The sequence below is a fragment of the Cryptomeria japonica genome, chromosome 5 (genome assembly GCF_030272615.1).
Source record: "Cryptomeria japonica chromosome 5, Sugi_1.0, whole genome shotgun sequence".
NCBI lineage: Eukaryota > Viridiplantae > Streptophyta > Pinopsida > Cupressales > Cupressaceae > Cryptomeria > Cryptomeria japonica.
Genome location: NC_081409.1, coordinates 686726490 through 686870668, shown reverse-complemented (window position 1 = coordinate 686870668; position 144179 = coordinate 686726490). Strand labels below are relative to the sequence as shown.

Below are 144179 nucleotides of genomic sequence, written 5' to 3'. Positions count from 1 at the left end.
GCTAGCATGGGATATTGTCAGACATCCAAAATGGGCAGGAGGGGCAAGAGTGAAGGATTTGAAAACTCATAACAAGGCTTTTGTGGATGTATAAAGACCTAAAGGCGATATGGAGCAAATTGCTACAACATAAATATTTGGACTTGGAGGAAGAGGAGAGGATTCTAACCATAGCCAATCCACCCCATGGTTCAGCCATATGGAATTTTATGCTGAAAAATAGAGACATAATCACTGATCATTTGTCTTGGAGAATTAATGGTGGGAGGAAGGCAATTTTTTGGATGGATTCATGGAATGGGTATTGAAGCTATTATCAACTTACCAATGGCTGTGATCAGAGACATTTTGGTTCCAGTAATAGGAACCAAAGTTAGAGACTATTTGATGGTAGTATTGGAAGATGGGATAATTAGAGCTAAGTGAAAGAATTTTGATTCCATCGATATAGGGCTCAAGGAAGAGCTACTTTAAAAATAGATGGGTTCTCATTAGTGAATTAGAGACTATCGACGATTGTATTGGAAGATGGGATAACTAGAGCTGAGTGGAAGAAGTTTAATTCCATCGATATAGGGCTCAAGGAGGAGCTACATGTTGTTTTTAAAAATAGATGGGTTCTCATTAGTGAAGGCAAGGATGAGATCTTTAGGTGTGTTGTTAAATCCACGAACTATACCCCTGAGGTTAGGTATGAGGTGATGAAGATTGATCAAACTAGGTGCGAATGGAAGATAGAGTTATGTTGGCATTCGTGTATTCTACCCAAAGCAGGGGTTTTTTCATGGCTAGCAGTGAGAAATAGGGTACTTACCGAAGATATACTGATGAAGATAGGGATGGTAGGGCCATTTAGATGCGCTTTATGTCAAAAACAAGAAGAGATGATGGACCATCTTTTTGTCCTATGTGAAGTAGTGCAAGAGTGTTGGATGCATATCAAGAAGAAATTAGGATTTGTTGGACCCCTTGCGAATAATTTTAAGGACATATTTTCTTCATGGCCTATGCAAAATAAAAGTTCTCTATGGGAGGGATTATGGATAGCTAGTCTGACAATGCTTGTCTAGACATCATGCAAAGAAAGAAATAATTGCATTTTCAATGACAAATGATCAACTTTGGAAGGCATTATTGGAAAATTTTGAGGCACCAATCTATGAACATATGAATGCATATGTAGCCTCCAAAGAAAATATGGTATATTCGTCATGGGATGACCGTATGATGAAGGAGTGGTCATTATTAATTTTTCCAAAGAATGTACAGGTGGAGAAAGGCACTTCTAGAAATGAGGTGAAGGCTCAAACTCAACTTCGATGGAGCCTCTAGGGATAACCTGAGCCCTTCAAGGGCATGTTTCATTGTTTGAAATGAGAGAGGTGAGATGGTGTGGGCAAGATCGGTAAAACTATCATTAGGAAAGAAACAATGAAGTAGAGTTTGCAACACTTATGTATGGATTGGCATTATGTAAAAAAAAAGATTATGGCCGATAGATGTTGAGGGTGACTCAATGAACGTGGTGAGAGCCATCACTACTGGGTTAGTGCCAAGCTTGAGTATGAAAATATGGACTGAGAAAATTAGGGACATATTATCTGATTTTGAGTACAATATATGTCACGTCTATAGGGAGGCGAACACGTAGGTAGACTTGCTAGCCAAAATGGTGGTCGAGCAAGAGGAGGATATGATCGTATAAAAAATTCTCGAAACATGAGAGAAAGTATGGAGAAATTGTCCTTTGGATGACAAGTGAGAGGAAATGAAGGCCCTGAATGACTACTCTCAGAATAGTTATATATCCTACCATACAATTTAGGAGATTTATCTATGATTTCTTGGAATTTGGGAGTATCTAGAGAGTTCAGAAGGTGCTTTAAGTAGAGGGGGATTGTGGAGGGATGCATCCAAACGTGGCAAAACAAAGAGTTAAGATAACAAGATGTGGGTGTAACTGTGATAAGGAGTTGATTGAGGATCAACTCAAGGAGATTTTTGTTTATGAAGGGGATGTGGCGGAAAAAGCTCTAAAGGATATTATTGACTCTAATAAGTGGGAGGGAGAGCATAAGCACAACAACAACATTATGGAGCTATTTGTGTACAACATAGCTAGGTCCATGACAAATTATGAGGCCACAGAGAAGGTGATTAGGAAGATGGTAGTGCTGGATAGGGTGGGAGGCAGCTGTGGTGCCTTTGTACACATTGGATCCTGTAGCTCATGAGGGACGTATTGCAAATGCTTTTGAGATTAGGAGGTGTTGAAGAAAGCAGAGGTTGTGGACACCATCAAGGTGCTGAGGGATGGCATCATGGATAACAACATGGAGACTTTTGAGTACACATTTTCTATAAATGGGCATCTGTTTGAACCATCACAAATTGAGAGGGCAAATGAGGTGGCTGAGGCTATCAGAGTTTTGATCTTCACAATCTATGAATGAATGTAATCTCTCAAGATTTTTAAGAAATAATGGAAGGTAGCTACCTCTAGGTAGCAGTTTGAAAAAAACAAAAAACAAATAAAATAAAATGAATAAACCTTAGCAATAAACTTAATTGAATTATTTGAATAAGTAAAAAAGTAATTAATATGAATAAAGATGTTTCTATAATTTCAATTTCATGATATTTCTAAAATTTTAGTACATAAATAACTTAAGATTATGTGAAAAGTATCTTTTCATATTTATTAATACTGAAGCCCAATTAATCAATTGGTTTGCACCAATCAAAAGTTATTTTTATTTATTATTTCAAAATAAAGTTGGTTTTTGTAAAATTGAGATTTATATTTTTAAATTTAAGATATTGTAAAAATTATTTATCTACATATGATTGGTTTAAAATTTTTGGTGTTATAGGAGCAAATTTTTAGGAATGATAGATTTTTCAGGTTTTTTTTGGATTTCTTTGCATTTAAAAAAAAGAAATGTCTATTTTAAATTATTTTTCATTTTTTATTATTTATAATATTACTAAAATCTGTGTGTGTGTGTGTGTGTATATATATATTTTAACAATTCTTTTTTATGTCAAAATATAGATAATAATAAAACCAATTATAAGGATTTGATTCAATTTAAATTACATTAAATGAAAAACTAAATACAATTAAAATAGTTTTTTCATTTTAGCCCAGATTAATAGTTATTTTATTAAGATCAATTATAACTAATATTACATAAATATAATTAAAAAATATAATATTACACTACAAATTAATAATTAAATTTAAGATTAATTTTATTATTATAATTATATAATTTTTAAAATTAAATTAGTATTATGATTTTAAGAAAAATATATATTTTTAATATTAAAGTTATTTATATTATTTTATTAAAATAAGAGTTATAGTTAATATTACATAAATATAATTTTACTAATATAATTTTAAACCATGTACAACTAAACAATCTTGTTATCTTTGTTGATTTGCACATACTATATGTTTTGTAATTTTTGTATCTTTTGTGATGCTGGGATTATATGTTGGTCTCCTATGCAATCTCTATCTCCGTCTAAATGTAAGTAAAGGTCATGCAGACAGGACTGTCTATTCCAGCCTTGGCCTATTGGGTTTTTTGCTGGGGGACTTTTGATTTTCGGCTGTAGTCTTTCAGCCAATATTTTGTAACTTCTGTTTATGATACTTAATCGAAAAAATATATAATTTTAAAATAACATTCACAATTATAATAATTAAAAATTAGAACAAATATTTTTATTACAATAGTATGACGACAAGTACTCGCCATTATGTGGCATTTGTTTTTGTTTCAAAATAAACTTACTTTTATAGATTCAATAGAAAATTAATGTTCCTATTAAAAATGTTCATTGATTATTTCAAAAAAAAGTGAAATTCTTTTAATTGGAAAGATATTATCCTCATACCAATGCTATAAAATAATTAAAGGTTTTCAATTCTCAATTACATAATGTTTCTAAAATTTAATTACTTAAAAGAAATTAAGATTCCACCAAAAGCATTTTTTTATATTTATAAATATCAAAATGGTATCAAAATTATTATTTTTAAGGGGTGACCCATTTTCGTTGGGTTGGTGTGCTCACGGATTTGAACAACAATAGTGTTTGACACCTTAAAAAGTGCCCATTACTGATTAAAAAAAATAAAATTTTAAAATATGTATTTGTTTCCTTTACATTTAATTCTCAATTCCATGATGTTTCCATAATTTAATTATTTAAAATAAATTAAGATCATATCAAAATTAACTTTTTATATTTATAGCTATGAAGACAATAATAAAATTATCATTTTGAAAAAATCTATGAAAGATCTATTTTTGAAGTTCTATAAAAAAGTATTGAACGATAATTATTTATATATTATTTTATTAAAATAAGGGTTATAGTAAACATTACATAAATATCTAATATAATTTTAAAATAACAATGATTCAAAATTATAATAATTAAAAATAAGAACAAATATTTTTATTACAATACTATGATGACAAGTACTTGCCATTATGTGGCACTTGTTTTTAAATATCCATTACTTCCCTTCACTTTCAATCATTATTTTCACGATGTTTCTATAATTTAATTACTAAAAAATAATTAAGATTATATTAGAATTAATTATCCATATCTATAAATATGAATATAGTAAGAAAACTATTATTTTTGAAAAAAATTGTAATTTAAGATTTATTTCTTCCTATTATATATAATTTTTTATAAGGTCCATGAAAGTGAATCAATATGTTCTTCCTATTATATATAATCTTTTATGAGGTCTATGAAAGTGAATCAATATGATTAGCAAAGAAAGTGAGAAAACATATTTATATCTTTCCATGAACAATAAAAACAATTCAACACTAAGGCTTGACACGTGATGAAGGATGGTGAAATTTCCTGATCTTTGCATATACATAGTATTGTACATCATTAAAAAAATGGATCATGAAAATTACAGAAATATTAATTTAGAAACTATCATGTAATTATTATAAAATTCTTACAAATTTATTTAGGTGATATAATTTTTCAAATTAAATTTTTGAATCATACTATAATCTATAAAAAAGAAAGAAAAATAGACTAAGAGGTCCCTTGAAATATTACCCTAAACCAAATTGAACCTAAATCATAAACTAAATCGACACTTAACTTTAACACTTAACCAAATCAAACCCTAATCCTAAAACAAATTTAATTATAACCCTAACTCTCAATTGAACTCTAACCTTGATCTAAATTAAGTATTAAACCTAATTAAACTTTAACCCTAATCATGAACCAAAATCTACCATAAACCTAAAATTAAATCAAATTGAACCTTAACCATAAATCTAGCTAAATAATAAATCAAATTTAACCCCCAACTCCAACCCTAATCCTAATTAGACCAAAATGAACCCTAACACTAAACCAAATTGAACTCTAACATTAATTCAAGTGGAACCCTACACCAAATTCTATTTGAAATCAAATTCAAACTTAACCTATACCAAATTGAGCCCAAACCCTAAATCAAATTAAACCCAAATCTTTAGGTCATGGAGAATCCTATTGAAGATATAGAAATAATCACCTTGAAAACCAAATAAAACATTGAACCAAATCGAACCCTAACCTTAAACTTAAACCAAATTACACATTAAACCAAACCGAACCCTAACTTCAACACTCAAACAAAATGAACCTTAACCCTAAACATTGAATTGAGCCTTATACTAACCCCATTTTAATGATTTTTTAATCAAATGACAATCCTAATTATTGTCTTATCAAGTGATCTCATTTTTAATTAATATGTCCTCATTACATATTTTTAAACTAATATAATCCAATCCATCATAAATCTAAAACTGAATTAAACCTTATCCCTAACACCAAACGAAATTGAACCCTTATACAAAACCAAATTGAAGGGCCTAACTCTAAACCCAAACCTAAATTGCACTCTTACACTTATAAAACCTTAACAAATTAAATAGTAACCTTAGACCTAATTGAACAATAAATTAATAACGATTAAATCTTAAAGCCATCATCATAGAGTTGATCTACTCTAAGGTTTAGAGCATTTGACTTTCCAAAATCTACCGTCATGTTGGATGAGTTTTTAGAGTCATTAGATTCAATTAAGTAATATTAAATAAAAAAATAAAACCATGTTATAAATGAAATGATAAAATATTTAGTTTTGTATTTGATATGATTGAATCATGAATTATGATTGATTAATTAACATAATAAAAAATATAATACAATTAAAATAGTGATAAGGAAAGAGCATAGAGCATAGTGATTAATGGATTAAGAATGATTAATTATTCATATGAAAGAAGTATTTTATTAGATTCTATTGCTAAGTTGTAGGTTTTATTACATTCAATTTCTTGTAGGTATATCTATCTTGAAAAATAAGGTTTTCAAGACTCAATTGATCAATGCAATGTGGTCTTTATATCTATTTTAATCATTTTTAAAAAGTAATTCTTGTCATTGATCTATATTTATGAATGCTAAATTTTCTAAAATTTGATATCTCTTGATGTTCTCTACATGAATTTTATTTATAAAATATATGTATGCTAGTTAATATTGTTTGAGGAGAAGAGTTTAGTTCATGACTTGATTATCGACGTGGTGTCTTTATCTTGCACTCTCTCATATAGTTTCTTTGCATATTCTAACCACTTAAGATCCATGATGTTATTCTCTTTAATTATGTCTCTTTGGTACAACTCTCTCCAAAAACCGCTTTAGATTATACCTCCAAACAAAATCAACTATTTTCTTCTAGTTTGTATATAGACCTCTTTTTTCATTCTTACTAGCTTTACATATTTCTTTGTTATTGTCCCATATTTTGACTCATTCTTCATCATATCATAATTTATGGGAAAACTATTCTTACTACTTCTCTTAGACCTAGACCTTTTGCATGAATTGAATATCTGGAAGATTATTGAAGTTGACTTGTGGTTCCTATTGTTTCTTTGCTTGAATTGACCTTTTATTTGAGTGCAATGAAATAAAGTGACTAGAAATATTTAATTTATCTATCGAGTAAATAAGATCTCGCAATGACGCCACTTTGATCAAGAGTAGCCCTCTTCTAGATCTCATACATCTAAGAATTATATGAGAGTACAATCGAATTTGCCATTCTAGAAAATAGAAAGATTAGATTTCTGAACTATCTTTTATACAATACTAGAACTCGCGCATATACAGGCTCTGCAGAAAACCATATTTATCGGGGGCAAAAATAAAGATATGCAGGGAACAGCGGCGATGTTGCCATCGCGGGAAGGCTGGGGCTTTCCGTAGGGGAGGAGCCGCTGGCAATGTCGATGGCGCCTCTTCCTTCATCGCTAATAATTTCAGAGCGGGAGACGCCAATATACGCTTTGCCGTCCTTAAGAAAGGCCAATCAACTTCTTCTGGAGATTTCCGGACTCGCACCTAGACTCTTAGAGGTTTCCAGTGTGTAGCCCATTCGCCCATTAAAAAATATCGCAGGTTTTTTTCAAATTTAGGGTTTTGAGAATTGCGGGTTTTAAAGATATTGGTATTTGATATTTTAAGCTTTTCTATGATTGCTGGTAGCATAGCGTTTCAAGGAATTTGTACCCATATATAGATTCTTATGTGCCGATAGAATTATGGTTTTTTTTGGTAAATTTCGGCTTCAGTATTACGGTTTGCTGTGACATAAACTTAAGAGAGTTGAGGATGGGACACATCTGTCTACCAATTGAGATTTAACTTGTGTTTTATTAGCCACATAGAGTTATGGCTTCAAGGCGTTTCATAGAAAACTGATAATCCGTTTGCTCTCCCTTGTTACTTGAAGCAATTTCTGCTTAATGCCACTCTAAAATTTTCAGAATAGTTAGTTCTTTCAGATTTTAGCAAGAAATTCCATTCAATTTTCCATCATTAATAGTGAACTCCAAATTTTAGGCAGACTTTGTAGATATTTTAACATTTTAAGTGAACTCAACAGGTCGTTAAAATCTCTCTAAACACATCTTGTGCAATAAAAACATGTCCAAAGTAGCAATGTAGCTCATTTAACATGAGTGTAGCCTGGTCATCCCTTTGCCACAACCTTGCAGGTGATACTCTGGTCAAGAATTAAAGTCTGCGATTTTTTGGAGGAATTGATTCAGGAATATGCTGATAATTAGAAATAGATTCAATTTCAAGCCATTGTACATCAGTTGATGTCTTTCAATTTCCAGAAAAATATACTATTTTAAGACCATTTCATCGTTCTAAACACAAATGGAACATCTGAAAAAAAAATCTTCAGGACCCATGATGATGTCTTGGAATCCCTTAATTTATGCATTCCAATAAGATCTTTAGGATGCAAGAGCCGACAAAGATGGCACATTTGTCATAAAAGTCGACTCATTCCTAGAGGATGGACTGGCTCTTGACTCTTGGTGATCAGATTGTTGTTGATTGACTTGTCCAAGATGTACCATAAGTACCCATTCTCTGCTGCAATTCATTTGCAATTATATCATTTCACTGCTGCCTGCAACAGTAACAATTAGATTGTGATCATTTCATAATATATCTTTTCAATTAATCTCTGTAGTTGAATTCTCATGAGATAATCCTTGATGCATTATTTCTTGATTTGTCATTTTGCCACTCTGGTTTTGAGTGTTGTGTTGTACATATGACCACAATTATTTGAGACATTTTGTTGAAAATTTCACATGCCATCACTGTAGCTGCACATTCAGCGAGGCATTTTGTCACACAGTTCATGTGGCTAACTTTGAGAAGAAATAATAAGCTTTCCACCATGATAATGAAAGACGCCGACTTACAAATACTTGCAAAAACTTTACAGCGAATGAATTATCCAACGAAATCATACAACTCAGAATTTTTTCCTCACGAGTTTAATGCATTAATACAGTAGCAATCAGTAGTTCAGAAAAAAAATACCTCAATACAATCAATTCCTTGTCAACACTTACATGAATGTGCACAGTTAAGGGCCGCAACTTACAGGTGACAATTTTCGTTCACAAGTATAGTAAACTCCCAAGGTGTCATGAATTGATTTGTGACACACAGGTTGAGTTACATGAATGGTTCTGTAGATTGCAAGAATGCTTCTTTTCACACACAGACCTCTTGCAATGATCTCTTTCTCAGTTCCTGCACATAGGCTGTTCACCATGTCCTTGGAAAGCCCATTCAGATCTCTCAAATTTCAATAATGCTCGACTCACTCCAGTGAATTTGTTCTTTCCTGTAGACTGTGCCTGTGAGAAGGATGTTGGGTGCCAATGCAGTGGCGCCCAAACCTTTCCAGTGGCAATTCCAACACTTCGCTTATGGTATTCGATCTTACCTAACCTTGCCTCCTTGCACCCGTCTTCTCTTCTGCAGAGCAACACTACAATGACTCTGATCCCCAAAAAATCAGGGCTGAAGAAGGTACAGCAGAAAATATCAGTGAACTCTAATGCTGTGTCTAGCAATGTATCAGCTCCCAGACAAGAAGAAATGGTAAATTCGTTCCATAGATTATCATAATAACAAACCTGCAAATTAAACTCTCAGCAAACATAAATATTTCATACACCAAACTTTAGCAATGAATAAGCTGATACAAATCACTAAATAATATTATATCTCAATGTAGTTAACCTCCAATGTGGGGCACTTCATTTCATAGAAATATTCATGTCATTAATAATTAAGCTCACAACTATAATATCTACTTATTATGCTCGATACAAATTTTAGCCCTTACCAAATGAAAATAGCTGGACACCTTAATATCTCCCTTTATTGAACCGTCCTTTTATTAATCTCTGCAGAATTAACTGCTTCACAATATAAACCAGATAGCCAATATGAAAAGCAATATCAAACCCCTCTTAATATATCCCTTGCAGCATATGGAACTTATGGATTAATAAAAATGATAGCCACCAATGACTAAAATACTAAAATAATAATATTTAGAAATATATATAACTTATTTTCCCAAACCACATACAGATATGAAATACCTCAACTGAGGAAATACCTTTATTACTGGAACTTCTGCAAATCTGTCTCCACAGCAGACTTTACAAATTTGGCTCAGCTGTGAAGTCCAATGCGAATCCACTCCCAAGAAGAGTCAGGTTTTCGTCCAACCCTTCTATCGCTCCTGAAGGTTTTCCTCTCCAATAATCATCAGTTGTTAATCAAATCCAAGCATGCCTTGCTGCACCTAGCCAACCTCTGTATAAAGCACTCCCGGAAACATTTAGAAGATTAGGCTGACTTAAATATTTGATATTATTTGGAGAACTTTATTTAATAAAGTGACATTTTATTTTTCACTCTATTTTATAATTTAATCAATTAATTAAAGTCATCCTTAAGAAATTAAATTAATTTTTGAACAATTCAATTAATTAATTCAACTAAGCCACTTTATGAAAATTTGGGAACATTACAGATAATTAGGTTTTGTTGTATCTACAAGGTTATGAGAAATAGCAGAGATCACAATCTAAATTAATCTTTGAACAACTTAATTAATTAATTCAATTAAGCCACTTTACGAGAATTTGGGAACATTATAGATGATTAGGTTTTGTTGTTTGTAGTAATGTACAAGGTTATGGGAAATAGCAGAGATCACAATATCCTTAATATGATTACTAAGAAACATTGAAATTTGTGTAACCAAAGCAAATGTTATCCAAATGATTGCATTCAACATCACTTGCTGCAAAAACCTCCGATACACAATTCTTGTTATCCCAGAATTGGATTGCTTGTTAGTTTTTAATTAGGGTGAAGTGAAGAGCGGATTCCAATTGCCTAAGGCAACATTGGAATCCGCCCTTAAGGGCTGGGCCCTTTACCTTAAAAAGGTAACGTGCACCCTTTAGGGCTGGGCCCTTCTCATACGCCACTCCTCAATAGGGCCGACCCCATAACCCACACATCATGATACGCCTCTCTCCAAATGAAACGTGTGAAAGGGAAAAAGGAATTAATAAATAAAATGTTTATTGCAAGCCAACCTGAAGGTTTACTGCCAAAGGAAAGATATATATATGAATCAAATCATTCATTTATAGAATACACATAACAGCGAATTCTGTCTGCAATTAAGAGGTGTGAAATACATCAATTCAAAGGCGAATATCTTCAAAAGTGTGAACTCCATTAGCTTCCTTCATTGTTATCTCTGCTGTTAGGGGAGTGCTCTCTATCATGCAATCTGACAGTTTAAGGACCTGCTGTTCTGAAGTTGGTCACAGTCATCAGCTGAAGACGCACATTTCATCCATCTGCCATTCAAAGTCAAATCCTTGGTTGCTGGTTGGTACAATCAAAGGCAGATCTGAAACTGGTTAAGAGGCAGATCTGAGACTACTGAAAACTGAAGATGCCATTAGCCCTAAGGGTAAACTGAGATAAGTATTGTAATCAGAATATTAGTCATAATCCATAATCAGATCTGAGGATCTTTTCTGGTTGGGTTTTTCCTCCTAGGAGGTTTTCCTAGGGTAATAAGTGTCTTATTCATCTTTGGTTACTTTTCTGTTTGTTCCTAAATCTGAAACTTACTAAATCTAACAGCAAACTATCTGAATTAAAGGTTAATTCTGTTTTCTAAGTTTTCTTTATTAATCTGAAAGCTCAGTTACCGGTTCTTGCCAAAAATGGCCAGGTCCTGGTCCTGGTTCGAGCCTGGTTCGACCTAGGTCCCACCCAGGTCACCCAGGTTGAACCCAGGAGGGCCCGGGTGAACCCAAGCCCGTGGGTTCTTGTTGACGTGTATTTTGTACACAATCATACACAGAATAAAATACCCAAAGGCATCTTATCCTCTCTTGAATAAAGTCTTTAACTGCTGAAGATATCGCAAGAAGGATCAGTTAGGGTGACTCCAATGTTCTTTTTAGTAGGGTCTCTACGTGTGGATAAGCACCAGTGGTCGTTGTGATTGCTGTGTCATCAAGGGGCCTTACGTTTCCGAAGAATTTCCTAAACTAAACAAGTTCTCAAAAAATATCAAAAGAGTAGGGTTTGCAAGAGATCTAGTATAGTCTAACCCTAAGAATGACTCAATGTGAACGAGACTTGGCAAGATTCTACCAATTTCAATATTGCCATAAAATAACAACTCAATTGAAATTGATGCGATCTTCTAAGGTAACAAATGATTTTTCAATACATCAAAGATCAAGGACACTACCACGAAGGCACATATCCAAGATACAACAACTATTGAAGGTTTAAACGATTCAAGTTTATCCAGTTGACCACGCAAGGCGTTCCTACAATCAGCAAGAAGCTAGTGGTTTGGAAAGTGAATCCTACCAAAGATCAAGTCCAACACTTTGTCCTTCGAACTAAAACACTACCTTGATTGAGAATGATTCAAGAAAGTGAACAACCATGAAGATAACCACAAGAATAGCAATAAAACACCATAACTTCAATATTTTATTGATCTCAAAGCCATCATGTACAACAATTGTTTGAAATTCCTTCCTCAAAGCTCAATCTTGCTACAAATCAAATTGCTAATCTCTAATATCTCTCTAATTCTTTAATACATCATTATTACAAAATGAAAGAAGTGAGGGTATAAATAGCATCCTCAATTACAATGAATGGTCCAGATCGAAAGAAGATCAATGGCCAATATTATGACACCTAAACCCTAATTAGGGTTTATTACAAATAGCCCCCTTTTTACTGAACAATATTAAATGCATAGCCAAATATTAAATTTGGCACAAAAATCTAGGAGACATAGACCAATAACAATTAAGGTGCCATGCCATCTATAACAACCTCTCATCTAGAATCTTATTCCCTTTCCAATGCTCCTTTTTAGCATATGCAACGAATCTAGATACGATTCCCTCGATCTCAGCAATTGGAATCTCGGGAAGATTCCTCATTCTTTCTTCTAAGTGGATGACCTGATCAAATGCCTTGAGAAGAGCAGCGTCCCATCCAGGTTCAAGTTCTTTGGTCTTCTCAATCAGGAGCATGGTAGCAAACATCTGGTCCCGTTGCTCATCTGTGATAACATTAGCATCCTTGCAAAAGATGACCCTGACTCTATCCTCCAATTCCTGCAAATCCACATCTGTCTCAACCTCGATCCTCCTGCCAAGAATGGTACGTAGTACCTCAAACACTCTGTCCTGGATCGGGTGGATAACCTCCTCAACATGATTGCACCTAGTACTGATGTCCTCGAAGAGAACTTCCTTCATCTGGAGTAAGGTTTACCACTGAAGCAAACTATGAGGTCCTCCATCCATTATTTTTTCCTGTGCTAGGACCTTCCTTGATGTTTGTCTGATTACTTGTAAGACAGGAATGATAACATCTTTAGTATGAGCAAAGGTGGCTACCGTTATCATCAAGTTGTGGATGATCTCAAGAACCTGGATAGCTCTATGAATGGTCTGCATCATCCTTGTTGCAAATTCCATGGCAATTGTATGAGATTTGTCAATCCATGAGCTCATAAGCTGGACCAAACTCCAGACTCTCTCTGCCTCACCAATTGATTGAAGAGGAAGTGCCTGTACGGGTGATCTTGCTGGATCCTGACGTCCTAAAGGCTGATTGAGATGGCTGAAATATGTTTTCCATGCACCGACCTCTCTCTCAAGCTTTCTATTTTTCTCCATTTCTTCTCTAAGCTTGTCTTTCAATGCCTCAAATGAATCGGTGGCATCATCTAGTGTCTGCTCGGCTGTGAGTGGACCAAGCTCAAATGTCTCTACATCATATTCTTCTGCGAGGATCTCACCTTCATACTTGTCCATTGCCGGTGTAGCTATCTGCAATTTTCTGGATCCAGTCTCATCTTTGATCATCTTGGACATCTTAGTAGCCTTTCTCTTCTCTGTCACTTCCTGGGAATGTCCAACAAGGCTCTCTAAATTAATCACATTGTCCTCGTCCTCGATCACAATCACCCTTGTTAGTCTTTCCTTTAACCAATCTGGGATGGCAGATCTTGTTTCTTTAACTTGTATCTCCTTAGGCAATGTTTCTTCTTCTCTGGGAGGGGATGTTACTTCGTTATCTTCCCTATCTTCATGTAGCTCATTATCTTGGTGAGATCCACCTGGTGACCTTCGAGGTGCCTGTCCTTCTTTATCGTTCTGTACCATTGATTCCATAGACTCCTCTATCTCAAATGTCCTCTTCTCCTGTCGAGAAGATGTGTCGGATGAAGGATCTCAGTTGGCCTCTTGCTTCTTCTTGGAGGATTCTCTTTTCTCAAGTCTCTCTTTCCTCTTCGAGCCTCTTGGATGGAGATTGCCTTCGCTTACACTTCGAAGGTTGCCTTCACTTGCATTTCTGGGATTAGGATTACCTTCGCTTACACTTGCTCCACCTTCAGCTGGTCTCTCCTCCAAAGTGAAAGTCATAGCTATGCCTTGCTCTCTCAACTTCTGATGCTGCACATCAACCCATCTGCGAGTACAAGACAAAACTGGAGCCATCAAAGCATCTAGATCCACAACCTCGGGCTCATTCCAATCTAACCTTATTGCTTTGCTTTCTCGATCATAGGATGATTGGAGATGTCTGCCACTGTCCTGAGCTTGGTCGGCCACTCTGTAAATCTTGCATTTCCTGATGAAATCCAAAGGCAATCTAGAATGCATCTTTCTTTTCACTTCAAGATCATCTAAGAGATTCATCATAAAATCTTCTATCTGAAACTCATTCTTATATTTTCTACCGACTGTCTCCTCTATATATCCATATGGATCAAAGCTCTCTCTCAAGGCAAAGAATGAAAATGAATACAAAGCTAACTCCTTCTCTGCGTCATCCATGGCTAGAGCATTAGGACATACCTCAACTGAATTGCCTAATATGATAGGTACAGGAACTCCATTCCCATGTCTGTGTCTGAATGCCTACGCATAAGCTGCCAACTGTCTAGTTACCTCAAGTAACACAATTCTGTCTGTCGGATAGGCAACATGTATGGAGGTGAAGGACATCCATGGACTCTTATATAAGTAAATTTCGGAAATTGGATAAACCAAGCACCGTACCTCTTTACTAGCTCTTGTGCATCCTGTGATAGCCTATTGTGAATTCCGCCTTGCAACTTCCTGGTGATGTTCATCGTGAAGGTATCATTAACTAACTTGTAGTTATTTCCTGGCGGATGGTGCAAGTGAACGTAGGAATCACAGACTCTGACCTTGTCGGGTCTTCTTCCAATCACTCCTCTGTGAGGTAGTCCTGCGTACTCAAAGCTCCTGATCAAGGCATATATGACGTATGAACTCATGTGGAAGGACTTGGTAGCCTTGAGTCTCCTTAGCTGTACATCCAAGCAATGGCTAATCATTCTAGCCCAATGAATTGTTCCTTTTCCCTGAACTATCACTTGGATGAAGTAGAACATCCACTTCTCAAAATAGAAGGCTTGAGGGGCTCCTGTGACTCGGTTGAGCAGTGTTATCAAATCTCTGTACTCCTCCTGGAAGTCAATCCTATGTGGTGTGTTCGGGATCTTGCTCAGGCGAGGACGACTCTTAAGTAACCAGTTCTTGTTGATGATGCTTAGGCAAGCATCTGGATCATCTTCGTACATGGACCTGGCTCCTTCTATGCTTTTGTATACCATATCTCTGTGTTCCGGAAGATGGAAAGCCTCACTTATAGCCTCCTCTGAAAGGTAAGCCAAAGTGTTTCCCTCCTTGGACACGATCGTTCTGGACTGTGGATTGTAATGGCGAGCACACTCGATCATCAACTCATGGCACTGGACTGCTGGAGGGAAGCCGGCCGCCTTAATGATGCCACTTTCAATTATCCTCCTGGCGACAGGTGATGGCTTGCCAATGTAAGGGACCTCTCGAAACTTCTTCGTACTGAAGTTGCCCAAGTTGGTATCTCCAATGTTGCTCCACTTAGACACGATCTTGGTCTCCAATTCTTCATTCTTTTGATCTTCCTACATGAGAGCTGGATGACTGGTGGATGCTCCCGCCTTCGGGGTCGCCATTGTAACACCTACACAACATTTCATAATAAGTAATAGATTTTGCAATGTATAACTATAGATTAGAGATTAAATTTAGGAAACCTCATGATAAGTCCTTGAGTTATCATTTCCTAAATGCGATTGAGCTACTGAAATTTCAAAATTTCAAAATTCAAAATTTCAAGATTAAGACTATGACGATCAAAATTCAAAATTTAGACAAAAGGAAGACTTCGCCATACCTTTCTTGAGAGCTAACTCTAAAAAGATGCAAAATAAGGAAACTCGCCTAGGCAAAATCGAAGTCTGAAGTTTTCAACGTGATCCTCCTCTAGCAAAGGCGTCTTCCTTGTCAATTCCACCACCCTTGGGGTCTTCAATGTGATGATGGCAAATTCGCTCCACTTCAAACCAAGTTCGCACTACCTTTGATGAAATTTCGCACTTTCTCCTTGATGAAATTCGCACTTCTCCTTGTCTTCTCCAAATCGCATGCAAATGAACGCTTAAAGGATGATTGAATGATGTTTAAAAATGCAATAACTCACCTCTCCTTTATAGGCGCTCACCACCTTAATTACCTCTAGGCCGACTTTTGGAAATAAGGCAATTAAAACAAATTTTAAATAAAAATTAAGGCCGACTTTGTTAAAATATGGAAAATAAAACCCAAGCGCCCTAATTTATTTAAATAATTAATTAATTTAATGCCTTCATTTTTAATAGTTTCGATTTTTAAAGGCAAAATTAACTAATTAAATGTCTTGCGCGCACTTATTAAATGCCCATTTTATCGAAATTTAGCATTTAAAATAATTCAAAAATGTTGTTGGCGCCAAAATTTAGGAGATGTAAAGAGGTACAAACCATATCGCTCTGGTCCCTGGCTAAGGGATAGGAGCGAACTTACATTTTGCCCTTGATTTTCTCGCCTTTTACGTTTAAAACCACATCTCTTATGTTGAAACTGGCCATTTAAATAAGAACCCTGAACTTGATTAATTCAATGTTGTAGACGAAAGCCCCTTAGATCATTATCGCCTTAGTCCCTGGCTGAGGGACAGGAGCGAACTTTGCATTTACTCCTTGGTCTTCGCCTCTTTAATCACTAATTTATATCACAAGGCAAGTAACGACTTTATTCTTTTATTCCACGCATACTTGTCTTTCACAAGGCAAATTTGATATTTGAGTGTTTATCGCCCTGGTCCCTTGGTGAGGGACAGGTGGTGAAAGACAAGGCATACTTGTCTTTCACAAGGCAAATTTGATATTTGAGTGTTTATCGCCCTGGTCCCTTGGTGAGGGACAGGAGCGAACTATGAATCCTAGCTCAAATTTGTCATCCTTTAACCTTCACTTCTTGTTTATCACCTTTCAAATGATATCTTCAACCTTGTATAACTTTGCTTTGATGTGATCTAGGAAAAAAAATGATGGATTTTGTGAATATCGCCCTGGTCCTTGACTGAAGGACAGGAGCGAAATTTGCTTCTTTGCTCAATTTAGTCGTTTTTGATGTTTGGTTCCTTGTCCATCATCCTCTCAAAGATATTTTCGACCTTGTGTAGCCTCGCCTTGACAAATTTTTTGAAAGAACTGACAAATCCAATGAATATCGCCCTGGTCCTTGACTGAAGGACAGGAGCGAATTTTGGTCTATGGTGTAAATTCTCCATCATATTGATATCAAATAGTCTTCAAGGCGTAGAATGATGTCCTTTATTCCGTCTTGAACGTATGAAATGGGAGTGACATTCAAAATTTAAGCACATTTGACTATTTCGCTCTGGTCCCTAGGAGAGGGACAGGAGCGAACTTGGGCATTTCCATCACTTTTGGCGGTCTTTGCAACTTCATTCTTCGTCGAGGCGTTCCAAACATCACTGCCTCCTTGTACCTTGACTTGGAGTGATTTAAACTTGGAGGGAAATGTTAGATAACCTTGATTTTGCCCTGGTCCCTGGCTGAGGGACAGGAGCGAACTTGCACTTGTAGGCTCATTCTTGCTTTGCCAATGTTTAAAACTATCTTCAATTGATCCGCCATGCTTCCCTTCACTCATCCTTGACATGGAATTTGCTTCATCTTGGCGAGAAATTCCCCTTAGGAAGAAATCGCTCTGGTCCCTGGCTGAGGGACAGGAGCGCCTAGGACAAGATAAGCTTCGTTTGGCGTCTTGCAATCTTTAAAATATCTTCAATGGATTCGTTACGCCCTCTTTGTTTGCCTCAAACTTAACATTCACTCGCTCTTCGCCCGAAACTTGCCTTATAAGGAAAATCGCTCTAGTCCCTGAGAGAGGGACGGGAGCTATCACTAAAATTCGCCCTGGTCCCTGGGAGAGGGACAGGAGCGATTTTGCTTCTAGGGCCAATTTTCCTCATGTTGGCACTTTCAAGTTATATTCAACTGATAAAATGTACCTCCTTTGTTCTTCTCAAATCACGAAATCGTTCAAATCCTTCAAGGGCAAGACAATTTTGGATTTTAAGCTCCGGTCCTTCAGCGAGGGACAGGAGCGATTTTTGTTCCTGGCACATTTCTTTGTTTGCAAATTTCTTCAAATTATATTCAATGGACAGAACATGCCTCCCTTTATCTCTTCCAATTCGAAAATCGTCTTGATCCTGCAAGGACAGTGAAATTTTGAGAAACAAGCTCCGGTCCTTCAATGAGGGACAGGAGCGATTTTTGTCCTTGATGGCAAATGTTCATCTTTTCTTGCAAACGACTAAGTCTGGACGCTCCATCATGTTTATTCCACCTTCCATCATGTTCTTAACGCTTTAGTTTGATCAAAATGAGGTCAAAATGGCCTAGGCAAGATATTTCGCCCTGGTCCCTGACTGAGGGACAGGAGCGATTTGGCCTAAAACTCCAAAAATTCGCCATTTTCAAATCTCAAAATCTTCAAAGCTTCCAATTTACGTTCAACTGCATCTCCTGGCGACCCTGCACAAGACAAATGAAACAAATTAACAACCAAGATGCAGAAAATTATGATTTTCGCCCTGGTCCCTGACTGAGGGATAGGAGCGAACTTGCTTCCATAGGGCAAAATATCAAGATTTTAAGGCTTCATTCACGTCACAAGGCAAAAATAAGCTATTTCCAATACTCGGGATCAATTATCAAAATTTTCAAAATTTGGTCAAAATCATTCATTCGAACAAAAGTTCACAATCCCATCATTAACACTTAGGCAAAATTTGGACTCGCATTCGAAATTCCGACTGAACCTAGACCAACTTTCTTGACTGCTGACAGATTCACCTTATTTCAAAATTGCATCTACGCGAGGATGCTCAATAGCTCTCAAAATGGATTGGACCCTGGCCTAAAAACACTAAAATGGAAACCCTAAGGCTTGACCCTAGTCCAGATGACTGACTCACTAACCCAAAACCCTAAAAAGAACAGAGAGGAGGACGAGCAAAACGAGCAAAAAGAGCAAAAAGAGGGGGTCCCCATTTTAATGGGGCGATGTGTGAAATGGTCACAATAGTTCCCAAAAACGGGGCCCACGGGTTAGAAAACAAAGAAAAACAATTAAAAAACAATTTTTTTAATCTTATTTTAACATTTTGAAACTTGAAACTTGAAACTTGAAACTTGAATATTATCTTTTTTGCAAATTATGAATATGATATTACATTTATGATTTACGATATATCAATAACAGAATATTTATTGGCATTGGCAATTATGGATTTATGATTTATGATTTATCTGTTATCATTATGTATCATTGTATGGGAAAGTTACATTGTATGTTTCATATTTGTATGTTTGAACTGTGAACATATATAATTTTGATGATTGAAGTTTGAACATATATATATATATATATATATATATATATAAAATTAAAAAATATATATATATATATATGTACGGACGAACCCGTACCTGTACCCAATTTTTTTTTTTTTTGGCTGAATCCACGAATCCGTACCCAAATCCGAACTTGAATCCGAACCGGAACCGGTAACTTAGTCTGAAAGTATAAAATTAACATTGCTTTCATGTCCTCTTAAAGTTTGTGCTTCTGGTCCCCAAGTTGGGTATTATTATTACCTTCAAGGGCTAAATGTCAATGTTGTATGGGAACAATAGTGACATTCTTTCATTGTTTTTAATTTTCTCGATTGCTTTGTTTATTTAAATTCAAAACTTTAAAATCTGGAATTAGAATTGGTCAAGAAAGGTGCCTTTATCATTTCTATACATAAGTATCTCTATATCTTGCAAATGCATAATCGTTGGACTTGTTCTCGAGACAGAAACCAAAACCTTGTAAAGAGATCACTGTTAAATTTCGTGATCAGATTATCATAAACACAGGATGAAACAAAATTGCATACACAGAACACACATATACCCTGGGAAAACCTTCCTCTTGGAGGAAAAAACCCAGCAACAAGATTCAAATCTGATTATATTAATGTCAGAAGATAATCAAATACAAATTCGCCCACCTAGGGCATGACAGAATTGACTTATCTGAATCACAAGTTCTGATTTGAACTTGACTGAATCTCCAATCAGATGTAGGGCAGACCTTAGGGCAGATCAGTCTGATATAGTTCGCACAGCAAGAGGAGCTTCTTGGATCAGAAGTCTGCCGATCTGCCAGAATGTGAATTCGCTGTCACTCAGAATGTGTTAGCTGACTCTTGGAGATTATTCGCTGACTTCAACATTGAATTCGCTGGCAGAGTGATATTCGCTGATGAAGTGCTGATTATTGTATATGAAATTGATTACAATGCATTGATTATATAGGAGGTACAAGCATTATATCTTGCCTTAGTCGGCTAAGGAACTTGGCGCGAAAATATAATGCTTTGAGTTTAAGCTACATGAATAGGTCCATGCTTTCACACGTTACATTTGCATTTGCCCTTTGTGTGTTTTATGTGCCTAGGTGAGACCAATCTCCAATGGTCACAAGTTACATTATAGCAATCGATTTTAAATTATTACAATTCAAAATAAATAATCCGATCTAAGCTGTTTATTTCAACACTCCCTCTTAGCTAGGGAGGATTATACCATATTGTAATAACATATCATGGACCTTTCCATGAAATCCATCTTGCATTGCCCGCAGAGGATGGATCCACCTTGCATTGCTCGCAGAGGGTGGAAGGTTTTTTTTTTTTTTTTCTCAACCTTCTCCCTGAGAAGGATTCAATGTCACCTTGCATTGCCCGCAGAGGGTGGAAGATGCAACTCAATGCATCACTGAGACTGAGACTCCCTCTTAGCCAGAGCTGTGTTCTCAACAACTCCAAGTCTCTCTTTGAAGTACTTAAACTTCACTCGAGCTAGAGGCTTGGTGAGAACATCTGCAATCTATTCATCAATTCTGATATATTTCAGTTGAATGGCACCCCTTTGTACCATATCACGAACATAGTGATAATGAGTTTCCACATGTTTTGACCTATCATGAAACACAGGATTAGCAAACATTTTAATACAACTCTGATTGTCACAATGAATGACTGTGGGTTCCTAAGGTTGTCCAAACAACCCAGCAAGAAGCTTGCGAAGCCACTGCTTCTCTTGACGCCACACTTGACGCGATGTACTCAGCTTCTGCATTACTCAATGCAACTGAGGACTGTTTCCTGTTGGCCCAGGAAATCACAGCAGAACCCAAACTGAAACAGATACTTGAAGTGCTCTTTCTATCGGTAACATTTCCTGCCCAATCAGAATCAGAGTAGCCTTCCAAGGTGATGACAGTGTTGATTGGATACTTCAACCCGTAGCCAACTGTGCCTCGCAAATATCTCAAGATATGCTTGGCTACAACAGGATGAACATGCTTCGGCTTGTTCATGAACTGGCTGAGGGCACTCACTGCATAACAAATATCCGGTCTAGTGTTAACTAGATACATCAAGGATCCAATCAACTGCTTGTACTCCGATGGATCTACAAAATCAGAGTTAGCTGCAGATAAACTCAGTTTCTTCAAGTTAGTTTCCATAGGAGTAGACATAGGTTTACAATCCATCATACCAAATCTTTTCAATATATCAATGGTATATTTTCCTCAACTAAGAGTAATTTCATTAGATCTTTGCCATACTTCTAAACCTAGAAAGTAATGCATTAGACCTAGATCCTTCATTTCAAATTCAGTGGTTAATTCTTTCTTACATCTAATGATGAGACTATCTTCACCAGTTTGAAATAAATCATCCACATATAACACTAGAATTAGCATTTCACCATCAAATACTTTAAAGTAAAGGTTAGAATCAGCATCATTCTTACAAAATCCTAAACTAACCAAATACTTATCAATTCTTTCATACCAAGCTTGAGGAGCTTGCTTGAGGCCGTAAAGAGCTTTCTTTAGTCTGCACACATGAAATTCTCTATTATGAATCTCATATCCTTCTGGTTGTTCAATATAGACTTCTTCCTCAATGACACCATTAAGGAAGGCAGTCTTTACATCCATCTGATGTAACTTCCAGCCCTTAGCTGCAACAATGGCTATAATTGTTCTAATAGAAGTATATCTAGCAACAGGAGCAAATGTTTCCTCATAATCTATACCTTCCTTTTGAGAAAAACCACGAGCTACAAATCTAACTTTATATTTCTCAATACTTCCATCAGCAATATGTTTAATTTTAAATAACCATTTAGAGGACACAGCAAACTTACCTTTAGGTCTAGGCACAATGTCCCAGACATCATTCTTGATGATGGATTGATACTCTTCATCCATAGCTAACTTCCATGCTTGCTGGTTCATAGATTCTCCTACATTTGATGGTTCGGTCTCAATAATGTTGCACATCATTTCAACATAGTTGGAGAGCTTCTGAGGTCTCCTGCTTTCTCTAAATGTTGCTTTGGGAGTTGTAAACCTATTGGCTTCTTGGATGGTGTTCCTAACCCAAAGTGGTCTCTTCTTGCTAACTGTAATGTCTCTGGGTCCATCAGTTGGATCTAGAGGCTCAGAAGGATCACAAGGCTCAAGGTGTTCAGAGGGCTCAATAGGCTCCCTCTGAATCTTAGGGTTAGTATCAACATCCATATCTAGATTTCCATTAAGTCCTTTATCATTATCAACCAAGGAACCTTTAGATTTCTTAAGAGCAATATTTTCTTCAAAAGTTACATCTCTACTTACCTCAATGTACCTTTGTCTTGGAATGTAGATTCAGAAAGCTTTGGAGGTCTCATTGTATCCAACAAGTATCCCTTTCTTCCCGGATGGCTCTAGCTTAGTTCTTTTTTCCTTTGGGACATGAACATAGACAAGACTTCCAAAAATCCTTAGATGACTGATATCCGGTTTAACTCCAGTGAAGGCTTCTTCAAGAGTTATGTTCTTCAACACACGGTGTGGGCATCTGTTCTGAATATATACAACAGTCTTGGATGCCTCGGACCATAAGAAGGTTTGCAGATCCTGATCATGAATCATTGTTTTAGCATATTCAATAATGGTTCTATTCTTCCTTTCAGCTAGTCCATTTAGCTGAGGATTGTAGGGAATACAAAACTCCCTCTTAAGTGCTGTCTCTACACAAAAATCATGAAAACTTCCAAAGGTGTATTCACCTCCATTGTCAGACCTTAGTACTTTAATCCTTTTATCAGATATATTTTCAACTAAAGCTTTAAATTCTTTGAACCTACTTAGTACTTCATCGGGTTTTTTAGTTTTCAGAAAGTAAATCCAAGTCTTTCTAGAAAAATCATCTATGAATGTAACATAATATAAGAATCCACTAGGTGAAGCAACTGGCATAGGTCCACATAAGTTAGAATGGACAAGTGCTAATTTTTCTTTAGCTCTACTTTCACTTTTATAAAATGGACTTTTAGTTTTCTTACCTAAAGCACATCCTTTACAATTATCATCATGAATCTGTCTAAGGTTAGGCATACCTCTGACCATCTTCTCAAGTGAGGGAAGTGCTTGGAAGTGTAGATGGCCAAGCCTCCTATGCCATAGTTCGCTGATCTCAGGAGCCTCATGAATGAGAGCTTGAACCGATTTAAAACTAGATTTCTTAGGCCATGCAAGTACTCTACCCTCAGAAAATGCTACTTGATAACCCTTATCTTCTAGTGCAGAAATGGAGATAAGATTCCTTTTAATTCTAGGTTCAAATAGAATATCACTGAGATGTAGAGATACTAGAATCTAAATTTAAAGAAGTAGTACCGAAACCTCTTACCGAATATCGAGCATCATCACCAATTACCACATGAAGATTGGATTCTTTCTCTATCAAGTCTAAAAGATGCTCTCGGTAGCCTGTGATGTGTCTAGATGCGCCATTGTCGATCAGCCATGTGTTGCAGTCAGTTGGTACATTGCTTGACAAGGCAGAGATGAAGAGGAAGTTTTCATTGTTCTTCTGTTCTGCAACTTCATTGAGATTCGCTTCTCCTTGCTTGAGCTGGTTTTGACATTCCTTTGCATAGTGACCAATCTTGTCACATCTGAAGCAGCGAATGCGTGAGATATCTCTTGGCTTCTTCCTTGAATCATGGCTAGTGGAGGGTCTGAAGTCTCTACTTTTGAAGTTCTTCTTCTTCCAATTTCCACCTATCTTCTTGATGGATTGAGTTGCAAGCATGTAATGATCTCCACCATGAGAGCTTTTGATTGCTCCCTTAGCTGCTAGTCAAGATTCCTCTTGAATGCAATCTCCTCTTAGTCTCTCAAATGTGGGAAGTTCAACTCTAGCGCTGATTCCTTGAATGAATGGTTCCCAAGTGGGAGGGAGACCATTTAGGGCTGTCATGTTGAGATCACTTTCTTCAACTTTTTTGCCAACAGCTGAAAGTTGATCCTTCAAATCAGACATCCTCATGAAGTAGGAGGTGATGGATTCTCCTTTCTCTAATCGAATGTGATTGAGCTGGTTCCTCAAGGCAAGAATGCGGATAGTATTATTCACTTCATACATCTTCTGTATTGTGCTGAACATCTCACTAGCAATCTTCATCTTGGAGATGGTGGATACAATATGGTCTTTGACAGAATCAATGATCAGCCTTCTGGCTTGAAAATCCTTCTTCAGCCATTCTTCCTTCTACTTATCATCTGTGGGTTCTTTAGCATCCTTGCTGACATAATCAGCAAGATCATTCAGTGCCATGGTCATGCGAATCTTCCAGGATGTGTAGTTTGCTGATCCTTCTAACCCGTCCTCTGCTCTAAGAGAAGAAGCCATGTACACTATCTTTTTGTTTTTGAACAGCAGGTTAGAAAAGAAAAAAAAACGGATAATGAAAGGATAAATTTGATCACAGTTTAATCACGAACCTAAGGCTCTGATACCATGTTAAATTTAGTGATCAGATTATCATAAAACACGATGAAACAAAATTGCATACACAGAACACACATATACCCTGGGAAAACCTCCCTCTTGGAGGAAAAAACCCAGCAACAAGATTCAGATCTGATTATATTAATGTCAGAAGATAATCAAATACAAATTCGCCCACCTAGGGCATGACAGAATTGACTTATCTGAATCACAAGTTCTGATTTGAACTTGACTGAATCTCCAATCAGATGTAGGGCAGACCTTAGGGCAGATCAGTCTGATATAGTTCACACAGCAAGAGGATAGCTTCTTGGATCAGAAGTCTGCCAATTTGCAAGAATGTGAATTCGCTGTCACTCAGAATGTGTTAGCTGACTCTTGGAGATTATTCGCTGACTTCAACATTGAATTCGCTGGCAGAGTGATATTCGCTGATCAAGTGCTGATTATTGTATATGAAATGGATTACAATGCATTGATTATATAGGAGGTACAAGCATTATATCTTGCCTTAGTCGGCTAAGGAACTTGGCGCCAAAATATAACGCTTTGAGTTTAAGTTACATGAATAGGTCCATGCTTTCACACGTTACATTTGTATTTGCCTTTTGTGTGTTTTATGCGCCTAGGTGGGACCAATCTCCAATGGTCACAAGTTACATTATAGCAATCGATTTTAAGTTATTACAATTTGAAATAAATAATCCAATCTAAGCTATTTATTTCAACAATCACAAGTAATTTGTCATCAAAAGTCCAAGAATCTTGTCACGTGTAGGGGTTATAGGTGACCCAAATCTTATAAATGAACTTCTACTACTGACACACTCCTATTGTTCTGAAGGCTACTTGTGCCTTCAGAATCCCTTTTTTTACACTCCATCCTATTATCCTGTTGTCAAGGATTGTCTGCTTTGCAATAGTTTGATTCTGCAGGTTTTGGCAGATTGAAAAGTTTTTGAGAAAGCTACTCATGCAGTCAAATGCAGTCTCAGAAAAGTACTTTGAATTATAATCTGTGCCAATAATATTGGTTTTCTGCAGTACTTATGTACATTTGAGTTAAAAGTAAGAGCACTGATTTTATGTTCGCTGTCGTGCCTGCCAAAATCTCATTAGCAGTCCCTGTCCTGTGTGATCAAATAAATCAGGAGTAAATACGCCATTGTTCCCATAGTAATGGACATCAAGTAAAGTAATCCGTGGCTTCACAAAAGAGATGTTATTGAATGTAGCTTTGAGCCTTTTGTCCTTGGGAGCCATTGCGGGTCTTTTCAGGTGGGTAATGCTTCGGAATGGCTGTTATAAATATCATGCAATTTGTCCTTATCTTTCATGCTCAGCAATTCCAGTGCCTTGTCTGTTGGGATTTCTTCTTTTGTTGTGCTCCAGATGCTACTGTATTATATGAGGATCCAAGAGAGATATTTGTGACAACCATGGTTTTCAGAGGTTGTGACAACTCCTCTAATCTTGTCGATGTCGGTGATTGCAGTATACTTTTGATTTCTTATTTTTGCATTTTCCTGGGATTTTGTACCAATTTCTTTTTCAGTAACAACCCATCATTATCGTGTTTTTTGGATCTTTTTCTTCTGGTTGATCAAGATTCTGCCATTGGAAAGAGGACTTACTGTATGATTGCTGTGAAAAGTGCTAGATGAAGTTGGTTGTGAACCTGATTGGACATTATCCAGTTCCATCAAATATTGATTCTCTATAGTTCTGCCAATTTCTTGACGTTCTCTTTCAATACCAATCTGACCCTGCTCAAATTCGAGGTGTTTTTCATTCACCTTAAACATTTTAGTGCTTCTTCGATTGATATAAGATGAAAGTTTGGAATTTTGTAGACGTTTCACTAACTGTTGTCACCTTTTAAGATAGAATCTAGACTACGAACAAACATGTCAGAGATATACATAGATTCATTATATTTATTTTGCTGCATGGGCGTATCTTTTCTTTGTTGATCTCAGTTGTATCAAAATTTGGCCCCATTTTCTGTTGTTAAAATTTATCCATACAAGTCAGCTTTGACTTTGGAAATTTGGCTTTCTTGCTGCATCTAGATCTTTATCTCTCTTACCACCATACATATTTCTAGCATCTATAGTGTAGGCCTAGTTTTGCATAGAAGCTAATGCAAGGGCTGAGAAGTGACTGGGGGAGATAAAACATTGACAATGATGTGCTCAAGAAGGGGATAGCTATGAGCTGTAGAGGAGATCCTCCCTCCCTTTGTACATCTTTGTCGATTGCATAAATTTTTCCTCTTTCAATGTGTAATATCCCTTCTTGGGATATATTCCTGATTTTTGCCCTAAAATATTAATTCTAACTTAAAATGAGAATTGCATTATCTTTATTAATATAGACATAATAAAATTGCCAACTGTAAGGCCCCTTTTGGAATATTTCTTGTTTAGGGCTTGCACACGTCATTAATCACTAGAAACTCATATTAGGACATTAAATATCAATAATCCTTAATAACTTTAAAATAATATATTCATCATTAGTACATAATTCAATACAACATATACATAATTACTATTTTGATTAAAGCATATTGCTATAGTCAATCGTACTAGGAATTCATATGAATATTTGCAAACTGCAATCTCAAGGATAATGGTCCGTGTATTGCGAGAGCATGGATGGATTCTCCACCCATCCATCTTGGGGTGGCATACATGAGAAGACCCTCAAGCCCAGAGGCATGATTGGATCTCTAATCCTCAACATCCCCTGGCCCACGAATGTGGCAGGATTTCAGGTGTTAATAAATACCTCTTATAATCTTGAATAATCTTATTCAATATTTCTTAAGGAACTATTCTCATATTTCTTGAATATATATACTATTCTCATATTCTATAACTAGGCCAATAGTTCCAAAAATTCTTCTCTTTCAATGTATGGTTTTAGATTGTGGCCTTGAAAAAGAAGAAGAAAGATTGTCTTGATCATGTTGGGCTTGTCACTTGTGATGTTCAGGATCCTCATGTGTATTGTCTTCATGTTTTTTTGAGACCATGATTTTAGGAATTTGTGTTGCACGTGTTCTTATGCAATGAAGGTGTCTAAGTTTCTAAAGTTAAATAAAAAATATAATATTTGCTTTTTAGGACTTAGTCCTGATCCATCCCGATCCCCAACAAGGCCTGTCTTAGAAACACCAGTAAGTTGTGAGGATCCATGTAGGAGACTTAAGCGAGCATCAAGGGAGAATTTATTACAACCTGACCAATCCTGTTGCTGGACTGGGTATTGCCAGTAGCTTGCAATTGGGGTGGTTTTTTATTACTTCATTTTCATTTTTGCAAGGCAATTTTTGTTGGGCCACCACCCTACCAATTTTTGGAGTTGTTTTTTTGTAACTCCCTTGTCCTTGTTGGCTGTGAGCAATGGGTTTAGAAGATAAATGCATTCTCTTACTGATTTAAGAAGAGCTTTTCCAAGATTTTGGGGGAATTTTTCATCCATCCTTGGTAAGTTTGTTGTATGGTTTCCTTTGCTACTAGTAATAATGTTCAGTTTTAAGTTTTTTGGGTTAAAATGATCAAGAGAACTTGATGCTTGGTCTATCAAGGTCTTGAGTCTTCTCATTGTGTGGTAAGAAGTCTTTGTTTTCCCTGAGCAATTTTGGTATGTCTATATGTTTCTGAAAAAGATGGATGTTTGATTATATTTTGTGGGTGATGGATTTGAACATTTAATTTATAGTTGAGCTCTTAGTGATCAAGGGTTTTGGTCATAGGGGTTATTTTGTAACCCTAGGTTGTAACGGAGTTGGATTCAATCCTAGCCACCATGATTGATTTGCGTGGTAGTGTCTTGATTAATAATCTAATCTTGTGAAGAGTTACTACAAGGGATGTAGATGTGTATGCCATATGTCAAACTACTCTTGTTTCTATGCCATTCTCTAGGTTGACAATGGTATGAATGGAACACGATATTATTATGTTGAATGAATGACAGTTGTCATGATTGAAAGCATGGCTTTGTTATGCAGAAAGTCATTACCAGTATCCTAGCCTTACAAAAAGCTATGTTTATTCTTGATCCTTGTGTGTTATAGGGTGTTCAGGGAGCTTCCTTGGAGTCAACATTGTACATCACATCACCACTATGTCAGATTATGTACCCCAGGGCAGCACAATGTATGATACTTGATAGATCTTTAACTGTGAACTGTTGCACCAATTCTTGCAAAAGTGAACCTGAGATGGGAACTTCAAGACATTGAAATATAGTGGGATCTTTTTCTTGCTGATTGTTGTTTGGTTTTGCTTCAAGGTTCCCGTCATGAATGTGCTCAAACTTCAATACCATGTTCTGGTGCTTATTTTTAAAATTTTAATATTTTGATGAATGGGCATTGTAGTATTTTGGCTTGTGAGGAATTTGTAACTGTCTAAATTTTTTTGTGTTATTGATGAATTTAGATCTAGGTGGTCAAAATATTATTCATTTGTGATATTGTTTTTAGATTTGTAAAGCTTTGATCAATGCATGGATTGTTGCACTTTGAAGAGTCTGGGGAGTTTGTTTTGACAGTATTTAATTTGATTTGGGGTTATAATCAGTCTGAATTTTAGTTTTTTAAAAATAATTTCGAGTTTATTAAAACTGCAAATGTTGAGACATTATATTTTTTGCCTTAATTAGCTAATGGGAGTTGATAATGGGTCCTATCCAAATAAAACAAGAGTAAGAGAGCTAAACGACCAGTCCAGGGATAAACAAAACTCATTTTAGCAGTTCACACTAGAAAAAAATTGATAGTTCTAAAACCTGCTAAAATTGGTCCATAAATTTACTTGAAAACGTTTTAATTGGTCTTGGTTTCATGTTCTTTCTATTCCAACACTTGATAGAAAATCTGTCTAGAGTCATGAGAATCATGATATTTCCAGTCCATGACAGATGAATTGGAGTGATTTTGGAAAAACTATGTGTGAATCTTTGTGTCAATATTTTGGATTGCACACCATGATCCATCATCAGCAAGAGGAGAACTTTTAGAAAATATAGAAAAGTTGTTAACTTCATGATAAGCAGATTCTGCAGTGAGAAATTTAGTCCTAAAATCGAGGAAGAGGATCATGCTCTGTTTAGTTTGGTTTCACAGCTGCCAAACTTATTGGCATTTTTAGCAGATCCCGTTTTGTCCATATGTGATATTCTTTTGCATTCCACATGTAAATGCAACTTTCTATTTGGGATTTTCAATTGTAGCAATTAAGAAAATCCACTTTTATTTATTAAATTGCTGCCTGCTGTTCCAAAACTATAAGTCTGCTGCAAGATGGGACGATATTGTTCATTGAATAGTTTGTTTCTACCAGTTTATTTTCTCATAACCACTTAATAATGATTTTTGAGGAAGTATCTGTTTTAAATGCTCACTGGTAACTGCTTTTTCCTTATATCAAGTTTTTTTGTGCTGTCACTGTGATTACATCATTTAATCAATTGACAATAATTTCTCGTTTTTAACTGTTTGGACACCCTTTTTTTTAATAAAATAAAGAGATTTATTAATTATAGATTACAGAGAAGTCAACCCCATCCACAATAGGGAGTATAGATAAATGGGTCTATGTATTAACAAGAGAATCAAAGAGTTGCTCAACAAATGGGTGTACAAAGACCAATTAAGTATTAATTAGAGCATTAAAGAATTGTCCAACAAAAGTTTTTCTTTGTTTGTGGAATCCAGAGTGGGTTGCTTGCAAGTAGCCATTTTCTTGGAAGTATCTTTGGCTTTAATTTTGGCACTCTTCTTCTTTCCTTCAGCTTTTTGGCTAGTGACAGGAGAAACTAAGGAATCATTTTCTTCTGACATCACACCATCACCGTGTGCTAATGCTAAACATTTTTCTTCACCTATGTCTTCAGCAGACAATATCTCCTTTTCAGCAGATAATATCTTCTTTTCAGGAATTGTCATCCTCTTCAACTCCTTGTCCACTGAGGCACCAGAATTTTCTAGAGGGCTCATATCTGGGTAAAAGACAGAGAAGAGGTTGGTGGAATGAGATCTTTAACAAAAGGATCTTGATTTCTTTGTGGTTTTTTCTTTTTCGTTTAGGTTGCAGGATGTCTTCATTTTGCGGCTGCCCCTCTTTCTGTTGGGTAGATTTAGACTTTTTAGGCCAATTTCTTTGGAAATGCCCTAGATTTTTAAAAGGAATGTGCTCATATTAAATTTTTGGGAGAATAAATGCCTCAGGAAGCCCATTAAGAAGATTAAATTCCACAAAAACATGGGCAACAAATTTTTTTTTCTCTTTGGGTTGAACCTATGTATTTTATTTGCCAATATCATTGCCTATTGTTTGATGGGCTGCATCTTCCAAAAGGACAGGAAGGAAGGAGAGTCTTACCCAAACTGACACTCTCAAGGACCTTTTTCAACTGGATCAAACTTGGCATGCTAGTGATTTAGCTACAAGACATAGGTCTACCGCGGAAAATTGGGTCTTTATCATCTTTGACTGAAAACAAAGCAATGAAGAAACCCCTCCTACACATTGAAATGTCTAATTCCCATTGAATCTTTGGCCTCCATTCTCTATCCACCTACGTTTCCAAAGATGTATAAGATGACCAAGCACAATTTAACTTGCCCACCACAGCTAGTAAAGGAAGACGAGTAAGAAAAGTTATAGTCTCTCTAGAGGGAATATCTAATGTAAGGATCTCATTCCAGCAGTTAATAATTTGAAGTTTTTTAATATCATTAACATTGAGGGAGACCTTTAGTAGCAGAGGGAATCGGATCACAGATTGATTTGATCCTGTACTCAATCTAACAGCCGCATGATTTTAGTAACAAGGAGCCATAACGGTGAGAATCTAGGTGATGCATGTAGCACAGCAGATCATACGACCACAGGAAGAGATCTAACATAAACCAAATGTTATACAAAGGCAATAGGGGCTGAAGCAGAGCCTTACTTGTTTGATTAAAGTGTATTCACCATCTCAGTCTGGAGACCCCTTTTATAAATTAGCATTTTTGCATATAGATGGAAGTTGCTGTTACTGCTAATCTAGATTTGATTAACAATCCAGTGGACTAAACACTAAATCATAGTAACTGAACGTATCATATTGAATCAGAAAGGAAAATGAATCCTATAAACACAGATGCATATTGCTAATTTGCGAAGTAAATAAAAACTCTCCTGAAACTAGTAGTTTTGCAACGAGATGTTTTGCGATGAAATATCCCTGCTTCCCTTTTAGAGTACTCGTATACAATCAAGTACACCAAGAAGTGAAGGAGGAGAAGAAGTGTATTACCCTGGGAAATCAAGAAGTCAGAATTCATTTATAAGTTTCTGGCTTTCTGGAGTGGGTTTTTGGGGTAGTACTCTGGCAATCAAAGTTCTGCACCCCTTTGTCATGTTATTCATGGCTGAAGCTTTCTGATGTTTTCTGAATGGTGTCATTTTGAGCTGTAATTACAAAGTTATGCACACAAGCTGAGCTACTACTTTTGTTTGGTATTTTCTCAGAACTCTAACAAACTGCCATGTAGATCAACGCCTTAAAAAAAGGCAAGGTCTATTTCTATTTTCATTCGTTGATGTAAATTTTGTCAACTGTTCATGCGTCCCCTGTTGTATTCACATTTTTTGCCCTTGTCTAGTGTGGCAATCACAACTACAATATTGACATAAAATATATTTACCTTATCACAAAGCTCATACAAATTTCTATACGGGCATACTAAGTGGCTTTAAGTTCCAGCAGAGAAGGTATGCCACACAACCTGAAAAATCAAATCAGTTAAGAGTGTAATGCCAGATCCACCCACTTTTCTGTGATCCAGAGTGTTACTAGAGTCTAGATGATCTTCATTTGACTAAGGACATTTTGTATTCCTTTGATCTTGTTGCTGTGATCTTGGCATATTCAATTGACTTGGCACTTTTTTTATACAGATCTCTCTTTGCCTGTTCTCCAGCCTGTTCTTTAGTTTGAACTTCTTTGTCTACCAGCTTGATGTGGGCATGTGTATGTATCCTTTACATTAGAGATAGAACTGATGCCAAGGTCATCAGAAAAGTCTATTACATGTGAATTCTTATTGATCTTCTCTAATACTTTGCGAGGGCTGATCTTTCATGGCTTCTGCTTATTGTAAGTACCTAGAGAATATCTTTTTGTACACAAGTAAACGATGACTAATTCACCTTCTTTATATACCTTGTCTCTTAGATGCAATTCTGCTCTTCCCTTCTATTGTTTTTTCATTTCATGCACCTCTGCTTAACTTGCCAATGCCAATCAAATCCAACATCTTCATTGCATAGTTTTATTTCTATGTTGCACAAGAAGCATATGGCTTCAATTTATTATAAGTACCTTGAGAGTATCTTTCCGTACACAAATGGATGATGACTAATTTCCTTTTTGATATACCTTGTCTCTTAGATGCAATTCTGCTGCTCTATTATATTGCTTTTACATTTCACGCACCTCTTCTTAACTTGCTGATGACAATCAAATCCAACATCTTCATTGCTTAGTGTCATTTCTATGAAGCTTGATTTTTTCTAAGAAAAAATATGCCAACTTCCTATAAATTCCTGTTATGTCATACTAAGTGGTACCAAAATTAAATCAGGCAGAGTGATCAGCTAGATCAAGCCAAGAAAATCACCAATGCAAACCCACATGAGCCTAGATTCAATTCTTGTCCTTTTAAGACTTAAAATTCCTCCAGGCAGCTCAAACCTCAATATTCAATCCATAGCAATAAGTAGTCTTGCCTCCTCTCTGAAAGAAATCCTGATGCAATAATTAGTAGCCACTGCTGCAAAGCATCTTTGTGCCCATTTCAAGGTTTACAAATGCCATTCAGACTCTACAATAATGCAACACCATCGAAAGGGCAAGCAAACCACCTCACTTTGTAGATAAAGAAGGTCAGTGCACAAAGCAAAAGATCTGACGTTAGTTAGACATCTATCTAGTCACATAGTTCCATTTCAGTCCTTGCAACACTGGATCTCAATCCCCACCCAAAAATATTGCAGATCAGCCAAAAATAAATGGTGAAAATGGGCCAAAATTGGTTACCAGCTGATTCAGATGCATTTCAAATGGCTTAATCATAATTACCCATGAAAAAGTTGGTTAAAAATTGTTGACCACAATTTCCTCAAAAATGAAAAAGATTTTTTAATGGGAAACGCTATGGAACCACAGTGATTCATAATTAACTGTGATTACTCATTATTAGTTTGCAACCAGTACATCTATGGTGCCCAAACTTCACCACTCATGCGCCCTGTTTGTGCCCATTGGTGATTGGTAAACACCTATTCAACTGTTTTCTCTAAACAACGTTTGCTTCTTGTCTTTGCATACTTTGTAATCCTTTATAGACAAATGATGTATTGACTGTACCCATGCTTTGATTAGATAATACTCATCCATTTACCATTTCCAGTCATTCCTTAGAGCTGATTTTGTCTTCTAGATTGCCTTCCATTTTCTAGTAAAATAACATAAAAAGGTGGGTTGGGAAGAGTAAATGAAGAACCTTTCATTTTTTTTATAAACAAAGAGAGAAAATTTATCACTGTTCACAGGTGATAAAACATAGTTAAATGAAATTTGAAGGGTATGTTTTAGTCATGATATGGTACAGTGTCAAGGTACCTTAGATTATGAAAAGCATCAAGTACAAAGCACTAATAAAGCACACACAAAGCAAAGGGTAACTACTAATTATGAATTGGTTAGAAGTTGAAACCTAAATCATAAAATCTTTCTACAAATCATCTCGTCAGGTTCAGTCTCTTCAAGGTTGCATGCAGTTGATGAAAATGAAGGAAATCAAGACAGGAGGCTAGTAATATAATGTCTAATGGGTGTAGTAAGGCTCAGGATTGACATCTATCACATCGAAAGGGCCAATCAGAATCTGAAACTGTTCATAGGAGAAATGTCGGGGTCTGATGGGGCCAGGCTGGACAATTATTGGTCTGGTATTGCCTGTAGAATCACTTCTAACTTCCATGGTCAATGGCTCTCCAGTGGTAAACTAAAAATAAAGTAGTATTGCATACCTGCTTTCATAATCTGACTTAGGAACAAGTGGAAGAACTTCAATGCCTGAATGAAACAGTTCCATTCCTCCTAGACCAAGACTGGGATGCTCTAATAGCAATATGCGAACACATTGATTTGATAAATTATAGGTCCAAAATGGTTTGCAGTTTGTTCTGAAGGGTTTAAAATTTTGTGAGAATTTTGATATATCTAGGTACTTGGATGTATGATAAATTTTGATTTTTCAAAATTGCAGTTTGTTTTGAAATGATCTTTTCATTTTTAGGTTCTTGATAAGTTTGGGGATTGCAGCTTCTGACAGATGTACTATTTCAAGCTTTCAGTATTTGGATAAATTTTAATTTTTTGAAAAAATGGAAATTCTATTTTAAAGAAAAGTGCTAGGGTTTCTGCAAATCTAGGGATTGCATTGTTTTCAAAATTTAAGGTTTTAGATTGTTTTGCCATTGTCTTTAATTTACAATGCATTCATATATCAAACTATGTTAATAAGTTTATAAATTTAATGGTTTTTGCGACCTTGTTTTTGTACAGGTAACAAGGCATCATGGTTGGCAGCTTACAGGGGTTCAATTCTCACGTTCCTGCAGGGATCCTGCATTCCCCCTGAAGCAGCCAAGGCCACGACTACAAAGGAGATATTGTCAATACTTGAGTCCCACCAGGTTCTGCTAGAAGAAGCTGTTATGGAGCTACATGATATACAAAAGATTGAGCAAGAAAAACATAGGATTTCCCAAGATATTGCCTCCAAGGATTCTGCAATGCGTGCCTTTGCAAGAAAATTGAGAGATGCTCAACAGGTTTTGGACCAAACCCTAGAAGATTATGGGAGTTACAAGAAAGGAAAGCGAGCCAAAACATCAGACTCAAGTGTAGATGATCTTGTGGGTCTTGGTGATTTGAAAGTGTCTGAGATTATAAGCTATGCCCATCAAATAAGCTACACAACATTTGCACCTCCAGAATTTGCTTCTGGACAGGCTCCACTCAGAGGTGCAATACCACCTGCTCCTCAGGAGGAGCAAATGAGAGCCTCACTGTTGTATCAATTTGCAGACCTTGATGTTGGAATTCCGAAAGAAACAAGCACAGAGGCATTGCCTGTTACAATTTTGGAGCGTCCTCCAGAGTCCATGACTGACAATCCTATATTGCCAGAGGTTATACCTGGTGTGCCTGTGCCAGCAATGCCACCTGGATGGAGACCGGGAATGCCAATTGAATTGCCACCAATGCCACCTATGCCACCTGGATGGAAGCCGGGGGATCCAGTTCCATCACCACCTCCTGGTTGGAAGCCTAGAGATCCTGTGGTATTTCCAAAGCCACAAGAGCAAATGCAGGTGCCACCAAAGCCAGTCGCTCCTTCCAGGCCCATTGCAGAAGCTATTCAAGTGCCATTCGTGCAACTTGATATCAATCCTGATAACATGGCAGATGAGTACAGCAGTGATTACTCTACTGAAGAAGGTAGTTCAGAGGAAGAGGATGAGGATTGAGAGTAAGAATTTCCTTTCTTCTGAGGTAAATGTCATGTTGGTTCTTTGTTGCTGCTATTTCAAAAAGACAATGACGAGTACGACCAAAGACAATGGGATGTAAAAATCAGATGCACTTTTTCTTGTATTAATGTCTTTGCTCAATTTTGTGAAGAATAGCTTGTCTGTATTTAGAACAGTACAAGGAAACTATTCCCAAGAATGTTCTTGATTTATTTGTTTGTCAGGAAGATTTGTTCTCTTTAGTCAAAATTCTGAAATATGGTTCTAATTATATATTGGTAAAGGTTATTATCATGGACATTTGTTAACGCACACCATTTCCAGTATTCTATATAATTTATTATACAAACTGTTAAGTTAGCAACTAATTGAGTGGCTTCATATTGGCTTAAGTTCAAAGACTGTTCATCTTCCAACAGAGTTCATAATCCAGATAAGTTTGCAACTATGGATTTTAATTGTGTCCAGTTCCTGTGTTGAGTGGAGATATAGATTGTGAATTTGAAATGGTTTTTTTGTGGCGTCTTTGTTATTGAAACTGCTATTGTTCTAATAATCCACAAGGTATGTATATCTCATTTGCGGTGATATAAAAACTGTTCAACCCTTTTGCTAAAGTTGCTTGCACACAGATTTTCTAGGCCTGGTCCAAATCTGTTCAAAAGACACCGATCGTGATGGTGTTGTCTCTGGCATCAAAAGTGGAGATAACATTATGTCTAGAATATATAGGAAGCTCTAGCTTAGCATTTCAGCAGAAGTGTTGTAGTTCTTTTGGAAAGTAATAAACAATACAAGAGAAAAGGAGTGTGCTAAATAACTTCATGGTGAAGTCCCCATCTTTTTTATGCTGCTATGGAGTTGGATATATATTTGAAAATCCCTAGCTCCTCGATAGTGGTGAACAGATATCAGAAGTTGGTTAGAATTTGGGAGATATTGGCAGAAAAAGGCAGTGTTTGGTTAGTCAATCGAACTTGATGATTATTGTGCACAAACATTAGTACAAATACTGTCTTTAACTATAAATTGTTAAACTTGGGCCTAGTGCCAAATGACTGGATATGGTTCCAACATGCTGCGTTAAACTATTGTTAAAATATTGATTTTCTGTTAGTGGTCATGTATTTGTTTGGTAAACTTTCCCTTTGCTGTTGAACTTACAATAGTGATTTTCTGTTAGTGGTCTTGTATTTGTTTGGTAAACTTTCCCCTTGCTATTGAAAAATGTTAATCTGGGAAAGTAGAATGTACTTTCACAGGGACAGCAACACAAAACAACAAATAAAACAATATCCCGTTGTCATAAAAGCGAGATATTAGGTTAACCTGGAAGCTGTGGTGAGCAATAGTGACATGGTTATGATTAGTATATCATGAATAGTGAGAAGAAATGCAAGTTCAGGGCCTCCAGGAATAACTTGTAATTGAGCCATTCAAGTATGCACCACAATTTAAAAATGCTATGTTCCACCAAGTTTCCTGGACAGGGGAACGTTGGGATTGGGGTATGTGTATTGGAGACATTTTTTGAGGCCATTTTTGGGATGGCAAGGGATAGCAAAGGGGACAGCTATATAAAAATATGGAAAATTTTAAATATATAGGGAAATTTCAAATATTCATATGAGAACATTGATAAGGCATTCATCATATCGACATATACATAATAGAATTTTTAAAAGACAGCAATAGAGTTTACATGAGAGTATAACAAATTAATATTTAAATCTAATTGCTTTCATAATTCATTGTCAATGTGCATATGATATAAAATAAAATAAAAATTAAATACACAATCCTGATCCAGGTATCTTTGAAACATTAGCAATTATAGGCAATATGCCAATAAATAAAATCTTCCATTTTGTACAAGTTATTGATTGTTCATTAGTCATTTCTAACTTTCAACTGAAGCAGCTGAAAGTCAATCCTGCATTGCAGGTCGTCAATGCAACCTCTTCAGATGATCGTTTTGACACATGATATGCTTGTATTTACCTTAAAGATAGATAAGATGGATACTCAACATGAAGCCATCCAGATGTCTAAGTTATTCCTAATTTAAAACATAAAGATTGGGAACATCAGTGGATCCTGATAAAAATGCTTATTGAATAGTCCAACAATATTGCATTGCAAGCTTTTTAACCTGCCAGAGAATCCATCTTTCATAAAATCAACTTGGAACGGAAGACTAAATAGCAATCATTATGGACTTTACCTAAACTCCCAAAAATATATATAGCCATCATAAAATCAACTTGGAACGGAAGACTAAATAGCAATCATTATGGACTTTACCTAAACTCCCAAAAATATATATAGCCATAACCGATAAGAGGAATGAAGGAATTTTAGAAGATTGATACATTATGGACTTTCTCTAAACCCCCAAAAAATATATTTGGGCACGAGAAATTCCACTGAAAGAGGCCACAAAAGAGATAGAACTTTGAATGAGAGAGGAATAGTCCAAAGTAGTAGCAAAAGAAGCGGGGATTCCAAACCATGGAATAAATTTGAAAGGGAAACGCTTCCAAACATCTTTGGCATATGCACGATAAGCTATCAAATTATTTTACTTTCCACATCTTGTTGGCACAAGGAGTATTTGTTGGACCAATTAAATTCCTTTTCTAAAGATTATACCAAGTTAATTGTTGATTTGCAAAATCGACCATAAGACAGAAATTTAGGCACCATAAGAAAAAAATTTAGGCATTTGTGGGATGTGTTTCCAATCAGTAGCTAGGTGGAAGAGTCGCAAAATGATTTATAACCATTACATGCAGAATAGGATGCTGAGCCATTGATTCTTTCCTAGATTAATTTATCATCCTTAGAGGGGTCAGTAGGGATATAACCTTCCATTGAAACTATGAACAAACTCTAGACATTTTGAAGGTCCCTAGGGATCCCAATATCTAGAGCAGATATGATTCAGGATAGCTGCCAAAATTGACCACATAATAAAGGGACGTCGATTTGTTAGTTTAGACAAGCATCAAACCAAAAGGATATGAAGTGTCTAAATTTTGTTGCTTATGATCATGTAATCATATTTAAAAGAAAAAAATCCGCCATTTTTTTTTGTCTAGAATCTGAAAAATTGATTGAACAAAATAATCGAATGAATTAATTAATGATATACACGCGTATATATAGAGTTTACAAGACAATGTTCTATAAAAAGAACTTATTGTTTAAAGTGAACTACTAAAAAGCTAAACGCTAAATAAAGCTTAAAAGGTAATTAAATAAAAAGCTAAATGACCATTAAACAAGGAGCTAAATATAGGTGACTAAAAGCTAAATGGTCATGCAGGGGTTTTGATCACAAACAGAAACTATTGCAACTAAGATCCTACCTAGATCTGCAATGTGTTAATGACCAAGAATACCAGAATCCATCCAATCTGATGTTTGGTAACCAAACTGAGACCCGAAACCACGATTTTGAGGAAAAATTGGCAAACCCTCCAAAGCTGAAGATACAAATCATCATTTTTGTGGAAAAAATGGTAAAAAACAACCACCCTAAAATGATTTGAGGAAAAAATCGAACAAAACCTTGAAACTTCGCATGGCAAAACTCAAAACATCACATGGTAAGACACCAAACATCACGTGGGAAAATATCAGACATCACGTGAGAAAACACCAGACAACATCACGTGGTAAAATATCAGACATCACTTGGTAAAACCTTGATTATTGAGGAAAAAATCAAGCAAAACCCTCCCATGATTTTTTATGACAAAAAAATCAAAAAACCCATCTGATGACAAAACCAAAAAGCATAGAAGACTAACTTCTTCTCTTCAGAACGCTCTGCAACATGAGCCCTGCTTGTGAGACCCTCCTTGGTTGGAATTTTGATCAGCGAACTTCTTTCTGCAGAACCCAAGGCGTTGAAAGGATGGCACAGAACCCAAGGCATAAATCTGGGAATGAAACCCAAGACTCGGAATTTTGGAAAACCTAGAAAAGAAATTTCCTACAGAAAAAAATCAGATAAAACAGAAAATAATACGATTTAAAAAAAAAATCATTATTTATGTGCTAGCTGCCAGATTTTTTTTTTAGATTCCTGCTAAATAGGTCCTTGGCCCAAAAAAATCGCAAAATTCGCTGCACTTTTCTCGCTGAAAATCAGAAAAAAATCACGCCAAAGCTAGGAAAAATCCGCGAGTCGCCAAACAAACCCACGATTTTCTGAAAATTGTGAAAATTCGGACGTGGGTCGGAGAATAAAACCCCAGGTAGCGGAAAAGAAAATCCCGCCGAAAAAAGCATTTCGAATGCAAACCTGCCAAAAATCGTGCCGTCGGAAAAACCCTTGTTGGAAAATCGCCCACAGAAAAACACACGCGGGCACAAAATCCACTAAAAACCCAGATGAAACGGCAAAAATTGGGCCGCGCACAAAAAAAAATCGTGCTAAAAAATACCCTAACCAGGTCGCGTCGCCGCTGGGTATAAAACACGATTTTCTCAGAAACAAAAAGCCCGCAGGAAAGAAAAAAATGGCCACCGCCGGAAGTCTGCAGGAGGGCAGGCGAAAAAAAAATCGCCCGAAAAATCGCAGTTGGACCTGCAAATAATCCTAGCCGGGAATAAAAATTTTGAACGCTGGCAAAAAACAACGATGCTCAGAATCGACGCCAAAAAACCTTCAAATTAGAATTTTTTTTCATAAAAAAAACTTTTAAAAATTTGTCTGGAAATTAAATCCAGGTAGAAGGGCACCAAAATTTCTGATGGCTCGTTACCTGATACCATGAAAAAATGATTGAACAAAATAATTGGATGAATTAATCAATGATATATACGTAGAGTTTACAAGGAGATGTTCTATAAAAAGAACTAATTTTTTAAAATGAGCTAATTAAATAGAAAGCTAAATGACCATTAAACAAAGAATTGAATATAAGTGACTAAAATATAATTAAATATTTTAATAGAATCATCCTTCAAGTTGTGTATGGATGGACATAAAGAAAATCTCAAATCCAAACCTCCTCCCTTCAAACTGTCTTATGGTAAAAAAAATCTCAAACCCGAACCTCTTGCAACCTCTTGCCCTCTTACTTTTAATTATGTGATATAATTAGATAATTTTCTTTTTTAATTATTTTGCTCTGTCATGATCATACTATTCTATGTTCTCAAGTATAATAAGGACAAACACTTACTACCTACTTAATCTATTATATATTCTCAAGTATAATAAGAATAAACACTTATGACCTACTTAACCTATTCTATATAATTTCAAGGATGATAAGGCCTACTTAACCTTAATAGTTTCACTTGTGAGTTGTAATTATTCCTTAAAATGATTGAGGATGAAGTTTTTTATTGTAATTATTCCTTAAGATGACTTAGGATGAAGGGATGTGTCTCTACATAATTATTCATATACATAATAAAGAAAGAAAGAGATACTCTCCAAACCATCATAGCTTCTAGTACCAAATTCCTATATTAGTTTTTGATTAGTGCCTTGAAGTTTGCTATTTTGCTAATTCCATAAAATATTATAACGAGTGATAGTAACGTTATTAGCAAATGCAAACCATTGTGAATTTGACCTAGTCTGGACCCATTTGAAATAAGGCTGTTTCTACTTCTTCTTTTGTTAATTTTTTGTTGAGCATTAAGTTGTTTTCTTCTGATATTAATTTCAGAATATTTTTTAAGAAATCACTCTCCTTGGTCCATTTAGAGCCCTCCCTATTATTAAGGATAGTCTCAAAATACCCCACAGCAGTTTTAGCGATGATTTCCAAGTTGTCAATAAAGTCCCCTAATGCCAATTTGATTTTGTTGATTTTGTTTAATGCTCTACAATGTCTAGTGCTATTGTGAAAGAAACTCGTGTTTCTGTCACCGGCATCAAGCCAGTTATCCCTAGATTTCTGTTTCCAAAAAATCTCTTCACGAGCTAAAATTTCCTCATAACAAGCCAAATTGCTTTTTTCCTTTTGATATAAGAGGTCATTCATCCCATACTTTATCACTTCCTCATTAATAATCTCCATTTCGTTTTCAGTCTCTGTTTTTTGTGAAAAGATATTTCCAAAGTGTTCTCTATTCCACATTGTTAATTGTTGCTTAATCTTCTTAAGTTTAGTTACTATTTTGAAGGTTTTGGAGCCAATGAAGTTGGTGTCATTCCACCATTTTTCAATGAGTTGTAATAGATTTTCATCTCTGAACCACATTTTTTCAAAGCGGAAGGGGGTTTTAGTCGGTTTAAACGCTTCTGTTATAGTTAATTGGATCGGGAAATGATCTGATCTGGAGATGGGAAGGACAATGGTATCAAAGGATTGTGACAGATTACCAAATAGAAAAAATCTGTCCAGTTTTTCTACAATATTACAGAAGCCTTGTCTTCTGTTATTCTAGGTAAAGACCTCACTTTTGGCAGTTAAAGCTAGCAAGTTGCATTTATGCATCCAATTCTTGAAGTCTAAGCATGTTTGAGTCATCTTGTTGTTGCCCCCCCACTTTTCCTTGGGGTCCAGAAGTGCATTGAAATCTCCACCAATAAGGCAAGTTTGATCACATTCGTTAAGAAGGAAATTCTCAATTTCCTCCCAGACTCCCTTTTTTGCATGTGTTTGTGTAGGGCCATAAACATTAATTAATGTGAAATTTAAGTTGCTTTTGAAGCTCACAACTCTACCACACATCCAGTTCGGGGTCTTCCTTATCAGACTGTAGGAAACTAGCCTCGGATCCCAGATGATGGGTAGTCCACCAGATGCTCCAGAGGCAGATTGCCCTTCAAGTTCTCTGATACCTATTTTTTTCTTTAAGTTTGTTAATTCACTGTTATTAAGTTTGGTTTCTTGTATTAAGAATAATTCTGGATTGTATTTGGCAATGCATCGTTTTACGATACACTGTTTGTTAGGAGCATTCATGCCCCTAACATTCCATTTAAGGAGTTTCATGGTTCATTGGGAAGGATCTTCCCCTTTCTTGCCTCAAAAATATTAGTGATTTTAGTCTGGGCAACTACACAACCAGCCCGAGAGAGTAATTCAGTCATAGTTTTCCTACCCCTCTTCTTATGGTCGGTGGCAAAGTCAGGGGGGAGCATTGCCCAATAGTGTTAGTGATCCCCAGGTAGTCCCCGACATCAATTGCCACATCACCAAAGGAAGGGGTGGTCATAACCTCAGAGAAGGGCGTACATAATTCTCTGGCTAACAGAGATTTATGTAATGCAAGTTCTTCCTCATCAGCGATCTCATTAATAAATAACTCAATAAGATCATCTGTAACAGAGTTACCCACATATTCAAGTATGCACTTATCCTCAAGGGCTCTTCTGTTATCATCACCCTTCATAATGGTGCTCTTGTCTGTTAATTGATCTTTTTCCTTATTATTCTTTCGTTTTTTGTTTCTGCCTTTGCTTTTTTTGTTCTTTTTGTTCTTCTTTTCTTTTTTCTTTTTGTTTTTATCCCTATTTTCTAAATTTAGGGTCAGATCGCTTAGAGAGTCATTTTCCTCCAAAGTATTCATATTTTGAGCTGATAGAGCTTCCTGGTGACTGGGGGTGGTTTCCAGAATAAGGGGGCCTTTAGTTTCGTCTTCAATGTTCAAGTCATTAATAATTTTGTTGGCTGTTGGTGAAGGGATCGACGAGAGACTCTGTTCGTTCGCAAGGTCTCTCCTCCTATGTTCCACTACAAGAGCTTTGAGTGAAGTTTCATTTCCCTTGCTTTCTGATAACCTTAGTGTGTTATTTGAAACCATAGATCCCAAATTTTGTCTATTTAACATGAAATTTCCCCTGGGGTTGAATTTAATGTCCAAAACCTCCCCCCTTGAAGCTTTAATGCATGTTATTTTTGACTCGTGATCAGAGGAAAAACAAGTCTTAGGAATGAAATCATTCGCGGTGGTCTCTGGTTTGATTTCATAGATTGAGTGATTTGTAATAATTTTAATGGGAACAAATGTTGATTTACCTATCTCAATATTGGCTAAAATTTTGATATCAGAGGATTCCAGGGAGTTATCCTCCAAACCCTCGAAACCTCCTAAAAATTCTCCTAGTTTTTTAAGGATCTCTTTATGGATTAATTCAACCGGCATGTTAGGGAATCGAATCCACTTTGGAACCCTAATTTTTTCAACATCTTTAGGGGAGAAATTAGGTTTCCAATTGAAAAATTTAAAACAGTAACCCCTAAAAAATCTTTGATTATTTTTAAGTAAATTCTCTTTAAGATCCGCAGTGTTGCAATTGATAAATAAAAAATAGTTTTCTAAGTTCATGATACTTATCTGGTTTCCCATGAGGGATTTCAGCCATTGCTGAATCTCCGAGGACGGGACGCCATAACCGAACCATTTGCCAAAGAGCCCGCGGGCTTTGTAACAATCCCATAATTCATCAGTATGATTGTTACTTATAATCATAATATTATCTGTATTGAAGACCGGCGACTTCTGAAAGTTTGGAGGGCCATGCTTGGGGAAGATCTCCTCCCTTTTTCTGGTGAAAGAAACTGAATTATATGAAGAAGGTTTTCTAACCCCAAGTATGGTTCTATTAGCCGCCGAAGCCATGTGTCCCTAGAACTTCGATAGAGTCTCAGGCCATAAGAAAGGAGAACTCTTTTTGTTATGGCAACCCAAAGATGATCCATCTCTTGAGAGAAAGAGGGGCGCCTGCTTCTTCTGAGATAAAGTGGATTTTTGAATTATACAGGGAGACCCTACCCTACTCATAGGATGAAGCTGAGAGTTCTTCGCCGAAGAAGCTGAGGGGGCTTCTGAAAAAGGAAGATGGTCGGACAAAGCCCCCAGGGCTCGTCTGCTGATATCATTAAGCTTTAAAGTAGTTAGGTTAGCCCGTGTAGCTTCAGGGATTAGGGCATTAAGACCATTCTCCAAGCGTATGTCTATAATTTGTTCTCCCAGAGGAGCAAAACTGTTCTTCCATCGCCCGAGATGCCTAGAAAATATTTTATTATAAATAGAGATAGATTTTTAATATTCTTATGCTACTTTGAGATGGATTACTTAGATTTTTAATATTCTTATGCTACTTTGAGATGGATTACTTATTTAGATTTTTATTAGAATGAATAATAAAACTCAAACAAAACCTTTTCTAATAACACAAGAATTTTGTAATATTTTGATACGTGTTTTTTCATCTATCAGTTCAACTACACATAAATCTTGTGATAATTGGAAATCTTGCTTCCAATTATTTAGATTAAAAAAATTAATTTCATTTTAGAATTAAAAATGATGTCCCAAAAATAAAAAAGAGTAAAATAAAATATACATTTATCTTTTAATTTAAATTTTAATAATTTTTTTTTATAATTATATTAAAATATAATAATATATAATAATTAAATAATATAATTTTTTTCAACTTAAAAAACAAAGTCTTGGCTTTTTTTTAATATATAAAATTTATTAAATAAATGTAAACAGAATCTTAAATAATCTTTTATTTTTATTATTTAAATAAGACTCCCTCTTTTGTAGGCGAAATGGACAACTCACAAAAATCTCTCTTTTCTATAATTACATTAAAATATAATAAATAGGAAATAAATATAATATTAAAATAATATAATCTTATTTTAATAAAAATGATTACATCAATTAAATAATATAATTTTATTAAATTAAAAAACTTAAAGTCTTGATATCTCTTGGGTTTTATTTTTTAATATAATTTTATATATATGCTAGTAGTATGGACAACTACATCTTAAAACAAATTAGCTTATATATATTTAATGTGATTACTAGAGTAAGAAATAATGAAGAAATAGAAAAGAATGACTTTTTGCTTATTCTATATATATTATTAAATATATATATGCATATTAATCTCTAACTATAATTCTATTTTAACCTCAACCATTATTTAGCCTTAACCCTTACCTTACCTTAAACATTTTTCTTATAACCCTTATTTTACCCAAACCCTAATTGAATCCTAACCTTGACTTTCTTTTTTATATAATTTAATAAATATATCCTACTGAACAACTACAACTAAAAAAAATTAAATAAAAAAATATTTTTTGAATTTTTAAGCTTAATAATTGTTTCTTATTAATTATTTAAATAAACTTAAAAAAATTAATTTTTTTAATCTAAATAATTTAACTTTAAGTTAATTTTAACACTTTTTAGTGAACGTAATACAGAAAAAACAAAAGTTTAATGTAAAAGTGAAAAGGTTAGTTAATGTTAAAACAAACAGCAAAACTGCTAGCTCTTTAGCTATTCTATATATAAAATTTATTAAATCAATCGAAACAAAATCGTAAATAATCATTATTTTTCATTATTTAGATAAAACTCCCTCTTTAGTACGACAAATGAAGGACTCACAAAAATCCACGGCTGCAGAGATAAATGCACCTATATAAAAAATTAATTTACTATGAAAACAACTCAAGTTCATCTGCTTGTCGGTGCACCCAATCCAAACACTATTTATATGGCTTGTACTAAAGCACGGGCCTGAGTTGAGGTGGTATATTTCCATGGCTGAGAATACTGTTTCTCACCATAGTTGTGAAGAGCTGGCTGTAGATCCAAAAATATTAGCGGATGGAGTGATAGAGAGCATATTAAAGTGGCTTCCATACGAATCACTTGTCAGGTTTCGTACAGTCTGCAAGGACTGGAACAACCTACTATCTGCTCACCATTTCCTCTCTTGGAGGAAGGAAAATTTCAAAGAGAATCCATGGCTTCTCATTGTCAGTGAAGGAAAATATTGTCATCATTTAAATGTGTCGGCACAAGTAATGAAGGTTTTTCCTGTGAATAATAAGGTATTGGCATCAGTTGGAGGATTACTCCTCATACCTGGAAGGTCACGGGGTAAACTATTTTTGTATAATCCGTTTACTAGAAGAGGTATAAGAATTCGTCAGAGGCGGGAGTATCGTAAAGAGCAAAAAATTGTGGCGTCCAATCCAGCAAGGGAAACTTTTGCTCAACTTCCCCTGCCCATACTCAGCAAACAGAATGGGATAAGAGTGGGAGACATTCTGTGGAAGGGCAACCAATATCAAGTAGTAGCAGTGCTCGATAATTTCATAGAGGTTTATAATTTTTCAAAGCAATCATGGGTAATTGTACACCAGCTGCCTGGAAGGATTATAGAAGATACAATTTTCGTTAAGGGGATTATACAAGATATAATTTTCCTTAAGGGTTTATATTTCTGTACTGTGCGCAGCTCCAATGTTTTCGGGGAGTGTGAATGGAGTATTATGGTTTTGAACATTAATGAAGATTGCGCATCATCATGTCAGATGGTGCATCTATCTCTATCTTCGCCCTTGTGTTCTATCCGGAAGGCTCCTGAGCTGGTTGTATGTGGGTCAGCACTCGTTCTCATAACCCGGGATATATTTCAATTACGTTTGTGGGAGTTGGAGTACGACAATAATAATCTGAGCATAACTTCAAAGCTATCTTGGAAGGCGATTGCAACGATGCCTCAAGAGGTGTTGGAGTTTTTATATGCTGACATAAGAAAATTCGTGGCAGGAGGGAATGATATCTACTTTCTAAGCAAAGCTAGTGAAAAGATGGGCTTGTTCAATAAAGAAAATGGATCATGGAGCTGCTTCCAAGTGGATGACACTGTTGATGCATATCTTTATGACCCCAGGCCTGATATATCATTTCAGTGATTTATGTTAAAAAGTCGGTGTTCTTTTGAATTTTTCAAATAATATCAATTTTTAATTCATGTAATTTAATTCTATTTGATTAAAAAAATTGGAAAAATTTATTTCAATGTAGAATTCCAATTTTATATGTGAAATGTATAATAAGTTTTCATATTTTCATAGATTTTATATAGATTTTAATTCTTTATATTTTAAATAATATATTTTCTAATATATTGTATGTATAAAGAAAAAATATTGATTTAACTTCTATACAATTAAAAAAATATTTTAAGAAGATTATTTCAATTTAAAATTGTAAGTGGGTGAGTTTTAACTTTTTATGGATTTTATATTTTATTTATTTATTTTTTAAAAATATTTTTTATTCTTTAAATGGTATCAAATTTTGTTATAGTATAAAAAACAAACTTCTTGCATTTTTTAATTTTATATTTGAAATGGATACTTTATTTTAACTTTTTCATAGATTTTATATTAAAAAATATATTTGTTTTTCTTAAAGTATTGTTTTTTTATATTTTAAATAATATTGTTTTTTTCGTATAAGAAATAAATATTCTTATATTATAATTTTATTCAACTAAAGAAATCTAAATGAAAAAATATTATTTCAATGTAGAAATTTAATTTTATATGTAAAATGGATGGTGAGTTCTAATTTTTTAGATGCATTTTATATATATTTATGTTTTTCTTAAAGCATTGTTTTTTTAATCTTTTTAAAAATATCAATTTTTTTTATATTATAAATATTATTAGACAAAAAAATTCATGCAATATCATGCAAATTGACGGTAGGAGAAAAAAACACCATACTGGCCATATTCCCCTTCGAAGCTAAAATTGACTTTAGTTTCGCCGAGAGGCGATCTACAATGGGATCGATGTTGTCCGTAAACACAAAAGGCTTTTCAAAAAAATTGACATGCATTCCCCAGTCGAAATCCAAATTTAGAAAAATAAAAAATTTGGCACTGTCTCGGCTATTGGAGAATCTCCAACTACCTGAAAAAACTCAAATATAGAAATTTAAAAGGACTATCCAACAATAGATATGGTGCTGCCAAGACAGAGCTGTTACTTTTTGTAGTCGCCATAAATTCGAAAATGGAGACAGTAAATTAGTGGTTTCGCATGGAGATAAATGTTTGTAACTGTCAGACATAAATTCACTAGCATGGAATTCATACGTGGAGTATTCTCTTCTGAATGCTTTGCTAATAAATTGACCAAATGTTAAGCAATTCCATCATGCAATTCTCTCTATTATGAATCACGTGAATAGTTTTTAAGGGGTCTCGATGCATCTTCTATCACTTTTCTTCATTCTGCACTTCTCTGAGCTTGTGACTTCGGTGGTTTTTGGCCTGTATTGCAGCATCGCCCTTTTGGGAAAAATAGCTAAAGTCTTGGTGCGCTTTTTCATTTTTCATGAAACCGGTAAAAACAAAGGTCAACTCCAATGAATCTCGCAGCTTGAAAAATTGGCATGCAGAGTTGGTTGTACGGTGACACTGTGGAATAGTGGGAAATAAAATCTGCCGAAGCCATTACACATTCGTCAATCTATCCCATGTCTACATGATTTCTCCTCCCATATTTGGGTTTAAACTCGTAATGGCTACAACCTACATTGCGTGTAAATTGAAACTAGACGCTAGGATTAGTGAAGAGCATAAATGGTGTTCAGATGCTAGCTGCTACTCCATTTGAAGGGCCTACATATAATCAATGGTCTCTTCCAATAGCAAAACTAGAGTGTCCATACTACAACCCCAGGAATGTGACAACCATGCTAGCAGTCTCAAGCGGGAGGTAAGATTGTCATTGGGAAGTATTTTGCATCTTCGTTATATCTGTCTCTGTTTCTGTCACATTTGCTCCACAAAAGTTGAAAACAATTTTTTTTCTTGTGTTTTTGGGCGATTTTTAAATTATTTATACTATGGGCTTCAAAGACATGTAGCAGGCTTGGATTGTGATTATTTCAATTCACTTAATCTCTCATCCTACTTCAGCCTAAGTATGCCCTGTACTATTAAGGTTTTCACCAAGCCTTAACCAGATTTAGATTATTTATGTGCATGGCTAACAAGTTGCTTGCATTCTAGTTTCTGGATGATATGAACTCTAAAAGTCTCATCCGGAAATTGAATTTGGGCATATACTGCAATCATGGCACTCCATGAGACCACATCTCTTTGAGGCAGTCTGTCAAATGGTTCACAGACTTTCTCAGTTTGCATACATGTCTACGAGGGAAGTTGCAACTTTAATCTGTATGCTTTGATGTTTGTGTATGCCCTGTTTCAAAGCCCAATTTGGCACAAGCAAAGTTGATGAAGCCAAAGTTGTGTAATTTGGGTTTACACTTAGCAGTTGCATTTGCTTGAAAATTTCTAAAGCCTTTTCAACAAACCCATTTTGTGTGTATCCTGCAAACAACGTAGTCCATGATAATACACCTATTTGAGGCATTTTGTCAAATAGGTCACTTGCCTTCTCTATACTCCCACACTCTTCCCTTTTGAAAAGAAGTAATTGAGAATACATATCTACATCAATTTTTTGAAAAAAAAGTTGAATTTTGAGGTTTCAAATTTTGAGTTCGAGAAATCTAGATGTGGGTATTACTGGGATTTGTTTCTCAAAATGTTTTTGGCTTTGTTTTAGTGAATTATGGTGATGTAGAGATCAAGATTTATGGGTTGTTCCTTTTGGGAGCTGCTTAAAATGCATTAGAGACTTTGGTTATGTGGAATTGGTGTGGGTTATGGGGAAAATGTGGAATTGGTGTGGGTTATGGGGCAAATGTGGAACAAGAAATAATTAATTAATTTATATTTAATATTTTAAAATTGTGAAAATGTTGATTAATCTTTTAAGAGTAACAAGTTAATTTGTTTTGGCCAGTAATAGTTTATGATTTTGTTATTATAAATTAGTTATGGGGCAAATGTGGAATAGGAAATTATTTATTTATTTATATTTTAATATTTTAAAATTGTGAAAATGTTGATTAATCTTTTAAGAGTAACAAGTTAATTTGTTTATTGGCCAGTAATAGTTTATGATTTTGTTATTATTGTTGAGTTAAGGAGAGGAAAATAAATAACATACTTATATTTTAAAAATGTTACAATAGTTAAAACCTTATTAATTTGAATTCAAAGCTAAAATATATCATATGACCTAGATTTGTGTCCGTTAGCAACGTTGTTACATGGTAGCCACATTTTATGATGTCTAATATTCATAATTTGCATAAACCTTTTGACAATGTTTTTTATGCAGTCTTCATGATGTGCTATAAAGACTTAATTCCAATTTCCCATGTAGTGATTGTTGATACTAGAATGTTAATACATTTTTTTGGAGTTGAACAAATCTTTTAGTGATTTTTTTATCTCAATTCTTGCTCCTATCAATTGCATCTTTCAATGAGACCATTAATAGATGTCAATCCTTAGGCAACATTTGAATGGTTCTTCAGTGCTCTTGAAATTTAATAATTATCTTTGAAATGATATCTCTCGGCGTATTTTACATAGATTTTTAAAAAAATATAAGTATACTAGTTGCGTTTCAGGGACATTATGGCACTTATTCGTCATATAACACGGAATATAGAATGGAGAATGTGACTTAATTTGTTCATATTATACAAGGAATATAAAAGCGCAGTTTACAATGACATTTTGTTAAACGGCAACCGAGAGTTTGTCGGAAGGATATTTTCTGTAGTGGGAAAATAGCGTAGAAAAAAAGAATTGAATTATAATCTGAAAATTGTTTGACGGTAGATTAAATCTGTTTACAGAAGTGTGACAGATTTTCCTTAAATTATAGAAAGAGACGTGGAAAGATAATTATAATCTGTGAAAAGGAAATAAATGATTGATTGATGGATGACTATTTGTAAAAAAATTTACTGTTCATTGTTTGCCCAAAACCCCATGTTTTTATAGGGAAGTATGAATTAGAAGCATGAGGGTGTGTTTTGATTCTTGCATTTAAGTGCTTTGGGAGCATTCACAGTCAAAACCCCGTTCATCATCATTCTTGCATTGATGATGTTGTTTGCAGCATCAGGGTGTGTTTTGGGAGCATTCACAGTCAAAACCCCATTCTCAAGCTTTGCCGAAATGCCGTCCACATTCACATTTTCAGGCAGACGGAATTGCCTCATAAACCGCCCGCTCGAACGCTCAACAAGGTGCCACTGATCCGTCTTTTCTTCTTGTTCTTTGTACCTCTTCCCGCTTATTCGCAGGGTATTCTTCTCCACCAAATTGATTTTCAAGTCCTCCTTCCTCAGTCCTGCAATCACCAAAAAAAAATTAGAATCTTTAAGACACACGGCTGCAATGGAAATGATAAACCCTGGAAAGAGGGGCAAAGAAATAAATAATTACGAGGCAAATCGGCGGTGAAGACATGAGCTTCAGGAGTTTCCTTCCGAGACTGTTCTCCCATGGATCCCATGCGCTCATGCCTCTTCCTAAAAATGGAGTCAAAGACATACTTTTCGCAATTAAAGATACAAAGAAGTCGAAAATTACAGAGCTTGTAGATAAATTGAATGTTGCTGATTATCTCGACGATGATCGGTGAGAAAGATTGGTTTCAATTTATACATAAGTGGGGAGAATTCCAGAGAGATCGAGATTTGGGACGAAGGTTTGGTAGACAGAGTCGGGATAGTTGTGGATTGCAGGAGAAAAAGTTTGGGGATAAAGGGATATGATTCCCCATTAATGGGGGACGCCTGACACATTTCTGAATAAAATAGGGGGATAAAGGGATATGATATAGTTTTTCTATTGTTTTCTTTTTAAAGATGTTTATAAAGAAATTTTAGGTTGCATTAGGCATCTCTATTAGTTTTCTTTTTTATTAAAAATCATTTTTTAAAAAAATTTCATTTATTTATTTTAATAATTATTATAATGGGCTCCTTCCCTACCTACCTCCCTACTTCCCTCTCTTTACAAATTGAAAATTAAGATTATTAAAAATTTGTAATTAATCTCACAATATTCTTTATTATTGATGGAGAAATTTAACAATTATATATATCATTTACATTTACCTTTGATGTCTTAGATGTCCTCATGTTAAACATTGTGAGTTAAGCTAGCAAATACTCACTTCCAAACTATGCACTCTCATCAAATGAATACAACATGACACTACTAATCATACCTAATCCTAACTCCAAATGCATATCCCAAAACATATCCTAACACTATTAGTAAGAACATGATGCATTGCCTCCCTTGTTTAAATAAGATTTGATATGTAAATATCACCAAAAAAATTTGACACGCATATTTGACCGTCAAAATCAGACCACATTATTAACTTAAACATCGAGTTGAAGTTGTCAATCCATAATTATTTATTTGTCCAAGCAGTTGGTCACATTGGAGTTCAAGTGCATGCTCGAATCCAATTGATGAAAAAAGGGGATTGAGAGTTAAAAAAATTATTCTAATATTTGCAATACAAACACAAAAAGGAACATATCTTTACTATTAAGTTTACTAATGGTTCCCTATAGATCAACCAAGATGCCAGTTTGTAAACATTCTATAAACACTTTAAAAATATTCTATAGATGAATCTGCTAGTGATTACCCCTCCCTAACCTTGAGGAAGGTGTGGTTAATTACATCCCCCCAAAAATATACTTGAAACGTGATAAATTTCTTAGCCGACTTCTTTCCATAGAGGAGATTGATGAAAACCTTCAATGCATGCCTATGGAAAAATGTCTAAGAGCTAATGGAATTCTAATTGAGTTTTATAAAGTTTTTTAGCCCTAAATTCAATAAGATTTTTTATAGTGTGTGCATTGAAGGAATTGAAATTGGATCTTCAGGTGTTGTAATTAATGAATGGCGCCCTATTACACTTGATAATACTTCTTATAAAATCATTACTAAAGAGCTACCTCATAGAGTCAAATAAATCATTAAAGAGATTGTACAACCAAAGAAAATTGTCTTACTAGGAAGAAGATTCTTCCTTAAAATTTTGGCTCTTACTTGGAAAACTACTAAGTAAGTACAATAAACTGCCCAAGATGCAGTAATTATTAAACTACATTTTGATAAAGCCAATTATCACATTCACTAGTCATTAATCCTTAAAATAGTAAAATGGCTTGGCTTTGGAATCAAGTTCTATGAAAAAATTAGGCTATTCATGGATATTAATGCCAAAGTTGTTAATGGAATTGTTTCTCCCTAATTTCCTCTACAAAAACTCACCCACTAAGCTTTTTCCCTTTCTCCCTCTACATTCATCCTTGTAGTCAATGCTCTTGATTATCCTTTTGAACACGTGCTCTCGAATAAGTTTGTTTATATCAGCTTATCACTTCTAAGTTCTATTAAAGCCCTCAACTCTCACTTTACCTCATAGAATCAAATAAATCATTCAAGAGATTGTACAACCAAAGAAAATTGTCTTACTAGGAAGAAGAATCATCCTTGAAAATTTGGTTCTTACATGGAAAACTACTAAGTAGGTACAATAAATTACCCAGGATGCAGTAATTATTAAACTTCATTTTGATAAAGCCAATGATCACATTCACTAGTCATTAATACTTAAAATAGTAAAATGGCTAAGCTTTGGAATCAAGTTTTGTGAAAAAATTAGAAGGTTATTCATGGATTTTAATGCCAAAGTTGCTAATGGAATCATTTCTCCCTAATTTCCTTTACAAAAACTCACCCACTAAGCTTGTTCCCTTTCCCCCTCTACATTTATCCTTGTAGTCGATGCTCTTGACTATTCTTTTGAAAATGTGCTCTCCAATAAGTTTGTTTATAGTTTATCACTTCTAAGTAATATTAAATTCCTCATCTCCCACTTTATTGATGTCATGATACTTCTCATCCAAAATTTAACTAACTCACACATTATTTATATATTGAATCTATTTTGTACTCTGTGACCGTTGGCCATGCATAAAACTAAATTTATTATGACTTGCCCTATCCATGACCTCTTTGGATCCTTAGTGAGTGGTATGAAGTGGAGAATTTGGTTGTATCACTTGATAAATAGAAATTCCCTTTGACAATATTGGAGTGTCTCTCAAAGAAATGCAAAAAAAATCATAATCAAGAACAAATTAATTAATTAGGCCGACTGATTTTTATCCATGGTTGGATGAATATAAGTGGAAAAAAAATACTCTTATCCATTTAAATCTCTTCATGTTGGTTTTCTTTATAAACTTTCTACAATTAGTTGGTCCATTGATGAAGAATTTCCTTCAAGCCAATTGGGGTAATAAAAAAGATCTTCCTAGAACTTCATGGACCCATTTCATCTAACCAAAAGATAGATGGATTTTAGGAATTATCAACATGTATACCCAAGGCAAATGTCTTACTACAAAGTGGATTGTTGAGGCTTTGGATCGAGAGGCCACTTGGAAGAATTTGATTGGACATTGTATTCAATATACTACTAGTAGGTGATCTTGGGCTCTAGTCAATTAGGAAGACAAGCTTCTTCTTATACACTTTTTTAAAACCTATGGGACTACTTCTCTTAATTGAATTTGGTAAGCATGGAAAATAAACTTGATCTTCTTTGAAAAAGATACCAAACCTTGAGACTATTTTTTTATCATTTATTTAGGTTTCTCTCAATAAATTCTCATCATGCCTTCTCTATTACTTTGAAATTCACCTCGATCTTCTTTGAAAAAGATACCAAGTAAGATGTTTTTTGGTCCATTGAGTCACTGGGGTTTCCTTTAACTATCTACCTATTCTAAGCTTTCCAAACTCCATGACCCCAAAAGTCCGTGTTCCCAAAATAACTACATTATTTCATCATACTTTCAAGTTGTCAAATTCTTCATTTCCATCATCCCTTTTAGGCATTCCTCCTCCATCTTCTCAATACCCGCAACCTCAGGAATGTCTATAAAAAAATGTGTAATTTTTAACCCATCGGAGTTTCATAAATCTTCCTACTTGGTACCATTTTCAAGCATATGCTATGAATTCTTCCTGAATCATTCCCTTCATTCATTCCAAATTCTTTTGATTCATTTCATGAGAGCTTCAAGGTTTTGCATCCTTTCCTACCTCCCATCCATTCTTGATCCCCCAAAATTTCCCTTTTTTGTCAAGGGTTGGACTTTCAACCTTTCCCTTGACTTAGTACCTAACCAACCTTTCCCCCATCTCTTGACCTCTCAATTTCTCATTTCCCTTTACTTGGTACCTACAATCCTCTATTAATTTAAGAAGTGGTGTCTTAGGATTCTATTTATACAATCAATATCTAGTTTTGTCCCTTTGAGCTCTTTTTGTGAAAATTGGATTTCAAACATTTTATTAATGATTTTTTATGGTGAAAAAATAAGCTCATGACCTTACAAACACACACACACGTGTGTGTGTGTGTGTGTGTGTGTGTGTGTGTGTGTGTGTGTGTGTGTGTGTGAACATGTATATCTATATGTACAAACACAAACACGTATGTGTGTGTAAGTACGCACAATTATAAACAAGCCTTAGTATGTGTAGACACCTAAACTTGTCCTACCTAATTAAATAAATATTTTGTAGTCACATAAATCTGTCCACTTAATTAAATGAATACTTAGTATTTATTTGATTATTTAACCATCAATTAATAATTAATTAAATTAATATTTAATTAATTCATCTTAACCCTCTTCTCCTATTAATTAAATAAATTATTCAATTTATTTGATTTAATTCACTTAACCAAATTCATACCATTAATTAAATAAATAAATCATATTTGTTTAATTAAATCTTCTCTCACATTTAAATAAATATTTATTTAAATCCCCCAAAATCCCACCTCTCACATTTAAATAAATTAATATTTATTTAAATCCCCCAAAATCCCACCTCTCACATTTAAATAAATAAATCATTTATTTAAATCACCTTTATCCTCTACCCACTTGTATTTTCCTACAAAAGCAAGTTGCACAATTATTTTAAATAAATAATTTATTTAAAACGCCTTTATCCTCCACCCACTTGTATTTTCCTACAAAAGCAAGTTGCACAACTATTTTAAATAAATTATTTATTTAAAATCCTATTTATCCTCACCCACTTGAAACCTTTAATGGTTTCCCTTAAAGTATTCAAACTTGATGGCTTCCTTCTATAGTCTTCTTAAGACTTTAATGGTTTTTCTTAAAGTTTTCAAGCCTTTAATGGTTCCCCTCAAAGTCTTCAAGCATTTTAATGCTTTATCTTCCTTTTTCTCATTTAAATAAATTAATATTTATTTGAATATTTATCCAAATACAACTTGCACACATTTATTGAAATAAATGAATTTTTATTTTAATAAAATCCTATTTTCCCTCACCCACCAAATCCACTTGCAAAATCTAATCCCCTTCTAGATTCTTCTAACCCCTTCCTAATTAACTTAATCCATCCCCTAATTATTGTCACATTCCTAAGCAAAATTGAGTCACTTCTCAAAGCCTAAAAGTCTTTGATAACCATTAAAGGCTTTCAACCTTCAACCACTAAATGTCTCAAAGTCTTGGATAACCTTTGAAAGCTTCCAACCTTCAACCACTTAATCCACAAAGTCTCCAATAACCATTAATGGTTACCTCAAACCCTCCCACATGGTTAAAACATTTGTTTTGACTCAACCTCTACCCAACCCAAGGGTCTCATCAAGCCTTTAATGCTTTGACCATGATTATCTCTTAATCATTTGTACAAAGGTTTATCCTTGCATTAACTCCTAATCCAGTGGGTAATCCTAATTTAGGCTTGACCCTTACCTTCTAGATAACCATGAGGTCTCCTCAGGCATTTAATGTCTCTAACCTCTTCTCTCAACCCAATCTTATGTTGACACTTGTCACCATTTCATTGGTGCAAATTGTGCACATGGATCCCCAACTTTCAAGCTTGACCCTTGATTAAACCTTTCAATCCTAGCCATCCATTGCTCCATTTTTCCTATAAATAGAGCCCATTCCTTCATAATCCAGATCCTGAAAACTTGTATGCATTTAGGCTATAGACATTTTTAGAGAGCATTTAGCATAGCATAACTAAAATCTTGTCTTTTTGGTAAAATCAATCATTTTAGCATCAATAGCATAGTATTTAGCTTTTCATTTCATATTTGAAGTTTAATATTAAATCTCAATCCTCCATAAGCATCCATAGTGCAAAAAGCTGCTGAGAGCTACACTATTTTGGAACTTGGAGAGGAGAGGAACAAGGGAGAAGGAACTAAGAGTATGTTAGGAGGTATTTGGAGATGCCTCATCATGTTTGCTTTGATAGTTAAATATGCTTGCATGCTTGTAGTCTCTCTTTTGGTATGCCTTTTTAGATTAGTTTTCGATTGACTAACACTAATGTTTTGTGTGTTTTTGTGTTATTTGATCATAGACTAATCTTGTGCCATTTAGGAGGGCATCATATTTTATCTTAGGTCTTCTACTAATTAAATAGATTATTTATTTATTTAATTAATTCACTTATCCGTTTCTAGCCTTCCCTTATTTAAATAAATTAAGTAAATATTTTATCTATATAATTGGTCCCACTACCTTTATTAATTAAATAAATCTTTATTCATTTAATAAATTCATTATATTTTTCTTTCTATGAGACATGTCATTTATCTCTTATTTTTCCTCTAACTACCCCTTTCACATTTTATTATTTTCCCTACCTACCCTTTAATCCTATTTGACCATCTATCTTCTCACCTCTGAATCCTATCCTTCCATTTCCTAAGGCGTTCTCTATATATGAGAATTCCTTCATCCTTTCACACTCCTAATATAATCAATCCAACAATATTTATGCAATCAAGCGACTTTACAACCATAATATGCTCTTTGTTGAGCTCTTGTGCACAATACAAAATCTAAGAGAAAATATATCAAACAAGATCAATGGAGATCAAACCCTACTTGGCATTTGAATGGTATTATTGTTTCAATTTGTTGGTTTGCATGTTATTAGGTTTCTTCATTGGTGTATGGTGAATGTTTTCTTGTAGAACTAAGGTTTAAATTGTGGTTAGATCTTTGTGGTTTTGCAACAGTTTATCATTATCATTTTTCACCTAACACAGTATGTAAACTTAGTTAAAGGTGTGTGTGTGTGTGTGTGTGTGTGTGTGTGTGTGTGTGTGTATTTACACACACATACACGTATGTGTTTATTTACACATAATTATAAACAAGCCTTAGTATATAAACTTGGTTAAAGGTGTGTGTGTGTGTGTGTGTGTGTGCGCGCGCAATATGAATATATTTTAATACAATAACTCTAAATTGAATATTATTATAATGTAAATGTATGTATATGTATATGTATATGTACACACACACCTATGTGTGTGTTTATATATGTTGGCATTATAACAAACAAGGAGAGATTGTTGGCATTTCAATAAGGATATTGAGAAGATTGTTGATGATTATAGATAAAACTGATCAAAGATGTTTTACTGTCTTAATATTATTATTTTGTCATTGATGTCAAGAAATTTATTTTCTAATTCAGTATGATGTTGCCATATCTTAAGAAGTATGATTTGATGAATATAAAGATGTCGGTAAAAGACACAGAAAGAATATGATGAATAAGGGGAGAAATAAGTTATTCAATGGGCAACTATTACCAAGTTAGACAATGATGAGATCATGATGTTTAGATTGTTTTGATATCATACATATGTTATTGATTGTAAGGTTAATACTATGCTATGTTATCGAGCAAAGAACCTAGTCGGTAAACACTAAGGAACCTAGTCAGTAAACCCTAAGGTTATCGCTATTGGTTAATGAAGGTGAAATGTCTACCGAATGAAGTTTAGTATTTACCGAGTTGCAACCGAGTAATAACAAAATGCATTAAATGAATAAAAGCATTATTTAATGAAGGAAGCTAATGAGCTGGCTATGATTAAATGATTGGTATGTTGTGAATGAAGTTTGTTAAAGAATCTATGGCAAAGGAAAATTGGCAGGAAGATCTACAGATTAGATTGAACCACAATACCCTAGCACAAATTCCAAGAAATGTATGCAAGTTCCAAGGCGGGGTAACACATTTTCAGATCGGCGAATACATTGAACCTGGACATAGTTTGAAGATTTGATGGCTATGATTGATCATGGGAAATGTGATCAAGGAGATTAAGCGATTGGCAAATTGTTTATAAATAGGGAACTGTTGATAAACAATGTATGCGGGCAAGTGTATGCATAGGGATGCTACATAGTGATTACCGAGCACTGAAGCTTGAAGAACTATTCTGTATAATAGAGTATAGAGCCCAGCAAATGGACAAGATGAGTCCTATATTGTATTGAGCAAATAATAATCTTCTTTAGCATTTTAGATGTGAAGTTGCAGATAGATTTTTATTACTGTTATTTTGTGAAGTGATAGAAAATCTCTTAACCGAGTGGACTTAACAGTCTTATTTGTAAAACCCTCTAGCAAGGTGACATTCTGATTGAGTGTTTGAAATCCTTTAACAAGGTCACTTCTAACAAGGTGAAGATCCTAACAGATCTGAGGTAAATCCCTTAACCAGGTCACATCTAGCAATGTGTTTGTAATCTTTAATAGGATTTGCTTTTAACCGAGCATACTCTAGAAGTGTATATTTCTTAGTGGGTCCGAAATCCCACAGTGGTTTTTCCCTATTTGGGTTTCCACGTTAAATCTGGTGTTATGAGTGTTATGATGTTTATATGCTTTTGAGTTTGCATGTTTAGCAGTTTTGGATATATTACTAAAATATATATTACCGAGGTTGAATCTGATGTTTTTATGGAAGATTAAGTTTGTATGATTCACCCCCCCCCCTCTCATCTTATTAGCTTGGCATCTGTACTTACATTAAGTATCAAAACTATCAATTGGTATCAGAGCTTTGAACTCCGGAAGAAAAAGTTTAAAGGTACTTGAGACAAAGATCCAAAGATGTATAAGAGGAATGCACCGAAGTTGAACAAGTCAAGTTTCTCTACATGGCAGAAAAGAATGAAGTTGCACCTATCAGGAATTGGAGAATATGTTGTATATTATCTGGAGAATGATTTCATCACACCGAGCACCTATCTATTGACAATGGAAGAAATAAAGGCAAAGCAAGAACATATCCAAGCAATGATTGAAATAACATCTGCATTGACTGATTCAGAGTTTAATGATCTAGAAGGTTGCAATGATGCAAAGGCTATGTGGGACAAGCTCATATCAGTGTATGGAGGAGATGAACATGTTCAAAGAGCAAAAGTGGATAGTCTAAGAGGACAAATTGAATCTATGAGGATGAATGAAGGTGAGAACATAACCCAGTACAGTACAAGACTAAAGGAGATTGTCAATCAAATCAAAGGAGTAGGTGGAACCATTGAAGAAAAGGACATAACAAGTAAGTTGTTAAGAACCCTTCTACTAGCTTATGCAATCCGAGTCTCTACAATTAATGAATTGAGGTCTGTACCAAATATGCCAGTCTCTTTAGATGCTACTATTGGTAAGCTACATGCATTTGAGTTAAGTAACTTTGATAACAGTGGGTCATTGGTAAATAAAGTTGAATCTGCATTTAGTTCTTTTCATCTTGATGAATCTAATGATTACAATGAAAGAAAGTATAAGTACTCTGAAGGAGATCACCGTGGAGGAAGTGAAAGATTTCGCAAGAACATGGAGGAAGTACACAAACTGTATGAGGAAATCAGAAAGCAAGAAGAGTTTGAAGCACTATTAGCCAGAAGGTTACCGAGAGGCAAAGGTAAGTATAAAGGAAAACTACCTTTTAAATATTTCAATTGTGATAAGATATGACATATGGCTTCTAACTGTCCTGACAAAGAATCTACTGAAAAGAGAGATTATCGAGATGTTAGACAGAAAGATAATCATTACACAGGACACCGAGACTTCAGAAGAAGAGATAGAAAGACATGCTTAATAGCTGATGAGGAATCCAATGATGATAAATTAGATGAAACTGATACAGAGGAAGTAGTTTATGTGGCTATCAAAGATGGATTACATGAAGAAAGGTATGAAGAAAAAGCCCTAATATCTCACATAAATACTAATGACTCTTGGATCATAGATAGTGGATAATCACATCACATGACAGGTGATAAAGACAAGTTTGTTATGTTAGAAGACTATGGCGGAGGCTATGTAAGATTTGGTAATGATGCACCATGTCTAGTAAAAGGTAAAGGATCCATAACACTTCTTGACAATGCAAGATGCAATGATGTTTATTGGGTTAAAGGTTTGAAATACAATTTGTTGAGTGTAGCATAGCTAAAGAACACAGGTTACTGAATAGAATTTTAGAAAGCAATTGTCAAAGTTCATGACAAGAATGGAAAGTTAGCTGCCATCGGGACACAAACAAAAGGTAATGCATTTCACCTTCACTCAACTCGGAATAAGTGTCTATATGCAAAGATAGATGATACCTGGTTATGGCATAAAAGGTTTTGTCATGTAAATTTTGATAATCTGATCAAAATAAGCAAGAAGCACCGAGTAAGAGGTCTACTGAGTCTTGAAAAACCTGAGAATGCTATGTGCCGAGGATGCCAGATGGGTAAAATGACAAGATCAAGCTTTACAAGTAAGTCTTACACTTCTAATGGAATTTTAGATCTTGTGCACACCGACCTTTTTGGTCCTATGAAAGTTCAAAGTCATTATGGTGATAAATATTTCATATTATTTGTGGATGATTACTCAAGGATGATGTCAGTTATGTTTTTAAAAGAAAAATCAGAAGCTTTTCAAATGTTTATATGGTACAAGGCAAGAGTTGAAAATGAAATAGGAAGACAACTGAAATGTCTTAGATCAGATAGAGGAGGAGAGTTCACATCTGATGAGTTCAACTTATTCTGCAATGATCATGGTATTAAAAGACAAATCTCTGCACCAAGAACTCCACAACAAAATGGAATTGCTGAGAGAAGAAACAGATCTATTATGGATTGTGCCAGAACCCTAATGATTGAAAAGAAAGTACCATAAACATTTTGGAGAGAATCAATAAACACAGCAGTTTACACCCTGAACCGAGTACAACTGAAGAAAGGTACTTTGAAGACACCATATGAAATCTGGTATGACAAGAAACCTAATGTAAGTTATTTTAAAATCTTTGGAAGTAGATGCTATGTACACAAAGATGATAGAAATGGCAAGTTTGATCAGAAAAGTGAAGAAGGAATATTTCTTGGTTATTCTTCTAGAAGTAAAGCATTTAAATGTCTGATCAAATCATCTAACAAAATAGTAGAAAGTGCAAATGTGAAAATCGATGAATTTGCAAAAAGAAATGATGAAGGAAATTCCAAGGAACCAGAAGATTATAATGAATTTGTCTATGTTCAACCGACAAGTCTTACCGAGAGAACTGTTGAAGAAAATTAAGAGAATATCTAGTTACCGAGTGATGAAGAAGATCATACAAAGCCTACCGAGCCTGTATTAGCCAAGTATGTCAGAAGACATCATGCATCAAGTCAGATTATAGGAGATAAGGATGATCCAGTGATGACAAGGAACAAACTGAGATAGAACACATGTCTGATATCTGAATTTGAATTGAGAATAGTGAAAGAGGCATTTAACAGTGAAGATTGGATAAATGTTATGACAGAAGAGATTGATCAAATCAAGAAGAGTGACACATGGACACTAATCCCAAGACCAAAGGACAAAAATGTAATTGGTACAAAGTGGATTTTAAGAAACAAGTTGAATGAAAAAGGAGAGGTCATTCGAAATAAAGCTAGACTAGTTTGCAAAAGTTATGCTCAAGAAGAAGGAATTGATTATGGTGAAACTTTTGCACCTGTGGCTAGACTAGAAGGAGTAAGAACATTGTTGGCATATGCTGCTTACAAAAATTTCAAGATATATCAAATGGATGTCAAATCTGCATTTGTGAATGGTATATTAGAAGAAGAAGTTTTTATTGAACAACCTGAAGGATTTGTTGAAAACAAGAATGAAGATCAGGTATGTAAATTGAACAAAGCTTTATATGGTTTGAAACAAGCACCTAGAGCATGGTATGGAAGATTACACTCTTATTTAATCAAGATTGGTTTTATAAGAACAAGTGAAAATAGCAATATGTACATGAAGAATGATGAAAATGGAATATTGATCTCAACCATATTTGTTGATGATATTATATTTTGTGGAAATGACTCTCTATGTAAGAACTTTGGAAATGAAATGAGCAAAAAATTTGAGATGTCATTAATCGGTGAGATAAAGTATTTTATAGGTTTATAGATACTGCAAATGAAAAATGAGATTTTCATTACTCAATCCAAGTACATAAAGGAAATCTTGAAGAAATTTGGAATGGAGGATTCAAAACCAGTGAGTACTCCAATGACTACTGTAGACACTTAAAATTGTCCAATCTAATTAAATAAATATATTTTTAATTACTTTAGCCTAATTCATCTATTAATTAAATAAATCCTTATTTATTTAATTAATTCATTTGTCCTCTTCTAGCCTTATTTCTCATTTAGATAAATACATTTATTTATTTAAATTTTCCTTTTTCTAAATTAAATAAATATCTTATTTATTTAATTATCCCACTTCTTCTATTAATTAAATAAATCTTTATTTATTTAATTAATTCATTAACCTTTTCTACCCATGACACATGTCATTCATCTCTTAATTCATACACTACCTACCCCTTTCATTATTTTATTATTTCTTTTACCTACCCTCTAATCATAGCCGACCTCCTTTTACACCTCTCAATCTTATCCCTCCATTTCATATAGTGTCTTCTATATAAGGAGATGCTTCCTTCATTATCAAACCCCCCCATTGACTACTTGACTACACTACGCTTTTGAACATAAGCGATCCTACTTGCAACCACATTCCGTTCTTTGTTGAGCTCTTGTGCACATAAAATCTGAGAGCAAATATATCAAACAAGATCAATGGAGATAGGAATAATGGAGATCCAAACCCTATTGGACATGTGATGTTATAATCTTTGTGATTTCATTTGATTTGCATTGTCTTAGGTAATCTTCATATGTTATGGTGGATCTTTGTTGTTGTTAGGCTAGGGTTTTGTGGTTGAATTCATTTAGCCTTTCAATATCGTTATTATTGTTATCCATTTTCACCATAAACAACTACCAACTGCAAATTATCAAAGAATGATGAATCTGCATCTGTTGATGAGACAATTTACCGATCCATGATTGGAAAGTTGCAATATGTTGTTCACAACAAACCAGACATAGCACATGCAGTAGGTATAGTTGCAAGATTCTCTGCAGATCCTAAGGAAACACACATGACAACAATCAAGAGAATTTTTAGATACTTGAAAGGCACTGAGGATTATGGCTCAGTATATCAGAAAGGAAATGACTTTGATTTAAAAGTTTATACTGATGCTGGTTGGGCAGGTAACATTGATGACAGGAAAAGCACAAGTGGAGGAGCTTTCTTTTTAGGAGAAAGACTTGTGAGTTGGCTTAGCAAGAAACAAGGATGTGTTTCACAGTCAATAGTAGAAGCTGAATACGTTGCTGCAGCATTGAATTGTACCAACATAGCATAGATCAAACAACTGTTGGAAGGTATAAATGAGAAAGTTACCAAGCCAGTAACTATATTCTGTGACAATACTAGTGCCATTAACATTTCAAAGAATCATGTTATGCACTCTAAGACAAAGCACACCTCTATCAAATATCATTATCTTAGAGAAGAAGCTCAAGAAAAGAAAGTGGTGTTGGAGTATGTTAGCACAAAGGAACAAATAACAGATATCTTCACCAAGCCACTGCCAAAGGACACTTTTGAGTATCTCAGAAGTAAGTTAGGTGTCCTACCCCTATCTTCTACTCACTGACCGAGTTCGGTGAAGGCATCAATTCGATGACTCTATAGAATATCTTTAGGAGTTGATGTTGATTTACACACTTTAGGAGGTTTTCTAAAGGTGTGCAGGAAACAAATACAGGGAACAAGAATTGAAGACAAAATGCTCTGACCGAGACTAAGTTGATACATAACAGCAGGAATTCACTTTATACAGGAAGAAATTATGTTTTAGTTCTTTACTTTTTGGAATTGTTGTCAAAGGGGGAGAAGACTGAAGAAAAGAAAAAGAAGACCGAAGAGAAAAGAAGAGAAGACTAATGTATGGGGGAGAATTCTGATGACAGAAGGCAAGCACTTCAGCATTTTAGAATCTCACAGCAATCCGAATCAATTAGGTCAAATCAATTGGTTTTGCCATCAATGCCAAAGGGGGAGATTGTTGGCATTATAACAGACAAGGAGAGATTGTTGGCATTTCAATAAGGATATTGAGAAGGTTGTTGATGATTATGAATAAAAATGATCAAGGATGTTTTACTGTCTTAATATTATTATTTTGTCATTGATGTCAAGAAATTAATTTTCTAATTTAGTATGATGTTGCCATATCTTAAGAAGTATGATTTGATGAATATAAAGATGTCGGTAAAAGACACAGAAAGAATATGATGAATAAGGGGAGAAATAAGCTATTCAATGGGCAACTATTACCGAGTTAGACAATGATGAGATCATGATGTTTAGATTGTTTTGATGTCATACATATGTTATTGATTGTAAGGTTAATACTATGCCATGTTACTGAGCAAAGAACCTAGTCGGTAAACCCTAAGAAACCTAGTCAGTAAACCCTAAGGTTATCGCTATTGGTTAATGAAGGCGAAATGTCTACTGAGTGAAGTTTAGTATTTACCGAGTTGCAACCGAGTAATAACAGAATGCATTGAATGAATAAAAGCATTATTTAATGAAGGAAGCTGATGAGTTGGCTATGATTAAATGATTAGTATGTCGTGAATGAAGTTTGTTAAAGAATCTATGGCAAAGGAAAATCGACAGGAAGATCTACAGATTAGATTGAACCACAATACCCTAGCACAAATTCCAAGAAATGTATGCAAGTTCCAAGGTAGGGTAACACATTTTCAGATCGATGAATACATTGAATCTGGACAAAATTTGAAGATCTGATGGCTATGATTGATCATGGGAAATGTGATCAAGGAGATTAAGCGGTTGGAAAATTGTTTATAAATAGGGAACTATTGATAAACAATGTATGTGGGCAAGTGTATGCACAGGGATGCTACATAGTGATTACCGAGCACTGAAGCTTCAAGACCTGTTCTGTATAATAGAGTATAGAGCCCAACAGATAGAAAAGATGAGTCCTATATTTTATTGAGCAAATAAGAATTTGCTTTAGCATTTTAGATGTGAAGTTGTAGATAGATTTTTATTACCGTTATTTTGTGAAGTGACAGAAAATCTCTTAACCGACTGGACTTAACAGTCTTATTTGTAAAACCCTCTAACAAGGTGACATTCTTATTGAGTGTTTGAAATTCTTTAACAAGGTCACTTCTAACAAGGTGAAGATCCTAACAGATCTGAGGGAAATCCCTTAACTGGGTCACATCTAGCAATGTGTTTGAAATCTTTAATAGGATTTGCTTTTAACCGAGCATACTCTAAAAGAGTATATTTCTTAGTGGGTCCAAAATCCCACAGTGGTTTTTTCCTATTTGGGTTTCCAGGTTAAATCTGGTGTTATGAGTGTTATGATGTTTATATGCTTTTGAGTTTGCATGTTTAGCATTTTTGGATATATTACTAAAATATATGTTACCGAGGTTGAATCTGATGTTTTTATGGAAGATTAAGTTTGTATGATTCACCCCCCCCCCCTCTCATCTTATTAGCTTCTGTACTTACATTAAGTATCAGAACTATCAATATATATGTATGTATACATAAGCATGCATGTAAGAGTAGAAATGTAATATGTATTGTATTAATCGTTATTAGAAGAACATTTCAGTGAATTGAAACTATCAAATCTATTTAACAAGTCTATTTTTATTGAATAAAATGTTTTCTTTAAAAAATAGTGAAAGTAATCATACGGCATTATTTTCTTGTTACTCTTGAAGTGCTACCATTGCTATGTGAATGGTATTTGATATAAAGAATCATTGTTTATATCCAATTTCAGATAAAGGTGTAAGTGAACATATAAGCACATAACATTTACGTGTATATTGTATTAAATCTTTGACCAAAGTAATACAAAATTAGTGTTTCTATTGTTGGTTCAGAATGCTTTTTATTATATTAGCAAGGAGAAGGCCCTAAAACTATAAAACAAAAAAATCAAAGTACAACATCAAAAGAGATGGCATCAAACAACTAGTCAAGAAACCCCAACCCATTGTTCCTTAGAAGTAATAAAAAATTAACATGACTCTATAACTAAATATACTAATATTAACTAACCACTACCTTCCAAGCATAATAAAAGTATTATGAGTATCTATAAGACTAAGAACTTTAACAATAGATATAGTCATCATAAAAGTCTGATTTAAGGGGCATGCAAGCCTCATACTATCATATATACTGAATCGTTCATCTACTATCCTAAGAAGAGTGTTAAACAAAACAAAAACTAAGCATAACAGTTTAATCATTGTTGATCATACTCCAATTTCATCGAAGCATGTTAACCTAAATCGCCTAGAGTATCAATTAGAGTATCAAATAGATAGACTATGCCTAGAAGATAGATCTTTCGATTCAAGGTCCCAGTTGTGACCAATTCTACCATGCATGTGTGTTGGTATGTTGTAACCTAGTTGTTACCAATTGGATGTAATCAAATTTCATGCAATATAACTATCTATTCTGCATTGCCTCCATCATATCTGTGTGTTTCTGTTGTGTTTACTTTTGCTAATCGGTCTAGACTGATCTCCTTGAGGTCCCTCCTCACCAGTGACTGCTTCAAGTGGTATCAGAGAGAAGTTTTGTTCTGGAGGTTGCATGTCCTAAAATTTTGTTATAGGATGGCGGATTGCGGATCCAACCTGCAATTACAGAAGACTAGCATGAATCAATGGCCCGAAGAGGAACTAGGAATGGTGGAGCGTGTGGGAATACAAACCCTACTATGATGGAGATGTTACGAGGAATAGCAGCTCGGGTAGAAGCCGTGGAGATAGGCTAGAGAAGAGACTGACATATTGAATATGTAAGCGAAAATGAAGGAGAAGAAGCCCTGACAGAACACGTGAACCTACTGGTAGTTGATTTGGATGAAGAAAGGTTTGTAATGGTTTTGAGTAGGGCGAACACTAAACCTCATTTTACCCACCGGAATATGATGGGAAGTTAGATTCGAATGAATTGATGGATGGATCTCGAAGATGGAGAAGTATTTTTATTTTGAAAACACTGTAGAAGAGAGGAAGGTGAAATATGCATGTATATGGTTGAAAGGTCATGCATCTCTTTGGTGGGAGCATTTGCAAGTTGATATACAAAGAAGAAGTAAAGAAAATATTAAGACATGGGATCAGATGATTGCTAAGTTGAAATCAAAACTTGTCCCGATGAATTATCAATTGTATTTGTTTCAGAAATTTCAGAACCTGAGACAAAAGGAATCCAGTGTGAAGGAGTGCACCGAAGCATTTTACAAGTTGAACATCAGATCCGAACATGTTCATGATGAAGTTGAACAAATTGTAAGATATTTGAACGGATTACAGATGTCTATACAAGATGAACTCAGTATGATCAAATTGGAGAGTGTTGAAGAGGCTTACCAGTACAAATCAAAATAAGGACAAGGAAGTGAGGAAAAAAGGTATATCATACCGGAAGGATGATAAAAATTTCTACCAGAATGAGAACTTTTGAAGACAAGACAATAGGACATTTAGAGGAACTTGCTTTAAGTGTGGAGGAGAAGGATATCATGCATTTGAATGCAAGAAGATAGAGGCTACCGGAAAAGCAAAAGTGGTTGAAGAAAACTCCACCGGATCAGGAATTAAACCAAAAGATGGAGAACTGTTGATGATGAAGAGAGCTTTTTGTCATATCAGAGGAGATGAAGAACCCTTGCAGAGGAATAATTTGTTCAAAACCAGATGTAAGATATCCAGTAAGTATTGTAAAGTTGTTACTAATAGTGGTAGTTTAGATAATCTTGTTTCGGAAGAGATGGTGAATAAGTTGAAATTGGAGAGATTGAAACACCCTAAACCTTATCAGATAGCATGGATTCAGGATGAACATAAGTTGTTAGTAAGTCAACAATGTTTGGTAAAATTGAGAATTGGGAATTATCATGATGAAGTTTTGTGTGATATTATGCCTATGGATATTTGCCATCTTTTATTGGCAAGACCTTGGTAGTTTGATAGACAGGCAATACATGATGGGAGGAAGACTACATACACTATTGTGGCCAATGGGATGAAGTAAACCTTGTTACCTTTGGAGGAACCTTTGAAGAATGAAGTCTGTACAAATGCCAGAATCTATTTAGTAGATGGAAGGAAATTCACGGATGGACTGAGACATGAGAATGTGTGTTTTGCCTTAATTCCTAAGAAGACTGAGAGACTAGAACCGAAAGGACAGCACCCGGAAGAGATAAGAGATTTGCTGATAGAATATGAGGACATCATTTCAAATAATGTACTTGATGGATTACCACCTGTTAGAAGTATTAGTCATTGCATGGACTTGGTTCCCGGAGCTAGTTTGCCTAACAAAGTTGCACACCAGTTGACACTAGCAGAGAATGAAGAACTGAATAGACAAGTGCAGGAGTTGTTGAAGAAATGTTTGATCAGGGAGAGCTTGAGCCCTTGTGCAATACCAACAGTATTAGAACCTAAGAAGAATGGAGAATGGTGGATGTGTACCAATTCAAGAGCAATAAAAAATATCATAGTGAAATACCAGTTTCCTTTCCCTAGGATGGATAACATAATGGATTAGTTGAGTGGAGCAAAATACTTTACAAAGATAGATTTGAAGAGTGGATATCATCAAATCAAGATCAAAGAAGGTGATGAGTAGAAGACAACATTTAAGACAAATGAAGGTCTATATGAATGGTTGGTGATGCATTTTGGATTGAATAGTGCACCAATACTTTCATGAGGCTGATGAATGAGGTATTGAACAAATTCTTGGGTAAGTTTGTTATTGTGCATTTGGATGACATTCTAATTTTTAGTAGAATAAAAGAGAAGCATTTGTTGCATTTAAGACAAGTTTTACAGAGGTTGAGAGAAGAAAAGTTGTTGATCAATATCAAGAAGTGTACTTTCATGAAGGATGAGTTAGTCTATTTAGGATTTGTGATATTTGAGGATGGTTTGAAGCTGGACCCTTAGAAAGTGAAAGCCATTATTGAGTGGCTTACACCGGAAATCATTGGAGAGGTAAGATCATTCCATGGATTGGCTAGTTTTTACCAGAAGTTTATCAGAAATTTCAATTGAGTTTGTAACCCTATGACTGAGACCACGAGAGGAGATCAGAAGGAATTCAAGTGGACCACCAGAGCAAACAAAAGTTTTGAATTGTTGAAGTAGATAGTGACTAAGCAACCTGTGTTAGTTTTACTAGATTTCAATAAGGTATTTTGAGTGGATTGTGATGCAAGTGGAGCAACAATAGGAACAGTTTTGAGTCAAGAAGGGAGAGAAGTAGCCTATTTTAGTGAGAAATTGAATGATGCCCGGAAGAGATATTCAATGTATGATCATGAATTTTATGCCATAGTTCAAACCTTGAAGAATACTACTTGTTGCCTAAGGAGTTTGTGTTGTATACAGATCATCAAGCTTTGTAGTATTTGAACAGTCGGAATAAGTTGAATCAAAGACCTATGAGATGGGTAGAATTCTTGTAGAGTTACACCTTTGTGTTGAAGCATAGAAGTTGGAAATCTAACAAAGTTTCTAACTCATTGAGTAGGAGAAGGAATGACAAATACTAAGAGGGGGTGGGTGAAAGTATGCCAAAAATCTTTGCACTTAAACACTTTACAAGACTGACAGTAAACTGGTAAAACAGTTTAGTAGACAAACCGATTAGCACACGTGCAAACCAAATAGAAAATAATGCATTCACCCACAAAAGCAAAAAAACCATAACACATGAGATTTTGACGTGGAAACCCAAATGGGAAAAACCACGGTGAGATGGAACTCACAAGTAACTATTTGCAGAATAGGAACCAGACTAATTAAGGTCTTACAATGTTCTTTACCAAAACAGATCCTGTTAGGAATCTCAATCTCTGTTAGGAGATAAGTCTGATTCAAGACTACCTTGCTAGAGGATTTTAGATCCACAGATGTGAAACACCTTGTTAGAGGATTTACAAAAGGCTTTTGGGCCTACCCGGTTAAGGGCTACAGACTTGTCGAAGATGTGAGTAATCAACAAGTGATTGATCTAGCTAATAGCACAGACTACTTGGTTAGATCCTTGATAGCTCGTTCCTAATGCATTCCCACATTACTTCAGTCTTCTACACATTCATACTCTCTCTAACTCCTCAACCACCTTAAACCCTAGTAGCAATATCAACTTTCGCAACAACCACATCAACAACCTAAAACCCTAGACATGATGTCCTTATAAAGGAATCTGTTTTCATGTTAGTCCAATAGGATTACAATCCAATTCCCTAGGTTCAATGAACCTGGACATACTTGGTAACATGAAACAAAAAGAACAGTTAAAGTGTCAACACCGTCAAACAATCGGTGGATGGTAACTCATCACAAAATGTCGGTTGGTAACTCATCACAGAGTATTACCGGTTCATACAAAATGCTGGTTCAAGCAAAATGTCGGTTGCCGGTTTGACAAAATGAAGACTGAGAAGTATGTGTTATGCCACTTTGATCCTTTGTACCGCTTGAGATCCTCGAACCGCTTGGGGTTAACATGCCGCTTCAGACCGATAAACACATTCTGCAAAACACCAATAGTCTAATGACTATAATACAACATACCGGTTGTAATATATTTCGGTTGAGCTTAGGCTCATACATATAAAGAAGATCTCAAGGCAAGTGTGTCTCCATCAATGACAATCACATCATAAACATCAAAAATGCCAACAATCTCCCCCTTTGGCATTGATGGCAACACTTAGGAAAATAAAATTTTGACATCTAAGTGTTTTACAACAAAATCATGCCATTAGGAAAATTGCTCCCCCTAAGCATATACATTATCCCTTTAACAATACAATGTATAACTATTTTGCACATAGAGATATCAGAGCATACATCAAAATTTTAAATACCAGATACTTCTCCCTCTTAGAATACTTCTCCCCCTTTGCCAACAATGACAAAGTATAGCTGAACAACCCCTATTTTCATTTGGTATTAAAATAATAAAAGTTTATGACAATAAGGAATAAAACTTGTCAAAAACATATTTAAAGTACTGCAAGAATTGTTTCATAGATAAAGACCAGGACTCAAGTAGGGAGGTGGCTAATTCTTTCTCTGTCTGCATCTGGGAGACATGTTCTTCCATGGCATCAATTGTGCTCATCTCCTGTGTCACAGTTAAGGCATCCAGATTTAGATAGCACTTCTCAAGAGTTTGCAGACATGGGAGTAGAACCAGTTGTAGCTCCTGCAAATCTCAAGACCAGGTGCTGATCTCATGCTCCATTTTTGTTGTCTGGATGTGAAACCGGTGAATGGTTTGCCCATAGGCTGTAATGGAGTCATAAGGTGGCTTGAATGTGCTCATGTAGGACTGCAAGTCAGATTGAAGCTTTTGCTTTTGTGCAAGCACATCGTCACAGAACAGATGGGGTTGGCAAATCTTGCTGAGTAGAAGATTCCCCTCATCGAGAGCATCCCTTATATCCTTTTGTGCTTTTTGGAGTTCAGTCCGAAGCCCATTTAACTTCTTCACCAGAGCAATATTTAGAGCCTTTTGATGCTCTTTCTTAGCATTTGCCTCTGCTACCTCTTCTAAGCTCTGCACTTGATCATCTACTACTATGCATAGGAGCTTTAGTTGTGCCAAAGATGAGTCGGTACTGGGGAGGTTTGTACCGAGTAACAAACCGGTAAGAGTGTCCACCGCAGCTTGAATCATATCTTCCTCCTTCTTCCTCCTTAGCACCTCAAGGTGTTCTTGAGCAACCTTGATGCTCTGCAGTAGCTCCATTTCACTTGTAGACTGGAGGTCAATGGGACTGGTAAGGTCAGCCGGTTTGGCTTGACTACCGGCTGCCTTAGGTGTCTCCATCTGCATGCTCTTTGCCGCTTCACCTGCCTTGTCCTCCTCTATTTTCTTCTTTGCCGCTTCTCTTCTCTTTTCCTCTTCCTTCTCTTCCTCTTCCTTCTTCCTTTTCTTTGTTTCCTTCGGCTTCTCCTCTTCCTTATCTTCCTCTTCCTTCTTCTTTACTGCTTCCTTTCGCTTCTCTTCTTCCTTTCTCTTTTTCTCATCCTCTTCCTCTTTCTTCTTCCTTGCATCTTCTTGTTTCTTTTTCTCTTCTTCCTCTTCTTTTCTTTTCTTTGCTTCTTCTTTTCTCTTTTCTTCCTGTTTCCATTTCTCCTCATCTTCTTCCTTTTTCTTCTTCTCCGCTTCATCCTTCTTCTTCTTCTCCTCTTCATCTTTCTTCTTCTTCTCGCCTTCATCTTTCTTCTTCTTCTTCTCCTCTTCATCTTTCTTCTCCTCCGCTTGCTTCTTCGCTTCCTCCTTTTTGTCCTTTGTTTCCTTTAGCTTTACTTCCTTTTATGCCTGCTTCTCCTGTCCTATGACTTCCAATGGTGTAACCTGAGCATCTTCTTCTCCATCAAGAGCATCGACATCAATAGTGTCGATAGGTTCAACAACTGGGTTTCCTTCATCATCAAATGCTTCATCCGATTTTGTTATTACCGGTTCCTGCTTAGCATTTTGGTTTGGCTTCAGCCACTCGATGCATTTTCAGAGCTTCTAGAGTAAGGGTGTGTGTATTCTTGAGCACTTCTTTACCCTTCCCTTCAAGTAACAGGAGTCTTCTTCTTCTCATGAAGAAGAGGCCTTTGTATTTGTTCATCACTTCAAATAGTTCCAAATTTGATACATCAAGAAAATGTTCAGCAAAAACTTTTTCTCTCATTTCTTGTTCCTGCTCTATGGCAATGCACCATTTATTGTCTAAGGATTTATACAAAGAATCTGGTGTCTCAGATCTAAACTCTGAAGGTGACTGGTCATTAACACATAAATACTGAATTATTTCTTTTTCAACCGCTTCCTTTTCATCATCATTAAAGTCATCAAAACAATCAATCAAATCATTCAACACTTTTCTCCTAATGTTTTTGATAGTTCTTTGACAATGTGTCAAAGGTTTGTAGGAGGAGATGTCAATATTTACCGGTGCCGATGATGCCGGTTCATTCTTTGTCTTTTTCTTTGCTTGACGTGTCTTCTTTGGTTTTTCCTCAGACATAGTTTCTTCCAAGTCTGGAGAGGTATTCCTTGTCTTCCTCTTTCTCTCAAACACTTTAGCAGGTGCCGCTTCAGGTTTCTTTTTAGCCAGTGACCGCTTGGTCACTGCAGGACTGGCTGTAGTAGCCAGTGCCGATGCTAAAGGCACTATTTTTGCCTTCTTCACTGAAGGTTATTTTCCTTTCTTTGCTGAGGGTTCCTCAACTAGTGTTATCCTTTCTAGGTAGGTGCCGGTTCTTTTTGCTTTTGGATCAAGTGGTGAGGCGATAAGGGTAGAGGCATATTCTTCCAGCATATCATTCATTACCTCATAGCCCATAGGTTGCACTTCCTCCTGTCTAGGTTCAACAGCCTCCATTATGCATTGATCCACTTTAATGGTGAAATAGATATCATCTTCATATTTCTTGACAATATCACTTGATATTCTCACCCTCTGACTCATTTTGCGTCTGAATTCATCAAAGTACTTGTTCAAAACTTCAAGGTAACTGGTTCCAACTACTTGAATGCTTTCCTTGATTTGCTTGGTTACCGGTTGGTCAGTAGACCACTAGACATCACCTACTCCTGGAAATTAGCCTTAGAAGTAAAAGAACAACCCAACCAGTAGTTGTCCAAACTTGAACCTCAATGCATTATCCTGTTTGATCGATTTAAGATTCAATAGGAGTTGCCTTTGCATACTGGTGCATAGGTCAAATGATGCGTCCTCCTTGATCATCCGGTAAGCGGCATTTACCACTGCAGGAGATACAGAGTTAATTCTACTGGCTGAGAACGTCTGGTATCCAATCACCATATTCACCAGATCGTCCTTGATAGAATTGACGATCATACCTCGTGAGTCGCTCATTGAACTGCTGAGCTTGGACATTTCAGTTTTTCTTACCGTCCTTAGGGCTGGCACATCCCCTGTATTGCAGAAACCGGTGATGGCATGAATTGCTTGTGGTGTTATGTCATGCGTTCTTTCCAGGTACATCTTGTCACCATGAACTCTTCTCAGAACGATCCTAATGTGATCATCTGTGAAATCCTCCAGGAAATAAAAAGCATTGTGGAGCTTCTTCCTCTCCAAGATATTATACTTCGGTTTGATCTTTTTATCTTGTCCACAGAACAAACCTAGCTGCGAGTGAATTGCTAGAGACCCTAGGTCTTCTATTTTACAATCTATGTAATCTGAGATTCCCTCTTCTACTATCACACCAGCTCAAACTTGTGATAGGGAATTATATCTAGACTTGCGTTGAATAAAGCTTGCTAAATCTACATATGTACTAGAGCTAGTAGGGGATGCAGAAGCCATGATAGAAACTGAAAACTCAAAAAATACCTTTCAAAAAATGTGAATTTAGGGCTTTCAGATTCTTCTCCACCTTGCACTCTGTCGGTTGCAGAATCACCGCTTTGCATTCTTCACTTAACCGTTTGCAATTTGAATTTGAATCTCCTTCAAGGTTTCTTAAATTCTCATAATCGCAACACAAATCGCTTTGTCATCGCTCTGCACTCGAAAACCTCCTTCGCTTCAAAAACTAATAGTGAGAAATGATTTGAAAAATCCCTTTAAAAATATTTCTTACCTACCGCAATTAATGCTCCACCATTAGGGTGTAAACCCTAATTTGCCTTTTACCATTTCCGGTCTTCCGCCTATTGACAGGTATCGCATACCAGTTAAGGTCTTTTACTAGTGTAAACCAGGTTTTTGAAACATTTCGCCGTTGACTGCCCCTAAGTTTTTTTGAAGCTTAGTTTGCCGGTTCCGTGATTTCCACACTCGGTGCAGAAACCAGTTCCTCTTGTAACACCATTGGTTTCTTCTTCTAGGTTTTGTTCATGTCCACTTGAATAGTGTCAATATCAATGTTTCCTTCCGGAGTGACCAGTATATCATCGAAAATGTTCTTTCTTGATCTACAGAATCTGGCAATGTGACCCGGTTTGTTGCAATGATAGCAGACCAATCCAGGTGCTCTCCAAGGTTCATTGTTCATGTTTCCATTCTTCCTTCTGCATGTTGCAGTAGTGTGACCATGAGCATGACAGACCATACAATTTGCTCTCCATTTGGTTGCCGCTTGATATTAAGTTGCTATTTACAATGTGCTATCACTTCAAAAGATTAAGTTGATATCACTTACTAAAATGATTATTTGATCATCTATTTCAGAATTTTCTTTTTGAAAATTTTAATATAATTTATATAATATAGTTTATTGAAGATAAAAATAATCTATTATTCAAATAATTATGATAACAAATAATGGTGTCAAAGCCATCCTTTTTCACAATTGAAAATGCAAACAATTCAAAAATTCCTGAGTTTGCAGATGAATAGAATGCTGATGCCTTTCCTGTCCACCCACCCAAAAGCTTTGGCCCACTCCAACTAGCCACAAATGTTTATTTCTCGGGCGATTGGTCACATTGGAGCTCTTGCTGTCTTTTAATAATCCAAATAAAAAGTATTCTTTGATTCATTCTCCATCATTAATGACATTGTTCTATTTACTTCAGCATATATCTCAATTAGATATGTGTAACAAATGTTTTAAGATATTGTTTTCAATGATTTTATTTTATTTTATTTAAATATGTTAAATTAATTGAAAGTGGGTATGTTAAGAAGGAGATTTATGTTATCTTTTATACAAATTTATCTAAGACTAGTACTTACATGAGAAGGGGGTGCAAGGGTTATATTGATAGAAAAGTATGTATAATATTGTTCTCTCTCCCATGACCTTCTATATAGATTTATGTAAGTTGATGCATAGTTGATTTCAAGATTTCACTTCTCCATTGACACCTTTGTTTTGTAAAATTATTTGATAAATGGCCTACCGATTGACCTCGTCTACTGCAAAAAATATAAAATATAAAAAAAAATTCCTTAATTGACCTTCCACACCTCTTCAACATACCCATTGCACACCAAGGTGTGATTTCAGTTGTATTGCATATTTACAAGTATTTAATTGAACCTTGTTCATAGAATAGAAGCAAGACTAGTCATAAATTTTGAGTAGATGAGGTATTCTAACATTGACCGTATCATGATTATAATTGTACTCTACAGACTTGTGAGTGGGGCCATGTCTTGGCTGGAAAATTTCCTTATGTAATTGAAATATATTTTATAAGGAAAGTCCATAAAACTAAATGCTTACATCTTATAAAACAACCATTGAAACTGCAACATAAACCCTAAATATTGTATTGTAGAGATGTTGAGGTTGTGCATCCCATCTATAAAAAATGATGTACATATATAATTTTTAATAATTATACTATTAAAACGTCATTAAAAAAAACCTCAACATGATCAACTTCACATGAAAACCCATTTCTAATAACAAGAAGCGGTGTTCAAAGACATTATTCTTTATCATGCAAGTTATTGAAAAGTGAAATTAACTATCAAAGCTAGAGTTTTCTGTTTATGGGATTAGTTTCAAAAAGAAATGTAACCATCTCTCATTGCCCAAGAAGTGTGTTCCATGAACATGATTCCTCTATCATCAACTACAATGTAGAAGGTAGGAGGTATGGTTGAGTCAGATAAGGATCATACAACTCTCACTTTCTCTAAATACCAGTTGCATAGAGGGAGGTTAAATTATTATATATTACTTAGCTTGATTGTAGAATACAAGTCGTAATTGGATGCATGCTATAAACACCAAATAAAGGTGTATATGCAGTACATTAATGGTCTGCCATCTTACAACAACCACTACAAAACCTATGCAAATGTCCCTGAAATCTCAAGTCTAACCATGCTTAAAAGAAAGAAAGAAAGGCTTATAAATAGAAGCAAATGAACATTAATCATTAATAGGTTTTAAAACTTATGGCAAATTAATCGGTTAAAACCCATTTGAATATTGTACAAAGGAACAGAGTTTTGAATTGTAATATCGTTCTGTGTTTGTGAATTTAAATTGAAGGAAAGAGTCTTTGCAGTCATTTTTGTGTTAGTGTGTTGTTGTTGTAGGCCAGAGGGGTTTTCCTACTGCATTCTAATTTAATAAGCGTAGTGTAGCTTAGTACTGAAGTCCAGAGCCTCTATACCCAAAACAAAGGAGTTCAACCAGAAAAATGAAGCAGTTCAAAAACTCTTAAAACTAAATAATAAACACCCCCGAAACATGTTGTTATTCTCGTAACTTTATGAATCCCCAAAATTGCTAATAGCTCATTGTCAGTTCCCTTGATCCCAACCAAAATAGAACAGTTCGATCAGAAAAATAGAGCAATTGACAAACTACTACTTTTTGAAAAGCCAAAACCCCCACCAAAAAACTGAAGAGCGAACAAGAAAGGTGGAACATGGAAGGCATCTTCATTAAAGGTGCCCCACATCAATTTGATATCCATTATCCACAGGGGACTACAATTAATCAGTTGTGTTCCAAGGCAGAAACATACGAACTCGTGGGGTTCATGGCTACAATTAATCAGTTGTGTTCCAAGGCAGTAAAACGAAAGAGATGAATTAGCCATATATCTGTAAACGCAGATGAAGGAAATCGAGAGAGATGAATTGGGCATATATCTGTAAACATAAAACGAACCTTACAGAGGACAGATAAACATACAAATGAAATAGCAAATGGAGATGCGGGGTATCGAACGCCGTATCTCTCGCATGCAAAGCGAGCGCTCTACCATGTGAACTACATCCCCAAACTGCTACAAGGTTTTCTTTTTGTAGTATCATTGGACGAGAAAGGAAGCGCAGCGTTGTGGGCATCGGTATACAGAGTTTCGTCATTAGCAACAAACTGGAAATGGCCTCTATAGCTCACAATAGCCTCTATAGCCTCTAAGACTGAAGGTCCGTGGTTCGATCCTGCGTGGAGGCAAGGGAGGTAGAGGGTTAGAAGTTTGAGGTTTTTAATTTTTTGATGTAGGTATATTAATACCAACGCAGCCTACGTTGTCTCTACTCCCCAGGCGACGGAAGGAAGGACACGTGTGGCTTTTAATACATCCGCGGTGGAAGGGCATCGGTTTGCTCCCACATTCGCTACGTGTAAATGATATGGAGCGCTACATATATTGTTTTGTACACTCCATTTGATGTCTCTTCGGAGACATCCGATAAAATTAGAACAATACAGAGAAGATTAGCATGGCCCTTGCGCAACGATGACACGCATAAATCGAGAAATTACTATTGTTACTGTGCTAATTCTATAATTTTGGAAGGTTAATTAGAAAAATTTGTGTTCTTGAGGTCAATTTGTAGGTAATTTTATTTGTCCAACAATGATCTCAATGGACAAGTGATAACTTCAATTATTTGTCCACTTTCAAAGATTCAAACCTAACTGAAACAAAACCTTGGAATCAAAAGAAGGAGAGGGATGTAAAAAGAAGTAGAGGGACAGATAAAAAGAGATAGGAGATAGGGATAGATAGAGATGAAAGAGATAAATATATAGGAGAGAGAGAGAGAGAGAGAGATGGGAAGGGGGAGAGCGAGAGAAAGGCAAAGAGAAATAGAGAGATAGAGATATAGAGTAGGAGAGATGGAGTCAATATATGAGAGAGAGAGAGAGAGAGAGAGAGAGAGAGAGAGAGGGGCGAGGGACGAGAGAAGATAGCTCAATAGATAAAGTGGTTTAGGGAGAGAGAAAAAGAGATAGGGAGATAAAGGTAAAGAGATATGGATAGACAAAGGGACAAGAGGCAGAAGAGAAGTAGAGAGATAGAGATATCTAGAGTAGGAGAGATGAAGTGAATAATGAGATATAAATAGGGAGGAGGAAGAAATAGGGAGATATAGATAAAGGGGCAAGACTGAGAGAGAGGAAGAGAGATGGACAGGGGAAAGATAGAGAGACAAAGATAGGGAGTGAGAAACAGGGAGTGTGTGTGTATGTGAGTTAGAGAGAGAAGGAGTGACCAAAATAGAGAGAGAAGAGAGGATTAGAGAGATAAAAAATGGGAGTGATAAGGAGAGAGGGAGAGAGAAAATGAGAGACGTGTAACACAAGAAATATAGAAGGGGTAAGAGCGCGCGTGAGAGAGAGAGAGAGAGAGAGAGAGAGATAAATGATGATAGAGGGGGAGATGAAGAGATGGATATGAAATTATATAGAGAGGGGTAGAGACAAAAATTTATAAAGAGAGAGTGGGAGTGATGGAAGAGAAAGAGTAAATAAGAGAGATAGATAGTGATAATGAGATATAGATAAAGAGGGAGAGGGAGAGATGGGAAGAAAGAGATAGAAGGGAAATGAGTGAGAGATAAAAGAGGTGCTAGAGACAAGTAATAGAGAGAGGTAGAGAGATAAAGATAGACATACAAAAATAGAAATAGGGAGTGTGTGTGAGAGAGAGGGAGAGGGAGATATAGGGAGAGAGAAATAGGGTGTGTGTGTGTGTGTGTGTGACTGACTGACTGATTGAGATATGGAGATATACATATAGAATGAGAGAGCTATATAAATAGTAAAGAGAGGGAGGGAGTGGGAGGGAGAGATGGAGAAATAGAGATAGAAAGAGAGAGAGATGGAGAGATAGACATAGTGGGAAAGATAGAGGGGGAAGAGAGAGAGAGAGAGAGAGAGAGAGAGAGAGAGAGAGAGAGAGAGAGAGAGAGAGAGAGAGAGAGAGAGATGTAGGGAGACGTATATCACCATGTACTCTATTGATGATGCACGATAATAACACCATGGTCACAAACTTAACATTGACTTATCTACTGGCTTAGATATCTTATTACATCTATGTAAAATACCCCAAGAGATATCGGTCTCAAGGCACCTATCTATTATCAATAACAATCAATTTAAAATAGGTGCCTCGAGACTGATATCTCTCGACGTATTTTAGATAGATGTATTAAGATATCTATGATAGTTTGAATAAAGCATTATTATTCTTTACAAGTCATGATGCCTAATGAATAGGAATTCATAATGAGTGAGACATTTCATCTTTTAAACCAAAAATTTAATCTTAATTTCAATAGAGGAGTTCACTTAAACAATGTATAGATGGTGGTGAGATTCTAATTCCACCCAAGGCCTTAACACATGATATAGTTTAACAAATGTTAATCATGTCCTCTCTCTTGGTCTTATGTCAATTGTTTTCTTGGAAAGAGTCAGTCCTTGTGATTTGTGGATAGTTAGTGCCCAAGCCAATAGTTGATAAAATCATGTTAAATTTTGAGGTCAAATTCTTTGGGTTCAAAGTTGATTGCAGAGAATGGGAGTCGAGGAATGTGTTTGGAGCATAAAAATGGTTGGATAAAAGAACATGAAATATAGTAAAGGTTTGTATGACATATGGTGATGAAATTTGTTGTAACAAATTTTGAGCTATTTATTTAGTTTGATTGTTAAATTTGTGCGATATGAAACTTCTAAATATATAAGAAAAATGTATGAATAACTATTTGAGGCTAAACGATCTATTGATATGAAGTGAGAAAATCAACTTGAACAACAAATAAATATTGATTTTAGTTTCAAATTGGGTAAATTTGAGATCTTTTTAGTGCTTATTTTTCATTTTTTAAATTGAGTTCAAGGTTTGATTATAAGTCAAACATGGTAATCCAATGCACTATGTAATCAATTATTTCTTAAAGTGAATAATATAAAGACAATTGAAAGAAATAAAATGAATTAGCAACGAATAAATAAATTAAAAAACAAATTAATTTTGGTAATCACAATGAGAGTTGAACCCATAACCTTTCAATAAAGTATTAAGCATACTAATCCATTGTACCATGTGTTTGTTTTAGTTGCTATTTACTAAAAACTATTACATGAATACATAAATTTTATTTACTAATAACTATTTTATTTTATTCTCATTTTATAATGATATATCAAAAACTATTACATGGATACATAAATTTTATTTACTAGTAACTTATTTATTTTACTATCATTTTATAATTATAGATCAAATTATATTTTTAAAATTTTAAAATAATTAAACAACCATCAAATCTTTATTACTATTTTATACTATATATGTTTGTTTTGTTGTTTAAATTAAATAGTTAAGTAGAATATTATATGGATACATAAATTTTATTTACTAAAAACTATTACATACATACATAAATTTTATATACTAATAACTATTTAATTTTACTATCATTCTATAATTATATATCAAATTATATTTTTGAAATTTTAAAATGAATAAACAACCATCAAAAACTCTATTACTATTTTATTATATATGTTTGTTTTAGTTATTTAAATTATAGTTAAAGTAGAATATTACATGAATACATAAAGTAGAAATTTTATATTACATTGTGCTATATATTATTTACTATTTTTTCCCCTATAAACTATTATATGATTACATAAATTTTATTTATTATTTTATTTATCAATAACCATTACATGGATACATAAATTTTATTTACTAATGACTATTTTACTTTATTACCAAATAGTTAAAGTAGAATATTACATAAATAAATAAACAACCATCAAAACTTTATTACTATTTTATACTATATTGCTCACTATTTATTTATTTATACTTAACAATTTTATTTTTTTGGCATGTTCATGCAATTGCACTCCACCATGAGCTTCTATTGTAGGTTATGCCTCTCGACATAATAAAATCCTTGTTTCAATTCATGACATTCTTTGCTTTAATGAACACTATTACATTCTCACTTTGTGAATGCAATTTCATACCTTGCAAGTGAAAAACTATTCATGAAATCATTTTTTTCTTTTGTTTTCCACAAAATTATGGGACAACATGTATTCCAATATATCAATAAAAAAAAAAACCATAGCTTTTAGACCTCAAGGAAAGCTCATAAAAAAGCTATAGAGTGTTATAATAGAACGCCATAAATGTAGAGAGGAAGATGACCCATGATAAATTATGAAGAGAAAATGAATGATTTCATGACCTCCTCTATTTGTAGGAAAACTCACAAGAAAAAGATGGTTGGACCATCAGTGATTAGTCTTTCTTGTTCAAGAGATTATCTTTTAGCACATTATATTGTCAAGAAAATGAAGGAAAATTTAAGTTGCTATATCCGCCAATAGGTCGTTTGAAGTTGAATTTCGCTGGTGCCTCTAGAGGCAACCCGGGGCCATCTGGAGCGGGATTTATTATACGAAATGAAAGGGGAGATTTAGTCTACGGAGGACCTATCAAACTTCCAAATGGTACAAATAATGATGTGGAATATGCGGCTTTGCTTGGCGGCCTCAAATTATGCAAAGATAAAGATCTTCAGTCGATAGACATTGAAGGAAATTCGCTCAATGTTGTCAAAGCTATAGCAACTAGTTCTACCCCCAATTGGACAAAAAATATTAAGTTGCTATTTACAACTACAACGTGTTATCACTCAAAAATATTAAGTTGCTATCACTTACTCAAATAATTATTTAATCATCTATTTCAAAATTTTATTACTGAAATTTTTGATATAATTTATATAATTTAGATTATTTAAGATAAAAATAATCTATTATTTAAATCATTATGATGATCAATAATAAATAATTCATGAAAAATATAATATTTTAGAATTTATGAATAGACCATCAAGAATACAATGAAATTAAATATTATTCGATCTTCGTTAATTACCTTTATACAAACAGTCGCGCTTGACATCTCATACTAAAGCTACGCATATTATAAAAACAATCCACTAATAATATCCTAAGCATTGCCAATATTGATCCTTTTAATATCTCGAACTAGATTTGTGTAACAAATGTTTAAAGAGATAATTTTCAATGATTTTATTATTTTATTTGCATATGTTAAATTAATTAAAAGTAGGTATGTCAAGGAGGAGATTTATCTTATCTTTTATAAAAAAAATTATCTAAGACTAGTGCTTACATCAGAAGGGGTTGCAAGGGTTATATTGATAGAAAAGTATGTATAATATTTATTTCTTTCTCTCATGACCTTCTCTTTATATTTATGTATGTGGATGCATAGTTGATTTCAATCTTTCACTTTTCTATTGAGACCTTTATTTTACAAATTTATTTGATAAATGGCCTATCGATTGACCTCATCTACTATACAAATGTAAAATATACAAAAATTTTCCCTAGTTGACCTTCCACACCTCTTCAGCATAACCATTGCACGTCAAGGTGTGATTTCAGTTGTATTGCATATTTACAAGTAGTTAATTGAACCATGTTCATAGAATAGAAGGAAGACTAGTCATGGATATTGAGTAGATGAGATATCCTTAGATTGACCACATCATGATTACAATTGTACTCTATATACTTGTGAGTGGGTCCATGTCTTGGCTAGAAAATTTCCTAAGGTAATTGAAATATAACTTTCAAGGAAAGTCCAAAAACCTAAACACTTACATCTTCTAAAACAACCATTGAAGCCACAACATAGACCCTATATATTGTATTTTGGAGATGTTGAGGTCATGCATCCCAACAATACAAAATAAATTATGTACATGATGTGATTTGTAATAATTATAGTATCAAAACCACATAAGAAACCTCAACATGATCAACATGGAAACTTCACATGAAAATCCATTTCTAATAACAAGAAGTGGTGTTCAAAGACATTATTCTTTATCGTACAAGACATTAAAAAATGAAATTAATTATCAAAGCTAGAGTTTTCTGTTTACCCGATTAGTTTCAAAAAGAAATGGAACCATCTCTCATTGCCCAAGACTTAATACCAAGTAGTGTGTTCCATGGACATGGTTCCTCAATCATCAACTACAATGTAGGAGGTATGGTTGAGTTAGATAAGGATCATACAACTCTCACTTTCTCTAAATACCAGTTGCATAGCGAGAGGTTAAATGATTATATATTACTTAGCTTCATTGTAGAATACAAGTCGCAATTGGAAGTATGCTATAAACACCAAATAAAATTGTATATGCAACACATTAATGGTTTACCATCTAACAACAACCACTACAAAACCTATGCAAATGTCCCTGAAATTCTAAGTCTAACCATGCTTAAAAGAAAGAAAGGCTTATAAATAGAAGCAAATGAACACTAATCATTAATAGGTTTAAAAATTTATGGCAAAGTAATTGGTTAAAAGGCATATGAATTTTGTACAAAGGAATCGAGATAAGAAACCAAATCCCATCACATAGGTGTGTTCCATTTATAACAATTGCCATGAATATTAGGGTCAAAGAGAGGTATTTCCATGAAAATTGGCAATCATATTCTATTGCCATATTATTATTTAATTGTTATGCATCATATTAAAATCATATGAGTCTTTCCCTTTAAAATTTGACTATTACTTTTTGGCTTAAAAGCACAATATTTTCTAGCCTTAAAATTATGTACAAATTGAACTTCAATGCATATATTTAATTGTGATATTTATATGAAAAGGAGTAGATTTGAATCCTACATCCTAAATGATACTCATGAGACATAATGGACATAGTAGTGAAGAAATGTCCTAATTTGTGTAATTTGTTAATCATACTGTTTTGACTCTAAAATGGTTTTTCAAAGGTTGGAAAAGCTAATCTTTTACAATTACAGTAATCTAGTATAGTTGAGGATCTTGGTCTTGAGCCTCTAGAGGAGTATGTTTGCTTCCCTTGTGTCCTCCCTCTCCGATTTATTCATGAAGAAGTCTCTCCAAGCGTACGGATCCTTTTGAGTATAGACTTTTCTTCTCCCCTTTGGTTCGGGACATGGTTTTGTGGCCCCTTCCTCTCATCCTCCACAACTCTGAGATAGGTTTTTTATTTTGAAGTTCAATAGTTTTCACTAGTCTTTCGCTTGCATGTCGATCCTTGGTTCCTCTTACCTTGTTTGACAATTTTGTATGTTCCCCTTATAATATATTTATCATACTTAAATGTAATATTTTACTGTATTATAATATTATATGACTTTTGCCCTTTATTAATAAAAAATTAATATTTAAAATAATAAATATTTAATAAATAATTTAAAAATATAGTTACTATGTAACTTTATATTTTAAATAAAAGAAATATTTATTTCAATTAAATTAAATTAAATATTTCTTAAATAAATCAAAACATTAATAAATTAATTTTTTATAATTTCAAAATAAAATAAAATAGATCTTTAATAAATTACTATTCTTTATATAAACTTTATTAAATTAATTTAAGCAAAATCTAAGTGTCTTTATGTTTCATTATTTTATGTAGCCGCTTTTATTTTTCACGAAAAGGAAACCACACTTGGACAACTCAAAATCCACCATTTTATAAAGAAATACACCTGTACGACATATATAAATTTTTTCTTCTATTAAAACTAATAATAAAGTTCATCTCGCTGTACGCGCACCCAATTTACATACTATTGATATGGCTTGCATTTAAAGCTATTATATAATAAATGCCAGAGTTGAGGTATATTCTCTTTTACATTAGCATCTTGTACTGTGCCAATAAATTAGCAATTCATTATGAATATATTAATTGTGGGTAAACTAGCATATATATATATATATAATTATATATATAAAGTAAGTCGAGAGATATCAAGGTTTTGATTTTTCATTAAATTGAAGCTATATTGCTTTAAGTGGAATAAATAAAAATTAAAGCCTCAATATGTCTTGGCTTACTTTATATATATAATTCAATATATATGCTAGTAGCATCCCGAGTTGAAACATAAAAGAAAAAAAATAAATTATTAATTTATCTTTAATAGCTTTTTATTAATTATTTGAAAAAAATATAAAATAATATTTTAAATTTAATTTTGCTTGTTAAAGAAAAGCTCAAATTGAAATCAGCATCTGATCCCAGATAGCAAATGTGATAAAAAATGGTAAAAAATTAATTAAAAACTCCAAAAACGTCTTACGAACAACTAAAAATGCTAAATTGGCAAAAAAAATAAAAAACCCACGAACCCATTTCGCTAAATCACAAGACAAGAACACTAAATAAAATATTTTAAACGTCCATTTTTTAACATCATAAAAAAAAATGATGTTTAACTTGCTAAAAATTTCAAAAATTAACCAAAAAAAAAATGCGAAGAGGGTTTTCTCGGGGTACGTACGAGTCGACCATAGGTCGGAGGACGCCCGTGTTATCGAACTCGCTGGAACCTGTGCTAGTGGTAAGGGATCACCATCTTCTTCTCCAGAGCAAATTTTCCAAACTTCAAGTGCACAAATGAATGAGTGGTAAAAATGTTTTTAACCATTTAAACTTAAAAGAGAAGTTAAAAAGGGCATTTAAGTGGGATTTTTATCTCACTTCTTTTAAAAATCAAAATCAAACTAATCAATTAATCAACCTTGCAGGGCAGCGCTTTAAAATATTTTTAACTGGGAGATAATTCGGATACAATCTAACAAAATTTAAAAACATCCAATAACCATAAGATCAAAACAATCAAAAAACTTTTTGAGATTTAGCCCCCAAGGGGGCATCCTCGTATCGTCATCGACAAATCAAATTTTTCTTTGAACTAACATGTTGTCACACATCACTTCAAAGAGGGACAAAATGTATACACTAAAAATCAGTTTAGAGAAAGAATTAATTAAATACAAAAAATATTTAATTAATATTTTTCTTATTCTTCTACTATATAAATAAATTTAATAATTTGTTTATATGGTTCATTTATTCTTATTCTCCCCACTTTAATCATTTTCTTTCATTTTCCCAATTAAATGTTTGAATTAATTAATGTGTATTTAATTATCCTTTCTCATTAAATTTGAATTTGAGCACGTGGCTCCTAATCGTAACCACCTAGCCTAACCACATGCTAACCTAACCCACCCAATCCAACTAAGGGTTCAAATCCTATCCCCTCCAACCTCTTATCCTAACCATTTTTTGGGTGTTTATTCTCTCTTTGAGACACGTGGCGCTTATGCCACATGTCTCTTATCTCCATGCCACTTGCCCCCTTTGTTGGCATATGGTTGGCTCAGACTCTTTGTCACTTGTCCTCTCAGGAATGATAAGTGTCTCTCTTCTCAACCTCTTTCCAACTTCTTCGATCTCAACCGTCGATTTCTCCAGACTGAATCTACACCGTTGTTTTTTGCCACCTCACCTCTGGTCATGGAAATCTTATAAATACCCTTCTCTTGGTCATGAGAGGGACCTTAGCATCTTAGCATTATTAGCATTCTATCAACATTTTCCAGCATTTAAGCAATCATAGCATAATTAGTATTCCATCCTAGAGTAGCATAGTTTCATTCAATGGCTTTCATGTTAGCTTGAACATAATGTAGATTAGCATAGATTTGCATTAGCTTTTGCATCATAGTTTGCATAACCAATTCCCATCTCTTGAGTTGTGAATTTAATGAAATCATACATTTAAGAGCCATCTATTTAACTAATGAAATCCTTAAGACTAGAGAGCGATGAGACGACATTAGGGAGTATTCTAATTGTTAATTTTCTTTTTCCTTCATAAAATGTTTCATTGAGTATGTGTGTGTTTTTATCTACTTATTAATGTATTAGAACACAATATTTTGCACACAAACCTAATTAATCAACTAGTTAGTATGTATCCTAATTACTCTCAACATTGGGTGTTGTGTTAGAAAGGAAACTTGCACAAATAAGTGATGCAAGGAATTTGCGAGGTCATAACTTTTGACTCGGTTGTCCAATTGGGTTAGGTGTATTGTGAAGAGTTGTTTAGATTGTCAACAAAACCTACGTCGGTTGGACCTCAACTCAATGTCATTTTCAAGGTCTATTTTCTCCATCTAGGGCTTCAAAAAGAATATTTTCTATTTTTTCCCTTGATTTTAGAAAGTTGATCTTTCAAGCAAAAAATTTATATTGTTGTTAAAAAAAATTTATTGTGATTAAAATCAAATATATGTAGGCTAGTTTAATTCTCATACATAATTTTAATATCTATTTTAATTATCAACTATCAAAACACTTAATTTTAAAATAAATATTTTTTCATTTATCAGATTTTTGCACACAAACTCAATACACTTTTAACATTTTATTTATAAATGTCTATCAGCGTAATTTCTAGTAATGATCGCATAACATCTCATACTACTGCCGCACATATAATAGGAACAGTCTGATTTAACTATAATATGTATTTTAATTTATTTATTTGGTTAGCCACGTAATAGGGAATTGCACCTCCATCCTAAGAGAAGGTAAGTGATCGGATTCAGCAGTTACAAAGCCCACTTACACACACATTAATTGCTAGTTATCATAAGTTTAGTTATGGTGGATTAATTTAATATATTAATTGATAATTGTGAGTCAATTACTATTAGTTTTAATTCGTTAAGGAAATGTCCGATTTTAGAGGTGGATATATATATATATATATGATTATCTGAGGAAAATGAGTCAAGAATAATTAAGCCGAGAGGCTTCTGGCAGCAAATTTATGCGTCAACATTTGGAGGTTTTCAATAATTTTGACGGTCATTTGGTTTTCAATTATTTAAGGTTTAAAATAATAATTAACTAATATAGAAAGTAAAATAATTAATAGATTAATAGATTTGATTTTCAAAACGGTTACGAGACAATTTCACTCCATTCGATAATTAAAAATTGCAAAAATAGTAGTGCACCATTCTTCGAAGGGATCAATTGTGCAGTTTCATTGTGAGATAGAGGTATGTAATATTATTTTACAGATTTCATATTGTTTTCATATTATAGGTTTGTTGAATCTATTTTATTTGCAGAATCATCAACATATTAATATTCAACTTTTGGAAAGCTATCTGGATTGATTCTTCTGTGTAGTTGTGTGACAGGTGAAGATGTGGAGACATTTACACCAAAACAACTGGGTTATCTTGAAGAAAATATTGTGCTCGCAGCAAAGAAAGTTCGAGAGAGAAAAGGCAAACATATTAATACGTGTATATGAATTGAACAAAAAATACTGTATACTGATCAGTTTACCTCTTTTACTTGGTGTTTCAAAACAAATAGAAGTCTTAAAATATGAACGCCCAAAGACAGAAAGCAAGGTAACATTGACACAAATTTAATTTTCTTCTTAAAATAGTTGTTATCTATTAACAACATGAATTTTCCACACTTTATAATTTCAGTATGCATTGATCTCTGGTTTTGATTCTTAATATTTACCAACATCAATGTTTCCAATATGAAAACAAAATAAAATCAGTTTCATGTTACTGATGGATTGTAATATAAGATCTAAAATCGCGAAGATGAAAATAAATGAAACAAATTTACGATTGTAACTCGGAGGAGCAAGAAAATGTAACTCAGAGGGGCAAACTCCTCCACCTGCATTTCGTGTACAACCAAGCCAGTTGAACTTGCAAGGCAGTGGATTTTGAAAACCCAACCCTAGAGATTAGGGTTTCTACTCCGCTATCTGTTTCTCCATAGATTTGTAAGGTGTTTACCTGCATGTACGATGATGTTGCTTCGTGGACGAAAGCACATATTTTTATACCATAAATAGATTTGCAGAAAAAAAATATCTGTAAAAAACCTTTTTCTGGCAATTATAGTGAAAAAAAAAAAGTTATGGTGCACACACTGAAAAACAAATTACTAAATCCGGTTCATCTTTGTAGTTTTAATGGTTCATTTAGAACGATACCTCTCGGCTTATTCTATATATATTATTAAATATATATAAGCTAGTTTAAATAATAACAAGTTTAAATTAAAACAAATAACTTATATATCACTTTAAAATGATGAAAATTATATAAATTTTTTAATTATATTAAAAATCATTACAATACTTATTCTTGTTAAAATTAATAATAATATTTTTTCATATTATTTTGACAATTCATTAATAAATGAACAATCTAGAAGCAATCAACAAGAACTGAGCAATAATTCAATAAAATATACCTATTCAATAGTAAATTCCCATAAACCTCTACCATCATTATACGAACCTTTTAACTAGTCAAGCATTTGTCAAACAAAGGTGTTGAGTTAATTGGAAAAAGACAAAATATTAGATATTAAATTAAAGTAGTGCTCGTATTTAATGATAATAATTTACATAGAGAATTGATTATATTTATTTTGTCGAGAGGCAATTTACAATGGGATTCAAGTTGTCCGTAAACAAAAATGCTTTTTAAAAAAAATTGACATGCTGACTTGGCAGTATAGTGATGCTGGCGGAAGAATGGGTAGAAACGTTACACATAAGATATCGGAACAACCGCAACCACATGGTAGTGGAAGAATTCCATTTACCATCTTGAAGCTAAATATAACCAGTGCAGAAGGAAAAATAAATCGACTATGCCTGTCTACCAAATATAAATCGATTATGCATGTCTACCAAAAATAAATCGATTATGCCTGTCTACCAATAAAGTAGAGGTGATAGTAGTATAGAAACAATAAATGAAAAACGCAAGGTGAGTAATGCATGCGGTGAGTAAGGCATAAGGTGAGTTGGCAGAGTACAATGGCACCGGTGAAAGAGGGGAATAAAATCTGTCAGAACCATTATAGAAGAGTGCACATTAATATGCCAGAAGAGAGGACGCCAAGGAAAGAGTCGCGGTATTGCATCTTTAAAAGCTTACAACATTTCTGTAAAAAAATTCTATTCGGCATCCTTGAGAGCAAGGCACCGCTGTGCAAAATCTTCAGGTATGTAAACTGATTTTCTCAGTCTTTTCTTTTACAGTAGATTTTGAAGTTTCCATAGCAATTTCAACATATCTGTTTTATGTATATCCCTGCGACCATAATATTTTGTGTGAGAGAGATTTTATTTGAGGCACTTGATCGAATACTATATGTGCACTGTCTATCCTTCTGCAGGCTTTCCTTCAGCTTCTTTGCACTCTCCACTTAAGTCTTCTACATTTTCATTGCATGCATTAATCCGTCTACAATAACGGATTCTATCTTTCCCTCCTCTCTGAAAGAATGCATTGCATGCAGTCTATTCTGAACCTGAAAAAGAGATTCTTTGGACACTATCCAGAACCTGAGCAGATATTACAGAATGCTCTGATGAGTTTAAGAGTACTCTCTCCTTTAATGGGTCCATATTAACTCTAATAGCCATCATTGCTAAAATTATCATCAAGTTTTCAACTTTGTGCATGGCATAATCAAAATATTTTCACAATTAAAAAACCAAATCATAAAATAAGCTTATAAAAACTCTTACCAGATTTCATTGTAGCGCTTGAATCTGATAATAATTTTGACACGATATTTGCACCACTTAAGGCAATGCTTTGAATTTAACTGACGTAAAACTGTATTTAGGCTTTTCAAAATTAAATGTTTTAGGATAAGAGTATTTGTTCCAAGCTAAGCACCATTCAAAAAAAGTAAGTTGACAGTCAAAATTATTGTGTTTGTTCCAAGCGCAGGGAAAATTCATTTCTTGTGTTGCGAAGAAAAGGATTTAGAGGGTAAATGTTTATCATTTGAAGTGAAAATGAAAGGGAGCTAAATACTTTTCCACACCACACCACACGCACTCGATATTTTAATCTTTCCTGGAAAATAAGTCTTAATATTTATTCATTAAAATGGATTCAATTTTGATGTGGATGGTATCTAGACATTAGATCCAGGGCCCAAGTCTGTTACAAACATCTGGGAATAAATGTGGTACCGTTCATTTGGATTATCAATTTAATCGATGCTCTTTGGATTTTTATTATTATTTTAATTTATAACATGAAAGTAACACAAGTAGTTGAAAATATAGACAGACAATTTATTGGATTTAGTTGGAGTTGGCCATTAAGATTATTACTACCATCTTTTAAAGCTTACATTTTCTTTGTTGGTGGTGTTAATAACTCATTAAAGTTGTACATATTGTTTTTTAATCTTTTGTGTAATATTGATTATACATATATGATATATTTAAAACTACTATACCTATATTTTAAAAAATCTATGTAAAATTAGCCAAGAGATATCAAATTTTAAAATATTTAACATTCATAAAAATGAATAAATCATTTTATCTTCTATGTGACAAACAAGAGCTATTCAAGAAAATACTTGCATCAATCAAAAGATTCACTATAAATATGTTATTAGAGGCGTTATGAAAGAAGATCAATTGCAACAATTAATAGAATCACTATAAATATATTATTATAGGTATGTTGCAAGAAGATAAGAACAATTCAACACATGCATTATAAATCATCAAATTGATAGAAGAAAACGTATTTACATATAACAATTTTGGTGGAAACCTCGCATAATATCTCACACTAATCCTACCAAAAAATAATTAATCAATTCAAAAGTAAAAATAAGATAGATTATTGTTATAAATTAGAATTTACAATATATTTTAAAAATTATTCAACAAAATAAAATAAAATAGATTATTGTAAAAAATGGCATACTGACCTAGAAGACAAATTCTCCTCCAAATGTGAAAGTGTTTGATTGGTGAACAAAAGTTTTAATGCCTACACAACATTAAATTAACAAATCTCTATCAATATACAAATAATTATTTTGAATTTTAAATTATTATGTAAATGTGGAAACGAAATTAATGCTAATTATAATTTAAATTGTTTCCCAATTCGAACCAACACATAACATTTAGTAAGGAGGGGCTAACATAAACTCTAATATAAAATTTAAATTTAAAACACATAATTTCATTGTACATATTAAAAGCATCTAATTTTATGCAATAAAATAAATAAATAAAATAATTTAAAAATTGATAAGCATTTTTTACATGTCAATTATGATATTTATATTAATATAAATATTTTTTTAAATATACCATATTTTATTTTGTTGAATAATTTTTCAAATATATTGCAAATTCTAATTTATAACAATAATCTATCTAATTAGTGTGAGATATTATGCCAGGTTTCCATCAAAATTGTTATATGTAAATATGTTTTCTTTTATCAATTTGATGATTTATAATGCATGTGTTGAATTGTTCTTATCTTCTTGCAACATACCTATAATAATATATTTATAGTGATTCTATTAATTGTTGCAATTAATCTTCTTGCATAACGCCTCTAATAACATATTTATAGTGAATCTTTGGATTGATGCAAGTATTTTCTTCAATAGCTATCGTTTGTCACATAGAAGATAAAATAATTTATTCATTTTTATGAATGTTAAATATTTTAAAATTTGATATCTCTCGGCGAATTTTACATAGATTTTTTAAAATATAGGTATACTAGTTTTAAATTATTTAAACTCTAGAATAAAGTTAACAACTTTTAAATAGAATTAAATTATTTATCAAATATTTATTATGAATTTCAAATAATTAATATTAAATAAAATAAATTTATTTGAAATAATTTTATATTTCAATATGAAACATGTGCATATATATAAACTAGCATATCCATCTTCAAGAGAAATATAGATAATTTATGTCTAAAAATATCATTTTATGTGAATATATAATACGCTTTGGGTAAAATAATTATTCAATTTAATTATTAGTAATTTTATTATTGAAATGAAAAATAGAGATACATATTATGTAATTAACTATTTTAAAAAATCATTTATATAAATTATAAAAATTACTTTTAAAATTATAAATATTTAATAAAATAATTTGAAATATAATTATTATGTTGAGAAACCTTCTATAATTGTTTGAGTGTCAAAGAAAGGTTTACATATAAAAAAAATAATAAATAATAAATAATTTGTTTGGCTTGCTCAATTTTCATCGTGGCCATCGAAATTTTTGGAAATAGGTTCCCTTCAAAATAGGAAGATATATTCATTCCGTCAATGTAGGTTTTCGCCTGAAATGGTTACATCGGAAATGTTTATAGCCGGAATTGATTGTTTACACGGGATCTCACCGGTCCTCCGAGACCTCACGGCTTAATAACTATTAGTTTTAATTCATGTAAGTAAATGTTTAATTTTAGAGGTGGGAAATATATATAGAATTAATCTTAGGATAATGAATCCAGAATAATTTAAATAACAAGTTTGAAAATAAAACTAATAATTTATATATCACTTTAAAATGATGAAAATATATACATAAAAATTACTATAATATTTACTTTCATTAAAATTAATAATAATATTTTCTTTATATTATTTTTTCATTTCTTTAATAATAGATTTGTGTCTTTCTTAAATTTTACATATATTTTTTGAATATAAATATAGTAGTTTTATATTTCAATATGAAACATGTATATAAATTAAAGTATTTATATTAAAAAAGATGGATAATGTATATAATACGTTTACTCTAAACTGTACTGAAATTGAGTTTTCGTCGGAAATGTCTCAAAATAACTATTCTATATATAAAATCTTTTAAATTAATCTAAACCAAATCTTAAAAAATCTTTGTTTTAAATAATGTGGCTGCTTAGCTTCTAACTTTTGGAGCTGGTGGCCCATGATTAATAATATTAGTAATAATTTGTGCACAATAAAAAATAGAAATAAAATGTTAAAATTTTAATTAGGCAAAAAGGATAAATTGAAAAAATAGAGATGTGGCTTTACCATATTTGTTTCCTCTCCTTTCTATTTGCCTATAATTTTGCTTACAAATTTTATTTACAACTTTTATTTACAAAAATATTACTAATAATTTCACTTACAAAAATGATCTAACACAATTGCATAAAAGTAAGCAGCCATGGGGCCACCTGCTCCACAAATTACTCCTAAAATAGTTGAGCTGCTGCTGCTAGACAAAATAAGCTAAGCAGCAGCATGGGACATCCCCTTATTTTTTATTCTTAAATAATAGCTGTTCCACTTAAATAGCAAAAGATTCTAAAATATAAATATTAAATTTGCATGGGAACACTCTTATTTTTTATTCCTAAATAATAACTGTTTCACTTAAATAGCAAAAGACTCTAAAATATCATTATTAAATTTGCATGGGAACACTCCAACTGCTTAAAATAAAACAGAAAATAGAATTAAACAGCCGCATAGAACATGAGATAAAACTCCCTTTTTTTCCACTAAATGAAAGACTCACAAAAATCCACGGCCATAAAAGCAAATACTCCTGATTTACTATGAAAACTACTGAAGTTCATCTCCTTGTCGGTGCACCCATTCCGTCTTCTATTTAAAGCACGGGCCTGACTTGATGTCGTATATTTCCATCACCATGCCTCACAATATTGTTTCCAACCACACTTCTTCAAAGCGGGTTGTGCATTCAGAAATATGGTCTGAACTACCGGATGGAGTAATAGAGAGCATACTAAAATGGTTTCCATACGAATTACTTGTCAGGCTCCGTACAGTGTGCAAGGACTGGAACAACCTAGTATCTCGACAGAATTTCCTTACTTGGAGGGGGCAAAATTTCAAAGAGAATCCATGGCTTCTCATAGTCAATGAAAAACACGATTGTTACCGTTTTAAACTGTCAACAAAGGAAGCGAAGGCTTTTCCTATGAATTATAAGGTATTGGCATCAGTTGGAGGAATACTCCTCTTACCTGGCAGTTCATGGGGTGAACTGTTTTTGTGCAATCCGTTTACCGGGAGAGGTATTCAAATTCCTCCGAGGGAGGACATCTCTAAAGGAAAAAATATTATAGTATGCAATCCAGCAAGGGAAACTTTTGTTCAACTTCCCCCGCCGATAATCAGCAAAGAGAATGGGATATTACTCGGAGACATTTTGTGGAAGGGCAAGCAATATCAAGTAGTAGCAGTGCATGACACCTTCATAGAGGTTTATGATTTTACAAAGCGATCATGGGTTATTGTACAGCAGCTGCCTGGACGGTATATTACAGATATAATTTTCTTTAAGGGTTTATATTTCTGTACTGTTCTCAGCTTCAATGGTAATTATGCTTACTATTACTGTGGATGGAGTGTTGAGGTTTTGAGCATTAAAGAAAATTGTACATGCCAAATGGTGCACCTATCTATGTCTTCGCCCGTATACAGACAATGTTGTATGTTGATGACTCCTGAGCTGGTTGTATGTGGGTCGGCACTTTTTCTCATAACGCGGCATCCAAAGCAATTATGTTTGTGGGAGTTGGAGTACGACAATAATAATCTGAGCATAACTTCAAACCTATCCTGGAAGGTGGTTGCAAAGATGCCTAAAAAGGTGTGGAAGTTTTTATTTGATCGCCCAGGCAAATTCCTGGCAACAGGGAATCATATCTGCTTTATATGCGAAGTAATGGGAAAGGTAGCCTTGTTCAATACAGAAAATGGATCATGGAGCTGCTTCACAGTCGATGAGAGCATAGCAATTACTTTTTATGCATATCTTTATGACCCGAGGCCTGATATATCATTTCAATAATTTTTTATTATAATCTTTTTAATTTTTTTTCATTTACAAACATGATTGTAATACATTATTATTCAATATTTATTCAAATTCAGAATTTGTATTTTATATGTGAAATGGATAATGTGTTTTAACTGTTTTCATAGATTTTATACTAGCTTATATATATATAATAATATATAGAATAAATGGAGAGATATCTCTATTGTACTTTAATGTAATAGATTGATTTAAAAATAGTTGTCTCAAGTAGAAAAGGATATCTCTTAAACCCTGACCTTAAGGGTAAGTGAGGTAAGTGAGTAATAAGGCTAATTGAATCTAAACTTTGACCCTCATTAAAACTAATGATTATTAAACCAAAACTAAAAAATAACAGACTAACATTAAATAAACCAAAACACTAATTGAACCTTAACACTAACCATAGTTTTCAAATAATTAAACTTTTATTCTAATTAAACTAATTTTAACCATAAGTGATGATTAACCATATCTCATTAAAAGGATACATTTATTAAAACCTAACCCTAGTTGAAATGCCAACCTAATCAAAGCCAATCATTAATCATACATTAGTTACTCTAATTAAACCAAACCCTTATTAAACCCTAATCCCAATATAGATAAATAATATCACATTATTAATTTTACACTTTTTTTTAATAAATCAATGAGAATCATTTAGTGGTGTGTTAACAAAACTAGATGAAATTTTGAATTAATAAAAAACTATATAAAATCTTTAAAGAGACAGATATTTGTAGATAGTGTGATTTTATTGTAGTTTCAGATATGTGAATATAATTTGGTTGTAATATTCATTGCATGAAAAAATCATCCCAATCTTTCAATACACAAAAGATAATAAAATTATTGTTTGATCTATAAGATATTTTTTTGTTCAACTCAATTTGTTAAATCATAAGATTGTAAGTGCTTTTGAACATTGGCTATAACAAAATCGATAATAAATCATTCAAAAGTTCAGAAATTAAAAGTTTTATAAATTAAAAATTAAAAAAATCAACAGAATATTATCAGATGTTTGTTGCAAAATGAGGTCCCTTCTCCGCCTCCACATTAGGATATCTTCAAAGGGTTTGGGTCTGCCCCTAAGAGCTTAATTCCAAGAGGGATGACTATGTGGATATTCTGGCTATGGCACGAGATCACGCCATTGATACTAGTCAGGACAGTCAGAATGGTGATCACATGAAAAAAGGGGTTGGGAACAAATTCATCCAAATGGAGGAGAATAATGTCTAACAGTCATCCCTTATTGTTAAACAAACTGCTGAGAGGGTGAACATTATGGTAAATAATGTTAATAGTGCTCAACAAGATAAGATTTTGATTAATCTGGAGGACAAAGACAAGAGCCAAGTGGATTATGGCCCTTGTAGGAAAGCTGCCTCCCAAACTGTGGATTATTGGGAATTATGGCGCCTTTTTAGGTTGTATTGTTATATTTTTAAGCAACCTGTTTTCTCTTGTTGTTATGTTCTGGTAATGCTTTGATTCTAAACTTTTTGAAATCTTCTTTGTAAAAGGTTTTAGGTCCCTTCAAAACCTGTTTTTGTCTTAATTCAAAACAAAATAGAAATTCTTGTTTCAAATTTACCACAAATAAAATTTAAGAAAAGTATTAAAAATTTAATATATGACTATATACATTAATAACTATCTCTATTTAGAGCTTCTTCTTATTTATACCCTAAGCTATCATGTTTTCCCATTCACCTTGTAAATCAAATTCAGCCCATGTAGACTCATCATCTTCGTCACTGCCTCCGCCTACACATTTTTCCCCATTAAAATTAGATAATCTGTTTTGCATCGCTTGAAACCCATAAGCAATACAAAATGTATATATGCTGGTATACAAACCGTAGAATACTTTATATATGTACAAATATATTATCAGGCAAGGTGTAATGGTAACTGTAAAACATAACATTGATTTTTCAGAAAATAAATGCTTATAAATATTTGTGAAAAAAAAAAGTTTAGAAATGGGATATATACCTAAAATGGAGGTTTTTTGAAAAGAATTTACAAAATTTCAAGCAGATGTAAAGCCCGATTCAACAACCTTTTCCAGTATCCTCCCTGCCAGTGATAAACATTTTCTTGAGTTTCCTTTATTAGAGGTGTATGCAGCAACAAACATTTTCTACTCTATTTTCATAGGTATCAATTTTTTTTAAAAAAATCAAATAAATATTTTACATATCTTTTTATTAAAAAAAAATAAAAAAAAAATTGATTTTCTTATTTTACTTCAAAATTATGACCTTATTATAAAAAAAAATTAAATAAATATTTTACATATCATTTTATAAAAATTGATTTTCTTATTTTACTTTAAAAAAAAATGATTTGCTACATTCATTCTCAACTACATCATTTGTCGATACGGTATTCCTATTTCCATCATCACCGATAACGGGCGTCCCTTCAAAAGTCAAGATGTTCGTGAACTTTGTGATCGCTTCCATATTGCCCATAATTTCTCCACAACTTATTACCCCCAAGGTAACAGCTAAGCTGAGGCGTCAAATAAAACCAATCTTAAAATCCTAAAAAAGATAGTCGATGACGCTGGCCGCAATTGACATATCCAACTTAATCCCACACTTTGGGCTTACCGCACAAGCGTCCTCACACCTACAAGAGCCACACCTTATTCACTTGTCTACGGCGCTGAAGCTATCTTGCCTATCGAGATCGAGTTACCCTCTTTACTAGTCTCTTTGTAAAACATTATCAGTGATGAAGACTACAGGGTCTCTCGCTTACAGGAACTTGAATTATTGGATGAACGAAGACAAACTGCTTTTAATCATCTCAAGGCTTATCAACAACGAATGATTCGCAGTTACAATCATAAAGTCAATCCTTGCACATTTGAGGTAGGTGACTTAGTTCTCAAAGAGAATCCTAAAATCCAACAAGACAGAGAGAAGAAGGGAAAGTATGAACCAAATTGGCTTGGTCCTTATATCATCACAGCAGCCTATGAATCCGGTGCATATCAGCTCTCAACCACAGAGAGCGAACCTTTGGAAGATCCTATCAACAGCATGCACCTTCGCAGGTTTTACACATAGCTCTTCATAATATCCTAATCCAAAAATACAAAAAAATCATAAAAATAAAAAAATTGTTACTTGGTGAAAACCTGACAAACAGGCGCCTCATGACACAAAAAAATTGAAAAATAAAAAAAGTAAAGAAAAATATTTCGTCCAACGGTGAAAACCACTTCGATGGCACCCTGGGCAAGTACCATGGTGAAAACCAGGTTACCGACGCCATGTGTAGGGACATTGCTCCTCCCTCCTTCAGGATTCCATTTCATCCTTTCACTTCACACACACTCATAGCCTATCCATCCACAATAAACTTACCCATTCCTATCCTGGCTTGTTATTGATCTACCCAAGATTGGTTAGCTATTCATAATAATATTCCTTTTCACCCCTTTCTATCCATAATAAATCAGCTCCTATTTGTGGCTAAGGCAAATCCTACGTCTAGTGATGGGTGTGGAACTGGGAACATCATACGTTCTGAGGAGTACAGTTTCTTCCAGTTTTCTTCAGTCTATCTGCGCATAATCCGCAATAAAGAAACACTTGCATCGCCAATCCGCAATAAAGTTTCGTCTTCTCCACAATAAAGTCTCAGTTGCATGGATTCAGTCAGTTTCAAATGAAACACAAGAAACAATGGACTTTCAAAAAATCAAATCTTTCAACAGACTCAGACAACATTATGGTTCAGTGCTATCTATCCTTTTTTTAAAGTAAACATTGTGACCACAATCAAATAAGATCCGAGTATACATCCCAGAACCTCGTGGCATCCGTTGTATCCTGTCGAACTGCCTGCCCACCATGTCCACCAACTACCTCTCAAGAGCATATGGCATCCACCCAATCAGATGTCTTCTCCTAAACACATACGGCAGCTCCACTGCATCATCCTCCCACTCCTCGCACTCTCAGTACAACCTCCATACTACAGTGTCAATCTCATCAATAACCCTGTGCCAGTACTCTAGTCTCCCAATCTGTGGCTGAGATGTAATCATATCATACAGATGTACAAAACTGCGCCCATGGCCCCTGCCTCTGAAATGAATCGGTCGTGTCACCGGCAGATGCTCATATGCCCACACCTGCAATAATGTCACTCTGCAACCCAATCCTATTGATCCATGGTATACAAACCGATGTAACTCATAGTACAAGTGTGCTAGTAGACACGGCCCCCATGCAAACCTGGTGTGCTCTGTCACCAATGTCTCCAGTGTACTCCTCCATCCCACAGCCAATCCTCGTGTCGCCCTATCCGAACAGAGGAACCCATTGATCACTCTTGCCAGTACTGTTGGTAGTGCTAATCCTATCTGTGTCATGGTATCCAAAGCCACGTGTCCAACCCTCATCTCCAATCCCAGATCCTAGAACACTCATCTCAGTGCATCCCTGTCTCTATCCCGATCGTAGGGTACTAACTCCCCATCGATCGGTATCCTCAGAATCCTGTAAACATCCTCTAAGGTGACTGTCATATCACCCATCGGCAAATGAAAACTGCAAGTCTCTGAGTGCCATCTCTTAGCCAGCGCAGTCAGCAACCCCATGTTCACCCGGAACTCAGGCACATACATAATATGTCGCAAGCCCATAGCCTGAGCTGCTGCTCTCTCCTTAACTATCAGCTCTACTCGCAAACTCTAAGTCGACAGAAATCTCTCTCGTGACTCCAGCATAGGTAGGTCCTCCTACAGTCAAGCAAATCGATTATGTCAATCATAGTGGCATTCCCTGTTCATCATAAAATGACACTTTTTATCCTAGTGACACTCCCTGTTCATCACAAAGTGTTACTTTTTATCCCAGTGGTACTCCCTATTCATCACAAAGTGCTGCTCATTTTTGTACTCCTTATTCATCACAAAGTGCTGCTCTTGTTAGTACTCCTTGTTCATCACAAAGTGCCTTGATCTATCATATCCTAGGGCCTCTGCTTAAGTGTATCCTCTTGAGTAGTTTCCTAATTGGCAATGTATGTTCTATCATAGAATTGTCAATCTTAGCCCTATCTGCTATCCTAGTCTTCCTTAGAGGACCTGCTTGAGTGTATCCTCTCAGCTACTTATCCAATCGACAGCGTATGTTCATCACAGAACTGTCGATTCGACCTAGAAGATATAAACGCACATTTATGACATAAACATGCTTACATACTGTACATGCGCGTCTTCTCTGCACAGACACGCTTGACATACATAGACGTGCCTCTGCTCTGCACAGACGCGCCCATATAGCATAAACGCACCTGCACAACATAGACGTGCTCGCATTTGACATAAACGCTTGACATTCATAGACGCACCTAGCACAAACACAAACGCGCCTAGCCAACCCAGACGCACCTTGGCACCAGTACAGACGCAACTTAGCATTTTTTGACCCCGATTGACATATTCTAAAATGCATTAAATGCGTTATCTAACATGCATTTATGACAACATTTCATGCGACAAAGTACAAGGAGGTTTTGCGGTACTTACCGGATCTCCTGCATCTGTTGGCCTCTGAAATCGGCAAATGCGATCGAATCTATGAATCAATGCCATCGTTGCTGACTACTGCTACTCTATTCTCTCTCTGCACTCTGATCTCTTAGATGTGTGGATGACAATGAGGATTTTTTCCCCTCATGGTCTATCTTATAGACTGCCCTAGCCCTAGCCCTAACCCTAGTCAGTCTTCGTTATCCTGTGACTCTGTCACTTTATCCTATCTTCTCAGTCCATTCTACCCTTTATTTCTTATCGAGAGATTGTCTGTGATCTTTTCAGACATTTTCATCCAATCTCTCGAGGGGGCATATCATTCCCATCTTGGGGCAACTTTGTATCAGTTCATCTTATCTTCTTTGAAACAACGCGACAAGCTGCATTGTTTCAAAGATGGGCAAAATGTAGACACCTAAAATTGTCCAGTCTAATTTTATTTAATTAATTATTTTAGCCTAATTCTTCTATTAATTAAATAAATCTTTATTTATTTAATTAATTCATTTATCCTCTTCTAGCCTTATTTCTCATTTAAATAAATACATTTATTTATTTAAATTATCCTTTTCCTAAATTAAATAAATACTTTTATTTATTTAATTGATCCCACTTCTTCTATTTAATTAAATAAATATTTATTTATTTAATTAATTCATTAGCCTTTTCTACCTATGACACATGTCATTCATCTCTTAATTCCTACACTACCTCCCCTCTCATTATTTTCTTATTTTCTCTACCTACCCTCTAATCATAGCCGACCATTTATCTTTTACACCTCTTAATCTTATCCCTCCATTTCTTATGGTGTCTTCTATATAAGGAGATGCTTCCTTCATTACCCGACTACTCTACACATTCGAATTTTCATATGCGATCAAGCCTACTTGCAACCACATTTCCATTCTTTGTTGAGCTCTTGTGCACACATAAAATCTAAGAGCAAATATATCAAACAAGATCAATGGAGATAGGAAGAATGGAGATCCAAACCCTATTGGACATGTGATGGTATAATCTTTGTGATTTCATTTTATTTGCATTGTCTTAGGTAATCTTCATATGTTATGGTGGATCTTTATTGTAGTTAGGCTAGAGTTTTGTGGTTGAATATATTTAGTCTTTCAATATTGTTGTTTCCACTTTTCACCCTATACAATTTCTATTAATATTTAATAATTTCTATAATGAAAATTCAATTTATTTACTTCATTCTAGTATAAAGTAATATCAATTTATTTTAAAACATTTTTGTTGTAAGGGAATATTTTATTGGATGAGAAATCATACAAATAGTGGCAAATTTTTTGAATTCAACTACGCTACATTAACTTGGAGGATAATTCCATCACCAACAGATACTACTAGAAAGTATGCTCCAATTGCAGAATTTGACTCTCATGAAGTACAAACAAAAGCTTATGAAAATTATTTTGATGTTATGATTCAATGGAAGACTTTTACTACGTCTTGGGAAATAGTTGGATGTGAAAGTTGCATTGTGTTGGTTGACAAAGAATATCATCAAATGTGGAAATTAGAATTGACTCTCATGAAGTATAAACAAAAGCTTATGAAAATTATTTTGATGTTATGATTCAATGGAAGACTTTTACTACGTCTTGGGAAATAGTTGGATGTGAAAGTTGCATTGTGTTGGTTGACAAAGAATATCATCAAATGTGGAAATTAGAAACAGATAATGAAGAAGGTGAAGAAACATATAAATCGTCTCCTTTTCACATTGACTTACCAAAGAGAATTTACAGGATAACAATAAATAATAAAGGATGCATATTAATTGTGGGAGGCAAAATACTACAATCCATTGAATTGGAAAAGTTTGATCCCCAACTCCTTATTCAAACCAATAAGTATGGAAATTATATACCACTATTTTGCATGCATGTAGATTGTATGAATATATGGTGGCCATAATAATTTTTCCACTACATTGTATGAAAATGTAAAAGCCACAATCATTTATAAAACTTTATATTTTTCATGTGGAATGACAATTATATTGCAATTGACTTTATTTAATTTCTAATATACTTTTACATATGCATCTAAATATTTGAAGTTTTAATTTTTAATATTAGAATATAATATCAAAATTTCATTGTATGTGTTATTAGTGAGACATTGTGGTTTACAAAGTAACTCATCAATATTTTCTTCTACTATATATGTTTATGTTTCTTTGTTGAATACATAAATTCATATAAAGAGCATTACATAAATAATAAAATCAACTTATGTAAAACAAAACATTAAATTTATTAACAATTCAACTTATTTTCACATAAATTAATGTTTTTATAAACTCAAAACTAACTCTAAACCAAATTGAACTCAAAAACTTAAACCAAATTGAACTATAACTCAAAGTAAAAGTAAACCCTAAACCAAATTTAACCCTAACTCAAAAATAAAATACACCCAACAAAATAAAAAAATCAACCATAACTACAAACCTAATTATATATAAGATCATATTGAATCTTAACACTAACCCAAAACCAAATTTAGCCATAAACCTAACACAGCCAACTTCAATGATAACCTTAAACCAAACCTTACAGATAATTTAACACGAAACCAATTTTTTCTCTTACCATAAACATAATTACCCACTATACCAAATTGAACCCTAAACCTAAAATTAATTGAACCCTAACCTAAACACTATATCAATATCCAAATTGAATCCTAACCCTAATTAAACCCCATATATAATATTAAACCTAAACACTAAACCAAATTGAATCTTAATACTAACACTTTGCAAATTAATCATCATGCAAATGCAATAAAAATAATACCATGATTTTGATCCTAAACCAAATTAAACCATGATTTTGATCATAAACCAAATTGAATCATACCCCTAAACCTAAACCAAATTTAACCCTAACCTTAAACATAATTAACAATAAACCAAATTTAAACCATAACCTTAAACATAATTGAACAATAAACCAAATCAAATCCTAACACTAAACATAACTAAACACTAAACAAAATTCAACTATAACTCTAATTAAATTAGGGTTAGTGTTATAATCCAATCGCTAATTCTCATTCTATATTTCATTTTGACTCTAAAACTAAACGAAATTGAACCCTAACCATAAACCAAATCTTAGGATTAAATCAAATTTAATAACCCTTAAATAAATTGTTCAACAAAACAATAATAGTGAAATTTCATGTGGACCACATTGAACACTAACCCTAAAGTTATATCAAACTAAACTATACCTTAAATCATATTGAATACTCACTCTAAACCTAATAAAACATATAACCCATTGAATTAGGGTTAGTTTTAGCGTTCCATCAACATTACAGTTTTATAATGATTATGTTTAAATTTCGGTTTACCTTTACTAAGAGTCAAATTGTTTTTTTAATAAATGTTGAAGTAATCTTATTAAACTTAAATTATTTAAGTTAAAAAAAATTATTATTTTGCATTTCATTTGATTGTGGACCTTGAGCAATATATGCAATTAACAGTTAATTTTTGAAACTATATTTAACAAGAAGTAACAATACAATAGTATTAGGAATAAGGGAAATTATCCTTTTGTAGAATTTGTACTTGTACAACATGAAAAAGAGATATAATTAGAATGTGAAAAATTGTACATCTTTTGTTACATGCTCGATTGTTTAACATTGTTTTTCAAATATTTATAGATTTAATAATTGACATAAATTTAAAGGAACTATTTGTTGAATGGTTTGCATGTTTAAAAAGTATATATTTAATGTATACAAAAGAAGTGATTGTGTTAACAAACCTGGAGGTCTTTGAATTTGTACCAATCTGATTATATTTGAAGTGCCCTAGTTTTGTGAAAATATTTTGAAATGTATGTTATCAATGATATGGCTAAATAGAAAGATAATAGACAACAGCAAAGTACAAGAGCATAATAGATTGTAAAGCCCTTCAAGACAACCTATTTCCAAAGAAGAGCACACAATGCAAGCAAGCCCCCAAGATACCGTAAAGTCCCCCTTAGAGAAATCATAGGCCCACTACTGCTACCTATATTTCAAGTAACAAGGGCTAAAAGGGACATTACTTACTGAGTTATCACAAACTTTGTATAATATTCTAACCTTGACAACCTTAGTTGTTCTTACTTTTTTTTCTGAGTAAGTAGAGTTTATCTTGCTGCAACGGCAACTCCACGGAGCAAACTGGAGGAATTCATCCTTTTCAAAGAGTAAGAACCAAATGCTTGGGATAAAAATCAATATCCTCAATCTTCATATGTGGTTCATCAATAAAGACATTCCCACAACCAACAAGAGAGCAATAAATAAATGTAGATGGAAAGAAACCACAACCCTAGAAAATCCAAGGACTGAAGATATGAATAAAATGGGGTAGCAGCCCCATCAATATCATAAAACTGAAGTTTATTGTTGCCAAGCCATACTTTAACACTACTTAAACAAAGAAAAAATCTTACTACTATTTTATGACATGATACAATATTGCAAACCACAATGAATCCTCTAAAGCCAATGCTTTAAAATACTAACTATTTCTATATATTTTTCAACTTAATTTCCACAGAGAGCCTATTAGCAGCTTGACATATTCAAATGTGAAAACCATCTGTCTGTAGCAGAAAAGATCATGTAATAAACAGGAGAGCTGGTGTTAAAAGAATAATTATGATCATACTATATGAGAACTGAAAATACATTATGAAGGATATTTGTATAAGTAAAGCTATGTAGAAACTGTCTGTGAAGCAAAAACTACTACCCTGGAAAACATCTGGTTATGATCAGATTGAGTGTTCTTCTAAAAAAAAAATCTGTAAGATAAAGTAATTCTTGTATGGATTCCTTTGTGAAACTCCCTAAGTAGTTCGAATTTGAGTACAAACATTTTTGTGTTGTAGCGTCCTAAAATTGCGACACTTGCAATTTCGATTGCATTTGGGTCTTCACGATGGCGATGCAACACGGAACCTGAATGGAGACCCCAAAACTTGTTCATGACATCAAAAACTGCATTTTTCTGCACCTTGGCCTGATCCCTCCTTGCACCCTGCTGTCCCGGGAGGTGGGACCATGGCGCCCAGCGCCCTGGTCCTTTAGGACTAGGGCGCCCAGCGCCCTGGTCCCCCAGGACCATGGCGCCCAGCGTCCTGGTCCCCCAGGACCATGGCGCCCAACGCCCTGGTCCCTGGCCCTATTTTGGGCCCGGTCTCTTATGGGGCTTCGGGTCTTTAAGTTTGCAATTCGGGAAATAATGTTTCCTGGTCGGCCTAAGGTCGGAAAAATCAGTCTATCAACCCTAATTGACAAGTATATAAACTACTTTTCCTCTCCTAGAAAGGGAGGAAGGAAAAGAAGCAAGAACAAGACGCGGAAGCGATATTTAAACATTCAAGCATTCAAGCATTCCTTCAAGCAATTGAGCATTCTAAGTCTCCATTCAAGGCTAAGTGTTGCATTCAAGACAAGGATTCAACCATTGAAGAGGAGATCACATACAACATACAACATACTACATACATTACACCTTTGCATGTAAGAATACAAACATTCTTACAACAAGGTTGCAGGTACGCGGCTATAATTGAAGATCTGGAATCCTTGTGCAGAGATGAACAGGTCCCATCAACTTTCACTCAAATTTGCAGAACAACACCGTCTCGACATTTTACTGCTAATTCCAGGTCCGCAGCTTCATCCCATATCCCTATCTCTGTTTATAAGCGAATCTTTCTTGCTTCTACATGCATTCCTAGTTCAATCTTTCTATCTACATTCTTTACAAAAGAGGGTATCCTTGATGTCTTAACCCTTGAAACTCATTTAGAATCCAATCTTGCATTGCGTGGGATTGGATCTTGTGGGTTTCAACCCCTCTTTTGAATGTAAAGTCTCCCCTAAGTGAAAACCATCAACCCTAGTGACTCTCCCTTCTCTCTCCTTGGAGATTGGGGAGGGGAGAACAACTAGGGTTCGATTTTTCCGCTTTACATTTTGGTGAACCCGACGTGAACATCCTCATTCTGATTATTCATGGTTAGATCTGAAAATTTTGTTTCCTTAATTACATTTCCATGTTTGATCTTTTGCAAATTTTAGAGGCTAATTGCATAAAAACCCTAAAATTTTCTTTTTAGTAATTAAACTTGTGAAACGTTTAATTGTTAATGCTTGTTTTAGATCTACCCTTCTATTGCAAATTGTTAATTCATATTTGTGCTTTAATTCTGAAAATTAAGTGGTTAAATGTCAAAACCCTAATTTTTAAGACTTTCTTGATTCAACCTTTGACTGATAATTTCACTGATCAAAACACTTCCAAATCGGCTGTAACTTTGGATTCCGCAATAAAATCACAATATATTTCATCCCTAAAAATTTGGAAAAAATTTGCGAGGACCGTGTGCACCCCGAGCGTCATTGTCCCCGACATTTTTTTCGAAATTTCGGGAGCTAGATCTTACTGTATTTTTCTGCTAAAATCCAGAATTTTGGCTGATTTTATCAATTTTAACACCTTCAAAATTAAAGTCGAAGTTGGTCTAGCGATTGCTTGGATTGAGGCTTCTAATCATTCAAAAATTGTTGAAATTAAAATTCATGTCAAAATTGTGTTTCTTACAGTCTTAAATCTGAAAAGTGTGTTGGCATTCATTCGAAATTTCAGTGTTTTATACAAATTTTTGCAGTTTGTGACTTTTGAAATTAGGTGTTTAATTGCGGCAACCTTGATTTCCACTTTCAAATTCGAATTTTGCATGAAATCGAGTCAACTTTCAAATTTCAAAACTTGCATTGCTTTCAGCATTCCCTCTAAAATCATAAAAATCAAAATTTCAATTTCCCTCTCTTTTTCAAAATTCAAAATTTGCATTTTTCAACAATCTTGGTAGGGTTCAATTTTGAGATTGCAACTTTAATTTGGCCTATCTACAGATCGTGAAATCACTCAATTTTTTCAGATTAGCTTTAAAATCATCATAACTTTCATCCCTGAAAATTTCGAAAAAAGTTGCGAGGACCGTGTGCACTCCGTTCGCCACGGTCCAGGACATTTTTTCCGAAATTTCGGGAGATTGTCCTGATTGCATTTAACAGCTTAAATCTAGGAGACTGGCTGGTTTTATTGAAATTTGCTACCTCTAAGATTCAAAATCTTCTCTCTTTCTTTAGTGCATGAGTTTTACAACAATAAGTCCTACTTACACTATTCCCGTTAGACGAAGCCTTAGAATTAAGTCTTTCCAAGGTGTAATTACCGAGGAGATGGAACCTAATTTGAATGGCCTTTTTTAACGAGGACATGGGTAATTCCTCTAATCCTCTTAATGATGAAGAAGCTTTCCATGAGGTTTCTGTAGAACAACTTTCAAAATTGGATAACCAATTTGATGATTTTCGACAATGGATGTCTCAAGAATACCCTGATAGTGAAGCTCTTTCATTAATTGAGGGTCTAAAACGTATGGTTCAAATTGATAAGAATGGAATTGATATTTTGCATGGTATTGCACACATTGTGGATTCGAATGTGATGCCTATGAAGAGTTGTGCTGGAACCTTAGGTTATACACAACCTCCTACTCAAGTCAATCATTCTATCCCTTTGACGACTCCTATTGCTAGTATACCTACTTTTACATCAAACATAATGACTACTTCAATACAAGACATTTCGCCTATGATCACTAGTCATGGGGGCAATCCCTCTTCTTCAATCAACCCTCTTCCTTCATTCAATCCGACTTCTTCATTCATTCCTTCAATGAGTGTCCCTATTATATCTCCACAAATGAACATGACGCAAGGGGGCAATTCATTTAACCATTCCATTCCTCCTTGTAGTGTTCCTCCTTTCCAACCATCTCCTATGACTAACTATCATAGTGTCCCACCACCTTACTCTCTACCTTCTTTCAATAACATAACACCTCCATCACAATCTAACACGTCTAATATGAACTCTTTGACTAAAGCGACCATTAACAATCTTGCACAAACTATCTCTTCTTTACAGCAACAAATTGCCTCTATGAATCAATCTAAGTTTAGTGTGCCCACATTTGATGTTGCGAGCCCACTTTCTCTTGACATTGTTCGAGCTATCCCCCCTAAACATGTTGAAATTCCGCATTTGGAGCTTTATAATGGTAAGGGTGATCCTCTAACACATTTTAAGACCTTTCAAACAATATGTACTGATTTTGCTTATGACCAAAGGTTGCTTGCAAAACTGTTTACTAGAACATTAAGAGATAAAGCCCTACAATGGTATTGCTCGTTGCCTTCGTATTCTATTACTTCTTTCGAACAACTTGCAAATGCTTTTATTCAACAATTTCAAAACAATATAAGTCCTAAAGTTACTTTGATTGATTTAATGCATTGTAAACAAGGTGTTAAAGAAAAAGTGACTGATTTCATTGGTAGATATAAGCATTTGTATGCTCAAATTTCTTTTCCAGTGCCTGACAATGATATTCAAAGAATCTTTATTTCTAATTTACAAAAAGATATTAGAGAAAAGCTTCTATTTTCTGAGTTTACTTCTTTCCAACAGTTGTGCGCAACTCTTCACAATTATCAACTGACTGTGAGTCAAATGGAACAAGCAAATCCTATGGCTCCGAGTGATAAGGGTGATAGTAGTCAACAACCATTTGGGAAGTTTAAACCGAACAGAGAGTCCATTAAATTCAATGAAAACATCATCAACAACAATGTGAATGCAGCATCAAGTGTGCCTCCTATTTCTAAATTTTTCAAGAAAGAAAGAAAGTTTACTCCTTTGAATGAATCATTGCATAGTATTATGAATAAGTTATTGGAACAAAATGTGCTTACTCTTCCTCCTATAAAGCAAATAGATCCTACAAAGATTAATTCACCCTATTTTGATAACAAATCTTTTTGTCAATTTCATCGTCATCCTGGGCATGATACTGAAAAATGTTTTGCTTTAAAGGGTAAAATTCAAGATTTGATTGATAATAATACTATCTCTGTTTCTGGTGTGAATGATAAAAGCAACACATCTGTAGCTCCTCCTAACCAAAATCTTAAGATTTTTACTGATCCATTGCCTTCTCATACCTCTAATGCGATTGATACTACTGATTCCTCTGTCTCACTTGATGATCTTGTGTCCATGACTCCGAATGTGATTAACTTTGTAGAGCAGCAGAAAATCCCTAAAGAACCTTCCATCACATTTGATTCCAGTGAAACTATCAGGGCACCTGATGGTCCTTTATATATAGTTGCAAAAATCAAGAATACACCTTGCCGTGGAGTGCTTATTGATCCTTCTTGTATGGTTAATATCATTACTGAAGAATTTCTTTTTCCTTTGCAATTGAATCAAGTGATCTATGATGAAACAAATGTGGTTGTGAAACTATTTGATGCATTTTCTTCTCCTGCAATTGGTTCTATTACATTACCTATTGAGGTCCATAACAAATCCCTTGATGTGGACTTTGCTATTATTCCATCATCTGAACAATTTCGTGTGAAGCTAGGCTATCCTTGGCTATCTTCCATGAAAGCTATTGCTTCTCCTATTCACAAGTGTTTGAAATTTCCCCATAATGGTGAAGTTGTTACTGTCAATCATAGTCTCTTTAAACCAGCTGAAAGAACTTCTAGCGTTCCTATTGATTACTTTTGGCCTAAACAATTCCAATCTCTTCCTCCGCGAAGTGATCATCTTTTCAAATCTTATCAAAAGTGGAAGAAAGATATGATCGTATCTCTAAGTGAACCTAGAACACCCAAACTTGACATTCCTATCGTTCTTGAGAAGGAGGTTCTTCCCTTGAAAGATAAAACTAATGTCTTTCCTCAAGAAGATTCCCAACCCATCCCTATGAATGTGACTATGCCTATATCTAATAAACTTCCTAAAAGTAGACCTATCCCTCCTCGTCATGATGGACTTGGTCTCCTTCCTAAACCAAATATTCCTCCCTTATATGGAGCAGTTCCTCCTCCTTCCTCTTATGGAGAGAAGAGACCTTCCTCTTCTCCTAGTGTTCAACCTAAGAGACCACAACCTAAACACCCAAGTGATAAGGATGAGAACATTCCTCCTCCTCACTCTTCTCAACTTCCTACTAAGACTAGACGAAATCGTTCTGCATGTGAACGCCGACGAAAGCGTCGTCTTAGAGCTCAGGCAGCTGCTTCTCAAACTTTGCAATCCCCAAAAACACCTTCAGCCAGTATTATTCCATTTTCTCCTCAGCCGACGATTGAGCCGAAATCTCCTAAACATAAGATGCATGATAGTCTTGATCCTGTGCGAGTTAAAGATCCTATTTTTATAAATCTTGATGATGATATAGATGAAAATGTTACTCCTATTCATTCTGATAGTGAATATGAATATGTTGATGTTGATAACCATTTATCTAACGAATTTTCTAAAGCACTTATCCTAGCTCCTAGACAAGAACAACGTGGCTCGGAACATGAACATAGCCCTTGTTTGGATCTTGTGATATCTCCATCTGCTGTGTTGGATGTTCCTCCTCTAGCGTGTTTCCTACCTTCCCGAAATATTGATCAGCAAGATCGGGGGGTAGATGACGTGCTAGACTAGTTCATTAGCATAGCAGATTCTCTCCTCCTCTCTTTTGTTACTTCTTCTATGTGTTATTCTCATTCTTCTATTTGTTGTCCTTAGTGTTATCTACTTGAGGACGATGCAAAGCATTGAGATCTCTTTTGGTCTCTCTCATGTTGACTCAAAAGACACATGTGTTCCCTTCTTCTAGGTGACCTTCCTTGATTGGGGAACGAAGAACAATTATGCATACATACATATGATATACATGAATTATCATACAGTATACTGACCCCGAGGAAAGCGAAGTCACCTCGTGCTTTGTGTTTTGTGTCTATTATCCTTGGGCTTATCTCACACTTGGGGGCTAAATCCTTGTGATAACGTGCTCCTTTCTCATTTCTTATATGTATCACTACCTTAAAGCAATCACCCCCGGTGAGGCGTGTGCGATCGCTTTAACGTAGGGGGGCATACATCCCGTCCATATCTTTTCAAGATACTTGAAAATTTCTTGACAAATTTAGCTTTGCCTTGAAAATTCTTGATATCTTTCTTGCATGACTCATAGTGAGGGAGCCTTACTACTGACAGTCATGGTTCTCCCTCGTGATCTTCCCTTTTACTTTGTCAATTGAAGTCGTAAGATCCTTAGTCCACTGGGGGCTTGGTGTATCTTGCCTCCTTGACGTGGTGAAAGCTTTTCAATGTTGATTCCTTGTACTTTACTGGAAGTATGAGCATACGCTTATACTCCCGCTAAAGTGGGGGCTAAATGTAGCGTCCTAAAATTGCAACACTTGCAATTTCGACTGCATTTGGGTCTTCACGATGGCGATGCAACACAGAACCTGAATGGAGACCCCGAAACTTGTTCATGACATCAAAAACTGTATTTTTCTGCACCCTGGCTTGATCCCTCCTTGCACCCTGCTGTCCCGGGAGGTGGGACCATGGCGCCCAGCGCCCTGGTCCTTCAGGACTAGGGCGCCCAGCGCCCTGGTCCCCCAGGACCATGGCGCCCAGCACCCTGGTCCCTGGCCCTATTTTGGGCCCGGTCTCTTATGGGGCTTCGGGTCTTTAAGTTTGCAATTCGGGAAATAATGTTTCTTGGTTGGCCTAAGGTCGGAAAAATCAGTCTATCAACCCTAATTGACAAGTATATAAACTACTTTTCCTCTACTAGAAAGGGAGGAAGGAAAAGAAGCAAGAACAAGACACGGAAGCGATATTCAAACATTCAAGCATTCAAGCATTCCTTCAAGAAATTGAGCATTCTAAGTCTCCATTCAAGGCTAAGTGTTGCATTCAAGACAAGGATTCAACCATTGAAGAGGAGATCACATACAACATACAACATACTACATACATTACACCTTCGCATGTAAGAATACAAACATTCTTACAACAAGGTTGCAGGTACGCGGCTGTAATTGAAGATCTGGAATCCTTGTGCAGTGACGAACAGATCCCCCTTCGTTTCGCGGATTTTTCGGAGGACCGTGTGCATGTCGGGCGCCATCGTCCCGTCAACTTTCGCTCAAATTTGCAGAACAGCACCGTCTCGACATTTTACTGCTAATTCCAGGTCCGCAGCTTCATCCCATATCCCTATCTCTGTTTATAAGCGAATCTTTCTTGCTTCTACATGCATTCCTAGTTCAATCTTTCTATCTACATTCTTTACAAAAGAGGGTATCCTTGATGTCTTAACCCTTGAAACTCATTTAGAATCCAATCTTGCATTGCGTGGGATTGGATCTTGTGGGTTTCACCCCCTCTTTTGAATGTAAAGTCTCCCCTAAGTGAAAACCATCAACCCTAGTGACTCTCCCTTCTCTCTCCTTGGAGATTGGGGAGGGGAGAACAACTAGGGTTCGATTTTTCCTTTTTACATGTGTCAATTTAGATACTATGTTTACCGTTGTGACTGTAAATGGAGTGTTAAGGTTTTGAACATTAAAGAAGATTGCACATCATCATGCCAGATGGTGCATCTATCTCTATCTTCGCCCTTACCCTTACACAGAGGGTGTTCTATCTGGAAGGCTCCTGAGCTGGTTGTATGTGGGTCAGCACTTGTTCTCATAACGGAGAGTATATTTCAATTATGTTTGTGGGAGTTGGGGTACGACAATAATAATCTCAGCATAACTTCAAAGCTATCCTGGAAGGCGATTGCAACCATGCCTAAAGAGTTGTTTCACTTTTTTTTATCTCCTGAGAACGAGGAAAATGTTCACCCAAGAAAATTCATGGCAACAGGGAATCATATATGCTTTCAATGTAGTGGAAAGGTAGCCTTGTTGAATAAAGAAAATGGATCGTGGAGTAATATTGGAGGCAACGGCACAAATATTGGAGGCAACTACACAAATATTGGTGATGCATATCTTTATGACCCGAGACCTGATGTATCGTTTTAGTGATTTCCAATTACTATGTTCAAAAGTTAAGTTATTGCTCTTTTGAATCTTTAAAATAATATCATTTTTTTCCTTCATAGAAGTATAAAATATAATTGTTATATAATTTTATTCAATTAAATTTTTAAAAAAATCTATTTCAAAGTGGAATTTTAATTTTATATTAGAAATGAAAGTTTTAACTTTTTCATATACTTTATATAGATTTTTGTTTTTTACTTTTTATTTAAAAGTATTTTTATTTTTCTTTTTAAATAATATTTTTGTTAATATTGTAAGTATAATTGAAAAATATTTTTGTAACTTTATTCAATTAAAAAATATTAATCATAAGTATTTCAATGCAAATTCTAATTATATATATGAAGTGGGTGATGAGTTCTATTTTTTTTTATAGATTTTTGTTTTGTTAAAGCATTATTTTTATATCATTTAAATAATGTCAATTTTTTTTAATAAGTAAAAGACAGAAAATTCTTGTAATATAACTTTTCTTCAATTAAAAAAAACCTATAAACAAAAAATCTATTAAAATGTAAAATTCTAATTTTATATGTGAAATGAATTAGAGGTTTGAACTTTTATGAGAAACAAATTGATTTTTTTTTAATTAAAAGATTATGTTTTTATGTTTTTATGTTTTTAAGGTTAGTTTTATGGGACTGTGAAGCCTGGAAGGCATTTTTGGGGGCTTGGGGCTTGAAATGAAGCATTTTTGTGTGGGGATCTGGGCTTGAAATGAAGCATTTTTGTGTGGGGATAGGCAGTACATTAATTTTTGTTTTCTAATTGTATCTATGTACTCCTAGGGAGTACAGAGAAATTTTTTATTTTCCATTTCATAATATATTGTTTCACGTTTGTAAGATTGAATTTGAATTTCTATAATTTAAATGTTTTTTTAATTATTATTAGATTTCTTCTTTGGGCTATTTAATTTTCTTATGAGAAACCATTTTTATTTTATTAGATTTCTTCTTTGAGCTATTTAATTTTCTTATGAGTTATACTTTTTCATATGATATATTCTCCAAAAAGAAGCAAATCCATGTTGAAACTAGACATTAGAGAAAAAGCATCAACAACACAACTCATACTAACCATCGACATACTTAAGTAGGCTACTTCTTTGTTGAATGCATGTCTTGCACCAATGAATTTTTTTTATACTAGATATGATAAAATATAATATTTTATCTAATTAAAAAATAGTAATATATAATATATAATATATATGTGTGTGTGTGTGTATGTATATATGTATATATATGTATGTATGTATATATATGTGTATATATATATATATATGTATATATATATATATGTATGTATACATATATATATATATATATATATTAAATAATTTTTATTTTTTTTTTTAATTTTACTTTAACTAAATTACTCTATATTAAATCCTAACCTTGACTTTCTTAGCTTTCTTTAAAATTAAATGTTAATTAGCCCACAGACTTTCTTTACGGAATGTCTCACGCCTGTAAACCATCATAAATTTGTAAAAAGTAGTTTCACGACAACCATCTCCCTCAAAAGCTGGCGAATTCACTGTTCACTCATTCGCCGTAATTTAATTGATTTCTATGACATTCCACGGCCTACTCTCGACCCCTAACTAAATTAAGATACCCCGCCTTATGACGCTCTTTCCTCTTATTTAAACGCTTTTCAATATTCCGCTAAATTTAAGATAATATTCCGGTAAGTTTTTAGTAAAGAGAAAAAGGGAAGAAATGTACCGTTAGGAGTACAGCACAGCTTTTCTCCTAAGTGGGCCCCATGTATTCAATTTTATTGGAATTAATTTTTAACTAATTGTTTACTATTTTTTTTTTAATTTTTATTTATAAATTACGAATGATAAATGAGTTGTGTCTTTTTTACTACCATATTGGCCATTGTTTACTATTTTTTTTTAAATTTTTATTTATAAATTAGGAGTGATAAATGAGTTATGTGTCTTTCTTGCTTCCACATTGTGCAATATGGTAGTAAAAATTGATTAAATATCATTATGTCATTGTCGCATCCACGATAGCCTTCTCTATGAAAATTATTTATTTATTTTTAATTTAAGTTATATTTATATTATACTTTTAATTAAAAATAATAACTTATAAATTAATATATTAAATAGATTTATGAAATTTTTAATAATTATTATATTAGTATATTTATATTTAAAAATATATATATGTAAAATTTAAATAATATTATGAGATATTAAAATAATTAAAAAATGATTGAAATAGAATAATTAAAAAAATTATTTTTAAGAAACTTTATGAATGTTGTATTTTAAAATTATTAATTCAAAAGATAATTATTAATTCAAAATCAAAATTTATTAATTATATGTTTAAAATTTATAATGTAAGTTAGTTTTATCTTAAAATATATTTTATCATGATAGTTTTTTTTATAAGAATTATTCCAAAAATAAGTAAGTTTCAATCATGAGTGTCTTTTAATTGACATGGGTAAAATGAATTAACTTTTGCAACTACTCATTTTTTTTTAATATTAAGATATATTTTATTTTGAAATTATATGTATAAAAATTAATTATATAAAAGTAATTTTTTTTTTTTATATTAAATATCGAGAGTCCAAAAAAAAAGTAGACGAAGAGTTTATACAAGAGTAATGAGCGAAGGGGCAAGGCCTCAACCGAGAAAATGAGGAGCCAGAGAGAGGGTTATATACAATTATCTCTTTTAGCCAAAAAAATGAGACATAGCAGAGTAGTTCCCTATTGGAGAGCCTCATCCACGTCCTCCAGCCACATGGTCCAGCCTTGTTCTCCTTCCATCCAAACCACCTTCTTTCTTGCTAGGATCTGGGAGCACATCTCAATCCTGTTGAAGGGAGGAGGCCTGTTGTCCTGTAGATCCTTTATCAGTTTCTTCACTGCCTTGTCAAAGGAGACCTAGTTCTCGGCGAGCCTAGCCCATTCATAGTCGTCTTGCATCTCGTAGACAAACATGGTTGCTCTGCATCTTTCAGAAATCGCAGTAGCTTGTTTCTCTCGAGGTTAATCAGAAAACAGACCTGCACAACAATTTTGTGATGTGTGAGTTTTTAAAAAAACTCAGTACGTTCCCTTGTAATACCTTGGAACTTCTCCTCATTTCTAAGTTTCCAAATAAACCAGAGAATGTAAGAAGATAATATTTGCCAAACTAGATTAGTATCCTTGCTCAATCCATGAATAAAACCAGTAACTATATCATGAGTGAAAACAGATTTTGTGATAGCAATTCCAAACATAAGCCAAATTTCTCTAGCAAAGGGGCAGTCAAGGAAGATGTGACGAGCGGTCTCAGGTTTTTTGCAGACAGAACACCAGTCATATGCAGCCGATTTTTTCCTAATAGGTAATCTATCCAACATAAATTGCCATTTGAAGCATTTGATCTTAGGGGGAATGGGGGACCGCCAGAGCTTCTCAAACGTTTTTTGCCAAGTATGGGGGGTATGCTTAACATACCACAGGGTGTTGATATGTTCGATTACCGCGGTGTCACTATTGAGCAGGGTATAGATAGATTTGGCTTTGATCTGAGGGAGGGTGGAGCCATCCTTCCAAAGGAATGTAAGGTACCTATGGGCGTCTACTTGGGTGTTTTTCGGGAGATCTAAGGGAGCGCAAGCATTTTTAATCATATTGTATGTCTTCTTGTGCGATGCAGGGAGATCATATTTAGTGCTAAGAGCCTCCCAGCTGATAAGGTTATCATGTTCTAGAATATCCATAATGTACTTGATTCCTTTATTATGCCAGTGCTTAGCAGAGCAGCCTTGGGTTAAAGCAAGGGGTTTGGAATTATGATGCAGGTTCCACCATATTGACCTTTCACCGTGGAGGGTATTGTCACAATTGATGTTCGATTGTTAATGAGACCACACACATGCTCCCAGGCTTTCCAGATGGATTTAAACACCCAGGTGCCTTGGACAGACACAGGGAAACTGCCTGCAACTAAGTCACTGAAGGGGAGGGATTTCCAAGTTTTGGCACTTTTAGGAACACCGTTCTGTATGTTGTTTATAATGAGGATTTTCCAGAAAATCCATTTGGCAGCAAGGGAGATACCTTGCAGCCTGAGATCCTTGAGGCCCAGCCCACCTAGCTTTTATCCAAGTGGCACCATGACCACTTGACCACGTGAGCTTTCCTTTTACCCTTCCCGTCAGACCATAGGAACCGTCTGATGTATTTCAAACACTTGGTAATTACTGAACATCCATACCGAGGAGTAGTATGTGTTGTATGAGGATAGGATTTTTTGGTAGACTTGAATCTTGCCAGCAAGAGAGAGGACCCTATTGTCCCACTTGTTGAGTTTACTGTCTATCTTACCCTTGACCCAACCCCACATGTCTTTAAGAGAGGGAGATATGGAGAAGGGAATGCCAAGATAATGGACTAATTTATTAGGTCCTCCCCATGAATAGCCAAACTGGTGAAGCCAGTCCAGAGGATTATCTTTCCATCCAAGTAGAATGGATTTGGTGTTAGATATCTAGGCTTCGGAAGCTCTAGCGAAAATGTCAAGTTTTTTATTAAGGGCATCAATATTGTGCTTTGAGAGTTTCAGGAAGAGCGAGGTCTCATCAGCAAACTGGATGTTGATCAATTCAAAGTCATCTGGCATAGTAATGCCTTGGACACGGGGGGATAGGGTGTCATCTCTAAGGAGATAATACAAGGCATCAGAAGCAATGACAAACAGAGCAGGGGCAAGGGGGCAGCCCTGCCTAATTGATCTAGACAAAGGAATAGGCTGGGAAAGGGTCCCATTGACTTCAACCAGGGCAAATGAATCCTTGAGGAGGATTCGAACATAGTTACAGAACTCTCTAGGAAATCCAAAGGCTGAGAGCATCATGAGGATGAAGTCCCACTCCACCCTATCATATGCTTTCTCAAAGTCGACAAGGAACATGGCGGCATCTTGGTTCGAGGTTCTGGCCCACTCCATGGACTCCCAACTCGTTACAAGGTTCTCCAAGATGTATCTGCCTCTAATGAAGCCTGTTTGGGTGGAGCAGATGAATTTGGGGAGGATCTTCTCAAGGTGAGAGGCTAGGGCTTTGGCCAGGATTTTGTAGGAGACATTGAGGAGGGTAATTGGCCTCCAATTTTTAATTAGGGCTTTGTCCCCTTCCTTTGGAACAAGCTTAATAATACCTCTATTTATGAACTCCCCCAGGGTGCCAGTGGCAAGGGCTTCATTATAGATGTCAAATAGGTCGTTGGAGATCCAGTCAATGTTAGTTTTGTAGAATTTAGCAGGAAGTCCATCAGGGCCTGGGGCCTTGCTATCCTTGAGAGTCTTAATGGAATCCTTGATTTCTTGCACGGTTATCTTAGCTTTGAGGAGGTTGGCTTTGTCCTCAGAGATTCTGTTAGGAATAATTGTCCTACATTTGGTACGGGCCTCTGTTGAGGACTCATTATCCTCAGAGATAAACAGAGTCTTGTAAAATACTTCAAAGGCTTCTTTGAGGTCATTTATATCTAAGAGTTCCTTATCATCTATAGTTATTCTATCTATTTTTTCCCTGGTCTATTTTTGTTTAATCAGATTAAAGAATATTTTGGAGCCCTTATCACCAAACTGGAGCCAGTGGTTGCAGGCTCAGATGAAGGCACCTCTAATTTTAACCTACTGGTGCTTCCTGAGGATATCTCTGGCCTCGGAGACCTTCTTGGCCAGGGTAGGGGAAGAAGGATGGAGTTGAATTTCATGTTCTAGGGAGTGAAGCTGATGGGTAAGAGTTTTTTCTATGAATCTAAAGTCCTTGGCATTTTTTTGCCCAATGGTTTGGAGAAGATTCTGCCAGGAGGAAATGTTCCTCTGCCATCAAAGCATGTGGGATTGGGGGAAATGTGGCTGCAAGTTGAAGAGTCTAATTAGTTTGATGGCATTTAGGACATCCTCGTCTTGCAGCAAGGAGGTGTTAAGCAAGAATTTCCTGTTATGAGGATGGCTAGGGGTGATGGAGTTCCTGATGTTAATAATGGCTAGAATAGGGAAGTGGTAAGACAGGGTAGCTAGTAAGACTGCAACCACGTTCCCAAACTGATTGGGGGAAAAGGAGAAAAAGTCCTTATTAGCATAGAATCTATCTAGCCTGGAGTAGATCCTATTAGTGTTTTGTTGAAAGTTGCACCAGGTGTGCCATAGGTCAAGAGAGTCAGTTTTAGTTCCTTCCAGGGGGTCAAACAATTGAAGGTGTTGTTTCAACCTATCCCAGTGAGGTCTTTCTGAGTTTTTCCATTCAAATGGAAGTCCCCCAACCTTGTCATTCCGAGAATATTAAAATCCCCCGCCATGATCAAGGGGATATTTGGGAGGGAGGTTAGCCAATTCCAGAGGGATATTCTTTCCTTATAATCATTAGATGCATAAATGGAGCATATGCCAAAGCAAGAACCCTTAATATCTAGGGTAACCCAGGCTACTCTATTACAGGGGGAGGTCCCTTTATCCTTGAGGTACATTGTCCATTTAGGGGCGATAAGGAGACCAACTCCTCCTTTTCCTCTCAGGTGGTTGGTATAGACTTTGAATGCATCTCGCCAAATGAAGTCAAGTGTGGTGTCGAGGGAGAATCCAACAGATTTAAGTTCTTGTAACATCAGAAAATCTAAGTTTTTATGATGATCCAGAAATCTTTTAATAACAAATTTCCTGTCAGGCGACTCAAGGCCTCAAATGTTCTAGGATATGTATTTCATCAAAGTGGAGGATTGGAGGGGGGCTGGTAGGGAGACCGTTACTGGTCACCAGATTTCTTCTTGTTTTTGGAGCCCACAAGCCTACCTTTTTTTTTATTTAGGGAGTGCCCTTTCATAAGGTCCTCATCATCTTCACTGGTTTCGGGAAGCTCAGCTCTACTATATGTATTTCCTCCTATGTCGGACCCAGACAACTAGGAGCCAGGAAAGCCAGGGAGCATAGTGCTAGTTCTAATTTCCTCTAGACCCTTATTGGCATAGATAAATTCTATAATATGATTATCCTCTAGTTCTTTGAGCGTAGATGTAGTCGAGGGAATGATGGTGTTAGTGTCAGAAATAAGCCCTACAAGTGAAGAGGAGACCGATTGAATGGGGGTATCGGAACTGATCATCATTGCAGGGCTATTACCAATGCTAGCACCATCATCCCCACGATTGGGGTTTTCCAGGTTTTTAAACATATTTCTAACCACAGAATTAACAGGTGATGGATCAGGGTCTTGGGGTTTAAGAGCATAAGCCAATTGGTTATTGGAGGACCGGCTAAGACTCGGGGCATTAAGAGGAGTAACTTTGCGTCTTCATTTCCTTGAAGTAACAAGTTGAAAACCATCCGAGGGGGTTTCTGCAAGATTTTGAGAGGGGTCAGAAACAGGGATGAGTAGTTCGGGGGCTACAGGTGTAGGCACAGGCTTGAGAGGGTTAGCCTTATTAGGGGTGGGATCAGGATCTGCGGACCTCTCGTTAGCAGAGCGGGGTGGGGGAGCTTGTAGATCATTATTAGTTTTAGGGTTTACAGTAGTTTCCCCTGAGTTATGTTTTTTCCTCCTACGATTAATAATTGGGCAATTTTTGTGAATATGCCCTTCTTTCTTGCAGAGAAAACATGCATTCAACCCTCCAAGCATTTCAATCAGGCAGATAAATGTGTCTCCATTGATATTTAAGTTTAAGGATGGTGGAATTTCGATTTCGAGCTTGATTGAGACAAGCATTCTTGCATCTAGATTGGGCACCAACCGAGTAGTTTCATCTATCCGAATAATTTTGCCAAATGGTTCCAATAATTGGGGAAGGAAACGCCACAAAAAAGGGGGGACATCCTTGAGGATGACCCATCTGGGAGAGGATAATGTGAGGAATTCCTCATTAATTGCCTCTAGAGACCAGGCTAGGGCTCGACAAGAGGTATTCCCAACCGTCTAGTACTGGTGTTTAAGTGCTTCCAATTGGGCTTCATGCGAATTAAAGAAAATGAGAAAAAGACCTCTCTGTATTTCTCTACAGAATGTGATTTTAAGCCCTAGTTTGAGATTCCATAGGTTGTGAAACCAGTCATCTACGAATTTCCTAGGTGGACATTTTTGTGCATCAACACAGGCAAAAAAGATGGCAGTGTCACATAACCTACACTTTTCTAAAGCAATTTCATTCAACATTTCAATGTTTGGCGAAATGCAGAAGGGATCCGAGGTATTGCAAGGGGACTTACTGTCCTTACTGGATCCTTCGTCTACAGGAGTCGTAAGGAAGTGCGCCGATGAGCGAACTCCATTTGCAGGCGGGGCGATGGTCTCGGCGAATGACTTTGCTAGGGCTGGTAATGTCTACGGAATGGGTTTAGGGTTATTAATACTAAGTCCATCCGACTCTGGCTCCATGGTGACCCAGGGTTAAGATCACGCGGGGTGGGCGAAAGGGTGGAGTTAGATGTAATGAATTTTGCAAAGCAGAATAAATGAAAGACAGAGTAAAACGAAACAAGTGGGAGAAAAGCAAACCGAGTGGAGAAGATTAACTCCTCCACGTACACGCCTAGGTACTCCCATCGGCGCCTGGTAGCCTCGGTTCTGCTTCCTTCTTCAGGTCGCGGTAGTAGGCACCGAAAAAATGCAGACATTCCTCGCCATCGATTTACAATTCTATAAAAGTAATTTAAAAAAAAAATACTAATTTAATTAAATCACTTTAATACGATACCAAAAAATTATTATGATGATTTATTATTATTTTATATATTATTTTGTTTAATATAAATTATATTTTTAGTAGCTATTTTTAGCAATTATTTTATGTATTTTTTTATAGATAAAATTAAATTCAAAACTGCATGACATGTTTTCTCAAAAATTTGGCCCCATTTTCTCCCATATCTATGATGCTCTTGTTTTTTTATTTAATTTTTTTTTAACAAGTAGGTATTTTAATAGTCCTAAATCTATCAAAAGTATTTTTAATTTAAGCTTAATGTTTTTTAGGAGACAAGTTACCTTTTTTTATTTGAATCTTAGAATTTAGCTCGTTGAATCTAAATTTTTAAAGAAATAATAATAATTAAAAAATATATATTATTTTATTTATAAAATTATTAATTTTAAATAAAATATATTATTTATTATTATTATATATAATATTTTCATTTAACATTTTATAATTATTAATTTTTCTAATATTTATTATATTATAAAATTATATATCTATATTAATTATTAAGCCGAGAGGCTTCTACAATGGCAGATTTTCAATTAATTTACATTGTTACTGATTAATATAAGATTAATATATTATATAATATATGATTAATATATTATATAATGAAATGGTTATTGAGACGATTTCACGGGATTGAGTGATTAAAAATTGTAGAAATCTATTGTTCCACTCTTCAAATTGAAATCTTGTGAATTTTAGAAAAGGGATCAATTACACAACAAAAACAGGTATCTGACTTTGTTTTAATAGAATTTAGTTTTTGACTCTCGGTTTTCTTAGAAACTAACTCTATTTTTTTATTGTTACTGATTCCAATAACAGAGAGTGTCTACTGGGTGGCTTAAACAACTTCAACATCCTTTTCAGATAGAGGTATTTGATTTTTCCTCAAGTTATACCTATCATTTTTTATGCTTTCTAAATACTTTATATTTGATGTTTCTCTGCCAATAGTCATCGTATATTTCTCCATTGCAATACTTCATAAATTATTTCATGTGGATGAATCGTTTCATTTTGTATAGTTGGAGTCATCAATATTGATATTTGTTTTATGATTTCAAGATTGCGATTTGTGTGGGGTGAAGAGTGTACAGAGCCAAATATTTCGGAGGGTGGGTTGGTCTCAACCTCCGTTACCGGTCCTCACGCTTTTTATCAATCTTGGTGCCCAACCAATTAAGTTTCCCCGGAAATGGGCACTATGGTGTTCATCTATGCCTCCATGAACTCATATGCCTTATTCCAAGGCTCACACATTTATACAGATGGTGAAGGATTCTCGGAAATGTTGACTACTTCAAATTAGTGTGGAGGTTTCTAGAACAAATACATTTTAAGCATATACTGCAATTGTGGTCTTCCATGAAAGCATATTTCATTGAGGCATTCTATTAAACAACTCACAAGTCTATGTATGCTTCCACATTTTACATGCATGTCAACCAGTGCAATAGCAACTACAACATCTGCCTAAAAACATTAATCCTCTCCGTGAGGTTTAGGATAAATGTTTTAGGCACCAATTTTTGAATTGCAATTTTGTGAATATTTGTGAAAATAATTTCAGAGAGAGAAGGGGTCAATTAGGCAACTTCAACATCCTTTTCAGACAGAGGTATGTGATTTTCTTTTAATAGAATTAATTTTTTTCTCATTTATACTCCCATTTTTCAGAAGCTAACTTATTTTTAAAAAAATTTATAATTTCAAGACTCTATTCCAATCACAGAGAGAGACTTGAGATTGATTACACAGCTTCACAACTTCAACGTCATTTTTACTATTGATATCAAATTTGTACATTAGAAAATATGTATGTCTTCACAATCATACTGTAAATAATTTTCTGATTTTTATGAGACAAGATTTTTATCTTTGATCGCTGAACTAGATAATATTAAGAATAGTCTATTGCACTTATATGGCAGGCTATCATTTGTGTTACATCATAAAAAATAAGACTTATATGGAAGGCTATCATTTGTGTTACATCATAAAAAATAAAGACATTTGGTGATCGAAACTTTCATCTTTGATCACTGAACTAGATAATATTAAGAATAGTCTATTGCACTTATATGGCAGGCTATCATTTGTGTTACATCATAAAAAATAAGACTTATATGGAAGGCTATCATTTGTGTTACATCATAAAAAATAAGACTTATATGGAAGGCTATCATTTGTGTTACATCATAAAAAATAAAGACATTTGGTGATCGAAACTTTCATTATTGTGACAAACAACAAATTGTAGTTCATGTAAAGATATTCCTGCAAAACATAGTTAGATAATTCACATTTATTTCTCTGTGTTTCATATATCCACATAAAAAAACTTATTACAAACTGCACCCGCATAATTTACGCAGGTGGGGAGGCTCTCCACCTGCATGAGGAGTCTCTCCTCCCACGTAGCGTGGGAGCTGGAAACCACGCCCCAGCCTTTGTTATGTTAAGCGTGCAGGAAGCATCCAACTTCCCAGCCAATCAAAGACATTCTCACTTAATTTTTATTATTATATTATATAGTATTGTTGGTAATTGATTCTAGGGCTCATTTCTTGCATAGTTGAAATCATATAGTAAAGTTAATTTGGATGACTAATGCAGTACATGAAATCATATATTGCAATGTTCATTCAATTGTTTATTTATTTATTTTTTATGTTCATCATTTGGTTCATATGATAAACATCTGGTGTCATAAATAATGCAATGGTTTTTTTTATCAGTTTGGAAGCCTTACACATAAAAAAACATGATGATTTTTTTAATAAGTTTTGAAACTGGGTTGAAGTTATGCAAATGAGGAATAAAAAATAATTTAATTATATATTAATATTTAAATGTTGGTTAAAATAGATTTTATAAATTTAAAAGGGTGAGGTTTAATTTGTTATGATTTAAATAAGATTATGATTAGGTATTAATTAGGGTTAAGGTTCAGTAAAATTTGAATTATCAATATGGTTAGGGTTAAAGTTAAAATATGATTAATATTAATGTTAGATTAGATCTAAGGATCATAATTATAATACATTTTTAATTATTACATCAAAATAATATATCTAGGTATAAATCTCATTATTACATCAAATTTAAATGTGAAAAATACCCATCCAGTGATATCTAATCCAAATGCACTTGTATTTCTTTGTATTTCTTTGTATTTCATTTGAAAAAAATTATAAGTGATGTGTTGATAAGTATTTATAGATTCTATTGAAAATGTTTTAATTTATTCTTTATTAATAAGTATTTTTTTACTATAATATATGCAAAGTTATTTTAAAATATATGATTACCATATGAACTTCTTATTATTGAGTAAAATCCATTACTAAATGTAAAATAGAATTAGTTCACTTAGAAAGAAATGAATTCGAACCATACCCATCTACTAATGAGGTTGCTAAGGATGGAGAATTTTGGACACTTTTTAGATAGTTCAAATGAAAAAAATTAAATTAAATTAAAAAATTATTAATGGTGTATTAAGGAGCTAATCAAATCAATTGTAAATCAAAATAGTATTCCATTTACAATTTGACAAGTCTTATATGATTGATACTTCTTATATATTAATTTAAATTAAAGTTGAAGGCAAGGATGCATTAAAACATAATAAGTTTATTCTTAATTCTTAAATCAACACTAACATTATAAAAGACTATACTTATTTTAATTATTATTATATTAACCCTTTCCCTAAATTTAAAATTAATTTAATTGTTTATATAGGGTGTAATGGTCAATCAAAATTGTATTCTACTTACAATTTGAATTAATTTTCAATTAATAGTAATCTTAATTATAACCCTAACTAGAGTTCTAACTAAAACTAATTTTAATCCTTGATACTAACACTAATATGTAAAAGTCCATAATGTTTAAGAAAGTAAAAAGAGAAATGTAATCATTTTATTTAAATGATTATCAAAATAGAATTAAGTTAAATATGTGATTATCAAAATAAAATTAATTTAATTATTTATATAAAGTGTAATGGTTTGGAAGACACCACTTATTATATTATATCAACATTTTAGTCTTTATAATTAGTTCAAAATTTAAACCCCATACCTAATCTCAAGTATTATCATAGACTTAGTTGAAACCCCATACCTAACCATAAGCATAATCTAACCATAATTGAACCCAACCCTACAATTAACCCTGACCCTAATCATAAAACATGTAGAATTTTAGACACTTTTAAGATAGTTCAAATTATAAAAAAAAAAATTAAATCAAAAAATCATTAATGGACTATCGACGATCTAATAAAAATTAATTGTAAATCAAAATAGTATTCTACTTACAATTTGAATTAATTTAAAATAAAGTTGAAGGCAATGATGCATGATTATTATAAATAAATTTATCTAACATTTTTAAAACAAAATTATAAAGGTTAGCATAAAATACAATAAATCTATTCTTAAAACATAAAATAAGTATGCTCTTTTATAATGTTATTGTTGATTGTCCAACATAGATAGATGGAACCAGAATATTAAAACCTGGACCTCACTTTGTCAAGTTGTGGGTAAAAAGAAGGCTAAGGATGCTAGAGCTTCTGAGTTACAACTGCATAATGCCCTCCAAGTGGCTGAACTGGAACTTCAAGGGGATCCTAAGAATGTATCACTCACCAACCAGCTTGTTAGGGTCAAGACTGATCTTAGAAGACTGCAGAATCAAAAAATCAAAGCGTGGAGAACTAGGGCTAAATTAAATTGGCTAGACACTGGAGAACGAGGATCTAAATTCTTCTTCCAGTTTCTTAAAATGAAATAAGCTAGATGAAAAATTGACAATCTGGAGCAGAATAAGAACCTCTCTGAACCAATTGAAATTCTTGAGTGCTTTTCTCAGTTCTACAATACTGAACCGGGTAGGGAGGAACATGAAAATGCCAGAAATATTGTTATGATATAAACCCTAACCATAGACATAACCCTAACCATAATTCCAAATATTAAGCCTTTGAAGCACAAGCATAAACTTAACCATAACCCTAACCTTGATGCTAATCCTAACCCTAACATTGTGATATAAACCCTAACGCTAAATGTAAAACTAACCATAATCATAAATCCTAATCCTAACCCTAATCCTAATCCCATGATATAAACCCTAAACCTAGAAATAATCATAACAATAATACTAAATCCTAAGCCTAACAACAATCGTAACCCTAACTGTAACTTTAAACCCTAAATCCAAACCCTAACCATTAATGTAATACTAACAATGATATAAACCCTTACTGCAATCCTAACAATAAGCATTAGCCTAACCCTAAAAGTGATACAAACCATAACTATAACCCTAACCCCGACCCTTAACCCTAAATATAACCCTATGATATGCATCCTAACCCTACACATAATCCTAACCATAACCATAAATCCTAAGCCTAAACACAGTCTTAACCCTAACCCTAACCCTAACTCTAACCATTAACCTAACCCTAACAATGATGTAAAATCTATTTATAATCCTAACCCTAACCCTAATCCTATGATATAAATCCTAACCCTAGACATAATCCTAACCATAATTCTAAATATAAAGCCTAACCACAATCTTAAACTTAACCATAACCCTAACCATTGTGCTAACCCTCACCTAACACTGTGATCTATAAACTGTAACCCTAAACATAAAACTAACCATAAATGTAAATCCTAATCCTAACCATAATCTTAACCCTAACCCTAATCATGATGTAAATCCAAACCCTAATGATTAAACTAACCCTAACAATGATGTAAACCCTACCTATAATCCTAACCCTAACCCTAGCCCTATGATATAAAGGTCCTAACTATACACATAATCTTAACCATAACCCTAAATCCTAAGCCTAACCAGAATCTTAAAATTAACTATAACACTAAACATGATGTAAATCCAAACCCTAACCATTAACCTAACCCTAAAAAAATGTAAACCCTAACTATAATCCTAAACTTAACCCTTAACCCTAACCCTAACCCTAACCGTAATCGTAACCCTAACCTTATGATATAAACTCTAATCATAGAGATAATCCTAACCATATACCTAAAAATTAAGCCTAACTAGAACCTTAACCCTTACCATGATGTAAATCTAAACCCTAACCACTAACCTAACTGTAACAATGATGTAAACCCTAACTATAATCCTAACTCTAACCTTAACCCTATACATAATCCTCACCATAATGATAAATCCAAATCCTAACCACAATCTTAACCCTATCCCTAATCCTAATCATGAAGTAAATCAAAACCCTAATCATTAACCTAACCCTAACAATCATGTAAACCCTAACTATAATCCTAACCCTAGATCATAGCCCTATGATATAAACCATAACCCTACACATAATCCTAACCATAACCCTAAATCCTAGCCTAATCACAATCTTCACGCTAACCGTAACACTAAACATTATGTAAATCTGAACCCTAACTATTAACCTAACCCCAACAATTATGTAAACCCTAACTATAACCCTAACCCTAACCCTAATAGAAAGACAAAATGAACCCTATTCCGTATTCAATTAGACCTACTATTTTAAACCAAATCAAATCCTAACCCTAATAGTAAACCAAAATGAACCCTAATCCTGATTGAATTAGGCATACTATTTTGATTCCAATCCTAGCTATAATTCTAAATCTAGAATTGAACCAAATGGAATCCTAAAGCTAACACTGTACCAATCCAAAATATACAGCTATACAACAATATATAATTTGAAATTAATTTATGTCATGTCTTTCAATTCACACTGCGACTGCTACTAGCTTATATATATTTAATAATATATATAGAATAAGTCGAGAGATATCCTTCTAGAGGCATCTATTGCACTTATTGCACTTTAATATTGATAAATTAATAAAAAAGAGATGCCTCTAGAAAGATATCTCTCTGCTTATTCTATATATATTATTAAATATATATAAGCTAGTGTTATATTTTCAATGTTGGTGTATATTGCCAATTTTTTCATCAACATTTCAAATCCGTTAAGATGAATAAACTTGAAAAGAGAAATAATGTTACATTGAAAAATTTGGCTTACACATTTAAATCTAGAAGCTATCAAACAATTTATCACATACTCTAAAAATTTGATACATTTAACATTTAATTTTTACTTTTGATATCCTATGGCTTATCCCTTGAACCTCCTTTAGGTACAAGGTGCTAGTGTTAAAACAAACAACAAGATACAGAATGTGAAACTGCTAGCTCTTTAGCTATTCTATATATAAAATTTATTAAATGAATCTAAACAAAATCTTAAATAATCTTTTATTTTCATTATTTAAATAAGACTCCCTCTTTTGTACACGAAATGGAGACTCACAAAAATATCTCTTTTCTATAATTGCATAGAAATATAATAAATAAGAAATAAATATAAAAATAAAATAATATAATCTTATTTTAATAAAAATGAATACATCAATTAAATAATATAATTTTATTAAATATATATAAGAAAATTAATAATGGTTGGGGTTAAAATATAATATAATTATATTTTAACCCCAACCATTATTTAGCCTTAACCCTTACATTACCTTAAATATTTTTCTTATAACCCTTATTTACCCAAAACCTAATTGAATCCTAACCATAATTGAATCCTAGCCTTGACTTTCATTTTTTATACAATTTAATAAATATATGCTACATGGACAACTACAACTAAAAAAAATTAAATAAAAAATTATTTTTGAATTTTTAAGTTCAATAATTCTTTCCTATTAATTATTTAAATAAAATTTAAATTAGTTTTAACACTTTTTAGTATTAAATTATACGTAATACAGAAAAAATAAAAAATTAATACAAAAAGTGGAAGGGTTAGTTAATGTTAAAACAAACAACAAAACTGCTAGCTCTTTAGCTATTCTATATATAAAATTTATTAAATCAATCTAAACAAAATCTTAAATAATCATTATTTTTCATTATTTAAATAAAACTCCCTCTTTAGTATGTGAAATGGACGACTCACAAAAATCCACGGGCGCAGAGATAAATACAGCTATATAAAAAATAATTTACTATGAAAACGACTCAAGTTCATCTGCTTGTCGATGCACCCAATCCGAACACTATTTATATGGCTTGTATTAAAGCACGGGCCTAACTTGAGGTTGTATATTTCCATGGCTGAGAATATTGTTTCTTCAACTTGTAGACTAAGTGTTCTTTTCCTAGAACTTCATAACCCATAGGTTGTTCCACATAAACTTCTTCATCTAGACAATTATTCAAGAATACCAATTTAACATCCATCTGAAATATTCTTCCATCTGATAACCTATAGGTTGTTCCACATAAAATTCCTCCTTGGTTATGTTCTTTGATGCTTATTCTTTGGTTGTTGTAAAACTTTTGGGTTTCAGGTCTCTGTAAAACCCATTTAGCTTAATAAAAAATATCCATCTAATATATTGGCCACTTGAATTGTGTTGCAATAGCCAATATAATCTTGACTGTATCAAGTCTAGCCAAAGGAGAAAATGTATCTGCACAATTCACTCCAGGATTTTGTGCAAATCCTTTGGCAACTTATCTTGTCTTAAATATCATTCCACTGAACCATCTGCATGATATTTGACTTTATATATCCATTTTACACCAGTCACCTATTCATCTTTGGGATGTTGAACTAAATCCCAAGTATTGTTCTTATGAATGAAATTCATCTCATCATTCATAACATTAACCCATATAGGTTCTTTTACCGCTTCTTCATATACAGAGTATCCTTCTCCACCAAATTTATTTTCAAATGCTCCTTGCTCGGTCCTGCAATCACAAACAAAAAAAATTAAAATCTTTAAGACACCACTGCAATGGAAATAATAAACCCTAAAAAGAGGGGCAAAGGGATTAATAATTTACCTGGCAAATCAGTTGTGAAGATATGAGCTTCAAGGATTTCCTTCCAATCAACCCTTGTGTTGGCGTCCCTTGAGAATGAAGAGGGCGGGCTGAGATCCATGGCATCCCACATGCGAGAAATTGGAAGCCATAGATCCCATGCACTCATGCCCCTTCCGAAAAATAGAGTCAAAACCATACTTTTCACAATTAAAGATGCATTGAAGTCAAAAATTATAGAGCTTGCAGATATATAGAACGTTGCTAATTATCTTGACGATGATTGCTAAGAAGATTGGTTTCAATTTATATATAAGTGGGGAGAATTCCAGAGACAACGAGATTTGGGATGAAAGTTTGGTACACAGAGTGGTCTAAAGTCTTCGGGATAGTTCTAGATTCCAGGCGAAAAAGTTTGGAGATGAAGGGACATGATTCCCCATTAATGGAGAATGCCTGGCACATTCCTGAATAATTCCAGTGGGCCTCATTTTCCTGGCCGTTTTGTAAAATAAAATTAAAATTTAGGTGGAATTTTATATTTTTTTTTAATTAAAGTTTGATTATTAAAGAACTTAAAAAATTTGTTTGACACACATATTTGACCGTCAAAATCATACCGTATTATCAATTTAAACTGTATCTAGCAGAAGTCATCAATCCACAATTGTTTATTTGTCCAAGCAGATGGTCGCATTGGAGCTCAAGTGCATGCTCGAATCCAATTGATAAAAAATGGGATTAAGGGGTAAAAAAATTATTCAATACAAACACAAGAAGGAGCATATCTTTACTATTAAGTTTGCTAATGGGTCCCCATAGATCAACCAAGATGCCATTTTGTAAACCTTATGTTAGAGTTATCATGTATTAGCTAATAATTATTTATTTAATTATTAGTCTGTTATCCTCTACACTTAAGCTAAACTTAGGAATTTAATAATATTGTAGGTATTAAATACACATTATCCCTTTAGAGTTTCTTTAGGGTTGCACACATTTAGGATTGCTAATCTCCTTATATAAGGATTGTATTGTATTTCTTTTTTATTCCCTCTCTGGATGATAATCTTTTTCTTCAGTGTCATTATTGCTTTTTTGCCTTCATTATTCTATTGTGATAGGTATTTTTCTTGCAGGTGTTCTTGGGATCTCTGAAGTTATATTTCTCAACTTCATGGTATAAGAGCCTACATCTGCTGCTACTTGTTCGTGATTTTTCAGAAGATTTTTTGGAGGTTAGAGTTTCAAGTTTTTAGAGCTTTTTATTTGGATATGGGGTACTTCCTTGTTTTTGGGCATTTTGGGCTCAAACAGACCTCACCGTTGAGCTCAGAACACCCAAAAACCTCATTTTCATATAAAATTTGTCTAATTCGAACAACTTTGGCTCTAGAATTTTTGGGGGGTTTTTTGCCCTTTTCTAGGCACGAATTTTGAAAAAAAATCAATATATATATATATAATTGTAGGCAGTTTAATGGCATACCTAGGCTGAATGCAACAAAAAAATTGTGGAAATCCTTTTTTTTTAAAAAGGGTTTAATTTTTTTTTTAAAAGCACATTGGGAGGGGGGGGTGCTTTACAGGTCCGTACGACTCACAACAAGTCCTCCACCTTCCGCCTCGCCCGACTACCGCACCGCCTTGGTGCCACCGCCATCGCCTGAGTCAATCATCGTCGCCACCCCTTGAGTCGGCCACCCCACTCAACCCTGCGTCGTAGAATCCTACTCTGTAGTTGAGTTCTTTTTCCAACCCCCATCGACATTTTCCGGTCGCCGCCAATTTTCTCTAGGCGAGGAGAAATTTTTCGGGCGAATTTTTTAGGCGAAGAATTTTTTTAGCAGGGGAAGGAATATTTTTGGAACATTCTACTGACATTAACAATACAGATGGCTTGCATGGCCCCCTGTGACCCTCTTTGTGCCTTAAAAGAGGGTTTTTTAATTTTGGGCATACGATATCATTGAAAAGATTTTTTCGTCTACTTTCTAGATTTGTGGGTTTCATCACCTTTTTTTTTGCTGGTACATTCGATAGCCATTTGAAGTCGGAGGTCTTATTTTCAGTCCCGAGCTCATATATTTTCACCAGTTTCTTTATTTTTTGCAATTCCAGCGCCGTTGGGACGGTGTTTCAGAGCTCTTCACATCCATCCATGTACTTTTTCCAAATTTTACTCCAGGTATATTTTATTCATTTTTTTGTGTTTTCACACTCTGGTGAATTACTTGGACAAATGAACTCATGGAAACTTATAGTTCGTGTGGGATGACTTGTTTTTTGTTATTCTTCATGTATTTCCAATCTTGTGCCTTTTTTTGACATTACGAGTCTTCATTGTAATCATTTTCTATTTTGCAGACACACTGAGATAAAGTGCCACTATGCCTTGCATGCTTGGGATCTTGCACATCTTGTGCCTTATTGTACTCGCACTTCATTATAAAGTGCCATGGAGGGTTTGATGTTTTCTTTTGTTTTCCATCTACCTTTGTCACGTGAGTGTTCTTTCCACAACATTTGCCTCATGATGTGTGCCAAGTGAGTATTCCTTCCACGACACTAGGCTTTATATGTGTTTGTACTTTCTGTTGCACTCTCGATGTTCCTGGTTCTTCGTCATGTAGTTTTTATTGGAATTGAATCAGTTTCAGTGTACTTGTCACCTCTCCCCTGTCAACATTATGGGGGGTTTCTCTAGTTGGTTGTTGGTTCTGATGCTTCCTTGGTTCGTTGGAGTGAGCTATGTATTCAGTATTTGTTCCTATGTACTAGGCGGATGCAGTGGTTGGTTACCTATACATTTCGGTGAGATGGATCATTTGCCATATGGACACTCTTTCATTCCTTTTTTTGGAGGCAACCTTCTATCTTTGATTGATTAGCTCTTCAGAATTTGGTGTTTTTCCATCTATATCTTCGAGTTCACTTGTTTTCATTTGCTTCACATCTTATTCGAGTAGTGTTATTTGAGGGCACTCATGCATATTACAATCTTATCTACCTAGTCATCTATTTCAGTGGAGGTTCTTCAGATCGACAGTTATTCTTTGATAGCATTTGCAACTTCATGCTTCAGTGGTGTTCTTCATGTTCATCCTTTATTCCTTTTTTCTGGGACATTCTCTTATTTGGAGGCTTCTTCAATCCTTCACTTATATTTCTCTCTTTAGGAGAGGAGTTTTTCCCATGAGGTTTTCTCCTTTTCTCTAGTTGTGAGAGATCTTTTGTACATGGGTACCTCATCAAGCCTATTTGTCAGGACCCATCGTTACTTTCATGCATTTTGTTCACATGCATTTTTAGTCCTTAGTTGTTTTTAGCTACTCCCTAAGTTCATCTTAAGGGGGGTGTTAGAGTTATCATGTATTAGCTAACAATTATTTATTTAATTATTAGTCTATTATCCTCTACACTTAAGCTAAACTTAGGCATTTAATAATATTGTAGGTATTTCATAATTATTCTAATTATCAAATACACATTATCCCTTTAGGGTTTCTTTAGGGTTTCTAATCTCCTTTTATAAGGATTGTATTGTATTTCTTTTTTATTCCCTCTCTGAATGATAATCTTTTTCTTCAAAGCCATTATTGTTTTTTTGCCTCCATTCTTCTCTTGTGACAGGTATTTTGCTTGCAGGTGTTCTAGGGATCTCTGAAATTGTATTTATCAACTTCTTCACCTTCTATACACACTTTTAAAATATTTTATAGATGACTTTGCTAGTGATTACCCTCTCTCTAATCTTGAGGAAAGTGTGGTTAGCTACATCCTCAAAAATAGACTTCAAATATGATAAATTCCTTAGCCGCCTTCTTTATATAGATGAGATTGATGAAGACCTTTAATACATGCCTATGGTAAATTGTATAAGAGATGATAGCCTTATAATTGAGTTTTATAAAGTTCTCTAGCCCTATATTCGATAAGATTTTTATAATGTGTATCTTGAAGGAATTGAAATTGGATCTTCAAGTGTTAAAATTAATGAATGGTGACCTATTACCATTCTCAATATTTCTTATAAAATCATTACTAAAGCACTAGCTCATAGAATCGAACAAATCATTCAAGATTGTACAACCAAAGTAAATAGGCCTAGTAGGAAGAAGATTCTTCCTTGAAGATTTGGTTCTTGCTTGGTAAACTACTAAGTGGGTACAAGAAAATTGTCCAAGCTGCATATAATTATTAAACTTGATTTTGATAAAGCCAGTGATCACATTCACTATTCATTAATCCTTAAAGTTGCAAAATTTCTTGGGTTTGGCATCAAGCTTTGTGAAAAAATTAAAAGGCTATTCATGGATTTTATTGCTAAAGTTGTTAATGGAATCCTTTCTCCCCAATTTCGTTTACAAAAACTCACCCACCAAGCTTGTTCCCTTTCTCTCTCTACATTTATCCTTGTAGTTGACGCTCTTGACTATCCTTTTGAACTATGCTTTCCAATAAGCTTGTTCACAACTTATTTTACTTCTAAGTGATAGTAAAGCCCTCAACTCTCACTTTGTTGATGACATCATACTTTTCATCCAAAAATTTAACTAAGGAAGTGACTCATACATTATCTTTATATTGTATCTCTTTTATAATGACCGACTATTAGCCATGCATAAAACCAAATTCATTATGACTCACCCTAATCCATGACTTCTTTCTATCCGTAGTGAGTGGTATGAAGTGAAGAGTGGTTGTATCACTAGATAACTCATGGGGCTTCACTTAGTCAACATGGGTTATAACACGTGCATTCATGGCTTACTAAAGAATCCCCTTATTTTCAAAAAATATTGCACTAAACTCCTTTTTTGTCACCTCCTCCCAATACACAACTTGAATTACAAGCCCTCTATTTTTGCCAAATATTGTATTTTTTCATAGCCCGAATTAAAAAATTCCTTATTTTCACTGATATGCAATATATTGTACCCTCATTTTTTGGATATTATATAATATTGCCTAGCCAATGAAGCCCTGGTGAGATAACTAGGGATTCTCTTTGGCATTGGAATCTCTCTCAAAGAAATGCAAAATAATTCATAATCAAGAACAGATTCATTAATTGGACAAACCAATTTTTATCTATAATTAGATGATTAGAAGTGGCAAATGAAATCCCCTGGACCATTTACAGGTCTTCATGTTGTCTTCTTTTAAAAACTTGATACAATTAGTTCGTCCAATTGATGAGGAATTTCCTTCAAGCCAATTAGGGTAATAAAAAAGGGCTTCCTAGAACTTCATGGACCCACTGCATTTAACCAAAAGATTCTAGAGGGAGTTTGGGAATTATCATGCATACCTGAGGCATTTGTTTTACTACAAAGCGAATTGTTTAGGCCTTGGATGGAGAGGCCACTTGGAAGAGTTTGATTGGGCATTGTATTCAATCTGCTACTAGTAGGTGATTTGCGCTCTAATCAATTAGAAATGCAAGCTTCTTCTTATATGATTTTTTTAAACCTATGAGTATAGTTCTCTTAATTCCATTTGGGAAGAACAGAAAATAACTTTTGGAAGATTGGCTTGGTATGATAACACCTTGAATCATGGCCTAATATTTTCCACCTTTTATATTCTGGTTGTTTCCTCTCACTATAATATCATCAATCAGACCTTGAGACTATTGTTTTATCAATTTTTTTAGGTTTTTATTAATTGCTTGTCATCATTCCTTCTCTATTGACTTTGAAGTTCACCTTGATTCTCTTTGAAAAGTATACCAAGGGGTGATCCCATAATAGTAGGTTACACTTTTTGGCCAAACTTGACACTAAAATCAGCATTTTGTATCAGATCTTTACTTTGTAAAACCTATAACAGCTAAACCATTAAGAATTTGAAGATGAAGTAAATTACTAATTTATGAGATTTTACATATAGATTCTAAAAATTATTTTTTTTAAATAATTAGAAATTAATTATTCATATTGTTATGTGACTTTTAATAACTTAATATTTACAGTAATCAACATTTTTTTAGAAGTTACATTTATTTGGTAATGCATAATATTTTTTGTAGCAAGAAGCCAATTCTAATCTTTGAAATATAGAATTGTCACATCAATATCTAGTGAATGAATATTTTTTCATAATTTTTTGTTACACACACACACACACACACACACATATATATATAGTTTATTTTTGAAGATAGAGTAATTGCAATTTGGATAGAGTTGTATTTTGTAATGCATAACTTTTTTTGTATGCATTTGAATTAACTTCTTTTTGTGTTGAAATGGGGATATCAATACCTAGGGAAAAGATATTTTTTGTAATTTTTCCACATGTTTGAAACACAATCCGTAATGTTTTATGAAAAACCTACATTCATAAGAAATAAAACATAAAAATATTAATAAAATTAAATATATTAAAAATTATATTATTTTGAAAGCATTGATAACCTCATTGCTGGTGGTGAGCAGAAAGAGAATACTGAAACTACTGATGATCTGACTTCTAAGGACCCCCAGGAGGCCCCCACGATACAACAAATGGAAAATTTGAGCACGGAGGTATCCGATATTACACATTGAATTGAAAATCTCAGCCCTGTCCTCGATCTGCAGTCTATCAAGCAGGAGGTTAATCAGCTAAAGAATAAAATGGCAGCTTGGGAAGCCCAAATGGTGGGCCTAAACAAATTTCATATGCAGGTTCTTCACAGCTCTGCACTCACCCTCTCTCTTTTGAGGGAATGCCATGTTGACACCGAGGAGGACAAGTTGGAGGCTAGGAGCCTCTACAAATTCTTGTCTAATGAATGGAGCAGTACTATGGATGCCTCGGGGGTGTACATGGAACCTATGTAGTTTCTTTTCCTTTCTTGTTGTTTTTGATTGCTAAAAAAACTTGGTTCCTTTTTTAAGATAGTTGTTGTTATTTGTTGTTATAGTGTTGTCTTTGTGCTATGATTTTTTGATAGTTCAACTATGTAAAGGGTCAGTGCCCTTGTTCTCACTACTTTTTTAATCAAAAACATAAATATACTAATGAAATTAAATATATTAAAAATTATACTATTTGGAAAGCATATAATAAGGACTAAATACTTAAAAAAATAAAACTTCTAAATGAATTCATTTGACCCCCCAAAAGCTAATGTAAAAGTGATTTTTTATTAGCATTTTGATAGGTGCGAAGGAGACTCTATTGCATGTACATATGCAAATACATATATATACACATGCATATACATATACATGTGTGTGTACATATATATGTGTAAATGTATGTATGTACGTATATATGTATGTATATACATGTATATATATGTCTATACGTATGTGTGTATATGTGTGTGTATATGTATGTATGTATGTATGTATGTATGTATGTATGTATGTATGTATGTATGTATGCATGCATGCATGTATATGTGTGTGTGTGTGTGTGTGTGTGTTTTGAGGTATGAAGAGCCATATGAAATGTTTAATTCCCTGAAAAACATTTGATACTGTTATTTCTGAAATAAAGAGTAGAAAGGGGTAACAAAATTCATTCAACAATAGTATAAAATATGGTAGCATACACATTTTGGAGTAGGGATAGTCATGTAAAAAATATTGTACTTTGAAATAAGCCTAAGAGAAAAAGATAGATAAACAAGCATAGTACAAAGGATAGTGTATAGAATTTCTCTAATATAACATGGCATTCTATAGAGGAATCAATGACAAGAGACCTAATTTCAAAGGACAATCCATAGAACATATAAGAACAGTCCAAAGAGACCTAATTAAGGGCATAATGTTATCCCACCTTTATCTAATTAATTTTACATTATCATGTCATATATTTTTAACTATCACATATTCTGAGATTACATAATCATATCATATATCTTGATCCTATTAAATATCTTAAAATCACTACTATTTAATTATTGACCTTGTCTTGATCTTATATTGAACTTGCATAATTATGTTTTATATCTTAATCTTATTACGTGTCTTAAATTGCATTGCTATATCATTCTTGATCCTATCTTGATCTTTTATTTTGCATTAATCTTATATTGTTCCTACCTTAAAAGGGTGTCATATGTCTTTCCTCTTATCATATTAGAGTGTTATTGTCATATGTCATTATCTATAACTATGCCTATTATTATTATTTTTAAACAATATTATTTTAAATTAAATTGTTTGTTTACAATTATTTTAAATAGAAAGAGATTATATAAAAAGACTATTGATAAATATATTTTTAAATAAAATTCAAACATATTATTTAAAGAGGAAAGTTGTTGATAAATATATTTTTGTTCAATATTTAAAATATAAAAAATAATTAAATGTATAAAATATCATTTTTATCATATTAAAGTATATATAATTTAAATAGTGGTAGGAACGAAAAAATTAATTCATTTCTTTTTTTTAAATGTCAATAAAGTATAGTTAATGGAGTTATATTTTTTGTCAATTAAATGTGGTTGTCATTT

At 34.2% G+C, this 144179-nt stretch overlaps 2 protein-coding genes, 1 long non-coding RNA gene and 1 other non-coding gene across 4 annotated transcripts; 2 read left to right on the top strand and 2 right to left on the bottom strand.

Moving 5' to 3' along the window:
• Positions 1 to 7068: 7068 nt before the first annotated feature.
• Positions 7069 to 37240, top strand: LOC131040722 (mediator of RNA polymerase II transcription subunit 4). Its single transcript, XM_057973671.2, has 2 exons — positions 7069 to 7485; positions 35995 to 37240. The coding sequence occupies exons 1-2, from the start codon at positions 7347 to 7349 to the stop codon at positions 36960 to 36962; spliced, it is 1107 nt and encodes a 368-aa protein (XP_057829654.2). The 5' UTR covers positions 7069 to 7346; the 3' UTR covers positions 36963 to 37240.
• Positions 8876 to 41845, bottom strand: LOC131040723 (uncharacterized). The gene is made up of 4 exons (XR_009372696.1): positions 40337 to 41845; positions 10067 to 10266; positions 9788 to 9860; positions 8876 to 9575 (listed from the first exon to the last, which is right to left on the bottom strand). It is a non-coding gene; the product is annotated as an uncharacterized LOC131040723 (long non-coding RNA).
• A 10816-nt stretch (positions 41846 to 52661) lies between these two features.
• LOC131876069 (18.1 kDa class I heat shock protein-like) lies at positions 52662 to 137378 on the bottom strand. Its single transcript, XM_059220846.1, has 3 exons — positions 137320 to 137378; positions 135737 to 135888; positions 52662 to 53002 (listed from the first exon to the last, which is right to left on the bottom strand). The coding sequence occupies exons 1-3, from the start codon at positions 137376 to 137378 to the stop codon at positions 52662 to 52664; spliced, it is 552 nt and encodes a 183-aa protein (XP_059076829.1).
• LOC131040757 (U6 spliceosomal RNA) lies at positions 81222 to 81324 on the top strand. The gene has a single exon (XR_009104927.2). It is a non-coding gene; the product is annotated as a U6 spliceosomal RNA (small nuclear RNA).
• Positions 137379 to 144179: the final 6801 nt, after the last annotated feature.

Bases quoted from the DNA above. Each gene is read 5' to 3' on its own strand.
- LOC131040722 (XM_057973671.2), top strand. From the start codon at position 7,347: ATGTCGATGGCGCCTCTTCCTTCATCGCTAATAATTTCAGAGCGGGAG. The intron at 7,486-35,994 runs GTGTGTAGCCCA...GTTTTTGTACAG, and splicing joins TAGACTCTTAGAGGTTTCCA to GTAACAAGGCATCATGGTTG.
- LOC131876069 (XM_059220846.1), bottom strand. From the start codon at position 137,378: ATGGCGGTGGCACCAAGGCGGTGCGGTAGTCGGGCGAGGCGGAAGGTG. The intron at 135,889-137,319 runs GTGAGTCGTACG...ATTTTTCGGAAG, and splicing joins CGGAAGGTGGAGGACTTGTT to GGGCATGAGTGCATGGGATC. The intron at 53,003-135,736 runs GTAAATTATTAA...TGGTGATTGCAG, and splicing joins CTTCACAACTGATTTGCCAG to GACTGAGGAAGGAGGACTTG.